The sequence below is a fragment of the Osmerus mordax genome, chromosome 4 (genome assembly GCF_038355195.1).
Source record: "Osmerus mordax isolate fOsmMor3 chromosome 4, fOsmMor3.pri, whole genome shotgun sequence".
Taxonomy (NCBI): domain Eukaryota; kingdom Metazoa; phylum Chordata; class Actinopteri; order Osmeriformes; family Osmeridae; genus Osmerus; species Osmerus mordax.
The window spans coordinates 15774647-15898768 of NC_090053.1; the positions used below are offsets into that span (position 1 = coordinate 15774647).

The following is a 124122-nucleotide window of genomic DNA, read 5'->3' on the forward strand; positions in this document are numbered from 1 at the left end:
TGGGCACACTTCTAAGTTCATAACTTTAATAAGCACAATGCATAACTTTAATAAGCACAATACATAACTTTAAGACATGCCTCCTTCATAAATCCTGTTGTTATATTCACTCGTGCACAGTGCCCGTGATGCATTCAGTGATTAAAATGCCACACATATTAATAACTGGGATCATAGTTAGTGCCGTGCCTGATATGCAGCTGGTGATTACAGTTCTAGAATATGTGTTGTAATGTATTATACATTCTTTAATCCCTCTTTTGATCTCTGAAACACCAGAGATCAATCAACATAGCCCGGACCAACCACCGCCTCCTCGTCCTGGTCAGCCAGCCCCAGCAACGGCATTTGGAACCCCTTTGTCGGGTTATCCTCAGCCGAGACAATGATCCTGTTACACAGGGACCTGATACATGGGATACAGCAACAGTCATGTTGATATTGATATAGCACACTCTTAAGTAAAATAGCGGAAACCTTCTTAGTCCAGTACAATTCTAGTGTGGTCAAGCAGTATCACTCTTGGCCTAGTCGTAACCCTCTTTTCCGGACTCTCACATTCGTAGCAATAGCAAAAGGTTCACTGGCCCTTCTCCACCAACTCCTGCAACGTACAACTGGATTCTGGAGCAGCACAACACATGCTCCAGTGGTACCACGTACTTCCTTTCCCCAGCACCCTTAGGGCGTGCAAGGTTCTCTCGATGACCTTGAATGGTCCTGTCCATAAATGTACAACAGGCTTCTCCGAACATCGGATGATGTATTGGGGCAGGTGGGACAGGGTCTTCAAGGGGAAGGGGTATATCATCCAGTGAGAAAGGGGGGGGGGGGGCATGGTCTCCAGGGGAATGTGGCCTTAGAACAGGGGTTAGGTAGTCAGACCCGCCGGTCTGACTCGTCCTGAAGCAGAAAAGAGTTACAGTCCCAGCATCACCTTATCTCCCATGATCAAGCAATAACTGAGTCAAATGAGATGCGAACAGTCGAACACCAATGATTAAACACAGATATTGAAATCAAGAACCCATTTAAGGATTTAAAGTGGATATTTTTAAAGTTCAAATAAATCCCTCCTTTCACACCCTTTTAGGGTGTGACAACAAACACAAATTTAAAAATATCCCATTACTGATTACACAATGTTGGCATACAAATCAACAATAATGATGAGACTATGCAGCGTCATGGCCAAGTGGTGAGGATACACTGGACACAGTGGGAAAACCCTAATGATGTTATAGGGGAAAACCCACCGTCACTCCACAGAGTGGACATTCGACATCCATGTATCCACGGCAGACCTGGACATGCTCACAGGCCCCCTTCACCACATACATACAACTTCAGCCAAGCTTTTAGAATTGTAATAAAATAAAATAAATTCGAAACAAATAGAAAAACCAGAAATTAGACAGGATATTTTAAAGTTGTCATAAGATCCCTCCTTTCATTGATAACTTTAATCAATACCCAATCTCCTCGTTTGACTCCTCCACTCTTTGGTTTACTGCTTCACCTGGAACAGAATTTAGCAGAAGACATCTCTTTTCTAGTTAGCATTTTTTATAAAATTGGTTAACCATTTGATTCGCCTCTTCATCATGCTATGTGAAAGGTTTAAGTTGTGGTATTACATATGATCTCCAATAAATCAATTCAAATGGTGTTATGCATCTGGTATAGGACTGGGAAATATTTCAATTCACTGTAAACATATCTATATAATTAGCAGGCAGTATTGACCCTTCAGTTTTCTTATTGTTGAGCAAACACATGAAACAGCATCTAATAAGACAGTATCATCATTTGATAGTCAACTCCTATTAGTCATGCCTAGAAATTACAATCTGTTTCTTTGTTCCCTTCTTTAGAAAATCAACTGTTAGTCTAATTTCTTTCACTTCAAAAAACCTTTTCTGTCTTTTAAAACAGCTAAGTTTAAGACCAATATTGTTTTAGATTCTCTGTTTTACCAAATCACAGCTCTTTTTATCAAAGATATGATCAAAGCAATTTTCATTATGCCAAACCAGAATCCGTATGCTTCTTAAATGAAATATAAACCAAATCATGTTCTTAATGTAGCTATTAACCAAACAACTATATTTCCTATAAAGGTCAGATAGGTAGAACTTCATAACTCGTTTTGCTGCAGTTCAAAACGAGCCAATTAGCTCAAACCATCATAACCACAATTTATCAGACTTGATGAGTTCTCCCAAATTATTTCAGAACTGAATGTTATAATAACCCTCTTCATAATACAACATTATCACAGCCTAACTGTTTATCCCAAACAGTATGCCAGGCTCCGATAAAACTCTCAAATAAAACTTAAAACCAAATTACAATTAAACTCCAAATAAAAGTACATTTAGTTATTTTCTCTTTCTCATTTTTAACCAAATTATATCTAATACCTTTATCAAAACTCTTAAAAACCCTAGATTTTACTATTTTGACTTAAAATGTTATCCATATACCTTTCCAATTGCTTCCTCATAATTTTTCACCCTCAAACCATTCTTTGACCAACACAGCTGGTTTGCTCTAGTATAACTCTTCCAATTGTATTAGGACCAATTTATAAACCAGGGGTTCAATTTCTGCATTTTTACTGAATACCATCACACATCACAGATTTTCCGCCCATAAATCCAAGTTCTGGTCGGAAAGGCTTCAAAAAACCTCCCTGTTTGGCTAGGAATTATAACAAATGTTTATCACGCATTTGTTAACCACCAAACTTGGGATTCATCTAAACGAACACATCTATCAGCATTAATACTCACATAATTATGCAGAACCATACCCTCTGGGATCACCTTTGTAAGATCTAAAGTGACAGGGCTCTTTTAGCCCCCACCTTTCTCCAACTCTCCTCTGGATTTCTGTAACTTCTTGGTCAAAGAAAAAAAGCACGAGATTGATAAAAGTGAGTGATCTCACAATTTGACAACTTGTTAGATTTTGCACTGAAGGCAATTATGGTCCTTGGAGGACACCTAGTGGATCTTTTTATTTATTTTTTATTATTTTTTTAAAGAACGACAGATCTGTTTAAAATACCGTTCAACTCAACCCGACTCCACACAAATATTACTTTTTCACATCAATTCAATTCTGTAACCCTCTTGTACCGGAGAGGACAAAAAAAAAGACACACCACACTCCTCTCTATTTTTATTACACTCAATCTGACTCCACACAAATAGACAGTATTCAGAGATTCTAACCCTTGGAGAGGACTCTAACCTCCCTCTGGACAAAGACAACGAATTTAGGGACTCTAACCCCTGGAGAGGACTCCAACCTCCCCTTGGACAAGACAACGAGTTTAGGGACTCTAACCCCTGGAGAGGACTCTAACCTCCCCTTGGACAAGACAACGAATTTAGGGACTCTAACCCCTGGAGAGGACTCTAACCTCCCCTTGGACAAGACAACGAATTTAGGGACTCTAACCCCTGGAGAGGACTCTAACCTCCCCTTGGACAAGACCACGAGTTTAGGGACTCTAACCCCTGGAGAGGACTCTAACCTCCCCTTGGACAAGACAACGAATTTAGGGACTCTAACCCCTGGAGAGGACTCTAACCTCCCCTTGGACAAGACAACGAGTTTAGGGACTCTAACCCCTGGAGAGGACTCTAACCTCCCCTTGGACAAGACAACGAATTTAGGGACTCTAACCCCTGGAGAGGACTCTAACCTCCCCTTGGACAAGGACAACGAATTTAGGGACTCTAACCCCTGGAGAGGACTCTAACCTCCCTCTGGACAAAGACAACGAATTTAGGGACTCTAACCCCTGGAGAGGACTCTAACCTCCCCTTGGACAAGACAACGAATTTAGGGACTCTAACCCCTGGAGAGGACTCTAACCTCCCCTTGGACAAGACAACGAGTTTAGGGACTCTAACCCCTGGAGAGGACTCTAACCTCCCCTTGGACAAGGACAACGAATTTAGGGACTCTAACCCCTGGAGAGGACTCTAACCTCCCCTTGGACAAGACAACGAGTTTAGGGACTCTAACCCCTGGAGAGGACTCTAACCTCCCCTTGGACAAGGACAACGAGTTTAGGGACTCTAACCCCTGGAGAGGACTCTAACCTCCCCTTGGACAAGGACAACGAGTTTAGGGACTCTAACCCCTGGAGAGGACTCTAACCTCCCCTTGGACAAGACAACGAATTTAGGGACTCTAACCCCTGGAGAGGACTCTAACCTCCCCTTGGACAAGACAATGAGTTTAGGGACTCTAACCCCTGGAGAGGACTCTAACCTCCCCTTGGACAAGACAAAACACAAAAACGGTTGATTTCCCACCACTGTTGGTTTGACTAGGTACGATGAAACATAGTAATCGTCTAAATTTGGTTCTCAGTTCCGAATAGCAGTACTTTGAATTAACAGGTGTCTGCTTACCTTTTTTTTTTTTATGTTGAGGCGCCTCTGACGATTACGTCTGCCTCCTCGTACCGGTGTATGGATCTTTCTCCCGATCTGTCGGTCGGGCCGGAACCCTCTGGACTCCCTCTTTTCAGCGTCGGGGTCACCAGTTGAAGGATTCTAAATTTATGTGTCTATTCCAATAAGTAATGATGGTATTCTATGACACAAATCTGTGTTCTAGAAAGAGTGGTCTGGAGTCGCAGAGGTCCGATAGTATCAGCTTTAATGCAGCAGTTGGAAATCAACAAGTACAGAGCTCTGGGGCTGTCTACGTTTCCCTACCCGCAACAGAGTTTGGGCTGGTTCACGAAGTCCAACTGGCTATCTTTCCCTGCCCCAGCATATAATATACAGTGCAATTAAAACAGAAAGATGAAAAGAGGGTTGAGCTTGTTCTCTCGTGCATCAGGGAGTTGTTCTTGCCTCCGCGTCCCACCTGCTCGGGTGCCATCTCCACCCAGATCCAAGGTTGTTTCTGAAACTGAAAAGATAGAGACACAAAGAACAGCCTGCTTCCCACACTCAGTGTGAGACCCAATGTTTAAGCCTGGGCACACTTCTAAGTTCATAACTTTAATAAGCACAATGCATAACTTTAATAAGCACAATACATAACTTTAAGACATGCCTCCTTCATAAATCCTGTTGTTATATTCACTCGTGCACAGTGCCCGTGATGCATTCAGTGATTAAAATGCCACACATATTAATAACTGGGATCATAGTTAGTGCCGTGCCTGATATGCAGCTGGTGATTACAGTTCTAGAATATGTGTTGTAATGTATTATACATTCTTTAGCTCTCAGGCTTATTCTGCGGGGGGGGCTCATGTGTTTCCGTTACGGGCCTGTCCGTCGTAGTACAGAAAACCCTGGGTTGAACCTGAAGTTACCTCGCTAACGCCAAATCTTGATTCGTAGTACAGGCCCCTGGGGCCCGTTCTCCGTACGTCGCTAACTCAGTTAGCTGGATTTGATTGTTGACGATTTGTCATTATCTTGGATTGTTCGGTTCTTCGAAGCTCCTCCTGGACTTGCTGTCATAGCAACAGGTCCGTAAGCTTAAACCTGCTCGGGAGCAGGTTTATTTTATGTAAACACGATTAGATTGAGGCTTTACAAGCAGAGGTGATACAGGAAGTCTGTCACAGACATGTCTTGTCCGTTTTTACTACAGGAACCTGTTGCAGAAGGTGCAAGAATAATTAGCAGAATTTAACATGAAACCGAATTAATTGCTCATTGCGTGATAGATAGCACAGCGCGATATGCTAGCCTATACTTTTTGAGAGGATAGCCTATCGTTTTTTTGTGAGGGTGTCATTTACATAATACATTTGTTGAAACCACATCATATGACATTAAAGATGATAAATGAAAATATGAAATATGAAAATAAAAAAAACATAGGCCTAGCTTACTGTAATAAGCGATAAACGCGTCACTCCTCTATATTTAATTTGGTCTGCTACTTTTTGCCAGCCCTCTTTCTTGGATTTTGCAGACTTTGAGGTGTTCCCTGGCGTTCTGATAAAATCTTCAAATTCGGAGTAACCTTCGAGCAAGCTGTTGCTCTGTTGGCTCTGTTGCGGAAAAAACAGGGCGCTCATTTTGGCCACGGTGCGCAGCCATAGACTTATGTGAGCAGCCAATAGCAGCGTTGCTGATCAAGGTTTCTACTATCGATACATACCCGCTTTTAGACCAACGTATAACTCAATCCAGCTACACTAATCATAAACAACAAGTGTGTTCGAAGAACCGGATTAGCCAGATCATGATAAGTAAGATGATGTCATCTTGGATGTGTCATTTGATTTCGGATGTAATAAGCGACGTACGGAGAACGGGCCCCAGATGAGATGATATGCATGTAAACATAATCAATGTGTATGTGGTGGAAAGCCAGTGATTAACCCTTTCCCTTTGCCATTTGTGCTGTGTTCTTATCAGAGTTAGGGCTCTCAAGTGTCACGCATTGAGCGTGACAGTCACTCATTTCGGTCTTTTGTCACGCACTCCCGCCACACATTGTATTTCTCACGCGTAAAAACTATTTATAATATATTTAATATGCAGCAGCGCCCAACCGAAATGTCTCTGGCCGCGCCGCTCTCACTAGGGAACCGGCAGGAATCAAGCGCGTCTCCCCTGGAGTTCTAAGTCGAGCCTGCCACTTATCAGCCAATCAAAAAACAGAAAGGCCAATAAGAAAATAGCACTATTGTATCTGGGTAAGATTTAACGCAACAACCAATGAAAAAAAGCATATCCTGGAATTTTTCACGTGATTCTTCTACAACATCTTCCGAAAGTTTCGTTCACCCACAGAGGAAACCACTGGGGCTCGAGCATCACTTTGAGCACAGTCATGATCTCCTGTTTTAATGTTACAACAAATTCCCAACTTGTTTGACACAAACAATGACAACTTGACTGCTGTTAGAAAATGTTTCCCAGATAATTAGCATCAGTTTTTCATGAGTGTCTCTAACTTATCCAACAGTTGTACAGCCTGTTCACTGACAACACCTGCTCAGAACAAGTATTCTAGGCCTAGTCATATTTTCGTTATCACACGATGACTGACATATTGTCACATTATAAACATCTCTCTCCAAATAGGCTTAATAATTGTATTAGCTCTAAATACATTTAAGTGTTTTGCATAGTCGATGTTATAGGTCACTTTAAAAATAATGTCATAATTTATAATTATATCCTGGCCATGGATGCATTAATCATTGATGCCTTTCAAAGATGTCAGGTAAAAAGCAATTAATTAATTAATTTTGACCCCCTGACGGGGGGGAGAATGTCACTCTTGTCTGTCTTCAAAACTTGAGAGCCCTGGAGTTAGACTCAATTTATGTTGAGTAACACCAGTTTAAGAAGAAAGTCTAATCTCCAATCCAATAGTTAAATCAGGATTTTAATGTAATCTTTTTTTTCTCCATTGAATCAATTGATATAAAAAACATTCTGTTCCTAAATTCACAGATGATGATGTGAGTTGATCTCAGCGCTTGAGTTACTGCTGTGCTGACTGATCACTGTATGTGATTGGTTTGGAAACTATTGAAAACATTTTGCCTGAGACAGAGGGTGTTCCAACAGCAGTCTTTAAAACAAATCGAAATACAATACAGATTTATACTCCCCCCCTTTTTTGATTTTTATGACCAGTTGAATGTGTATGTTGGACATGATAGCAGGACACAGCTGGTGACTTTTACGTGCTCCCTACTCCCTAAACTTCATGTACCCGCTCTGGCTCTGCGCTGGTTTGAATCATGTCTGCATCTTGAATCATGTTTGTTGTGAGAGTCTGAGAGGAGAAGGGAAATCAATTTGAAATTATGTTTGACAGTTACGGTAGTTGGCCCTTAGTAGAATAAATCAGTGATGCTGTTTGAGACCCCAGGCCTCATGACATCCCTCATCTTGATTCAACCACACCTACAGCTTGTCACCGTGTTTCTAAATATTGTACATTCCAAGCAAAGGAAGGTACCTTCACTCATATTTAAGTTTCCATGAGTTCTGTGGAATAGTTATTTATTTGTTTTGTATTGTACAAAAGAGTTTATTTTCATTAAAGAGCTGATTGTGAACCAACCATTAGTTGTGCTTTTTTTTATCCCCGTTTGTACTGTTTTGTATTGCTCTGTCTGCTCTGTAAGTTATTATTTCTTATTTTTGTGAGTGTACATGCTGTAGGGTTAGGCGATGAATCATAGGCAGTGACTTTGCTATTGGTATAGGTACATGCAGGCATGTTGTTTTACCATGCTACCACGAGTGTGTCATCAGGTGTATAGTCACAAACATGAGCGAAGAAGTGTCTTGCTGTTGTAAGATTACCAGTTCAGGGCTGAAGACTCAGACCTTTAGTAGTGAACAATACATCAGGGCTCTCAAGTTTAATCAAAAGTTTGGCGTGAGATTCCCATACCTGTCAACGTTTGGGTAAAAATTGCTGGTGATATTTTCTATACAGAAAATCTGGTCTGACAGGGAAGTTGAGGGACACTTCTCCAGTCACGCTCACAGGACACTGGTGCTCTTCAAACCCAGGATGCGTGTGAGGAGAGCAGGCTCCAGAGCTGTGTCCAGTCAGCAGTGACTGAGGAGGGGCCTGGCCAGTGTTCTGTTGAGCAGCACTAACACTGGGGATGGAGGCCACAGGGAACACTAATGGTCTTGCTCTCTCGCCTTGCTCTCTTCTTTTCTCAGCCTCTATTCTGTTTCTGTATCTCTGTCCCCTCTTCTCATCTTCTCTTACACACAGACACATAAACACTAATAGCTCAAACATCCAGTCTTTTTTGATAGGAAAACAACAATCAGATTAAACGGATTAACAGAAACTGACTATATCAATGTGGGTGATACCTGATATAGACTTGCTAGCAAGTGAAACTGATATTCAAGCTTTGATGTCCAGTGATTCAACAGTCATTTGATAAGGTAGAGGACAAAATTAGGCTGTAAGGGAAAGTATTATTTACATTATAGAACCCTGTGTCTGATGTCATATATTACACTGTGGATTTAATTTAGTTTTCTCTGTAAATACCCTAGAAGTTAATGCAATTTATCTTAACTTAGCTACCCTGAGCAATTGTATAAGCAAGTATAATGCAAGTGTACCGAGAGGGTTAGACTAGGGCTTGAGAATCACGAGAACAACCTGCTCCTCACGCCTGGGGAGGAGACCTCGGCTGGGCTCTAGAGGCTCTGCTCCCCTCCAGCAGTACTCCCATTGATCCAGACACTCACCCCCTTTTCCTCTCTGACTTGCAGAGGAGGAAAGTGAGAGGATGAGGGGAGGAGGGATGAGGAAAGAACAAGAGAGGGGAGAAGAGGAGGAGAGATGAAGAGAGGGGGCAACCTGAGCTGCATCGATCTCACCCACCCTCCATCACACAGCAATGAGGCAGCACCTCCCGGGAGAGACTCAGGCTGGGGGCGGGCACTAAGAGTCTAATGTGGTTTCCTTTGCTCTTTTTCCATCTGTACTGACACTGTTGAACATTAATTGGTTAGGGGAGGTTCAGTACCTGGTCTACATACTCCATGTTGTTTCTGTCAGTCCTGACTTCTCTGATCAGTGCAGCTGAGGGAGAGGAAAAGAGGGCTATGTAAGATATTGACACACACCCTCACGGGAGTGAGAGCTTTAGAGGGTGAGGTTGTTTCAGTCTCATTTGTCCCTCCTCTTCCCTCCCTCACAGCCCCCCCCCCCCCAATCCCAGCATCCTCAGGGGACCGTAATGGTCTTGTTGGAGAGGCAGAAACACACCAGTAAAGAGAGGAGGAAACAGGAAGCAGGCTCCTCCTTGTGATCTCTCTCTCTCTTCCTGTCTTTGCAGATCTGCTGCTGCTGATGTGTGGTGTTGAGACAGAAAAAGAAGCTGAAGGAAAGGAAGGGAGAGAGAGAGAGTGAGAGAGAGAGAGAAGGGCAGTGATAGATAGACGGAGAGAGTAACAGTGGCAGCATTAGACAGAGTTGCATTAGAGACAGGCAGGTGCTGAGAGGGAGAGAGTAGTGGGCAGTAAATTATGGTGTGTTGAGAGAGGGAAGTGCCTGTAATTGTCTGTGATCATCGATTGGAGCCCCAGAGCCCGGCCTTGCCCTGCCCTGCCCAGCCTAGCCCAGCCCAGCCCAGCCCTGCAGATGCTGCTCCACCAGGACATGGAGCCCAGCCAGGATGGGGACAACTGGATGGAGGACCAGTGGGAAAAATGGTTGAGTAGACCGGAGACCTTCTGTTGTTGTTCACCTAGATGTCCATCTACAGGACAGGACAGTTTAGTTGTTTGATAGGCCTAGATTAAGATTTTAAACTTTTTTTAAACATTTAAGAGGCATTTAAGATAACTTTTTTCTTAACAATCTTTTTAAAACTAAGATTCCCCTATTTGAAAATGAGAGCTGCCCTGACTCTGGGAATCCGGATGAAAGAATGATTCATATGTATACTATATGAGTTGTAGGAAGACATGCCTCCTTTAGATAAAGCATTACAGTACACATATTCACTATGATCAAATAATGTCTTCATAGTGGAAACGCTTAGAGGTTCTGTGTTTATCCTAGATCTGTGTTATGTGCAAAATGCATGTTAACCGTGTTGGTATACAGCTCAGATAGAAATGTAGTGCAGTGCGTCTGTGTTGTTTATGCATACACATATTTATTTGACAGATGTCCCGGCAATGTATGTAATTCTGTAATTAATTAAGTTGGTAACTTGTGTAACATAAAGTTGTGTTGTTTGTGTAACATAAAGCTATTATGTAGCCTAACATTATTGTTGCAAAATTTAAGGTCTATACATTGTGCATATTTAAAAGTTTAAAAAAGGAAACTGTTACAGACTTTTATGACAGCGTGGGCGATCGATGTTGGGCAAATAGGTTGCTTTTTTAATTTGTGAAAACAATGTCATACAGTTATTTTATAACGTTTGAGTAGCCAACAAAGACAGGTGGGCTAATATTGTCATTTTCCACCCTCCGAGAGCTTACTTTGCTGGCTACTTGTTTATGCTCAGACCTGTTGTTGTAGTGATCGAAAAGATAGACTACGGACCTATTTCCCACTTTTTCTTAACTCTATAGCAGGGCTCTCAAGTTTTATCAAAGGTTTGGTGTGAGATTACCATAGCTGTCATCGTTTGTTTCAGATTGACATTTAAATCTCTGTATAACTCAAGATAACTATCATCTCAGTATGCCTGCGCATTAACTTATCACGTCGAGCGATTGAAAAAAAACCAAACTAAACAGTCATAACATCCCCAAACGTTTGTGTGCCTGCCTCCTGTGTGTGTGTGTATGTGTATCATGATGCCATCTTATGTGTGTGTGTGTGTGTGCGCGCGTGCGTCTCAGGCTGACTCATGACTTCAGCCTGGATGAGTTTGAAGATGAGGACCTCTCCCAGGTCACAGAGATCACGGACGAGTGTGGAGGCAGCCTTAGCTGTGATGACCTGGACTGCAAGGTCAGAACTCTGCCTGCTCATGGGCACCCACACACACACACACACACACACAAAAAAAAAATTCTTTCTTGCACACACTTTCTCTCAGACTCTCACACTCACACTCCCCCCCCCCCCCCCCCCTCTCTCTCTCTCTCTCTCTCTATCTCTCTCTCTCTCTGTCTCTGTCTCTCTCTCACACACCCACGCACACACACTCTCACTCTCTCTCTCTCTCTCTCTCTCTCTCTCTCTCTCTCTCTCTCTCTCTCTCTCTCTCTCTCTCTCTCTCTCTCTCTCTCTCTCTCTCTCTCTCTCTCTCTCTCTCTCTCTCTCTCTCTCTCTCTCTCTCTCTCTCTCTCTCTCTCTCTCTCTCTCTCTCTCTACAACGTGGTATAGAGGTGTATAGAACCTGCCCTGGATGTGAATACCCCGTTAGCAGCAGCTCTGTATTCAGAGTGAATACTGAGTTGATTTACCTGGTAATGTAGGTCAGTGTTGATCAGTCTCAGTCTGCCCAGTTTGATAATTACAGTCTGCCCTACTGCAAAGTATTTTTTGTGTTTTATTTGTTTATTCGTTTTTTGCTGATGTTCACAATTTCTCATATTAGGATCTGTTTTTCCTGGAAGAGGTTGTTGTTTCCTGGTCTGTGCTGCTGTGTGGACCTGTGATTCAGAGTTAGAGGAGCAATGACCAAGGCATCCTCCCAGCCTTAGTTATGGGGTCAGTCACTTAACAGATTATTGTCTGCGGCCTAGGCAAGCCCGGCTAGGCTTCACAGTCCTGCTGTACACATGGGTCACGGCGCCAAGAAGATCTGACCTGTCACTCAACATTACATGCTGGTCGCTCCTGGCCGATATCCTGCAGACAGACTGGGTTAGCTTACTTTAGCTGGGCAGCTGTTGTCTGTTCAAACAATAGGTTAAATTCCTGCCATTCTGTTGTCTTGCATCCTAGAATTTTACTGCTTGATAGTGACTTTGGAGAGGGTTTGGTCATCGTTGTTTGGATGGAATACTAGAGATGTTTGAAAGACATTTAACAATGTTTATGTGTCACCTGACTATGTTGTATGCTGGTGTTTAGATCTGTCAATACATTTGTATCTTTGTGTGTGTGTTTGTATCTGTGTTATTGTACGTGTGTGTTTTGTGTGTATGTGTGAGGTTTATGCTGCTGACTGCTGTTGGATTGAATTAGAGTAACACAAAGCAGAGAGAGAGAGACAACGGCTAGTGATGTCATCCTGAGCTGGGATTGGCTGCTTCCGTCTTTCAGTCTCGCTCCCCACACCCTTCTTGCCGCTGCTACACACCCAAGCATCTGCCGGTCTCTCCTCCATCTTTCTCTCTTTCTCACACCTACCTCTGTCTCTTCTCTTCTGGATCTCTCTATCCTTCTGCTGCTTTTCTCCATATTTCTATCCATCTGCTTCTCACACTCCCTATCTCTCCACCCTCCCTCTCTCTCCTTCTGTCTTGCTCTCTCACTCTCTCTAGCTCTTTCCTCTTTCACTCCACTGCATCACTGCTGCTGCTCTGCTCTTCCCAGGATCATGTGACGTGCCCAGCCAATAGCGGAGCAGGCAGGGCTGACAGGAGGTGGAGTAGAGAACAGGATCTGGAACTGCTCCAGTTGGATCTGATTGATGCTGAAGACCAGATAGAGGAAGAGGAGGAAGAGGAGCAGGACCGGGGCCTGCTCCACGCTGCCCACCCAAGGCTTGACCACCGACAGAGGGAAGAGGAAGAGCGTGAGGAGGAGAAGAGGGCTGCCATTTGGCAGCCTCCTATTGGACCGGCCCCTGTGGAGAGAGATTCTGCTCCGGTCACCATGGATACGTACCGGCCTAAGAGACCCACCACGCTGGCATTGTTCCCGCAGGTGCCTCGGACCCAGGTGGGTAGGGTCCTGTTCCCAACGTGATGACAGTATCAGATATGGGTGGGGTTGACAGAATGAGGTCTGTGTTTCATATAGAGGATGTTCACTGTTGACTAGCCCAGGGCATACATCCACAGAGATGCATGTATCTGTGTGGATTAGTGCACTGAAATTACGATGATGATTTCACTGCTCTATTACCACTGTGTGAATGCTCTGCATTCGATTCTCCAGAAAAGCTTGGTTATCAATGGAGTGTCAGAGAAACCAGCATTGTGCTATGTGTGATAGTGAAGCACCAGGGTGTTACTGTATGTGTTGTAGTGAAATTCCAGGGTGTAATGTGTGGTCGTGAAGCAGTGAAGCAGCAATGTGTAATGTGTGGTAGTAATCCAGCATTGTAGCAGTGAATGAATGTGCCCTTTCTCCCTCCTCGTCCTGGCCTTGTGGAATGACATAGGTCCTGTGGTTAGACTGGCCTCCCTCTCTCCTTTCTGAAAATCGCCTAGCCTTCTTTCCTTTTGTCCTCCACTCCCTGTATCATTCTCTCAGTTCCTCCTTGCCTCCTCATCAGTTAATCCCAGTGGTCTCAGACAGTGTTCAGTGGTGTCCTTTCCTCGGCTCCTTTCCTTCCTCTGCCCTGAGGAGTCGGGACTAGCTGAAGCAGCTAGAGACTGCCTAGCATAGGGAAGAGCTTTCATCAGTCTGCTGCGGAAATGAAAGTAAGAAGGCAAGGAGAGGAAGCCATCTAGGAGATTTGACCGACAGACAGACAGGTGGTTGTGTTCATCTGGAATAACCAGGGAGTGGGCACGCTAGTAAACCTGGAAGTGGCAAATCTCATCTCATAGGGAATCTGTTAATCTGGAGGTTTGAGGGTTTGAGGAAAGTATAAAATGATGGGAAGGGGTGTTAGTGGTCAAGGACACTGTGCCTGGCAGTACTAGAGTAGTGTTTACTGGAGCAGGGGATGTGGCCCTTAAAGCTGATGTTTCGATCTCTAGGTGGTGTGAAATAAATTTTGGGCCTATGTACAATGAATGTGTTTTAGGAGAAGTTTACAGTTGGTTAAGAAGCTTGATACAATGAATGTTGATTCAACTCCATTTGGTAGAGATGCCATTTGCAGTTTTATGACACCTAACTAGGAGACGTGAAGTCTAGAGACGGGAAGTCTGGGTGACCCGGGAGAGTTCTTGTCACCTAGGGAGGAAGAGACAGTTGGTCTGGAGACAATGTGGATTCAACTGTATTGTTCTAAGGAGTTAACCAATGAACGAAGAGATTTGGTATAGCTGCATGTCTGTAGGATGAACCAATGACTTTTCAGAACTTTCGTATCTATAAAATGGTCTGTTGAAGAATGTTCTTGGGGGGTTCAGGGCCATCAGCTGGGTCGTGCTGGTGGGCTGGATTTTTCCAGTCCCATTCTAGAATACTAGATGGAGCTGTATGGAATTGTCTTTGTGTTATTGTTTTATGTTTGTGTGTCGATGATGTTATGTTGATAAGGTTATTATGTTTACATCTACGTCAAATAAACATTAACTCTGTACTTCACCCGACTTCAGCTTAAACGATTGATTCTCTCAAAAACTTCCACGACAGTGGCCGCTTTGGTCTTACATAACTTATGATAAGGCTGGTACTGTAGCTCGAGTCAGGGAGGTCAGGGAGAAAAGGCCAAAGAGTGTAGGCTGTCGGGAGGCCAGGGAGTAGAGGCCTGTCATGTCTGAGGACCAGAGGCCTGGAGTGATCGCAGTAATGGGCCTCCGGTAAAAGCCTACTAGTCTGAGTACACGACAGACAAATGCTCAATGTTCCATCTTTAAGTGAAATGGTTAGTGGACAGAGAGTGAGAGGGGTAAAGAGAGACAGAGAGATATAAAAACAAAGAGAGAGAGAGTGTTAAAGGGGCGGTAAGAGAAAGAGAGAAACGGAAACAGAGATTAAGAAAGAGATAGAAAAAGATAGGGATAGATGGTGGATTGGGGGCTAGCCCTGTCTGTCCTTAGTCTTAGAATGCTCATCTTACAGAGCAAGGTCAGGATTAACGTAGCTGCAGGTCTTAATAGCACTTAGGCTGTCACTGCTGAGATCAAGTAGCTTGTGTGCTACATTGTGTTTCTACTGTAGTGTAGGCTCAAACCAGGTTTGTCTTGCTCCCCTAGGTCTCCCACTGCAACAACAAGCCTGCTGTATTGTTGCTATTCTACATTCGAACAAGAAGTATAAACATCCTTTTAGACAAGCTCAGCTTCCACTCAGTCATGTGTAGAACAAACTCTACACTGAGTACAGATCTGTCTGAACCAGGGTACGGGACCTCAGAGCTGCTTGTCCACCAGACATGATAGATGGTGACAGGAAGCTCAAGTGCAGGGTGACCCTCTCTGGGCTTCAGCAGGGTTGTTTTCACTGTGAGACAGTAGAACATCTGCTGTCAGCCATATGCTTCCTGGTTGTTGTCATGGTTACTTAATACCTTTTCAGGTGTAACCTACTTGGAACAGCCAATCATCTTGTTAAAAGGGTTCTATTCATGTGCATGTAGCTTAAGCTAAGAGGAGCCAAGTGAGAATCCCAGCCAAACTAATGCTTTAAAGAGTCACAAATAGAACAGATTCAACTTCAAGCCACACACAAACACTCATCCAAGCTCTCTCCCATTCGCTCCTAGGCACTGTTGCTATAGTAACAAGGGTGTGCAGTGCCAGCTGCATCTTCAGTGAGTCAGCAGCCCTCTGAGTGGTCGCTATGACAATGTGGGCTGTAACTTCCTGCTGCTTCCTGTTCCTCTTCCTGGCAGTGATGTTGGTGTGATGATGTCACTGAGGCTGACTGTAGGCTGCAATTCACGACACTACTGCTGATCCCAAACACACATACATATTATACATTACCAGCATTCAAACACACATAGATACATATTATACTGTACATTTCCATCAATCTATATAAACTCCTCAAAAAAAGTTCAGAAACGTTATTTCGGTCGATTCTTCCTCCCCTTCAATAATACCCATTGGTATTGTATTTTATATCGTTGGAAAGCCTGATTAGTCACCTTTACAACTAGGTACAACTTGTAAGGATCGTGCATTCGTGGAATGAGCAACACAGCTAACCGTGTGGGTAGCGGCACAAAATAAATTGCCAAAATGGCACGTACAGCACACCCAAGTTGATCCCCCTTGAAGCTCAAAACGAGAGTGAATAGCAACAGAAGAATATTGCAGGGGATTTTGGCTATTTTCTTTGGGACGCTACCCACACGATTAGCTGTGTTGCTCATTCCACGAATGCACGATCCGTACAAGTTGTACCTCGTTGTAAAGGTGATTAATTAGGCTTTCCAACGATATGAAATACAATACCACTTGGTATTACTGAAGGGGAGGAATAATCGACCGAAATAACAATTTTATGTGTTTAGGTATCCATGTTGGACACCTAATTTTATGCATTAATACAGTATAACACAGTCAGATAGGATTTGCATGCAAAGTATCAATATTATATACAATCTAGAGTAGAATGTAAAGGTGTTGGTTGAGTTGAGGAGAGCAGTAGCACGGAGAGCTGGGCTGAGGCTGGGGTCAGGAGTGAGGCTGAGGCTGAGGCTGGGAATGTGGTCTACTCCTCAGGCAAAACAACCACTCATATTGTTTCAGTTCTGTTCAATTCTTCCATTGTGTGTGTGTGTGTGTGTGTGTATCAAGATAGGAGAGAAGGACTCAAATGCAGATAGACCAACAGGGTGGAATTTCTTATCTCTCAAATCCCAAAACAGACAGCAGGCCCCAGGTCAATAACAAGTAAAATAGTAACAAGCAAGCAAAGACATCCAGAGCTGGCGCGACAGGCACAATAATCTAGCTAGCATCAGAGAGACAGGATATAGTACAGGATATAATGAAGAAGAGGCGAAGCTGATGAGAAACAAATTGATGTCAGGGGAGGGGTGGGGGGTCTGGTGGGGCTAGGAGGCACATGGAACCTGTAAACAAAGCAACAGTAACACAGACACGCACACACACATACACCTGGATAGTCAACCAGAGCACTGACTGTGTGTGTGTGTCCTTTTCCCTTTGGAAAGATACATCAAAAAGTTCTGAGCTTTTAAAGAACCATGCCATATTAATAAACAAATAATTAAATCTTGCTCCACCTGTGCTCTATCTTTTTTCCCTCCCCTTCTGTCCAGGACACAATTAACAACAACTCATTTGGAAAAAAGGACATCTGGAAGGAGTCAAACTCCTCTTCTCCACACATCACAGGTGTGTGTGTGTGAGAGAAGGTGATGTGTGTCTGTGTATATGGTGTGTGTGTTTTTGTGTCAGCATTTTACATGCATTCACAGTGATTGGGTCTGAACAATCTGTGTATGTTTTTTGTCATTGACAAAAAATTACCTTATTAATTACCTTCTAAGCTGTCTAGAGAAGTATGCAGGAAACACACTAATCACTTCCATGATCCTGGAGACAATCAGCATATTCACCTAATAAATAATCTTTTGTTTTGCTTGCACGTTTGTGTTTGGCCTTGTGTGTGTGTTCTAAGGAGATCTGACGCCCACTCAGGGCCATGTCCAGCAGACGGAGGGTGAAGTCCAGCTTAGCAGCAGTTCAGCCTCCAAGCTCAGAGGAACAGCACCAGCGTCTTCTCACAGCCGGCCCACCAGAGACAGCATACACACACACGGTGTAGCTGCAGACACACACAGCGGACAGCGGGACCAGAGCTCCACTGCCCCTCATCGACCCTCATCCACCCAACGTAGCCAGCGCAGGGCAGTGGGAGCAGGAATGAGGGAGGGAGTTGGGGTGAGGGAGGGGGCACACGGCTGCAGGGCCAGCCTGGAACAGCAGCCCCCGGAGCCCACAGACGAGATTTACTTGACCCCAGTCCAGAAGGACCCAGACAGGCCCTTCCTGTCCATGTCCAGCGAGGGAAACCGCATGTCCATCAGCTCTGACACGGAGGGCCCGCCACAACACCCCCACCCCTCCCTCCCCGACCGGACCAACCCCTCCATCAGCGAGGAAGAGGAGGAGGTGTACCCCCCCGTGCCTCCCCCTGGTGGTAAGACCTCCTCGGGCTTCCTTACTGCCTCTGAGGGCAGGCAGGAACGAGAGGGGGGCTCTGGGGGGGTTCTGAGGACTGGCCAGAGCAGCAGCTGTGAGGCCAATGCAGGCCTCTCTTATGACTCAGTCAAGTACACTCTGGTGGTGGACGAGCATGCCCAGCTGGAGCTGGTCAGCCTGAAGCAGTGCTACCATAGCTACAGCGATGGCGGCGACGACAGCGACGCCGAGACCGTGTACGAGTCAGCCAATGAGGATGAGGATGGAGATAATGAGGAGGGGCGCCATAAGATGAAGAGAGACTCGTCAACTTCAACATCCTCACACCTCTCCAAGGCCCCGTCGTCCTCTGAGTCCCTAGGCGCGCCACACTCGCGCAAGTTCCTCAACGTGTTTGTGAACGGACACCGTCGCAGAGCAGGTGAGTGTCGTGGGGGCGGGGCCTTCCTGCTGCAATCAAAAAAAGAGATATTGTATTACAAACAGATTTTCTTTTAAACAGATCTTCTGACTATGAGGTGAATTGTAACAAATGAAGTTGTGGAGTTTATGATCTAAGGGTATAGTGTCTCAATGTCATAATACATAAACAAAAAGCGTTATAATGTGGTGCATTACGGTTTGTGAAAAGCCTCAGAAGAAAATAACTTAAAATGCCCCTTTCACTCAACTGATGCACAAACAAGGTGTTTTGTGATGTATGATGTAGTACAATAGACCTACAGTGCTACCACTGCACCCATCATGTAATTTACATAACACCTGCTGTCTGGTCTGCAGGTGCAGAGTCCTTTGGCCTGTTCTCCTGTGTTTTAGACGGAGTAGAGAGAGAGCAGAGCCACAGAGCTGTGTTCAGGTCAGCCTCTGCTCTACTCACCCTCTCAAACTGACCCCTGGCCTTCCCATAACCATACACTCTCCTAGCCTGGGATTCACCAGAGTTAACATCTGATCTCCACATAACCCTCATTATTGTCTCTCTGGACTCCCCCACTGAGATGTGGTTTGAAACCTGTGTGTGGTGGTTGCCAGGTTTGTGCCACGTCATGAAGATGAGCTGGAGCTAGAGACGGATGACCCCCTGCTGATGGAGGAGCAGGCTGAGGACCTGTGGTGTCAGGCCTACAACATGAGGACAGGCGCCAGCGGCATCTTTCCTGCCTACTACGCTGCCAAGGTCAACCAGGAACACCTCAAAGGTACCTCACTACATGAACCAACCAACTAACAAGCTGTAATCACGCATACACGGATCCTATTTGTTTATTCACCAAATAACTAACACATTAAGTAGGTAAACCAACAAACCAACCTACTAACTAACACATGAACCAACTAACAAGCAAATTACATATACCAATGAGTCAGTCAATTAATCCATCAATAAATAAATCAAGACTTCGGTGCATTAGTTGGTTCTTACAGATAGGGGCAGGTAAAAGTAACAGTGGCCAGATGGAATATCCAGATGTTGCATGTGCTATGTGTTAGTGTCCTGACAGTGTGTGTGATCTGTGTAAATGTCCTGATGTTGTGTGTGCTCTGTGTGCCAGGGTCTCCAGGTGATGTGACAGGCCGGTTCAGAGTACGTTTCCTGGGCAGTGTCCAGGTACCCTACCATAAAGGCAACGATGTTCTCTGTGCTGCAATGCAAAAGGTAGACACCCAGCCCCTGCTGCATTTCTGGGGTAACCCCACACATCACCTCAGTTATCAGATCAGTAGAACTGTACGCTGCCTTTCAGAATTTTATCTAAAGCCTTGTTTTTGTGTAGAATCTCCAGGATTTAGATTTGGCAATAGAGCTACTTCTAAACCCTCTAAACCTGGATTGCTTGTTGTGAAATAACAAGGCAAAAATCTGCAACAATAATTTTGCTTCTGTTGTTGTTTGGTCGCCAGATTGCTGCCAACAGGCGGATGTCCATGCAGCCTCCCTCTGCATGTGTGGTGGAGATCAGCTTGAAGGGGGTGAAGATCATTGTGCAAGATGAGTGCAAGACCTCAGAAAGAGTAGGTTTTTATTGGCTTTTATAACACGCTTTTACTTTACAATGGCTGTGGTCGCAATATGGGATTTTTCCTGCCATGGTTACATCTGAGAAAGAATGTTTTATCTTTCTGTCTCTTTATACATAAGCTGTTAAACATCCATGCATGTAGTAGACATAGGAGCTACAGAACACCAGCCTACTCCCTCTACTGTATGTATATGGTAAGGGGAGCTCTACTGAAAGCCCAGCAGATTTTACTACTCCGTTTTTCGAAAAACGGACACATGGGAACGCCCTCGTCTCCGTGGAACGCCCTCTACGAGCTCTCCGTCAGCCCTCGGAAAGCCCCGGAGAGCTCGACGTGCACCTCCTGAATTTTCTAACACACAGAGGTGGTGTTAAATATCCTGTAAAGTAAATTCCATGTTTTGCTTCTAAGTACATTATATACGTGTGAAATTAGTTCCTGAAAGCATGTGCAAAGCGCTAAAACTTTGTCGCACTGAAATGTGGAGTTAGACCGAAGAACAGTTTCTCTTCCGTTTTCAGATCAGGTTTTAATGGGCGGAGCCAAAGAATGCCCTATCTTTGTCATTTCGCCCCATCTTCCCCAAGAAAGACCAAAGCACCCCGATATCACCCCCAAAATTATTGCTCATTTATTAATAGTATTCAGTGGCCATCGGGAGTAAAGGGGAGAATTCCCGGTGGGCCGCTCTGCCCGCTCATAAATTGGGCCAGCAGATCGCCTGCTTTCTCTTTGTTTTTTCACACACCAAATTAAACGAGTTTGTTAAGTTACTGTGTGACTGATAAGTAAGCTAATAGGCTACACTAGGTTTTAATCTAAATAAACGCATGATCAGACCGTGCATTAAAAAGTGCCATTTTCAGTTGTCGCGCATGCTGTCTTTCTTATTGTTGTGGAGGGAATTAGCCAGATTAAGCTGATGCGAAAAGAATAAAATGGATGGGGAAAAGATGCCAGGAGGAACTGAAAAAGCCAGGTTTCATAAAACTATGTTCCTGCAAGGGTGGGAAAAATTTGTTTTCTCAAAAGCACAGAATCTTTCAGGTAAAAATTTGGGTTGTAATTTCCTGAAAATGTAGCTCTGACAATATGAGTCCAACGTAATGTTTATATTACATAAATCTCAAGAAACCATTTTGCACTGAAGTTAATGCAAAAAATCTCGCTCGCGCGCTATGCGCGTTCGCATTAATGTGAAGTTCCGATTTCACCTCACATCAAAACCTGTAGGTCCTAGGTTCGGGTTAAAACCGAATGTTCAACGTATGGCTCGGCCCCTGGTGGGGATGGGCTGGTTTTGACCATTACATTCCCGGGCTGAAAATGGGTCCCACTCCGGCCCTGATAGTATTTATATATAATATATAGCCTATATATATAACTGCGCAGCTCCCCCTGTCAATGATCTAGCACCCCCTCAGCACCTGCATCAAAAATTCTCTGGCGCCACCCCTGTCTGCGCCACTGACCATTTCACGGCGGACTTCTCGATAACCTAGGTAAATAAACACTCGACGACGACTTACAAAAAAACGTTGCGCCACCTACTCTTCTGGCGGTGAATTGTTTTCAGCACCCACAGCCTTCGGAGTACTATACATTCAACCAATCCGTCCGACTCCGTCCGTCTGTCCGTAACGGAGTCGGAGAAGTATAATTCGGCCTTAATTCCGAGACAGTTCCAGTCTCCTGCTGCAGCTGTGTATCGAGAAGTCGGAGCAAATGTACAAATTAGCCATTTCATCAATAAAATACGCACATTTTCAGCAACTACACTGCCCATTTCTCGTCACATTTTAATTCAGATGCTGATTTACATGTACTGTTTAGCTGAAATATGAATTGTAAAAACTTACAGCAATGGCGATCAAAGGATTCTGTTCGTCCTGTTTATCACGGCAACCCCGCCCCTGACGCAAGCGGTTCTTAATACGGACCAATCACAGCCAAGGGGTATCCGTAAAATGACAGACGGACGGACGGATAGTCAGGAAAATCAGGAGGTGCACGTAGAGCTCTCCGAGGGGCTCGGAGAGGGCACGGAGAGGGCGTTCCTTGACGGAGAGGGCGTTCCCTGTCTCCGTCTCCGTAAAAAAGCAGAAGTATAAATCGGCCTTAATCCTGCCCAGTTACTCGTGATCCCAGCAATGACCATTTGACTGGCTTACAATGAGAGAGCGTAGAAAGTAAAGTCGCCCGGCAGCCTAGCAGTTCTGCTCCCTGCTGCCTGTTGACCCTGAACAGGCGGCCATCACAGGGGACTGGTCATCAGGGGGCAGGCACATCCAGCAGCTGTTCAGAAACATGGTTCTAATAAGCTGTGTGATCAACACTATGCAGGTTCTGAAGGTCCAACATGGCTTCAACTACAGGGAGAAAGTCAAACAGAGTTGTTGGCAAAAGGTTGTTTTCCTCCATCATAAAACTCATCTTTTCAAGCCCTTTGTCTCTTGTCTTGTTCTCCCTCTCTCTCTGTCTCACCTCCTCCTTCTGATTCTTCTTGTCACTCTCTTTCCTCCTCTCCAACCCCTCCCTCTCTCGCTCTGTTTTGACAGGGGGACAAATGCTTTCACTTCTTCCAGCTGAAGAACATCTCCTTCTGTGGCTGTCACCCGAAACATAACAAGTGAGTGATTGGTCTACAGCTGTGACAGCTGAAGAGTGATTGGCTTACAACTCGAACGGCTGAAAAATAATTGGTCTACAGCTGCAACAGCTAAAAAGTAATTAGTGTATAGCTGTAACATCTGAAGAGTGATTGGTCTGCAGTCGTTGTAACAGCTGATGTGCTCAGCAGGAAGAGGAGCTTAGCTGAGGCTCTGTTTCCTGGACTCTAATAACGCCGACCTCAGGGCTTTCAACAAAGAACGTCATGTTTATATCCAGGAACTCAGTCCCATAGATGACAGTGCAGAAAGTATAAAGTCCTCCTCTCTGATTCCAGGTACTTTGGGTTCATCACCAAGCATCCTGACCATCAGAAGTTTGCCTGCCATGTAGTCATGTCTGAAGACTCCTCAATGCCACTGGCTGAGTCTGTTGGGTGAGATAACAAAGACACCTCTCTCTTCTTCTTGTCTTTCATCGCGTTCTCCTCTTTTCATGATCCTCCTTTCATCTTTTCACCTCCCTCTCTCATTTCTCACATCCTCTTCTCTCCACCTCTCCTGTCCTCTTTTTTCTCTCCTTCTCGCCTCTGTTATCATCCTCTCCTCTCAGTTCTGCTTGTTCCCTTAATCCTGTTCCCTGATTTATCTACTAATACAGCAATATTGATGATCATGCAAACTGTATGTGCACGAGAACAATTACCAGCCTGCATTTCCTGACCTGTCGTCTCTCTGTGTATACAGGAGAGCCTTCAAGCAGTACTATAAAGAACACATGGGCTACTCTTGCCCTACTGAGGACATCTTCTTAGAATAGGTTCAAGACCTAAATACTGCCCCAGAATTGTCATCAAACAACTTGCATGGTGGGGTTTGTAAACTTACAGTAGACTTGAATGGAAACGTTTTGTTTTGGCTGTTTCATAAAAATTGATATTTATAGTTTGTTATTTATAATAAAGATCTATAAGGATGTATCATTGTAGTAAGCATCAGCTGACAAGAATATCTGATATGAGAGATATCAAGCCGCACTAAAAACATTACCAGTCAAATACCACAACAAAACATACATGTGTTTTCCTTTTAAATGTTTACTGCCAAAATTATGTTCTTGATATTCACTGAATTTTGGAGCAGATTCAGGTTTGGCTGTGTTTACTTTGGATTGGAATGTTTCAATCTAATCTTAAGCATCCACACATCATTAACACGCTTTAAATAAATGAAGACAGACACCGTATCTTTTTTTTTCTGAACCAAAAATAGAAATGTACTACTTCTTGCCATAGACCTAGTGAAACGAATGTAGCAACTGGTAAGAGCAGTCAATTTTCAGAAAGAAGGATCTATCTTAATGCTAGTATTATACAAATTTTTCTTTATTTTTTTAATTCAAGATGCATCACTCTGAATATGTGTGTAAGACTATTTGTTGTGTTTTAAACCTTAAAAATGACAATCTAAAGAAATACGTGACACATTCCATCGTAAAGAAATCTTCATCTTATACTATTATGCTTACACACCTGCAACAAACATGTAATTGCATATGAATGCAATTTTGATCATATTATGGCACATGATGTATATTAACTACATGTACACATCATGTACATGAATAAATAATTAATGGTGTTGTAACATACTCATACATGACCTTATATCATGTGTTTAGCGTGAAAGGTGCGTGTTGTATGGAATTAAATAACTGTATGAAGTCCAATCAGCCGAGGGTTATGGTGTATGAATCACTCTGCTTTTTCTTCCTTTCCATGACTCTCCAACACCTGAGAGACAGTGTTCGCTAAATCGTATGCCGCAGCTGCGAGTTGTGCCTATTTTCTATTTATTGTGACGACTGTATGAAGTGTTCCCTTATTATTTTGATTAGTTCCCTGAAAGTGCAAGAGTAAGTCGACATGTATGATGTTTGTCAAGACGTGTTCCTTGGGTTTGAAATCAGCCTGTAAGATTTGTCGCATGATACCAGTGTGTAGTGATGTAGAGAACAGGACAGGATGATCCAGTCTAAATAAACCCTAGGGCTGCCTCAGTCCTCTCTCACGTGTCTCCCCTCCATCAATGTTGGCTGCAATCCCAACAGTCAGCTGTAATCACTTTCATTGATGGTCACATATCAGATCAATTGATACATATTTAATTTGGATAGGATTTTATAGGAACATTGTTTTGCATAACACTGGAACACACAGACAGCTGGAATAAGATAGCTAATATTCTTATTTACAATCACATTAACTGCATTTTTATTTACATTAATATATGTGTGTAAACACTTGAGTATACTTGTATAATATCCCTATGATGAAGATGTGGAGAGTTTTTATCTGGTTTCTCTCTACAGGATACATTACCAGCTCCAGACAGTAGTCATGCTCTACAGATGATTTGTGTGACTGTAGGCCACAGCAAAATACCCAGTGAGTGTGTGACTTAGCACGCTCTTGGTCTATAGGTCTAGGTTAGAAGTTAGGGTTCAGCAGAGGGGTCTAAGGTACAGCAGGTCAGGGGTGGGGACAGGGATTGGTAGAGGTCAGAGGTGGGACAAGGTCAAAGGCGGAGGAGGTCCAGGGTTGAGGGAGTCGGGGGTCAGTTCTCTGAGGAGTCAGTCTCCTCTGTGGAGCCATCGCTCTCCATCTCAATCCTCTTGCGGTGGTGCAGGGACTTGCGAGGGGAAGCCTTCCTGGGGGGCTCCTTCAGCCCCGGAGCACTGCTGCTGCTGTTGGACGTGGGGCTGATGGCGACCTGGGAGATCCTGGAGGGTTAGGGCTAGTAAATTACTTTGTAAATTGCCTCTGGAAAACCCCTCTATAAATACAATCCAGTATAACATGTCTGGGTAGATAGAGGACTAGAGCATGCTGCGTCCCAGAAGACTCACAGCTTCTCCACCTCCTGGTCCATTTCTGGGTCAATGAGCAGCTCAGCCTTGTTGGGCAGAGCGCCTGGGTAAAAACATCAGGTCTAATTATCAACACTGAATAGTATGATAAAAACATCTCACATCCACTAAAGCCGCCTTTCCACCTCAACTCACCAGGGGCCTCATGTATAAAGGATTGCGCACCTTTCATACCAGAAGATGGCGTACGGCCAAAACTCAAAAAGTACCTACGCACAGAAATATTCACATGTATAAAACCGGTTGTACGCCAGGTCCTGCGCACCTTTCCTTTATAAATCACAATCAACGTGAGATTGACCGCACGTGAACGACCCACTGACCCCGCCTCGCCTCCTCCCATAAATTAATATGCAGACGGACTATAAATTCGCTCCTGAGGTCATTTCTTTGTCTGAATTACCGTATTTCTTCGAATAAACGCCGCCCTCGAATAAACGCCGCACCGAAAATGAACGTTATTTAATAGACAGTGAGCTCAAGGTTCTGACAACAGAGGTGGAGGCGAGAAAATGTGTCTTGTTTGTCGGCCTGCCATCAGGTTTTACGGACAAAAGAAAGTCGGCGGAGTAGAAAACTGTCACTATTTGCGCCCTTTCTTGTTTTTAACCTGTAGCACTTTGAGATTTAGCTAAATATAAAGTGCATTACAAATAAAATCATTATTATTATTATAGGGCCATAAATGATGAGGGTTCAGAGAACCAGACCATGGCAGAAATTAAGAAGAAATGGTCCGATGTAAAACTTTAAATGAAGAAACGAGTGGTGGCGCATCGTAACAGCATGGCAGCTATAGGGTTAGCGTGACATGCATTTCCTGAGTGATTTTGTCGTTCTTTGACACCCTCAAGTTTAACAGAAGTTATTAAGTGGTGGCGGATTAAACAGAAGGCTATATAGCATTTCCCGTTTTGGCATTTTGATGTGATCATCCACATTAATGATCAAACTTTTATTTTTATGTTTTTTGAATAGTCAACGTCATAAACGTAGTCGTGGAAACTTTATTTTGTAATGTTTGGTGAGTTTCGGCACTTTTCAGTTAGAATTCGCAGAGTCAGACAAGACTTTGCGGACGGTCCGCACATTCTCACGTCTGCTCAAAAGTTTCCGTGACGGCCCGCACATTCTCAAGTCAAGTAAATCTTTATACATCACACCATGTGCGTGAAAACCGGCATACGCAAGCTTTTTGTGCGTACGCAACGTTTATACATGAAGCCCCAGAACTTGTCCTCCTCAGAAATACTTTTAAAGGAACTAGAAGGTTCCTTCAGCCCATTGTTAGTCGTATTTCTACCACAAGAACTTTCCTCAGAAGATTAGGTAAATGAGTACGCTATTGTACGCATCTCACTGTATCAAAGAAGTCAAACCACCAGTTGGTCCACCAGCCAGAGCCACTTCTATTTGTGTAGTCCTTGACTTTCTTATAATCTTGCTTTAGCTAAAGCTTGCTTTAGCTTCTCTCAGCACTGTTTCAGACTTTGTTGATCTATCGCATGTTCTTCTGTTCTCCATGTTGTTCAAATGTGCGGCCGCAGAATGTTAAATTGGAGCTTGAAAATGTGTTTAAAAAATGTAATGCTACTGCAAGCACTCAACCAATCATAAATGTTCAGTTCTGCAAGCCTCACCAGCAAAAGTGGGGAGTATCCTGTATTTTGGGAAGTACTTCTTATTTGGTTACTGATTTTTGCACCCTCAGTTAGGGAGAAATATTCCTGTACTGGAAACGCAGCTTATGACAAATATAAGACAAGTTTCACACCCCAAACATGGCTTAGTCATAAGATTGATAAACATCAGACACTCAGTAAATATCTAGCTATAGTATGTATGATGTCTTACCAATATCCTGGTTGATGCCTTCATGCCTTGCCAGAGCCATGAGGAAGCTGTAGAATGAGACTTTCTGGCTCTGCTCCAGGACCTCTCTGATGGCTGGGGTGGAGGGGTAGCTGGACAGGAGCACACAAGTTCCACAACTCAAGACTCTTTGGTTACACACCCAACACTAGTCACCTACCAGTCCCAACCTATCAGGGGTGGGAGTAACACTAACAGCATTGGAGTTAGAGCCAGTTGGTCACAAAGCTACCATGTGTCTATACCCCTTCGATTACCATACAGGTATAGTGAGTTGGGCTAGTGTCTGTGACGGGGGTGAAAAACCTTACAAATATTACACTGTTGTTACCTGTGTTTGAACCTCTCACAGAGGCCCTCTATGCAATCCCCAAACAGACAGGAGTCCACCCCCTCCTGGGTGTCGTCCTCCTCAGCCGCCACCGGGTGGAGCTGCTCCACTGAGGTGGAGGTGGGAACGATGACTGTGTTGGGGCTTTTGCCTGACAGTAGGTCCTGGTAGATCATGGAAACACTCTCCAGGAACTCTGTAAATGGAAGGTACATGTATGTATCTATCAGTGGATCTTCCCTTTCAGGAGTGAATAGTAATTGTAGGAGCCAAATTATAATATAATATTGAAGTTTGCAATTATTATTTTATTTTGATATTGTGTTATAACTGCTGCAAGCGTGGAGATTCTGTTAAAGATGAAGAAAATAAAAGACATCAAAGGTCAGGCATCTGAGTCTTGTGAGTAGTTCAACTTTGCACAACTAGCCACAGATATGCGTCAGAACAAAACTTTCAACCTACACACATGAGTAAGTGGTGAGGATTAACGACAAGAATTTGGACATGAAATTTTGCCACTACAGTAATGATGTATTCAATACCTTTAGATATCCACAGGTAAATAGGGACAAGGGATTTATTTGGGACAAGCAAGAATCCCTAGAAATGGTGGCTTACCCTCAAAGTAGAACTGCAGTTGGAATGAGTAGAGGAAGTCGGAAAAGGACAGCAGGCAGTCCATGGCATCTTCCATCAGAACAATCCTAGTAGAACGGATTATATCAAGGAATATGAGCGATGACTACGGTAATTATCCTAATGTGTTCATGAGCTAATAAGACAAATACCACAACTGACCTGGCTGCATTCTGAACCATCTCCAGTGGGAAGTCTGGACAGAGGAGCTGCAGCAGGGAACTATACTCTAGCATGGCCAGGAGATCTGGGAAAGTAGGGAAACACCCAGTACATAATAGAATAGAATATCAGAAAATGGAAATTAGTACTAAGATGAACACATGTAGACATACATTCATGTGCACAAACAAATCATAATCATATGCTGAACCACACAGGCACAGAGAGGATAGACAGATGGATGAACAGACTGACAGACAGACAGACAGACAGACAGACAGACAGACAGACATATGGACAAATGGATTGACGGACAGACATTAGGCCTACCTCCATTCTTCCCAATCTGCCTGTAGCACCTCCAGAAGACTCGGATGAAGGAGGCCCTGTTATGAGGTGTGGCCTTGATGTAGCTAAACTCCCTGAAGAGGACATGGTTGCCATTCTTCACACTGCTAAAGCTGGGCACAGAGGAAACACAACCACATTCTCACATTCTTACAGAAAGAGCAAAGAAAGCAAATCTGGAACTTTGTTATTCAACACCCTTTTATATTGCCAAAGTGAAGAAACAAGGATGGGTTCTGAAAGACCAGGGGCCTCATGTATAAAACATTGCGCAGCTTTCATACCAGAAGTACGGCAAAAACTTTAAAAGTACCTACGCACAGAAATATTCACATGCATAAAACCGGTCGTACGCCAGGTCCTGTGCACCTTTCCTTTATAAATCACAATCAACGTGAGATTGACCGCACGTGAACGAGCCACTGACCCCCCCTTGCCTCCTCCCATAAATGAATATGCAGATGGACTATAAATGCGCTCGTGAGGTCATTTCTTTGTCTGAATTAAAATGGCTAAACGCAAAAAATAAACATTTCATAGAGCTTTTTGGTAGTGTGTATGAGAGCTTTTCAGTAGTGTGTGTGAGCGTATAGCTTTTCAGTAGTGTGTGTGAGAGCATTTCAGTTGTGTGTGTGAGTGTATAGCTTTTCAGTAGTGTGCGTGAGAGCATTTCAGTAGTATGTGTGAGAGCTTTTCAGTTGTGTGTGAGAGGGTATTCTGAATAATGTCCCTCACGGCCCCTCATTATGGAAGCAAATCGTTACCAAAATGCAAATGCAAATGCATTTCCAGAAATGCATTAGCATTTTAAGAATGTGGCTGCATTATTTGACTCATAAATGAAATTAGTAATCAATCATCCTATTTGCATTTTAATTTTCTTCTTCAAGAGTGCTCAATCTTTCACTTAATTAAAATGAAAAAGAAATAGACATTTGAGATTTAATTTTCAAAACATGCCCCAGCAAATAGATACCAAAATTCAATTTGAAATGTAAAATTTGAAAATTAAAATGCATTTCCAGAAATGCATTTTCATTTTAAGAACGTGGCTGCAAAATCGTGACCACAATTCAAATTCAAATGCATTTCCAGAAATGCATTTTCATTTTCAAGAACGTGGCTGCAAAATCGTGACCACAATTCAAATGCATTTCCAGAAATGCATTTTCATTTTAAGAACGTGGCTGCAAAATCGTGACCACAATTCAAATTCAAATGCATTTGCAGAAATGCAAAATGAACGAAAAAGCATTATGAGCGGCGCAGCAGAGTGACGTCAATAGCCGCTCTTCTTCAGCTCTCTGCAAAGACGTGTGTTTACTCATTTTTTAGCAAGTTTGTGGGCTTTATTGCACGGTATCATGCGCGTCTCTTCCTCTTGACACATGACAAGTGATAGTTACCACTCAATGAAGCCTGTTTGAGACAACAACTCTATCGGTGTTTTGGATGAAGGCTATCCTGAGATCGCCACTAAAGCACTGAAAACCCTGCTTCCATTTCCAACATCAAGCGGGATTTTCTGCCGTGCCAGCAATCAAACAAAATTATGGAATAGGCCTGAACTGGATATAAGGAACGCACTTCGGGTGTCACTGTCGTAGCTTATAGTCACACACAACAGTGGGACTGACACATCGAAAGCTAGCTAGTAACAATATAACGATGGAAAACCAGGCTAAGAAACTTAAAGATGGGTCAATTGAAAAAACGGCTGTTTATTTTACATAAAACTCCAAAAACTATTTTTCGCTCAAATCAGCTAAACTATTTTTCTCGCGCGCTCGCATTAGGTGTGGAAGTCACTAACTAGGATCACATCAAACCCAGAATGTACATGCATTAGCAGCGCAGCTGTCCAGGACCTATCTTTCCTCCCAGTCCGTTCTGCCGGTCTGTGAAAATATGTCTTACATGAAAGCGGTCCGTGGCGCAAAAAAGGTTGGGGACCGCTGCTTTAGAGGACGCATCACAGACCATGGCGCTCCCTCAAATTGTGCAAACACTGTTAGAACTAGAGAGGGTACAATTTCTGGGGAAATTATAGGGTGTGCTTGCTTGCGTCGGTTGCACAGGGGTCCGTTTTTGATAGCCTACTCATATTGCATTCATTCATGAATAAACAACCCCTTTGAAGATTATTCTACGACGTTACCCGGCAGTAGAAGATGGAATCGCGATTCAAACAGTACCATCTGCTAACTGAAAATATGCCCCCCAAAACGTAAATAAGCTTGACATTTATTTAGTGGAAAATCGCTCATTCATAAAAAGCTCACTGGTAGCGATCATTGTCAGTAACAACGCAAAATGCGATATAGCCCTGTGTGGAGAATCTGCCCCGGTAAATTGTACTACTACTGTACAGTACTAGACTACTGCTGTGTTAGTCTTGGTAGCGATTGCGTTGGTTGAATTGGATTTAACATTCCGTTGTACAGTTTAAGCTGAAATTTATTATTTTCATGAACAGATTGACAACGTTTAGGCTGTGGCAATGAAGTTCAGGTTAGTAGTTAGATAGACTTTTGATTTAAGTAAGGGGAGTGCCGAACATGTTCTGTCGCCGTTTGACTTCCTAAACAGCTGTGTAGTGTAGATGTTTTTGTAGTGTGTCTCGCGTAAGATACAGCGTTGCAGTGAGCTACACTGGTTTGAAACCACAGGTAATGGTAATTTCACCAACAAATCGTTTTCTAATGTCAGAATAAATCCTACAACGAAAATGTATATGTGAGGAATGTTTATTTTAACATTGAAAACAGATAACGCTACATCATAGACCACTGTAGTATGTGTTTCCCGGGCAACACAGGCTAATGTCATGATGCTAATACTTCAGTGAAATAGTAGACTACTGTTTCCGAAAGTAGATGTACTTCCTTAATAATATCAGCTTATATTGTACATTACACATCACAATTGTGTGTCATATCACAAAGTAAAATTAGTAAATAGTTATCACCCTGGCCTCTTTTCTTGTGGCGTTTCTGCAGCTGCCTTGCAGTAAAGCTATAGTTAGCCTAGCTATCCCCCAAGTTAACAGATGCGAAACGAATGTTCTGCTAACGGTAGTCACGCGTGTTTTCGTGACGTTAGTGACGCAGTGACGTTAGTAACGTCAGTGGCTGTGGCTAGCAAATTAGCCACCGTTAGCTTCACTTTTCGCCACAAAAACTTAACTTAAGCTTAAACCATGCAACGGAACGTAAATTCCAATAGAAGCAACTCAATCGCTACCAAGACGAAACTTTTGACACCTACGTTGTCTATGTAAGCCAAATGTTGACTGAGTTTTAGGGGGGCAATTTTTTTTTTACAAAATTAAAAAAATAATATATATGTGAGAGAACAAAGGTTGTGCCCTTGCCGAAGGCAAAGCACACCCAACTAGAGAGGATACAATTTCTGGGGAAATTGTAGGGTGTGCTTGCTTGCGTCGGTTGCACAGGGGTCTGTATATTTTATATAAAAATGCATCGGGCCTACTTATTATTTATAAAGATTACATAGATTTAAAAGCATCTTTTTTTTGCTGCTCATTTACAACTCAAAATACGAGTGAAGTGTAGAATGAAATATGATGTCTTCTCATTTCCCCTGCAAGAGGCAGCTGACAGGCTGAATCAAAACGAATACATTTGGCAGACCGGTGTAAAAATTGACCTAATCTCTATGACTTAAACGTCCTTTTAAGTTGTCCCTTCTCGTGATATTTTCAGGCATTTAGCCTACTCATATTGCATTCATTCATTAATAAAGAACCCCCTTTGAAGATTATTCTACGACTTTACCGGCAGAAGATAGAATCGCGATTCAAACAGTACCATCTGCTAACTGAAAATATGCCCCCAAAAACGTAAATAAGCTTGACATTTATTTAGTGGAAAATCGCTCATTCATAAAAAGCTCACTGGTAGCGATCATTGTCAGTAACAACACAAAATGCGATATAGCCCTGTGTGGAGAAGCTGCCCCGGTAAATTGTACTACTACAGTACAGTACTAGACTACTGCTGTGTTCGTCTTGGTAGCGATTGCGTTGGTTGAATTCGATTTAACGTTCCGTTGTACGGTTTAGGCTGAAATTAATTATTTTCATGAACAGATTGACAAAGTTTAGGCTGTGGCAATGAAGTTCAGGTTAGTAGTCAGATTGTTTCAACTATTGAAATACTTTTGAGTAAGGGGAGTGCCGAACATGTTCTGTCACCGTTTGACTTGAACAGCTGAGGAGTTTTTGTTAGCTACTCACACTAGTGTCTCGGGTAGGCTACAGCGTTGCAGTGAGCTACACTGGTTTGAAACCACAGGTAATGGTAATTTCACCAACAAATCGTTTACTAATGTCAGAATAAATCATATAACGAAAATGTATATGTGAGGAATGTTTATTTTAACGATTGAAAACAGATACATCATAGACCACTGTAGTATGTGTTGCCCGGGCAACACAGGCTAATGTCATGATGCTAATACTTCAGTGAAATAGTAGACTACCGTTTCCGAAAGTAGATGTACTTCCTTAATAATATCAGCTTATATTGTACATTACACATCACAATTGTGTGTCATATCACAAAGTAAAATGAGTAAATAGTTATCACCCTGGCCTCTTTTCTTGTGGCGTTTCTGCAGCTGCCTTGCAGTAAAGCTATAGTTAGCCTAGCTATCCCCCAAGTTAACAGATGCGAAACGAATGTTCTGCCAAAGGTAGTCACGCGTGTTTTCGTGACATTATTGCAGACCGGTGTAAAAATTGACCTAATCTCTATGATTTAAACGTCATTTTAAGTTTTTCTCTTTTCATGATATTTTCAGGCATTTAGCCTACTCATATTGCATTCATTCATGAATAAACAACCCCTTTGAAGATTATTCTACGACGTTACCCGGCAGTAGAAGATGGAATCGCGATTCAAACGGTACCATCTGCTAACTGAAAATATGCCCCCCAAAACGTAAATAAGCTTGACATTTATTTAGTGGAAAATTGCTCATTCATAAAAAGCTCACTGGTAGCGATCATGGTCAGTAACAACGAAAAATGCGATACAGCCCTGTGTGGAGAAGCTGCCCCGGTAAATTGTACTACTACGGTACAGTACTAGACTACTGCTGTGTTCGTCTTGGTAGCGATTGCGTTGGTTGAATTGGATTTAACGTTCCGTTGTACGGTTTAGGCTGAAATTAATTATTTTCATGAACAGATTGACAACGTTTAGGCTGTGGCAATGAAGTTCAGGTTAGTAGTTAGATAGACTTTTGATTTAAGTAAGGGGAGTGCCGAACATTTTCTGTCGCCGTTTGACTTCCTAAACAGCTGTGTACTGTAGCTAGATGTTTTTGTAGTGTGTCTCGCGTAAGCTACAGCGTTGCAGTGAGCTACACTGGTTTGAAACCACAGGTAATGGTAATTTCACCAACAAATCGTTTTCTAATGTGATAATAAATCCTACAACGAAAATGTATATGTGAGGAATGTTTATTTTAACGATTGAAAACAGATAACGCTACATCATAGACCACTGTAGTATGTGTTGCCCGGGCAACACAGGCTAATGTCATGATGCTAATACTTCAGTGAAATAGTAGACTACTGTTTCCGAAAGTAGATGTACTTCCTTAATAATATCAGCTTATATTGTACATTACACATCACAATTGTGTGTCATATCACAAAGTAAAATGAGTAAATAGTTATCACCCTGGCCTCTTCTCTTGTGGCGTTTCTGCAGCTGCCTTGCAGTAAAGCTATAGTTAGCTTAGCTATCCCCCAAGTTAACAGATGCTAAACGAATGTTCTGGCAAAGGTAGTCACGCGTGTTTTTTGTGACGTTAGTGACGCAGTGACGTTAGTAACGTCAGTGACTGTGGCTAGCAAATTAGCCACCGTTAGCTTCACTTTTCGCCACAAAAACTTAACTTACGCTTAAACCATGCAACGGAACGTAAATTCCAATAGAAGCAACTCAATCGCTACCAAGACGAAACTTTTGACACCTACGTTGTCTATGTAGGCCAAATATTGACTGAGTTTTAGGGGGGCAAAAATAAAAAAAATAAAAAAAAATAATATATATGTGAGAGAACAAAGGTTGTGCTCTCGCCGAAGGCTTGAGCACACCCAATTAGCTGAACAGGTAGAATCTAATAATATATCTGAGTCTGATGCCCGTGACCGAGTAGAACAAGCCATAGAGAGCTTGGCTGCATACTCTGCCGTCACAGATATACACATTAATAGTAGCTCTGCCACTGTTTTAGTCATTGTTTGACATCAAGTTGCTCAGTCTGTGATGCGTCCTCTAAAGACCCGGCAATTCAATCAATTTATAGCTTATCGGCAATTTTTTGCCAAGCTGCTTGTCTTGCTCTGGCAGCGGCGGTGTTTGACTTAGCCATGATAATATGCTTATTGTCTTCGTAGAGACTCATTATAATAGTTTGCTCGGATGGCGAGAATAGCCTATCACCGCTCTCTCTTTCGTCTTTTCCGCCATCATACCGTTAGAAAATCACGGTTTTGGTGATCGACCTTTCCTGCCTTTTGAAGTAGGACGTGCACGTGCAATTTCCCTGATAAGTTTAGCCTGATTGAAATTAACCACATGATTTGGATGCGGATCAGCCATTGACGAACCGATATTTGCTGTTCTCACTCATCTCGCTAATGTTAACGGGCTAAAGGGACAATTGATTAATTTAGCTTCAACCCTTACGACGAACGGGGCCCAGCTCGATCTTTGCCTGTAAACAGTGATTCTGACTATCAGAGACCTTTAAATAGCCTGACTTACTGAAATTGGCAAAACTAGCCTGGCTAGGTCGCTTTCTCAGGGTATATGACGAATGAAACAGGCTCGCCTTGAAAAAATCAGATATACTGGCTATCTTTAGCTGGCCTCCCTGACGTTTTTGGAGTAGAATTGAGTGAAATACAAAATGGTTTACACTGCAAGTGGGCGAGCCGAGTCTGACTGAGGCTAACGTCAAAACAATGTACCCCCGGGACGCAGTATCACTCCAATTGCAAGTCCATAAATCACCAAAATAATCGGAGCATCTGGCTGAAAGCACAATTCCCTAGGGATGGGACGTCTGGCACTGATGCATCGATGCTTGTGTCGCAAAACCAATACGCACAGTTTCGAAAAAGTGGTTTGGAGCTTGTGTCAAATTACGATGTCACGTGATTGATGACGTTCAATGCTTCAGACCTCACGAACTGGTTCAAAGTTGTGGCGCACTTACATTTACATTTAGTCATTTAGCAGACGCTCTTATCCAGAGCGACTTACAGTAAGTACAGGGACATTCCCCCGAGGCAAGTAGGGTGAAGTGCCTTGCCCAAGGACACAACGTCAGTTGGCATGACCGGGAATCGAACTGGCAACCTTCGGATTACTAGCCCGATTCCCTCACCGCTCAGCCACCTGATGTATGGTTTTAATGAATGAACACGAATATTAGACCATCACGTAGCCTTACAAAAATGAACGACATTGAATAACTAGAGAGGATACAATTTCTGGGGAAATTGTAGGGTGTGCTTGCTTGCGTCGGTTGCACAGGGGTCTGTATATTTTATATAAAAATGCATCGGGCCTACTTATTATTTATAAAGATTACATAGATTTAAAAGCATCTTTTTTTTGCTGCTCATTTACAACTCAAAATACGAGTGAAGTGTAGAATGAAATATGACGTCTTCTCATTTCCCCTGCAAGAGGCAGCTGACAGGCTGAATCAAAACGAATACATTTGGCAGACCGGTGTACAAATGGACCTAATCTCTATGACTTAAACGTCCTTTTAAGTTGTCCCTTCTCGTGATATTTTCAGGCATTTAGCCTACTCATATTGCATTCATTCATTAATAAAGAACCCCCTTTGAAGATTATTCTACGACTTTACCGGCAGAAGATAGAATCGCGATTCAAACAGTACCATCTGCTAACTGAAAATATGCCCCCAAAAACGTAAATAAGCTTGACATTTATTTAGTGGAAAATAGCTCATTCATAAAAAGCTCACTGGTAGCGATCATTGTCAGTAACAACTCAAAATGCGATATAGCCCTGTGTGGAGAAGCTGCCCCGGTAAATTCTACTACTACAGTACAGTACTACTAGTAGACTACTGCTGTGTTCGTCTTAATAGCGATTGCGTTGGTTGAATTCGATTAAACGTTCCGTTGTACGGTTTAGGCTGAAATTAATTATTTTCATGAACAGATTGACAAAGTTTAGGCTGTGGCAATGAAGTTCAGGTTAGTAGTCAGATAGTTTCCCTACTGAAAGACTTTTGAGTAAGGGGAGTGCCGAACATGTTCTGTTGCCGTTTGACTTAAACAGCTGAGGAGTTGTTGTTAGCTACTCACACTAGTGTCTCGGGTACAGTAGGCTACAGCGTTGCAGTGAGCTACACTGGTTTGAAACCACAGGTAATGGTAATTTCACCAACAAATCGTTTACTAATGTCAGAATAAATCCTACAACGAAAATGTATATGTGAGGAATGTTTATTTTAACGATTGAAAACAGATACATCATAGACCACTGTAGTATGTGTTGCCCGGGCAACACAGGCTAATGTCATGATGCTAATATGTCAGTGAAATAGTAGACTACTGTTTCCGAAAGTAGATGTACTTCCTTAATAATATCAGCTTATATTGTACATTACACATCACAATTGTGTGTCATATCACAAAGTAAAATGAGTAAATATTTATCACCCTGGCCTCTTTTCTTGTGGCGTTTCTGCAGCTGCCTTGCAGTAAAGCTATAGTTAGCCTAGCTATCCCCCAAGTTAACAGATGCCAAACGAATGTTCTGCCAAAGGTAGTCACGCGTGTTTTCGTGACATTATTGCAGACCGGTGTAAAAATTGACCTAATCTCTATGATTTAAACGTCATTTTAAGTTTTTCTCTTCTCATGATATTTTCAGGCATTTAGCCTACTCATATTGCATTCATTCATGAATAAACAACCCCTTTGAAGATTATTCTACGACGTTACCCGGCAGTAGAAGATGGAATCGCAATTCAAACGGTACCATCTGCTAACTGAAAATATGCCCCCCAAAACGTAAATAAGCTTGACATTTATTTAGTGGAAAATTGCTCATTCATAAAAAGCTCACTGGTAGCGATCATTGTCAGTAACAACGCAAAATGCGATATAGCCCTGTGTTGAGAAGCTGCCCCGGTAAATTGTACTACTACGGTACAGTACTAGGCTACTGCTGTGTTCGTCTTGGTAGCGATTGCGTTGGTTGAATTGGATTTAACGTTCCGTTGTACGGTTTAGGCTGAAATTAATTATTTTCATGAACAGATTGACAACGTTTAGGCTGTGGCAATGAAGTTCAGGTTAGTAGTTAGATAGACTTTTGATTTAAGTAAGGGGAGTGCCGAACATTTTCTGTCGCCGTTTGACTTCCTAAACAGCTGTGTACTGTAGCTAGATGTTTTTGTAGTGTGTCTCGCGTAAGCTACAGCGTTGCAGTGAGCTACACTGGTTTGAAACCACAGGTAATGGTAATTTCACCAACAAATCGGTTTCTAATGTCAGAATAAATCCTACAACGAAAATGTATATGTGAGGAATGTTTATTTGAACGATTGAAAACAGATAACGCTACATCATAGACCACTGTAGTATGTGTTGCCCGGGAAACACAGGCTAATGTCATGATGCTAATACTTCAGTGAAATAGTAGACTACTGTTTCCGAAAGTAGATGTACTTCCTTAATAATATCAGCTTATATTGTACATTACACATCACAATTGTGTGTCATATCACAAAGTAAAATGAGTAAATAGTTATCACCCTGGCCTCTTTTCTTGTGGCGTTTCTGCAGCTGCCTTGCAGTAAAGCTATAGTTAGCCTAGCTATCCCCCAAGTTAACAGATGCTAAACGAATGTTCTGGCAAAGGTAGTCACGCGTGTTTTCGTGACGTTAGTGACGCAGTGACGTTAGTAACGTCAGTGACTGTGGCTAGCAAATTAGCCACCGTTAGCTTCACTTTTCGCCACAAAAACTTAATTTAAGCTTAAACCATGCAACGGAACGTAAATTCCAATAGAAGCAACTCAATCGCTACCAAGACGAAACTTTTGACACCTACGTTGTCTATGTAGGCCAAGTATTTACTGAGTTTTAGGGGGGCAAAAAGAAATAAAAATAATAATAATAATATATATGTGAGAGAACAAAGGTTGTGCTCTCGCCGAAGGCTTGAGCACACCCAATTAACAGGCGAAGTACCGTCAGAAACTACTGGTACATCTCATTCAGTTAGTTTAAACGGTTGCTATAATTTTATCTGACCACTAGATGTCACTGTGCTCTCCAATTTCAATGCGCCAATAGTTCGGCTCTTTGGTTCGGCACAATCCGGAAGAAACCACCAAAGCTTCACAAGGCATCGTTTGCCCATCCCTACAATTCCCACATCTCCTAAAGGCTGCCCTCCTCGACCTTTTTTGTGTAGACCTAACTGTAAAATGGTGAACTTATGAACATGACGCGACCAAAACATGGCTGCCGCCTAAGCCTATGCGGTTTCCCTGGCGCATAGGCTTATTACAAAGACTTTCACGCCCCAAATCAAAATTCTGAGCCGACAGATCTGTGGGGAATTGCTTTTCTCCTAAAGGCTGCCCTCTTCGACCTTTTTGATGAACAATTCGCCGAGATGCAAAATGATTCACTAATTAAAAACACACGAGGAAAAAAGCTAGAGCTACAGTAGATACTTTTCGAGTTCGGTTTTCCGTCACTTTAGACTCACGATCTAAAGGTCTCCAAGTGCTAAAACCTTCACCATAATTCAAGAGTGGTGTACTTTCACGAACCCAATCATTTATTCTATCTTAAAATGTGTAAAAATAGGACTTACCGAACGTGGCTGCCTCCAACACATCAAGCGATTCCAGTTGAAAACAACAATGGCCGCCAAAAAATTATTTATATTCGTAAAGGAGAGCTGCGATTGGAAGCGAAATGAAACTTGGTCAGCACACAATTTCCAGAAAGGATGTGTGTGCGTCTCGCCAAGCTCGCGCGTGTGTCAAGTAGGGTGACCACCTGTCCCGCTTTGCGCTGTATCGCACAGCATTTTCAATATGGGACGTGCGGGACAAGGGGTGAAAATGCTGTGCGACACAAGGCAAAGCGCGACAGGTGGTCACCCTAGTGTCAAGAGGCAGGATGAGTCTGAGAATTTGGAGCACGCGCGCTGTGGAGCAATTCAATTGAATTCAATCATATATTGACATATCAAGGTGAAATTGCGTATGGTACTTCAGTATGATGTCATCTTGAAGGCACAAAGGTTTGAAAAACCCATCCATCCATCCATCATCTTCCGCTTGTCCGGGGGTAGGGTCGCGGGGGCAGCAACCTAAGCAGGGAGGCCCAGACTTTCCTCTCCCCGGCCACTTCCACCAGCTCTTCCTGGGGGACCCCGAGGCGTTCCCAGGCCAGCCGTGAGACATAGTCCCTCCAACGTGTCCTGGGTCTTCCCCGGGGCCTCTTCCCAGTGGGACGTGCCCAGAACACCTCACCAGGGAGGCGTCCAGGAGGCATCCTTATCAGATGCCCGAGCCACCTCAACTGGCCCCTCTCGACGCGGAGGAGCAGCGGTTCTACTCTGAGCCCCTCCCGGATGACCGAGCTTCTCACCCGATCTCTAAGGGAGAGCCCGGACACCCTGCGGAGAAAACTCATTTCGGCCGCTTGTATTCGCGATCTCGTTCTTTCGGTCACTACCCACAGTTCGTGACCATAGGTGAGGGTAGGAACGTAGATCGACTGGTAAATAGAGAGCTTCGCCTTTCGACTCAGCTCCTTCTTCACCATGACGGACCGATGCAGAGCCCGCATCACTGCGGACGCCGCACCGATCTGCCTGTCGATCTTGCGCTCCATCCTTCCCTCACTCGTGAACAAGACCCCGAGATACTTGAACTCCTCCGCTTGGGACAAGATCTCCTCCCCGACCCGGAGATTGCACTCCACCTTTTTCCGGTCGATAACCATGGCCTCAGATTTGGAGGTGCTGATTCCCATCCCAGCCGCTTCGCATTCGGTTGCGAACCGCTCCAGTGAGAGCTGGAGGTAACGGCCCGATGAAGCCAACAGGACCACATCATCCGCAAAAAGCAGCGACCCGATCCTGAGGTCACCGAACCGGACCCCCTCAACGCCCTGGCTGCGCCTAGAAATTCTGTCCAGCAGCAACGAATAGCTTTTAAAAAAATGTTCCTGTGATCTGCAGGCCTACAATCTTGACGACATGGCAGCAGGTTCTTTAGTAGAAGACACACACACCAAACTGAAGGCACATGTTGACCGCGTTTGCTAGTTGCTACTTAGTTAATAAATCTTTGATGAACCCAAGTTTCTTTAATATATATTAAGTTTCTTTAATATATATTAGAAACATTACAAGACGGGCTCCAGTGTGTGTTCAAACAAGGCCAAAAGTGCCAGACGGTATCAATCACACCCGTGCAAGTAACACTCCACGCCCCAACCCTCCCTCCCCCCACCTAAATGACGCTTTCAGTTCTGTTGTACGTCTTAATGAAGTGCATTGAGGCAATCATAGTAAGAAAGTTGAGGTCATGTGGGCTACCTTTGCAGTTTACATAGACACACAACTGACAGAGGCACTGTTGTGGATACTTTTTTCAAAGTTCTGATCATATTCCAAATTCAACTTCTTCAAAGTCCAAAAACAGCACGGAGCAGCACCAAGAGGGTTCCCAGGAAAATCTGATTTCCCTTTTGTCTGTGCTTCACCTTTTATATCCAACAAATTACACCGCTGAACTTTTAAAACAGATCTATTGGCCTACTACAATTGTAAATATCCTATGACTTCTGCTCCAATTGGGCCTTGATGCAATGCCATCGAATAGTTTCTGCTGTTTCTGCCACGTTTTTGGGGACTAACCAGGGACCAAACCAGTAACTTGTGCCCAGTTCCTCTATTCTGCCCTACTACATGTGTTTTCCAACACCAGTTGCAATCAACCCTGGGTTATAGCCCTTTACCATTGCATGGTGCCATTCATTCTTCACAGGTCACACCCATCAAGTCAAAGTGAATAGTAACTGGTCCAACTCCATGTCCAAGCCCATGGTATCTTTGGAGGAATACAGTCATCACACTTGTCAAACCCTCCCCACACAAGTCCAATGACTTAATAACTTTCGTGTAGGCCCATACTATAGCAGTTTGCAGACATACAACACAGATGAGACTCAAGAGAGTGAATTAGAGATAATGGTAATGGGAGGGTGTTGCACTTTTCTGCTTCTCTTTTCTCCACTCACTTCTTTACCTTCTCACGCTTTCCAATTGTTTAAACAAATCTCTATATTCTATTACATTTACATTTATTCATTTAGCAGACGCTTTATCCAAAGCGACTTCCAAGAGAGAGCTTTACAAAGTGCATAGGTCACTGATCATAACAACAAGATAGCCAAAAAACATCGCGAGTAGCCAAAAACATGAAGCACACATTGTGAACAACCAAAGTAAGTGCCAAAGGGAAGAACCATAAGAGCATGTAGTTAAACAAGTTACAATTAAACAACATGAACAGCTATAAGTGCAAGTGTACCTGTGTAAAAAAGCAAGCAACAGTAATAAAACAATATATCACAGCGAGAACAAAATTTTAAATCAGTTACCACTAACCACAAGAGCAACAAGTCTCTAAGCAAGAGTCATTGTGATCCTTGAGGAAACTAACATTGGGTCAAGCGAACCGTTCCTAAGTACCGTTGTACTCCCGGAACAAGTGCGTCTTGAGCCTTTTCTTGAAGGTGGAGAGACAGTCAGTGTCTCTGATGGAGGTGGGGAGTTGATTCCACCACTGGGGGGCCAGACAGGAGAAGAGCTTGTGTTGGGACCGGGCGGTCTTGAGCGGTGGGACCACCAGGCGGTTGTCTGAAGAAGACCGTAGGTGGCGGGTGGGGGTGTAAGGCTGCAGTATCCTGCACAAAAGATGACTGTGTACTGTATATAAAACATTCCGGCATATAAATCCACGTATCTCCACACTCAGATCCTGTCACCCTTCCCCAGTCCGCTGCTGTTTTCAACTAACCTATATATACTACAACAGCATAATACAATTGCTGAAATTCAGTTATGGCTTGTGATTTTGGAAAGCCACCCCAGGATTTCAGTGGCCCCATCTGGCCACTCCTATAAAACATTTCTGGGGGTGCCACTGCTTTTGCCTGTTAATGCCTGAATTGCAGTGAAGAAAACTATATGACAACAATAATGTTTAACCCTTGTGTTATCTTCGGGTCATTCTGACACTTCAGTCATTGTGACCCACCGTCGTATTGCGACAACTTTACCGCATACAAAAACAAAGTTAAGCATTTTCTTTTAACCGTTGGGCTGTCTCAGACCCCCCACATTGCGAATGTTTAAAGAAAATTATTTTTATTTGTTTTTGTATTGGGTAAAATTGGGTAAACACAACGATGGTTCGTTATGAACCTTTGGGTCATGTGACCCGAAGGCAGCACGAGGGTTAATGTAACTGGCCCCTCTAACAGAACCTCCCCCCCCCCCTAAAGCTAGTATACTAACTTTAAGCACAGAAGTGTAGGCTGATATACAAATCGTCACAAGCAGAACCAAAATTTTCTTTCAAAGGACATTTTTAAATTGTGTGTCACAGGGTATGAATGCATTGATGTAGGCTAAAACGTGTTGTACATTGATGGATGTAAGGATGGATGTAATACAACAATTGTATTGTCCCTACAATGGCCTTTTGCAAAATTGAATAGATTTAAATATAATGTTTTGGGTCAAGTTAACTCTACATTTAATCCAAACTGAATAAAAGTTACATGAGAAAATAATATGTTTTTTTTATAAATAAAAAGGGAAGATTTGCTCAATGATTGCCTCGATGCACTTCATTAAAGTTCAGGGGTGACAGACAAAGGAAATCAGATTTTCCGGGGAACCCTCTCGTTGCTGTTCCGTGCTGTTTTGGGATTTTGAAGAAGTTGAATTTGGACATAGAATATGATCAGAACAGAAAAGTATCCACAACAGTGTCAGTTGTGTGTCTATGTAAACTGCAAAGGTAGCACACATGACCTCAACTTGCTCACTATGATTGCCTCAATGCACTTCATTAAAACGTACAACAGAGCTGAAAGCAGTAATTTAGGTGGGGGGAGGGAGGGTTGGGGAAGGTTTCTTGTACGGGTGTGATTGTCTTTTTCAACTGATACCGTCTGCCACTTTTGGCCTTGTTTGAACACAGAAAAGAGAAGCAGAAAAGTGCAACACCCTCCCATTACCATTATCTCTAATTCACTCTCTTGAGTCTCATCTCTGTTGTATGTCTGCAAACTGCTATAGTATGGGCCTACACGAAAGTTATTAAGTCATTGGACTTGTGTGGGGAGGGTTTGACAAGTGTGATGACTGTATTCCTCCACAGATACCATGGGCTTGGACATGGAGTTGGACCAGTTACTATTCACTTTGACTTGATGGGTGTGACCTGTGAAGAATGAATGGCACCATGCAATGGTGAAGGGCTATAACCCAGGGTTGATTGCAACTGGTGTTGGAAAACACATGTAGTAGGGCAGAATAGAGGAACTGGGCACAAGTTACTGGTTTGGTCCCTGGTTAGTCCCCAAAAACGTGGCAGAAACAGCAGAAACTATTCGATGGCATTGCATCAAGGCCCAATTGGAGCAGAAGTCATAGGATATTTACAATTGTAGTAGGCCAATAGATCTGTTTTAAAAGTTCAGCGGTGTAATTTGTTGGATATAAAAGGTGAAGCACAGACAAAAGGGAAATCAGATTTTCCTGGGAACCCTCTTGTTGCTGCTCCGTGCTGTTTTTGGACTTTGAAGAAGTTGAATTTGGAATATGATCAGAACTTTGAAAAAAGTATCCACAACAGTGCCTCTGTCAGTTATGTGTCTATGTAAACTGCAAAGGTAGCCCACATGACCTCAACTTTCTTACTATGATTGCCTCAATGCACTTCATTAAGACGTACAACAGAACTGAAAGCGTCATTTAGGTGGGGGGAGGGAGGGTTGGGGCGTGGAGTGTTACTTGCACGGGTGTGATTGATACCGTCTGGCACTTTTGGCCTTGTTTGAACACACACTGGAGCCCATCTTGTAATGTTTCTAATATATATTAAAGAAACTTAATATATATTAAAGAAACTTGGGTTCATCAAAGATTTATTAACTAAGTAGCAACTAGCAAACGCGGTCAACATGTGCCTTCAGTTTGGTGTGTGTGTCTTCTACTAAAGAACCTGCTGCCAGGTCGTCAAGATTGTAGGCCTGCAGATCACAGGAACATTTTTTTAAAAGCTATTCGTTGCTGCTGGACAGAATTTCTAGGCGCAGCCAGGGCGTTGAGGGGGTCCGGTTCGGTGACCTCAGGATCGGGTCGCTGCTTTTTGCGGATGATGTGGTCCTGTTGGCTTCATCGGGCCGTTACCTCCAGCTCTCACTGGAGCGGTTCGCAACCGAATGCGAAGCGGCTGGGATGGGAATCAGCACCTCCAAATCTGAGGCCATGGTTATCGACCGGAAAAAGGTGGAGTGCAATCTCCGGGTCGGGGAGGAGATCTTGTCCCAAGCGGAGGAGTTCAAGTATCTCGGGGTCTTGTTCACGAGTGAGGGAAGGATGGAGCGCAAGATCGACAGGCAGATCGGTGCGGCGTCCGCAGTGATGCGGGCTCTGCATCGGTCCGTCGTGGTGAAGAAGGAGCTGAGTCGAAAGGCGAAGCTCTCTATTTACCAGTCGATCTACGTTCCTACCCTCACCTATGGTCACGAACTGTGGGTAGTGACCGAAAGAACGAGATCGCGAATACAAGCGGCCGAAATTAGTTTTCTCCGCAGGGTGTCCGGGCTCTCCCTTAGAGATAGGGTGAGAAGCTCGGTCATCCGGGAGGGGCTCAGAGTAGAACCGCTGCTCCTCCGCGTCGAGAGGGGCCAGTTGAGGTGGCTCGGGCATCTGATAAGGATGCCTCCTTGACGCCTCCCTGGTGAGGTGTTCTGGGCACGTCCCACTGGGAAGAGGCCCCGGGGAAGACCCAGGACACGCTGGAGGGACTATGTCTCTCGGCTGGCCTGGGAACGCCTCGGGGTCCCCCAGGAAGAGCTGGTGGAAGTGGCCGGGGAGAGGAAAGTCTGGGCCTCCCTGCTTAGGTTGCTGCCCCCGCGACCCGACCCCCGGACAAGCGGAAGATGATGGATGGATGGGTCGTTGCTGCCCTCTGCTGTTCGCAAGTAATAACACCCCCAATAGTTTCACATTTCTCCCCCTCTCTCTCTTTTTCACTTGTGCCAGTATGCATAATACGGCCGATCAAACAAATGAGTAAATGGCTCGTTATACCGTTTGTGTTATATGGATATTCCGTAATTCCAAAATGAAACAAAACAATGGAAACCAAGCCTTTCCCATAATCTGGTTCTGACATCCAAAATGGACAAAACGATATTACGAGGCTATTTTTCATTTTTTGCAGATACCAGCATAAAGGATATGGAATAATCAAACAAACGAGTAAATGGCTCGTAATACCATTTGTGTTATATGGTTATTCCGTTATTCCAAAATAAAACAAAACAACGGAAACCACGCATTTCCCCATCATCTGGTTCTGACTTCCGAAATGGTCAAATCGATATTACGAGCCTATTTTTCATCTTTTGCAGATATCAGCATAAAGGATATGGAATAATCAAAACAACGATTAATGGCCCGTTATACCATTTGTGTTATATGGTTATTTCATTATTCAAAAAAAAAAAAGAACCAACCAAAAACAAGCCGTTATACTTAAATGTGTGTTCGACTTACTAAAGTGACAACGATATTACGGTCCTATTTTGCGTTTGTCAACACGGGTTGCAAAATAGAAAAATATGACGTTGAACAGTCAACCACGCACGCTGTTCGGTGGGGACATTTTGACCAGATTTGAATATTGGGGGGGATGTACAGTGTCCCCCCCAATATGTATTATGATTACGGAATTGGTTGACTCCATGGCTACGGCCTTGCCGCACATTCTCACGTCTGCTGAAAAGTTTCCGTGACGGCCCGCACATTCTCACTTAAAGTGGATTTTTATACATCACACCGTGTGCATGAAAACCAGCGTAAGCAAGCTTTTCGTCCGTACGCAACGTTTATACATAAGGCCCCAGTCTTGGTTGCAATTTGGTTCTTTGTATGGTTTGCTGCACTTGCTAGTTAACTGCCCCATATTAATTCACCTAATGCCTTGCTGTGGCAACTGTACTTCAGCAAAATCCTAAAGCTGACTTACTACTCAGCAAAGTACCGAACCACGCCAAACTGGATGTATTCTTCCTTGTGTTCCAGTAGTTGAGTCACTGCATCATTTAGGTAGAAAAGCACATTCGTCTCGCCTGCATGGATGGAATTGGAAAGATGAAGAGGTTAAAGGCGGGGAAGGTATATGGGCGAACCACAAGGTTTAAAAAATAACGTTGAAACTCAAGCACAGCGTTAGTTTATTATTCAAATAGAAATGCATTTGTCAAATGGCAATTGAATGCGCAAAGTGGCAATGCAATCCGCAATTCAAATGGAAAAGCAGTTGTCAAATGGAAATTCAATGTGCAAATGACAATGCAATCCGCAATTCAGTTTGTATTATTTTGAATACAAATTTGAATGAACGCTTATTGTATTGCATTTCATATTGACAAGATTTTTTCGACTCTTTATTCAAATGAAAATGTATTTGTCAAATGGCAATTAAATATGCAAATTGCAATTGCCATTTGACAAATGCATTTTCATTATTCAAAATAATACAAACTGAATTGCGGATTGCATTGTAATTTGCACATTGAATTGCCATTTGACAACTTGTTTTGCATTTGACTTGCGGATTCCATTGCCACTTTGCGCATTGAATTGCCATTTGACAAATGCATTTCCATTTGAATAAAGAGTCTAATAAACTTCCATACAGCGGAGCTGCTTCGAGGCTTAAATTGACTGACTGGCTGGTTAAGCTTGCATTTGTGCCTAGGCTAAATATATTCCGCTTGTAGCTTTATACTTTGGCTCTTTCTGCAGCTAGTCTAGTGCTACCTAGAAGTACAGTACTAACGTTAGTACAGTAAACTAGCATTAACTCATCATAGCAACACCATACGAACATCTGGTCTAGTACACACTTACCAAGGTATTCGTCCACTGAAAGAGCCGGATTGAATCGATTCATTTTCGTGCACATATTAGTATAGGTATTTTCAAAATCATACGTTTCTGGAGCTAGCTAGCTATCTGGTGTTACTTCAATTCTATAGTACCTAGCTCTAGCTAGAGCTAGCTACCATTTTGCAGTCGACTTCACATTAAGCTTCCATGGTTACAGTAGATGCTGACAACTCGTACGGGTAACCCTGTTTTGGAAACCAGCGTATCCTATGCGGGCGGGGTTTCCCTTTACTGGAGAAGACGCAAAATAAACAACAACAGCACCACCAGCACGTTTTAAAAATCCTCTACGCACTACCCGCACACACATACATACACACACTCATTATTTAATGAACTGCTACTCTCTCAAACCAACACATTCATAAAATACAAATAAGTAACTGTTTAATTTTCTGGGTCAAAAACATTAATATTTCACGCACAGTAGGATACTCTAGTCTAGAATCTGAACATTAGACAGACATGACGTGGTAGGGCTTGAGGTAGCGCCCATTTCCTCATGGCCTCTCCCTCTTAAACTCTCCGCCCTTGGAGGCGTTTCAAATTAGCTACACAGACTATGATGAACGAACATCGGTTGCATCTAAATAGCTAGCAAGCCAACATCTCTTTGCCTCAAGATAGACTGACAGGTAATTCGGCGTTTTGTACTGTTTTATTACTGCTTACATAATGCAAGCTCTGTTGACGGTCACACTGCACAATGTTCACGCACATAGCTTGCACAGTCAGTGCTGCGTTTTTTTTCTAGGCCTGTTGCGAATGATATAGCTCTATAGCTAGCTTAGCCATCGTAGCCCGCCATCCAGCTGCCGTTTGTTAGCCTAGCTTGTACCAAACAATAGTGGGTGTTCTATTTTCTTAATGCTGGCTTGCATATGGTTTTGTTCCACGTTATCTCTCGAGCAGTATCGCCCTGTCTACAGTGTATTGGTCAGCATTTATGCTAAAACCATCGTTGGGTTTAGCTACCAAACTACACAGGCCAATTTGCTAGTTTAGCTAGCACTAGCTAGTTGTTAGTTGTAGCAGGCATAGCTTTGCCTGCCGTTGCTACCCACACTGATGTTACAATCTTTTCAACCGACGGTAGTTTGAGCTAAGCCAGCACACCCAGAAACAACCACTGAACCAGCCACGACACAGCCAATAAAGACAGCGCCTTACAGATGCTCACTACTTATCAATATTTGCCGTATCACTATTAGCCATAGTTGCAGAGAATTCCGGCTACTGTACATTATGTCGATGTTAGTTGTTATCTTTTTAGTCAGCTTGCTAGCTAAGAATGTAAATAAGGTGATTGAGAAGTGTCGCAGTTTTGGGTCTCAGCTTGGACACGCAGCCAACGTGTCCATAGATAAAATGTTCAAACAACTGATCCCTAGACAGCTAGCTAAACATGCTATCCTATCTTCAAAGCCATAGTATATAGTGGTTAAATGGCTAATTAGTTTAGCCACCTATAGGCTATGCATGTTATAGAATGGATGGAATGTAGGGTTAAAGCTGTGTATTCGCTACAATGGATCAATATGTAATCTGAAACGACAGCCCTCAGAGTGCATTAGAGAATCACATGTTTGTCTTCAACACAAACAATACAGAGAGATACATGCAGTACAGGGAGAGCCTATACAACACCCTGCAGCTCTTATAGTCTCTCATCCTTGTCCTTATAGCTACTTTATTTGTGGTTGTTTTGGGGCACAATGTTGAGCTTGATCGAGAAGGGGTATGCTCAGTATTTTTGGCCTCCTTTAATTGCTATTAGTCTACATAGTATATTGTATTGGTAAAGGAAAATACTTAGGTTTTGATGCTTGTTGAATGTACCATAACATTATGATTACCATCTGGCAACAAATTGGAACTCAACCTTTATATAGTCTAGGCTATATGTTTTTTTCAGTCATCTTCCAAATGAAGATATTCAATTTTATATCCTTTTGATTGTTGTGTGTGTATAATACCATTCTTATCTGACCAAACAAAACACACAGAATGAACACCAACAGCTGTTGATCAAGCTAGCTTGGACTTTGATATTCAGCTAATTAAAATGTTTTCATTCTAGATATCTTGGCTAAAGACAAAACCCACCAGAAGGCACCATGGGTGACGACAGTGAGTGGATAAAGTTGCCCATCGACCAGAAATGTGAACACAAGGTGAATGCTGCTTTCCCAAATCACATCTCTGCTTACAAACCATCATAGCCAATTGTAGATAGCAGTATTACACATCCCTGCTCTTCACATCCCTGCTGTATTCAGTAGGCCAAGCTGACTATAGTAAATACATGCACAACTACTTTGTACCAGGATGTCTTAAGATAGTGATGTTATCTATTTTAATCAGACATGCTAAAGTATTTTACAGAGCAACGCAAGAACACACCTGCATTGGTTCTTTCTATCTAAAGGGGCACGTTGGGCTGTCTAGCCTAACAATGCAGTGAAGCTCAATATAACAATCCTTCTCTGTCACAAAGGATCATACTTACTTGAAAGTAATGATCAAGCACTGCATCAAATTGTAACATAAAAAGGATTGTTTTGAAGAACACAGGTTCCCTTGCCGACGGTCGTCTACATCTAGGTCAGGGCCAGAACAGTCTGTTGTCTCCTGTGAACTTTGAACCACATCTCAATGCTGATAGTTCCCTTGACGTTCCCCCCTAGCTATGGAAGGCCAGACTGAACGGGTATGAAGAGTCCCTGAAGCTGTTTCAAAGGATTGAGGACGAGAAGAGCCCAGAATGGGGGAAGTACCTGGGCCTCATCAAGAAGTTTGTAACCGACTCCAATGCCATGGCCCAACTCAAGGGCCTGGAGGCAGCGCTGGCTTACATTGAGAAGGCCCATGTGGCTGCCAAGTGAGTCTCGCTTATAAGCCCTTAAAAACCAGCCTATTCATTAGGGGTGGGAATCTTTTGGTACCTCACGATTCGATTTGAATCGATTGTTGTGGTCACAATTTGATTTGTAATCACTTTAAATATATATATATATATATATTAGTGCTGTCAAACGATTAAAATAATTAATCGCATTAATGTCATAGTTAACTCGCAATTAATCGCACATTTTTATCTATTCTAAATGTCCCTTGATTTATTTTTTTCTAATTTTAATGCTCTTATCAACATGGAAAAGTGGATCGGATTGCTTAGTGCAAATATTTTTTTATTTGATTGAAAACAACATTGCAATCGCCTGGCTTTGACGAGGGGGCGGAGATTTTGCATCAGCTGTGTGTTTGGCCCTCAATTGGTATTTCAGACTGGACGTGCTGCGATGATGGCTCAGTTCACAATGACAAAACATACAGATCACTTTGGTCTTGTCAATGGAACCATTGCAACTTTTTTAAAGTGAACTTTCCATTCAGAATCTTATTGGCATCCACTTCAGCATCTCACGCTCGCCATCCACTCAAAACGTAACGTTAGCCTACTACTCTTTAGCCGGCTCGCAAACCCAAACAAGTGTGTGTGGCATGCCTGTTGCTTTGTTTCCAGTCTAGCTAGATCAGTTGTGGTGTTGTAGTTTTTCTAACGTCAGTAGTTATTGCAACAGCATGTGAAAAATACAACAATGTTTTCTAGGCCAAAAAGAATGTTAATCTCGCGATAAAAATAGTGTGTGTGTGTTTATTTACATTTATTCATTTAGCAGACACTTTTATCCAAAGCGACTTCCAAGAGAGAGCTTTACAAAGTGCATAGGTCACTGATCATAACAACAAGATAGCCAAAAAACATCGCGAGTAGCCAAAACATGAAGCACACATTGTGAACAACCAAAGTAAGTGCCAAAGGGAAGAACCATAAGAGCATGTAGTTAAACAAGTTACAATTAAACAACATGAACCACTATAAGTGCAAGTGTACCTGTGGAAAAAAGCAAGCAACAGTAATAAAAAGCAAGCAACAGTAATATTTATTTATATATATATATATATATATATATTTTTTTTTTAATATATTACAAAAAATATCTATTTTTTTATATATTATAAAAATGTGTATATATATCGATTTTTGAAATGTGTAAATCGCTAGAAGACTGAATCGTGATTTATATGTGAATCAATTTCAGTTTTTCCTTTAGGATTCTTTTTGCAGTGGGGGCAGGTCTGTCCGAACATTTAGCCGTGGCGGAAACACTGGATTTTTTCCCCTACTATTCATCACTGTATGTGGGTTTTGAGGATTGTTTGTTTTCCCCTACTATTCATCGCTGTATGTGGGTTTTGAGGATTGTTTGTTATGTCTTTACCATACTTTAGCTGACAATGTAGCTTGTAGGGTCATAGACAGAGGGACAGTTCCACAGTATCTTGGCTAACTTCCGTCTTTCATATCTACTTTACCCTGTCTGCCAGCAAGTGAAACAGACTGGTTGTCACAAGATGTTGCCAAAATGAGTGTCCATTGGTCTATATTATTGATGAGCCATTTTGAGCAGTTGATCACATTTTCTGTGCTTGTTCTGCTCTCTCTGGGAAGCTGGACTTGTTGAGCTGCTGTGACAGTGGTGTAACCTGATGCCTGGCTGATGGTTATTTATAGAGAGGCTGGCTGGCATCATGTACTTCTATTGTCAGGCCTGCATAGGCATGGATTACACTGTTGCATCTGGTGTTGGAAAGACTCGGCATGTGTCCTTAGCTGTTAGTTAGGTTTCCATCAGCACTAGGACAATAGCTAGTTTTCAGATGCTCGAGAGCAGTGGTTCTCAAAGTGGGGGTCCCTCGGGGGGTCGCGAGATGATTTCCAGAAATCAAGGAACATTGTAAACAATTAGAAATAGCATATATTAGACAACATTTTAACAAGTTAAAAATAGTTAAATTAATGCATGCAAATAAAAAAGCCATCAGCCTTTTGATTTTCCATTCACTGTAAGTACGGCAAACCATCTGACATACAAGCAGGAAGACGCATTAGTTGAACTGTCAAGCGACCGAACGTTAAAGACAGCGTTCTCAGCCAAGACACTGACAGGCAGAGTTTTGGATTTCAGTGGAGAGGGAATACCCATGGCCGTGGGAACTAGGGGCGATGAGGGTGCTGCAGCACCCCTTGATAGCACGAGAATTTAAAATATGACTTGAAAATCCACCACCGCGGCACAGACCGCAGTAGCGGACTGGCCATCGGGAGCACCGGGAGAAGAATAACGATGGAAAACCAGGCTAAGAAATGTAAGGGTGGGGCTGAAAAATTAAAAGACAAAAAAACATCACCTTCACTAGATAAGGTTTTACCAATTGAAAAACAGCTGTTTATTTTACACTAAAGCTCAAAAAATATTTTGCGCTCAAATAAAGGACAACAAATTTGGCTCGGGCGCTATGCGCGCTCGCATTTACTATCGACCTCCCGAACTAGCATCACATCAAGTATTGCATGCATTAACTGGTTAGCTGTGGTGGCGTATACGGGGCCCGGTTCTGGTGGCCCGGTCTGGATCAGATCCAGGGCCTATTTTTACTCCCACGTATACGTAAACCACCTCCGTGGATGCGGGGGTCGCGAGTCACTGACACCATTATTTTAGGGGTCGTGGGCTGAAAAGTTTGAGAACCCCTGCTCTAGAGCAAGGGTCCCCAAACTACGGCCCGCCCCTCTGAACAATGCCAGAGACATTAATAAAAAATAAAATAAAAAAGTTCACATGGATTATTTTTGCATACTTAAGTACATTTTTTTGATTTCCATAGCAATGAATATGAAATAAAGGTCATTACGATAGTAACTAGAGAGGGTACAATTTCTGGGGAAATTGTAAGGTGTGCTTGCTTGCGTCGGTTGCACAGGGGTCCGTTTTTGTAATGTCATTTTTACAACTGATATTAATGTATATTTTATATAAAAATGCATAGGGCCTACTTATTATTTATAAAGATGACATAGATTTAAAAGCATCTTTTTTTTGCTGCTCATTTAGCCTACAACTCAAAATACGAGTGAAGTGTAGAATGTAATATATCTTCTCATTTCCCCTGCAAGAGGCAGCCTCATAGCTGAATCAAAACAAATACATTTGGCAGACCGGTGTAAAAAATGACCTAATCTCTATGACTTAAACGTCCTTTTAAGTTTTCCCTTCTCGTGATATTTTCAGGCATTTAGCCTAGCTACTCATATTGCATTCATTCATTAACCCTTTTTGAAGATTATCCTACGACGTTACCGGCAGTAGAAGATGGAATCGCGATTCAAACACTACCATCTGCTAACTGAAAATATGCCCCCAAAAACGTAAATAAGCTTGACATTTATTTAGTGGAAAATCGCTCATCCATAAAAAGCTCACTGGTAGCGATCAGTCAGTAACAACGCAAAATGCGATATAGCCCTGTGTGGAGAAGCTGCCCCAGTAAATTGTACTACTACAGTACAGTACTAGACTACTGCTGTGTTCGTCTTGGCGATTGCGTTGGTTGAATTCGATTTAACGTTCCGTTGTACGGTTTAGGCTGAAATTAATTATCATGAACAGATTGACAAACTTTAGGCTGTGGCAATGAAGTTCAGGTTAGTAGTCAGATAGTTTCACCTATTGAAAGACTTTTGATTTAAGTAAGGGGAGTGCCGAACATGTTCTGTCGCCGTTTGACTTCCCAGCTGTGTAGATGTTTTTGTAGTGTGTCTCGCGTAGGCTACAGCGTTGCAGTGAGCAACACTGGTTTGAAACCACAAGTAATGATAATTTCACCAACAAATCGTTTACTTGTCATGTCATAATAAATCCTACAACGAAAATGTATTTGTGAGGAATGTTTATTTTAACGATTGAAAACAGATGCATCAAAGACCACTGTAGTATGTGTGTTGCCCGGGCAACAGAGGCTAATGTCATGCTAATGCTTCAGTGAAATAGTAGACTACCGTTTCCGAAGTAGATGTGGGCCTACTTCCTTAATAATATCAGCTAATATTGTACATTACATTTCACAATTGTGTTTCACATCACAAAGTAAAATGAGTAAATAGTTATCACCCTAGCCTCTTTGCTTGTGGCGTTTCTGCAGCTGCCTTGCAGTAAAGCTATAGTTAGCCTAGCTATCCCCCAAGTTAACAGATGCGAAACGAATGTTCTGCTACAGGTAGTCACGCGTGTTTTCGTGACGTTAGTGACGTAGTGACGTTAGTAACGTCAGTGACTGTGGCTAGCAAATTAGCCACCGTTAGCTTCACTTTTCGCCACAAAAACTTAACTTGAGCCTAAACCATGCAACGGAACGTAAATCCCAATAGAAGCAACTCAATCGCTACCAAGACGAAACTTTTGACACCTAGGTTGTCTATGTAGGCCAAATATTGACTGAGTTTTAGGGGGGCAAAAAGAATAATAACTAGAAAAGGCTGTTCCTGCGAAACAGCAGTGAGAATGCTGAAAACCTGAATGGGGATAGCTGACCATGCTAAAAAAGCTGAAAATAGTGAAAATTTAGTAGAAAGTTATAAGCTGAAGCTTCAAAGCAACCGAAAGGTATTTTTGAAAGGGGCTGGAGCAGCATTCCAACAATGATTTGAAAGGATTTACCATTACTTTTAAAGGGAGAATAATTTGCACAAAAACCTTAATATTTAAAAAAGTATAAAAGTGAGAAATGAGAAAATACCCGCAAGCTGAAAGCTGAAATTAATTAAAAAAATGTGTGAGTCGCACAAAAGAGGCAGTGTGGAATCTGAACTGCATCATCTAACAACGCTAACAGCTAAAATAGCCTACAATGCGGGAGAAGCTGAAAGTTGAACTGTTAAACAGAAGAAGTAGGCTAGCTAGTCGTAACAAGAATATTATCGTTTTAACAGCTGAAATTATAGTTGGGATAGTAATAGCAGTAGCAGATGTAGCCTACCATTGAGTGTGTTTACTCGGCTTTCTTAGTAGGATTCAATGTGTTGATGGAATGAAACATACAGCAGTAGAGCCGATACAGGAAGACACGGCGACACTTTGTTGCAGAAGGATGATGGTGCAAGTTTTGGCCGTGGAGCATACAACGATTAATAAAAAAGAATCATGTAGACGCGTTTATTGAGTAATCGCATAACTAATTACACATGTAAACGGAGTAATCGTATTATTGGTATAAACCGACAATTGCTAGTAATCGGGTTTCTCATGGTCAAGTAAACGTACCAATCACCTGTGTGAGAGACTGAGTGGTGCGTGTCTGTCGTTACGGTGATGGTGCAGCTATGATTGCTAACGCTCTGAGGGCAGAGAATAAGAGAAATGTAGCTAGAATCCACGCCTCAAACAAGATAACCTAGACGCAAAACTGTACGTCCAATCCAAAATATAAGGATATTTTCCGAGACCCAAGTCTCTGCCGAAACCAGAGATATTCTTTATATGTCTGTGCAGTCAGAAATACGACTCTACCTGCAGTTTCAAAAACGTGTTCCTTTTGCTTTCCTGGTGCGTGTTTGTTTGGTTGCCACGGCGATGGAGCAGCTGTAATCGCTAACGAGCTAGGCAGAGAGAAAAACGAACATTTACCTAGCATCCACACCTCAAACAAGTTGACCTAGACGCAAAACTACACGTCCAATCAATAAAATGAGGATATTTTCCGAGACCCTGCCGAAACTAGAGATGTCCTTTATATGTATGTGCGGTCAGAAATATGTCTCTACCGGCAGTTTCGAAATCGTCTTCCTTCCTGCTTTCTCTGACGGATTTTACCCACCTCTCCATTGAAGTTAGTGAGAGAATTTGAAAGGCTGCTCTCGCTTCAAGGCCCATAGCTGAAAATCTGTAAATGTGAGCTCTTTAGTAGTTACATTGGCTGAAAGAGGACAATTTTTCCTACATTTTAAGGTATAACTTGTTTCTGTACGTTAAACTATATGAACGTTAGAGGAATTTGTTTGACAATTTAGTCGAATATCAGAAAAAGAGCAGCCAGCAGAGTGTGCCACTCTGCTTGCTGCTCATTCATAAAAATCAAGAAGGAGCAAACATTTTAATGTATTTCAAACTGTCATAATTCAAAATTGGCTGAATATTTGAAAAAGCTGAATCATTTGGGAATAGCTGAATGTCTTGTGAACATTTTAAAGGTTGAATGGTGTCTCTAGCTGAAAGTATGCTGAAGTAGTTACGTTTGAAAGAGGAGGAAGCTTTTTAATGATTTGAAAGGATTTACCATTACTTTTAATGGGAGAATAATTTGCACAAAAACCTTAATGTCTTAAAAAGTATAAAAGTGAGAAATACCAAAAGTCATAGCCAACATCTCCTGAAGGAGCTGAACGTTTTGATACATAAATTGTAGGAATCGGTGAAAGTATGCAGAACTAGTTAAAGGCCAAAAAACGGCGGAAGAACTAAGAAGTTGATATAATAATAATAATAATAATAATAATAATAATAATAATAATAATAATAATAATAATAATAATAATAATAATAATAAAGAGAAACAGGAAAACAATAGTGAGAATGCTTAACAGCATTCTCACAATAATAAAGAGAAACAGGAAAACAATAGTGTATAACTTGTTTCTGTACGTTAAACTATATGAACGTTAGAGGAATTTGTTTGACAATTTAGTCGAATATCAGAAAAAGAGCAGCCAGCAGAGTGTGCCACTCTGCTTGCTGCTCATTCATAAAAATCAAGAAGGAGCAAACATTTTAATGTATTTCAAACTGTCATAATTCAAAATTGGCTGAATATTTGAAAAAGCTGAATCATTTGGGAATAGCTGAATGTCTTGTGAACATTTTAAAGGTTGAATGGTGTCTCTAGCTGAAAGTATGCTGAAGTAGTTACGTTTGAAAGAGGAGGAAGCTTTTTAATGATTTGAAAGGATTTACCATTACTTTTAATGGGAGAATAATTTGCACAAAAACCTTAATGTCTTAAAAAGTATAAAAGTGAGAAATACCAAAAGTCATAGCCAACATCTCCTGAAGGAGCTGAACGTTTTGATACATAAATTGTAGGAATCGGTGAAAGTATGCAGAACTAGTTAAAGGCCAAAAAACGGCGGAAGAACTAAGAAGTTGATATAATAATAATAATAATAATAATAATAATAATAATAATAATAATAATAATAATAATAAAGAGAAACAGGAAAACAATAGTGAGAATGCTTAACAGCATTCTCACAATAATAAAGAGAAACAGGAAAACAATAGTGAGAATGCTTAACAGCATTCTCACAATAATAATAATAATAATAACAACTAGAAACGGCTGTTCCTGCGAAACAGCAGTGAGAATGCTGAAAACCTGAATGGGGATAGCTGACCATGCTAAAAAAGCGGAAAATAGTGAACATTTTGTAGAAAGTTATAAGCTGAAGCTTCAAAGCGCCAGAAAGGTATTTTTGAAAGGGGCAGGAGCTGGGCGAAGGCATAAAACTACAGAAAAGAGAAGAACAATGCAAAAAGAGAAATAATTCAGAAGAATTTGAAAATTTAGTAGAAAGTCATTTGCTCAGGTTTCAAAAGGTCTGAAATGTATTTTAGAGAGGACCTGGAGCTAACTGATTAAAATGCTGCTGCAAAAAAGTTGAACTATTGTGGGTAGTAAATAAGATCATGCTACATCTAACCAGCGGATCATCTTGCACGTGTGTCAAAGTGGTATTTTTACAGACTGTATTAACACCGTAGGCATGAATAATGCATGCATCGTGATTGTCGTCCATCTGTAGCCGAAGCTAAGCTAGAGAGACGATGCAATGGGAGACTTTCTACAGTAAGCCATATCTACTGCTTCAAATTGAAAACGGAGACCATCTTTTGATTAAAGACAAGTTCCTTAACCTCTGTTGTCAATATCGCCAATAAAAAGTAAATACTCTTCAGTTACGAAGCATTTGTTTGTAGCTAGGTAACGAATATTATGTCTGGAAAAACGTAGCTAACGTCACTGTGTCCAATCCCGACCGCTGTAAACTACGAAGTTACTACACTCAGTTTCCTGTCTTTTTGCCAGCATTTTCTTTTGCTATCGCCAGCAAAGTGTAAGTAGTATTATTTTAGGCATACCAAACAATCTACGTGTAAAATTTCATGAACATATATGGACGTTTACATGTCTAAATAATATAGGAAAGTTACTTTGGCCGAAAGACCACTCGGCGACACTCGGGCGACGCTTGGGCGACGATCTTTATTCTGACAAGTGTGTCTGTGTTGTCATCGTACTGCTACTATGGTTTAGCATATGTGTATTTCAATGCTAGCTTAACACTACTTTGTCTTGCCAATGAAAATACACTATCATGTGTGACGTGATCTGTAGTCGAGGGGAGGAAGGGATGGGGGCTAGCAAACTTTGAGAAGAGTTCAACAAAACATCCAGCAGGTGGTGGTATACAGTCAAATTGAGATTTTATCGCATAGTTTGGAGATGTTGAAGCCTGATATCTTATTGTTGAGGACATAACTACGTCCCCGGATTTGTTTACAGCATTGATGGTCAGTTTGGTGACCCTGGATCAAGTTAATATCCCCAGAAAAACAGCAGCGGCCAGTGTTTAGAAGTGCGGTCGGGTTTGGACAAGGGTAGCGCACGGCTAATTTACTGGCGCCAGCGTCTTTTGACCGGCTATAGTAAAGGCTAAGCTAACTCTACATTTTTAAACAATATTTAGCTCGAAAGGTAAGAAGTTAAAGCTTAACGTGAAATCAGTAAATCAGCTGAAACGTGATACGATTATTTTTATCAATATTTGAAGTGGCATTTTATCAGAATGTTAGCTAAAAACCGGTCGGGATTGGACACAGATTACGGTCCCGCAACGTCGCCAAAGACTTATGTTTGGTCATCGAGTGACGTTGCGGCAACGTAAGGGCAACGTAACTGTGTTAGCTGGGACGCTAGCTATGTGACCTGGTTTCGCCGTATGATGACAGTCGTAGTGTCACTAGAATGGCCATAACAAAAGATCATATGTCAAATCTGACTGCTGTTCTACATTGCCCACACAATTTTATATATATATATATATATATTTATTAACTCTAACATGGCCTATATCTTGTATCGAAAGTGCTCGAAAATTAGCTCGTCTAATGTAGCTATGGTGGACTGAGAACATATTTGTTAGTCAAAGCAGAGCGAGCGGATGTCGTGGGAGAATTCCTACTGTTATATTTACTGCTTCAAATTGAAAACTGAGAATATATTTAGAGTAAAGACAATTTACTTAACATCTGTGTTCAATATCGTCAATTAAAAGTAAAAACTTTCAAGTTACGAAGCGTTTGTTCGTAGGATTAACGCCAGCTGCAGCAAACACTACAGTACCCCGGCCCCGGTTTGGCTGTTCGTGACGGTCAGCTATGACAGTCTTGAACCTCGATTTTTGCAGATTTCTGTGAAACTTGCTAAAATAAAAATGATCTAGCTAGATTGTGTACACTTTAAGCTCAATGTACATACCTTGTTTGGCCATTTTGGTCGATTGTGGAAAAGAAGTCGAAACATTTTTAGTTATGGAGAGCCATCGCGCTAGCTCGATTATAAGAGATAATAACAGAAATGTAGTTAGAATCCACACCTCAAACAAGTTAACCTAGACGCAAAACTATACGTCCAATCCCAAAAATAAGGATATTTTCCGAGACCCAAACTCTGCCGAAACCATAGATATCCTTTATATGATTGTGCGGTCAGAAATACAACTCTTGGCAGTTTCGAAAACGTGTACCCAATTCTGCTTTCATGGTGCGTGTCTGTTTGGTTGCCACGGTGATGGCGCAGCTGTGATAGCTAACGAGCTAGGCAGAGAGAAAAACGAACATTTATCTAGCATCCACACCTCAAACAAGTTGACCTAGACGCAAAACTACACGTCCAATCAATAAAATGAGGATATTTTCCGAGACCCAAGACTCTGCCGAAACTAGAGATGTCCTTTATATGTCTGTGCGGTCAGAAATATGTCTCTACCGGCAGTTTCGAAATCGTCTTCCTTCTTGCTTTCTCTGACGGATTTTACCCACCTCTCCATTGAAGTTAGTGAGAGAATTTGAAAGGCTGCTCTTGCTTCAAGGCTCATAGCTGAAAATCTGTAAGAGTGAGCTCTTTAGTAGTTACATTGGCTGAAAGAGGACAATTCTTCCTACATTTTAAGGTATAACTTGTTTCTGTACGTTAAACTATATGAACGTTAGAGGAATTTGTTTGACAATTTAGTTGAATATCAGAAAAAGAGCAGCCAGCAGTGTGCCACTCTGCTTGCTGCTCATTCATAAAAATCAAGAAGGAGCAAACATTTTAATGTATTTCAAACTGTCATAATCCAAAATTGGCTGAATATTTGAAAAAGCTGAATCATTTGGGAATAGCTGAATGTCTTGTGAACATTTTAAAGGTTGAATGGTGTCTCTAGCTGAAAGTATGCTGAAGTAGTTACGTTTGAAAGAGGATGAAGCTTTTTAATGATTTGAAAGGATTTACCATTACTTTTAATGGGAGAATAATTTGCACAAAAACCTTAATGTCTTAAAAAGTATAAAAGTGAGAAATACCAAAAGTCAAACCATCTCCTGAAGGAGCTGACAGCATTCTCACAATAATATATATGTGAGAGAACAAAGGTTGTGCCCTTGCCGAAGGCAAAGCACACCCAATAATGCTCTTTTAATAGGCTATATACCAATTTATATGTACGGATGTATGGTGCATAACTAGTGCTGTCAAACGATTAAAATATTTAATCGCGTTAATGGCATAGTTAACTCGCGATTAATCGCACATTTTTATCCATTCTTAATGTCCCTTCATTTCTTTTTGTCCAATAATTTTTTTTTTTGAAAACAACATTGCAATCGCCTGGCTTTGACGAGGGGGCGGAGAATTCGCATCAGCTGTGTGCTTGGCCATCAAGTGGTATTTCAGATTGGACGTGCTGCGATGATAGCTCAGTTCACAACGACAAAACACACAGATCACTTTGGTCTTGTCAATGGAACCATTTGGCAACTTTTTAAAAGTAAACTTTCCATTCAGAATCTTATTGGCATCCATTTCGGCGTCTCGCGCTCGCCATCCACTCAAAACATAACGTTAGCCTAGGCCTACTCCTCTTTAGCCGGCTCGCAAGCCCAAACAAGTGTGTGTGGCGTGCCTGTCGTTTTGTTTCCGGTATAGCTAGATCCGGTGTGTTGTTGTAGTTTTTCTAATGTCAGTAGTTGTTGCAACAGCATGTGAAAAAAACTACAACGTTTGCTAGGCCAAAAAGAACGTTAATCGCGCGATAAAAAAAATGTAAATCTTAATCGCACGATAAAAAAAATGTAAAAATTAAAATGGGTTTGCGTTAACGCAGTTAATCACGTGTTAAATTGACAGCACTATGCATAACAAAATAATAAACTAATCATAATGAATACATTTAATATCATAATAAAATCTCCACAATAATACTGGTAGTTACTCCAGACCATGTAATTTTCTGTTACAGACCGACCCGGCCCCACATTACATTTACATGTATTCATTTAGCAGACGCTTTTATCCAAAGCGACTTCCAAGAGAGAGCTTTACAAAGTGCATAGGTCACTGATCATAACAACAAGATAGCCACAAAAACATTGCGAGTAGCCAAAACATGAAGCACACATTATGAACAACCAAAGTAAGTGCCAAAGGGAAGAACCATAAGAGCATGTAGTTAAACAAGTTACAATTAAACAACATGAACCGCTATAAGTGCAAGTGTACCTGTGGAAAAAAACAAGCAACAATAATAAAAACAATATATCACAGCGAGTACAACAATTTTAAATCACTTACCACTAACCACAAGAGCAACAAGTCTCTAAGCAAGAGTCATTGTGATCCTTGAGGAAACTAACATCGGGTCAAGCGAACCATTCCTAAGTACCGTTGTACTCCCGGAACAAGTGCGTCTTGAGCCTTTTCTTGAAGGTGGAGAGACAGTCAGTGTCTCTGATGGAGGTGGGGAGTTGATTCCACCACTGGGGGGCCAGACAGGAGAAGAGCTTGTGTTGGGACCGGGCGGTCTTGAGCGGTGGGACCACATTAAAGAAAGGAAAATGATCTGGCCCTCGCAGAAAAAAGTTTGGGGACCCCTGCTCTAGAGCATAGCGTTTTGTTGATCTATCGACTTGATTCTTGATTGATCTCATTGTATCTACACTTACACAACTTTCCTGGAAGTAAAGTACCATCAGGCATAGATAAATGAAGGTACCCAGGAAGATGGAAAAAAAACACATAAATGCTTATATGCTTTTATTTCACACAGCGCAAACATTGTGACCTTGAAATGATCAATTTTACATTTAGTCATTTAGCAGACATTAACATTGCAAACTGATATTAAATCAGTTAATGTAGTTAAAGTATTAAATTAAAGTAGTTTTACCCTTGGAACTGTCCTTGTGTTTGCAGAACCACGGGGGAGGTGGTCTCTGGAGTGGTCACAAAGGTGTTCAACCAGCCCAAGGCACGAGCCAAGGAGCTGGGGATGGACATCTGCCTCATGTACATAGAGATGGAGAAGGCTGAGGTGGTCCAGGACGAGCTACTGAAAGGCCTCGACAACAAAAACCCTAAGATTATCGTATCGTGCATTGAAACATTAAGGAAGGGACTTAGGTGAGTAAACATCCTTGGCTTTAATGATGCAATGGCTTGTCTGGACTAAATTACGCAATGCTGAGTAGGCGACAGATTCCAGAAAGTACTTGCTTACCTTTCTGTGTTTTATTTGAGTTATTTATGTGGGCTATGCCAAACTGATCTGAAATGTTGATATCTTGTACACCCCTTTTCAGTGAGTTTGGCTCCAAGATAATCACTCTGAAGCCTGTGGTGAAAGTGTTGCCAAAGCAGTTTGAGTCTCGAGAGAAGGCAGTTCGAGACGAGGCCAAATTATTAGCAGTCGAGATTTACAGATGGATCCGGGATGCCCTGCGTCCCCCCCTCCAGAACATTAACTCTGTACAGGTGAGTGAAGATCTCTACTAGTGGTGGTGTAAAAAAGCGCCCTACAAGTCTGAGCGACCGTGTGCCGCTGTAAACCATGATGATGGGTTCCAGGGTTTCCCGCAGCCAATTTTTTAGTTAAGGTGGTAGGGCTATAAAAAAAAAGCTAACTTTTGACGACGTAGGTAAGGCGGCAGGCGTGTGTTGCTTAGGCGGCCGCCTTAACTGAAAAGTGCTGCGGGAAACCCTGGGTTCCAACTACTCTGCTGCCGCAAATTCTCCATTCCCTGTCCACGCTTGTCCTTGACCCTAATGTCTGGCCTGTCCTGTGATAATCAAAACCACTGTGTGTGGTGGTGGGGGTCTGAGCCTGTCCTGTGTTCCCCTCCCAGCTGAAGGAGCTGGAGGAGGAGTGGGTGAAGCTGCCATCCTCCGCCCCCAAGCAGAGCCGCTTCTTGCGCTCCCAGCAGGACCTGAAGGCCAAGTTTGAACAGCAGCAAGCTTCCCAGGGGGACGAGGTGGATGGAGATGACGACGACGGCGAGCCAGCAGTACAGGTCGATCCCTACGAGCTCCTGGAGCCTGTGGAGATCCTGTCCAAAATACCTAAAGACTTCTATGATAAAATAGTGAGTTTGGGGTCATAGTTTCCTGCTGTGGCCTTCATGTGTTATGTATTTTGAATCTGATGACATGACATGAGACAATCTCTGATTGGTCAACAGGAGGCCAAAAAGTGGCAGGAGAGGAAGGAGGTGTTGGAGGCGGTGGAGATCCTGGTGAAGAATCCTAAACTGGAGAACGGGGACTTTGGGGACTTGGTCCGAGCACTAAAAAAGGTACAGAATATTGCCAAAATGCATCTAAGAAAGTGTCACAGCAGGGATCTAGGGCAGTGAACAGTCTCCTTCCATATCTTCAGATCAATTTGGTGCTGTTGTAATTATTTATTGAGGGCTGCTAAATGCCCTGGTCAATGTTGGCGGCATTGTGAACTCTGGTTGTTGTTCAGGTGGTGGGTAAAGATGCCAACGTCATGCTGGTCACCCTGGCTGCCAAATGTTTGGCTGGATTAGCCGCTGGACTACGCAAGAAGTTTGGAACATATGCCGGATTAGTAAGTTAACCTCAATGCACTGGAAGCATGTCATTGCACTCTGACTTATGCCAAAGTCTTACACACACAACCTTTTTTAGATTTTTTTTTTTTTAGATGTCCTACTTGAGGCATCTCATCACAGTTGAGATGGTGACAGGGGCAGTGCTATGTGGATCTTATCCTCTGCTCTGTGTTCACAGGTGGTGCCAACTATCCTCGAGAAGTTCAAAGAGAAGAAACCTCAGGTGGTCCAAGCCCTGCAGGAAGCTATAGATGCAGTGTTCCTAACGGTAAATTCAGATATTCACACTGGGATCCTCCAATCACTCCTTTGGGCTATTTACTCTTGGAATTATTTTTTATCAACCTGTGGATATCTCAATACATTTTAAACCATCGGCTTTACTGATTGTTCAACATTTACCCCTAAAATCTATGATCTAAAGTGTAAAAGTGGCAACAACAAAAATTATGTCTTGTCGCAAGCTACTTTTACTTGGAAGTTCAACTATAGGCCTCTCGTCTTAATTCCATGATGTGTTGGTGTGTTTTAGACGACCCTCCAGAATCTTAGCGAGGATATTCTGGGTGTGATGGATAACAAGAACCCCTCCATCAAACAGCAAGCCTCTCTGTTCCTGGCTAGAAGTTTCCGGCACTGTACCACGTCCACCTTGCCAAAGAGCGTTCTCAAGCCATTCTGCGCTGCGTTACTCAAGGTATAAAATAGGTTTCTGATCCAGGCCACTGTTGGACAAGCTTTCTGGACAGAGAAGGCCGAATCCAAATACCCCCTTACCCCTAGCCCTTAGTTTTGCGCGTTCAAGTGAGAGTAAGTGGTGTCCCAATACTCTTTTTGATCAAGGGTTAGGGCTAAGACAAAGGGGTATACACCCCTTAAAACCAAGTGTTTTCGGGAGCTTACTTGAAACCAAGGGGTAAGTGAATCCTGCAACACTAAGGGCTATGGGTAAGGGGTAGGGGTAAAACAGAGTATTGGGATTTGGCCTAAAATCTGCCTAATCCCAGATTAAAGAGATTTGTCAACAGTAAATGCTAGTCCAGGAGCAGGATTATCCTGTGTCTGGGAAGTGTCAATGATTTTTACATGAACTTTGGGTGTAATGTTTCACCACTCTGTCTGTTCTGGTTCATTTCAGCAAGTGAATGATTCTGCCCCGGAGGTGAGGGACGCTGCATTTGAGGCTCTGGGCACCGCTATGAGGGTTGTCGGGGAGAAAGCAGTCAACCCCTTCCTGACTGACCTAGATAAATTAAAACTAGACAAGGTGAGGCTCAGATCACCTGGGTCAAGCCCGGTATGTCTATAGAACATTCTGTAGCCTATGTTGGCTGTATTGTGACAGACATTTGTACAACTGATTATAACTGATGGGACTGACAACCAACTAGTCCACTCCAAGGGCCACTTCCAGTCAGGGCCTTAACCAATCCATAACCCTCACTCATCACTCTCGTTTCTACGTGAACAGATAAAAGAATGTGCTGATAAGGTGGAGCTACCCGGGGGGAAGAAGGCAGGAGGAGGTGTGGGGGCAGAGAAGAAAGAGAAGCCTGCCTCCAAGGCCCCTGCCCCTGCTGAGGCTCCATCCAGGTCCTCTGGACCCCCCAGGAAGGCCCCGGCGGCCATCAAGGTCAGTCTGATGGCTGTTTTACCTGACTAGACTGTCTGTCACATACTGTAGCTGGCATTGTGTGTTTTCATTGTGTTCAATATATTATTTTGAAAAACAAGTTTATCTTCTTTGCGCTGCAGTCTTCTGGGCCTCCTAAGAAAGGCAAATCAACCTCTGCTCCTGCTGGTAAAGGGAAGAAGGGTTTGGAGACCAAGGAGGTGATAGAGACTGAGCTTTCGGTCAGTATGGAGTTCTGAGGTTGTCTATTTTCACATATTGTTGATACCTGAGTGACAGAGCCACATCTTGTATTCATTTATTTCTCTGTGTATGTGTCCCAGTTGGAGGTGTGTGAGGAGAGGTCAGCGGTGGTGCTCCCAGCCTCCTGCATGCAGCTGCTGGACAGTGCCAACTGGAAGGAGCGCCTGGCCAGCATGGAGGAGTTTCAGAGGGTAACAAGCATCTGTCCCTCTCTGAGAGAGAACCAGAGGGGTAGACTAGGAGGATGAAGTAGTAGGCATACTGTCACTCTTGCATTACTGTCACCTAGGCATGGGCCAGTATCAGATTTTGACGGTATGATAACCTTGAGAAACAATTAGTAGGCTAATCTGCTCTTCCCCCAAAAAATATTTTTCTATGGCTCTAGTCTAACGTAACGTGAAACTAGCTGATGCTAGCTAGTTAATTACCCGTGTTATCTACCTCAGTTTGTAGCATGCCAATAGTACTGTTCAATGTTTATCTTGATGTTTAGTGCTAAACACGCCAACTCTTAACTGGGTGCAAATGTTCATTTCAAGACACTTATCTTGAATTTTGCAATAGTGACGTGTGGTACTCTCGTAGATGGGGTATTTCCTCCTCTAGCAACCACTCTTAAACACATCTTACAAGTTATATTTCCTTCATCTGTGGCCGTTTGAATGTTTTCGGTACCCGAAAAATTCCCATACTGCAGGGAACGATTCTCGGGGTGCACCTCCTTCGGCTATTCTATACACCTGGTGGTGACTGACTGCTTGCTCGCATCAACCGGAGGATTACTTTCTACGCTGCGTAAAACCTGAGGGATTCTTGCGCTTTCTCTCTTTGACGAGACATAAAAAAACTGCTCGTACCACAGCAAAGGTATAACGGAAAATTAGAGAGGTATTGAAACCATGACTTTTTCCAAACCACGGTATACCTTGAAACCGGTAACCAGCCCATGCCTACGGTCTCCCCCACTCCCATATCCCTTCTCACGCTATAAGGGAAATCAGAGGCATATCACATCTCCAAAGCATGCACTGTATGAACATGGAACACACTCAGAACTGTGACTGTAGGGGCAGTTCATGTTTATGAGATTGTTTAGCAGGTTATCTTTTGCTCTCTTACAAGGACTCCTCTTGAGTCTAGTGTCAGTGTATGGGAGCAGTGTGTGTTGGGAGGATGGTGTTGTGAGTGTTGTGTCTCAATCCTAGGCTGTGGAGCAGATGGACAGCGCTGAGATGCCTTGTCAGGCTCTTGTCAAGATGCTGGCTAAGAAGCCAGGATGGAAAGAGACTAACTTTCAGGTAAACAATCATATATTTATAAGCATTTCCTTATTTTGCTGCTCACCATAGTTTGAGTACAGTTGGAAAGTTGCTGGTCTGATTGACGTGTGTCTGTGTCTAGGTCAGGGGTCTCTAATTGGCGGACCGCGGTCCGGGTCCGGACCCAGGCAGTTCCCTATCCGGACCCAGACCTATAACCGATATATTATTAAGGAATTAATTCATTTTGACGGAACGTTTCCATTTTAACCAGCACATCTTTTTGTTCCAACTAAATTTGGTTTCTATCTTGTCTAATACAAAAGTCCAATCAGGAGCTTTAATAACTGTAATCACCATGACAACTCACTCACTGAAAGTTGGCCGCAACCTCTGTGGGTCAGGTTGTGTGTGTCATTCGCAACAACGCAGTCTAATCGATTTGCTAACAGTACCTCTTTCTGCCTTAGCGAAAAACATGGCGTGCTCTAAACCCTGCAAAAAGTTGATTCCAAAAAGACCTAATTTCAAGTATGCATTTGTGCTGCCGGTGGGGAGCACAAAACCGATGTGTTTAATGAGACAGTTACCCTTGTCAATAGTGGTAGCTAATGTGAAACGTCACTATCATGGCCATGGGAACTAGGAGTGCTGTAGCACCCCCTGACGGCACGAGAATTTCCAAAGATATGACTTGAAAATTCACCACCACAGCCCAGCTCCGCAGTGGCGGACTGGCCATCGGGAGCACCGGGAGAAGAATAACAATGGAAAACCAGGCTAAGAAACGTAAGGGTGGGGCTGAAAAATTAAGAGACAAAAAGACATCACCTTCACTAGACAAGGTTTTACCAATTGAAAAACGGCAATGTTCATTTTACATAAAGCTCAAAAAACTATTTTGCGCTCAAATAAAGGCAAAAACATTTTTCGCGCGCTAGCATTAAGTATCCTAGTGTTCTCACGAACTAGCAGCACATCAAACATAGACTGTGCATGCCTTATTTTTACTCCAAGTCCGTCCCTACCGCCCCGCAACATTAAGCACCCCCCCCCCCCCCCAGCACTCCCCCCCCCTGATAAAATAGCCTATGTTCCCGCAGCTATGGTCACTATGACACAAAGCATGGACACTTTGAACAAAATTACCCCCAGAACTCTGAGGTAAGGGCCAGAAAAATAAACCATATTTGTTCCGGACCCTGGACTGAATGGAAATTTGGTTAGTGGACCTTTTGGGTTTCTAATTGAGTACCCCTGGTCTAGGTGATGCAGATGAAGCTGCACATCGTGGGCCTCGTGGCCCAGAGAGGCTCCTTCTCCAAGACGTCGGCGTCCGTGGTGCTGGACGGCCTGGTGGACAAAGTGGGGGATGTGAAGTGTGGGGGTAAGGCCAAGGAGGGGCTGACCGCTATCGGAGAGGCCTGCTCTCTGCCTTGGACAGCTGAACAGGTGGGGCTCACATCTCACTACTGTTAACACAATACACGGAGGAACTAGTTGAGGAGTGGGGGGGTTACTGCATTCAATGCTGCCTCTGAGGTCTATCCGTCTATACATTCATTTGAGATCCCTCCAGTTTTTCAGCTACCACTTGTCCTCTACTTTCTCAATCTAGCATGGACTTCGCTCACCTTTTACTTTTAACAGAAAAAACTGTTAACACTCAGGGAAGCTTGTTGATACGTCAGTGTTGTTGTTTGGAATTTTATATTGTTGTGAGGAGGTAGGCCTAGTTGTTGGTTATAAGATGGTTAAATACATACAATATAAGTTGGAGATTAGATTAGATAAACAAATAAGAAAAATATTAAATGATTTAGAGTGATAAGTGTAAAGATCAGAATGGTGTGTGTGTGTGTCAGGTGGTGTCTATGGCTTTCGCTCAGAAGAATCCTAAGAACCAAGCTGAGGCCCTCAACTGGTTAGCCAATGCCATGAAGGAATTTGGATTTGCTGGGTAGGTGTCAACTTCAGAACCCTGTTTCTTTTACCAAGTCATAAATGAGGGTGATATTCTTTGTGTCCTGACTTCTCAGACCATTACTGCAAAATATGAAATTGTTTCTTAATTCCCTCACCTAGGAACAAATAATAAGTTAAATAAAAAATGGTGTATGTTGCCTAGGATCAATGTGAAGGGGTTCATCAGCCATGTGAAGACAGCGTTGGGGGCTACCAACCCAGCAGTGAGGATGGCAGCCATTGCTCTGCTTGGGGTCATGTACCTCTACATGGGCGCTCCGCTCCGCATGTTCTTTGAAGACGAGAAGCCTGCGCTGCTGGCACAGATAGATGCAGAGTTTGAAAAGGTAACGTGGTCCTTTTCCTGTGCATATGGCAAGCCTTTTGTCCCTGGCCACTGGCCAGGACGTTACTGTAACTATGTCTTAACTGACCTTCCTAGGGGAAATGTAGAAAGGTTCATGGCATACGATACGTGTGAGGTTTTGTTCAGGTTATGTTTAACCCACCCCCTCCCCACCCAGATGCAAGGCCAATCCACCCCCGCCCCATTTAGAGGCACCAAGAAAGGAGCAGAAGAGGTGGGGGAGGAGCCTGACGAACAGCAGCAGGAGGAGGAGGGGGGAGCAGTTGACATCATGGATCTCCTCCCCAGGGCTGATATCAGGTAAACTCCCCAACAATCTACTTGCAGTGGATATAAAAGGTCTACACACCCCTGTTAAAATGCCAGGTTTTTGTGATGTAAATCAAGTCAGAACTTTTCCCACCTTTTAATGTGACCTATAACGTGAACAATTCGATTGAAAAACAAACTGAAATCTTTGAGGCGGAAAAAAAAAAAATGAACAATAACCTGGTTGCATAAGTGTGCACACCCTCTTATCAGAATCAGAATCAGAATGGTATTTATTCGACATGAAAGTTTGCACAGACAAGGAATTTGCTTTGGCAGGAAGGTGCATACAATAAACATATACCTAAAATTTAAATATGTGGACTAACTATACTAAGGGTACATAAACTAGCAGTACTAAGTGGGATTAGAATAGAATTAAATATACAATAAAATAAAATATAAATTGCCGTAAATTACAATATAAAAATACAAATATTACAAAAAATACAAATGTACAAGATACCATGTTGTAATGCAGTGCAAAAAGCAGTGTGTTTTAAGCAAGAAGTCATTAGAGTCAGTGTGGTCCGTTGGTCTTGTTGAAGAGGCCAACAGCGGAAGGGAAGAAACTGTTTTTGTGGCGTGAGGTATTGGTCCTGATGGACCGCAGCCTTCTGCCGGAGGGGAGTGACTGAAACAGGGAGTGTCCAGGGTGGGAGGAGTCGGCCACAATCTTCCTCGCTCACCTCAGGGTCCTCGAGGTGTGCAGGTCTTCGAGGATAGGCAGATTGCATCCAATCACCTTCTCAGCAGTACGGATGATACGCTGCAGTCTGCTCTTGTCCTTGGCAGTGGCAGCAGCGTACCAGACGGTGATGGAGGAGGTGAGGATGGACTCAATGATGGCTGAGTAGAAGTGCACCATCATTGTCTTTGGCAGGTTGAACTTCTTCAGCTGCCGAAGGAAGTACATCCTCTGTTGTGCTTTCTTGATGAGGGAGCTGATGTTCAGTTCCCACTTGAGGTCCTGGGAGAGGATAGTGCCCAGGAAGCGGAAGGACTCCACAGTGTTGACTGGGGAGTCACACAGGGTGATGGGGGTGAGTGGGGCTGTGTTCCTCCTGAAGTCCACAACCATCTCCACTGTCTTAAGAGCATTGAGCACTAAGTTGTTCTGGCTGCACCAGGTCACCAGGTTGGCCGCTTCCCACCTATAATCAGACTCGTCTCCACCAGAGATGAGCTCAATAAGGGTGGTGTCGTCCGCAAACTTCAGGAGTTTGACGGACGGATGACTGGAGGTGCAACTGTTGGTGTACAGGGAGAAGAGCAGAGGAGAAAGGACGCAGCCCTGAGGTGATCCGGTGCTGATGGACCGGGGGTCAGAGACTTGTGTTCCCAGCTTAACGCACTGCTTCCTGTCAGACAGGAAGTCTGTGATCCACCTGCAGGTGGAATCAGGCACGTTCAGCTGGGAGAGCTTGTCCTGAAGCAGGGCGGGGATGATGGTATTTAGCAGGGCGGGGATGATGGTATTTAGCAGGGCGGGGATGATGGTATTAGCAGGGCGGGGATGATGGTATTATAGCTGGGGATGTGGCTGTGTTCAGAATTAACAAATCGCATTCAAACTCATGTTAAATAGAAGTCATTACACACCTGCCATCATTTAAAGTGACAAATCACAAATAAAGGTCAGCTGTTTTTTCCTGAAATGTTCTTAATTGCATGGTCCGCAGAGAGCTTCCAAAGCATCAGAGGGATCTCATAGTTGAAAGATATGTCAGTAATGCTTCAACAAAATATTAGTTTAAGGGTGTGCACACTTATTTACATTTACATTTATTCATTTAGCAGACGCTTTTATCCAAAGCGACTTCCAAGAGAGAGCTTTACAAAGTGCATAGGTCACTGATCATAACAACAAGATAGCCACAAAACATTGCGAGTAGCCAAAACATGAAGCACACATTGTGACCAACCAAAATAAGTGCCAAAGGGAAGAACCATAAGAGCATGTAGTTAAACAAGTTACAATTAAACAACATGAACCGCTATAAGTGCAAGTGTACCTGTGGAAAAAAGCAAGCAACAATAATAAAAACAATATATCACAGCGAGTACAAAAAATTTAAGTCAGTTACCACTAACCACAAGAGCAACAAGTCTCTAAGCAAGAGTCATTGTGATCCTTGAGGAAACTAACATCGGGTCAAGCGAACCGTTCCTAAGTACCGTTGTACTCCCGGAACAAGTGCGTCTTGAGCCTTTTCTTGAAGGTGGAGAGACAGTCAGTGTCTCTGATGGAGGTGGGGAGTTGATTCCACCACTGGGGGGCCAGACAGGAGAAGAGCTTGTGTTGGGACCGGGCGGTCTTGAGCGGTGGGACCACCAGGCGGTTGTCTGAAGAAGACCGTAGGTGACGGGTGGGGGTGTAAGGCTGCAGGAGAGACTTGATGTAGACGGGTGCAGTCCCGTTCACTGCTCGGAAGGTCAATACCAGGGTCTTGAATCTGATACGGGCCATGATAGGTAGCCAGTGGAGAGAGATGAGGAGCGGGGTAACATGGGAGCGTCTGGGTAGATTGTAGACCAGGCGGGCCGCCGCGTTCTGAATCCTCTGAAGAGGGCGGGTTGCACATGCTGGGAGACCAGCGAGCAGCGAGTTACAATAGTCCAACTTGGAGAGGACGAGTGCTTGGACTAGCAGCTGGGTGGAGTGCTCAGACAGGTATCTCCTGATCTTCCGGATGTTGTAGAGGGTGAATCTACACGACCGGGAGACCGCAGCAATGTGGGCCGTGAGGGAGAGCTCGTCGTCCATGGTAACCCCAAGGTTCCTGGCAGAGGATGAAGGGGTCACCGTTGCAGATCCCAGGGTGATTGAGAGATCGTGGGAGATGGAGGGTTTAGCCGGGATGATGAGAAGTTCTGTTTTGGCGAGGTTCAGCTGGTCATCCAGGCTGGTTATCCAGGCGAGGTTCAGCTCGGTCATCCAGGCGGAGATGTCTGTGAGGCAGGCCTCAATCCTAGCTGAGATCCCTGGATCGGTCGGGGGGAACGACAGGTACAGCTGCGTGTCGTCAGCGTAGCAGTGGTAGGAGAAGCCATGGGAGGTGATGATTGGTCCAAGTGAGGTGGTGTACAGAGAGAGAGAAGAGGAGGGGTCCAAGGACGGAGCCCTGTGGGACACCAGTGGAGAGCTGGCGAGGGCCTGACAGTTTGCCTCCCCAGGAAACCTGGTAGGATCTTCCCGACAGGTAGGATGAGATCCACTGGAGTGCAGTGCCAGTGATGCCCATCTCAGAAAGTCTGGCGAGCAGGATCTGGTGGTTAACCGTATCAAACGCTGCAGAAAGGTCCAGCAGAATGATAACGGATGACCTGGAAGCCGCTCTGGCAGACTGGAGGGCAGTGGTGACTGAAAGGAGGGCAGTCTCTGTGGAGTGGCCAGTCTTGAAGCCCGATTGGTTGGGGTCAAGCAGGTTGTTCTGAGAGAGAAAGTTAGACAGTTGGTTAGATACAGCACGTTCAATTGTTTTTTAAAGGAAGGGTAACAGTGATACCGGTCTGTAGTTCTGGAGAACGGCAGGGTTAAGGGAGGGTTTTTTGAGTAGAGGGGTAACTCTAGCCTGTTTGAAGGCAGAGGGGAAGGTGCCAGAGGTGAGAGAGGAGTTTAGGACATGGAGAAGAAAAGTTATGATGGAGGGGGAGATGGTTTGAAAGAGAGGGGAGGGTATAGGATCAAGGGGACAGGAGGTGGGGCGATGAGAGAGAATGAGGTCAGAGATCTCTGCCTCAGACAGGGGAGAAAAAGAGTTTAGACATTTAGTTGGGTCAGTCATGGAGGGTGAGAGGGTAGGAAAGGTGGGTTTAGGGAACCGACTGCTAATGTCGGCGACTTTTTTCTCAAAGAAGGAGGAGAAGTCGTCTGCTGTCAGGGTGGAGGGAGGGGGTGGGGGAGGTGGGTTAAGAAGGGTGGAGAAGGTAGAGAAAAGTTTGTGGGCGTTTGAAGCAGAGTTAATTTTGTTCAGAAAGTAGAGGGTTTTAGCACCAGTTATGTGAGAAGAGAAGGATTTGAGGAGGGAGTGATACTTATCAAGGTCCAGACCGCCTTTGGACTTGCGCCATCTCCTCTCGGCTGCCCGAAGGGTGGACCGTTCATCACGAATAACATCCGTAAGCCACGGGCAGGAGGGAGAAGATCGTGCAGGCCTGGTTGACAGGGGACAGAGAGAGTCAAGTGATGCAGTTAAAGTGGTTAACAAGGTGTCGGTGGCAGTGTTAGTGGGGTGGGACGAGAACTCGTCAATGGGGGGGAGGGAGGATGTTACAATAGAGGAGAAATGGGAGGGGGATAGGGAGCGGAGGTTGCGCCGGAAAGTTACAAGGGGAGGGGAGGTAGAAGGAGTTGGAGGGAGAGAGATAGAGAATTGGATAAAGTAGTGATCAGAAATATGCAGTGGGGTTACAGAGGTTAAGTCAGTGATACAGTTACGTGTCAGGATGAGGTCTAGCTGTTTGCCTGCCTTGTGGGTCGCTTGTGCTCAGCAGCGTCAGGTCGAAAGAGGTCAGGAGAGACAAGAAGTCGACGGCCTGAGTTCCTTGGAGGTGGATGTTGAAGTCCCCAAGGACTATCAGGGGGGTTCCATCATCCGGGAGGACGCTGAGGAGCATGTCCAGCTCCTCCACAAAGTCGGCTAGCGGGCCTGGTGGGCGATAAAGAACAATTAAGCATGCTTTGATAGGATCAGTTAGCATCGCATAATGGTGTTCAAATGGCATAATGGTGTTCAAATGTCAGGTGTTCACTTATGCAACCAGGTTATTGTACATTTATTATTTTTAATATTTCCCCCTCAAAGATTTGTTTGTTTTTCAATTTAATTGTTCACGTTATAGGTCCCATTAAAGGTGGAAAAAGTTTGTTCACATCACAAAAACCTGCCATTTTAACAGGGGTGTGTAGGCTTTTTATATCCACTGTATACTTCTGACAGGCTATATCCCCAAGGATGTTGTCACATTTCATATGGCGATAAGTCGACAACTCGAAAAGAGCACACAGTGACAACCCAGCAACTTGTTTAAACCATGCCTGTGTAAAGTGATGGTTTTCCTGCTGCTTCTCTCCCCACCAGTGACAAGATCACATCAGACATGGTTTCCAAGATCGGAGACAAGAACTGGAAGATTCGGAAGGAGGGTCTGGACGAGGCGGCGGCTGTCATCTCGGAGGCCAAGTTCATCCTGCCCCCCCTGGGAGAGCTGTCCCTCGCCCTCAGGGGGCGCCTCAGCGACTCCAACAAGATCCTGGTGAGACAAGTCTGTTCTCCTACTGTTACTCATCAAATCCAATTGTTTATGGGTAGCAGTTGAATGGAATAACAGACAGCACAAATAATCAGTACAGAGCACTGCTGCTAGCCATAGTTTAAAGATCCTGTAAAGTGGAATTGAAAACGAGTTTTAAGTTCACCACACCACAGAAGAATTTGTTATTAACTACCCATCCAAATTCGAAGGAAAAAAAACAGACAAGTATGTTAAATTAGGCTTTGAAATCGGGTGTCGCCTGAAGAAGCTGAAGCTCTGGAAGGCACCGCCTCTCAAGTACCTACGACCCAGATAATGGACGCTATACGTCAAGCCGAACAAAACAGTATAGAATTTGAATTTTTGTTCAATGATTGAAACATACAGATGCATATAAATGAACAGGGTTCCCACGGTACCTGGAAAACATGGAATTCATTTTTTCATTTTCCAGATTTGGAAAAGTCATGGAAACTGAGCAAAAGTGAACACTTACATGGAAATTGAAACCGTTGTCCTTGAAAATGTTATTGGATGATGTGTAAAATAGTAATATAATTAAACTATTGAGCACAGAATTAAGATGAGTTTATAAAAACCCTTTACATGTGAACTTTTACTGTAGATAGAAATGGATGATCCCATGTTGTAGAGCATGCTCTTGGCATCCTTGGCATCCTATCTGGTATATTGGATGTTGGAATTTGATGCAGGCAACCTGGTGATATGGACTTTAAAAGTATGGTTTCGGATTGGTGGACTTCGGGAATATTAACCGAGAAACGTTACTCGTGATCTCAATAGAAGGGTCAAATACATGCATTTCCCAGCCAACATGGGAGCCTTGACATCTACAGTGAAACTTCTTACGCTAGTTTATCCTCAAATGTAAGTAGCTGTGTTTTAACTGTGTGGTAAACCTGGGTTTATCAACGTTAGTTAGTAAGCAGTGCAATCTTGCTAACTATCTAGCTGCAACTTGCTAGCTAGCATTCAGCTAACATTCAGCTTGGTAACTCAGTGTTTCCCAACCGGGGTGCCGTGGCTATGTAGTCCAAATATTGACAGATCCTTAGGGGGGCAAAAAGAATAATAAGATATATGTGAGAGAACAACGGTTGTGCTTTCGCCGAAGGCTTGAGCACACCCAATAAGACATAGGGCCCTATTTTAAGTAACGCAAGTAACTTTGTGGGCGGGACTCCGGTGCTGTTGCTAGAAATAAATGACTGCGCCTACATTACTAATGGGTGTGGTTTGGGCGTAAACCCAATCAGAGCGTCATCTCACATTCCCTTTAAGAGGCGCGCTTGTTCGATGGCGGATTGCTATTATAACGGCGGATTTGCCAGGCGCACGCCAGGAGCGGTTCGCAGCCGAGGAGACAGACCTTCTCGTCAGGGCCGTAAAAGATAGATAAGTGACATTGTATGGGAAAAGCAGAGCAGTTTTCTCATTGCACTAAGTTGCCCACTCATGCTGTTCATTCAAATTCTTATTTTTATATATATATTTAATTTTTTAAATTGTTATATTTTTTAATTGTTTAGTTCTCGGAATTAGTTTAACCATTGTACTTTTGAACTTATTTTAAGACCCGTATATATTTATTGTTTGCACCTTCCTGCCACAATAAATTCTGTGTTTGTGTTACAAAGGCTACATGGTGAATAAACCGTATTCTGATGGGAGAAGAAACCCACCCAAATTAGCTTTGGTTAAACAGGCATGGGAGGAAATTGTTACAAATCAAGTTCACATACATAGAGATTTCTCATGAAAATCTTTTTAATCATTGACATGAAAGAAATGTAACACAACCATACAATAAATCAAAACAATGTAAGTAGCTTCGCAGTAGCAAGAAGACCCTGACCCCTGGACAAGGACCTAGCTACATTGCTAACTCCTTTATAAACTAAACACCAGCTAGAACACTGCGATCATCAAATGCAGGCCTATTAGAGGTCACCAGAAGCAGTCATAAGAAGATTGGTGATTCGGCCTTTGTCAATTACGCCCCAAAACTATGGAACAAATTAACCATAAATATTAGGGAAGCAAACACTCTAGACATTTTTAAAAGACAGCTTAAAACCTACCTTTTTACCGAAGCATTTAAGTAATTTTATCTCAAGGGTTTTCCTACTTTTAAAGTTGTTTTCTCTCTTGAACAGAGATCTTATTGGGATTTCTATTTTTGTTTGAATTGTTTCACTTGTATTATTGTTTTTATTGATTTTATGTAAAGCACCTTGAGCTACAATTCTTGTATGAAATGTGCTATATAAATAAAGTCTTACTTACTTACTTACTCGACAGTAGTGGCTGTCAAGCCTGCATGCGCCCTTAAAATAGCATCTGAAAAATGCGCCATTGACTTTAGACTACGTTTTTACTGGTCTGTGGCGGAATTGTTTTTCTGAAACTGCAAAATAGCACCAGGGAAAGTTTGCGCCGGAACACACCTCCTTTTTTCTCTGAACCGCCCCCGGGAGCGCAAGGTCATTCCCTAATTTACCGTCTGTGGAGGGAAAAGCCCGCTTTGGGTCGAGTGCAAACTAGGAATGATACTTGTGTTGTTGACAAAGTCAATTGCGCTGGGTGCAAGATAGGGCCCATAATTTACAATGTAGACTTGACTGGCACATCTTTTAAATCAAGTAAGTAGTCAGGTGTCCTAGGGGGTTGTGTGTGAGGGGAGGGGGGCGCGGATGGGGGCGGAAAGCTTCAGGGGCCTATAGATCATCACTTAATATGGTACCTGGAAAATCAGGAGGTAGCATGGAATTCTTTTTCAAGGCAAGCGTGGGAACCCTGATGAAGCTTGTTCCCCTGAGCTGTAACACAGGAGTAAAAATGGACACCAGAGACAGCAGACAGTGAGCTCTCTAACTACTTCTAGCAAATTAGCTACCATTTCACCAAAATACCATCATTCTACACAGAGTAGCCTAATATCAAGTTAGCGGTTTGCACTAACTCATAGCAGAGATACCTCTGTAAAGGTTATCTAGTATTATTATAACAAGCACACAGAACTGAGTGATGAACTGCTGGCGGCGGTGGATGGTCCAGGTGCGACCGGAGGATGAACGGCCGGGAGGGCGATGCTTGGTACGGCTCCGCGCTGCAAGAGAAGCTGTGTGTCCGTGAACCCCGTCTGTCTCTGGTCCATGTTAAAACTATCCGCCGTGAAATGGTCAGTGCAGAGGCGGATGCTGGAGTTTATCCAAAGCTTTCCATGAGCGTGGCTATTCACAAAATCTATCCACCTATTTTTTCTTTCCTTATCAATAGGGCACTTAAATAGCGTTGCAGCGCAGCTGGAGTTTTTGCATCCAGGGAAGATGCAGTTGCGGGTGGAGGGAGACATCCTGAAGCTAGCTAGCTAGCTGATGTAGGCTACAATAACAGTACAGCAGGAGGAGCCATTCAGTGATCTGACGTAGATCGGTCAAATTACGTAGATAGGTCATTTTTTGGCTCCGCCCATTAAAACCTGATCTGAAAACGGAAGAGAAACTGTTCTACGGTCTAACTCCACATTTCAGTGCGACAAAGATTTAACGCTTTGCACATGCTTTCAGGAACTAATTTCACACGTATATAATGTACATAGAAGAAAAACATGGAATTTGCTTTACAGGATCTTTAACACCACCTCTGTGTGTCTCTCCTCAACAGGTCCAGCAAACACTAAGCATCCTCCAACAGATCGCCACGGCGATGGGCCCTGGTCTAAAGCAGCACGTGAAGAGTCTGGGCATGCCCATCATCACTGTCCTGGGAGACAGCAAGGTACTGACTTCCGACCCCATTATCCAACATGTACAGTCACCACACACATTCAGCCTCATCCACCATGTAGAGCCACTCACAGAGCAGGCTGAGCACTCTTCTTCTCAGTTCCTGGTGTGATGCTGACTTTGTCTCCTCCCCCTCTCTGCCCTGAAGACCAATGTGCGTGCGGCTGCCATGGCGACCCTGCAGGCATGGGTAGAGCAGACGGGGATGAAGGAGTGGCTGGAGGGAGAGGACCTATCAGAGGAGCTGAAGAGGGAGAACCCATTCCTCAGACAGGAGGTAAACGGGAAGTAAAAAATGCTTCCTCAGAGAGGAAGTAAAGACCACTTTCTCAGACAGGAGGAGAAGACTTGATCAAATAGTGATTATAGACACACTTTCTACCGCTAACTGCCTCCCCCCTTGCCAGGTGCTTGGCTGGCTGGCAGAGAAGCTGCCCACCATGCGTGTGGTGCCTGGAGACCTGATGCTATGTGTGCCCCAGCTGTATGGTTGCCTGGAGGACCGGAACGGAGACGTGAGGAAGAAGGCCCAGGAGGCCCTCCCCATGTTCATGATGCACCTGGGCTTCGACAAGATGAACAAGGCCACTGGAAAACTGAAGGTCGGTAGAACGACCTTCAGAATTGAGGACTTCAGTCTTGTATTTAACCTAATGAAGTAACTCTTTGTTACCCACAGACTTCCTCTAAGGACCAGGTGATTGGCATGCTAGAGAAGGCCCGAGCAGTGATGCCAGCCAAGCCTGAGGCTCCTGCTGGTAAAGCTGGCACATCTAAGGCCTCCAATGGAAAAGCTGCTCCAGGTTGGTCTCTGAATGTCTTACTAACGTTCTGTATATTATGTTGAGAGGTGTTCAGTTTATTGATGGCTGTTGTGTTCTCCCCAGCTTTGTCCAAAGCCAAGCCAGAGAGTGATGACTATGGGTTTGGAGAACCCAAAGCAGAGGCCAAGAAGATCAAACCAGGAGCTCCAAAAAAGGTCAGTTGAAATTTTTTACATGTCTGTTTGGTTGAATACCTATCATTCAAAATAATTTAACCCCCTGGGCCCTACACTTTGTGGTGCTTGTGTAGATCTACATGGTATTTGATAGGTGTGAGCAATATGGTGGTGTGCTTCATCTAGCCTTCAGGTTGGCCATGTGGAATTGTCCCACACCTATCGAGTCTGGTTTCAGATCTACACAGGGACAAAGTTGTAGGGACTAAGCAGTCTGAGTCCCCACCACACACACACACACGTGGTGCCATATTTCCTGCTGTGTTAAAACACGTCCACTGTCTATATCCACTAGAGCGTGGTGGTCCAGGAGCCGGGCGGTGGCCCAGATAAAGAGACTGTCAGTAAAGATAAAAAGGTTTCCAAGGGGAAGCCAGTCAGCCAGCAGGTACACAGGAGACCCCGCCCCAATACTAATGACTAATGATGCTTCAGGAACGAGAGGATTTGGGGGGGGGGGGGGTTCTGCTCTGCACAGGCATCAGTCCTAAATCTATATGTAGTGGCAAATCTTGCATGATCGTGGGGAGATTGGATTGTTTCCTGCAATTATTGTATGCAAACAATAATTGCACTTGTGTGTCCTCTTACTGGACTGCTCTCTCCACTACATACTTTGCATGTCTGTTTCTGTTTGCGCTGCGTACTGTGTGACAGGCCCACACCTCGTTATATATCTTCTACTTTATAACAACCACGTGTCTCCCTTCTGTTTTAAACCAGGCTTTCACCAGCTGTCTGTAAGCTAAACTCCTGAAAGGATTGCAATTGTACTGTGGTGTAGACTGTAACCCTAACTGTCTCCCTTCTCAACTGTTGTATCCTGGATACCCTCCGACGCTCCTCCTCCCTATCCTCTGTACTCTCCTTCCCTATCCTATCTTCCCCCCATCGTCCTCCCTTTTCTTCACCCAGGGCTCTGTGGGTAAGAAGCCTCCCGTCAAGGCCAGTGTGAAGGATGACGAGGACCGCTCTGGCCCCATTTTCATTCTGGTGCCCAACGGCAAGGAGCAGAGGATCAGGGAGGAGAAAGGTCTGAAGGTGAGAGAATCAGTGTCTACCACCCAGGAAGAACGACTGGCTGATGGATGATTATGTGAGATGTTTTGATTTACTTAACCCCTCCTCTTCGTCATTGCATCTGCATTTTCCTGCAGGTGCTGAAGTGGAACTTCATGACTCCCAGGGATGAGTACGTGGAGCAGCTGAAAACCCAGATGTCCACCTGTATGGCCAAGTGGCTGCAGGATGAGCTCTTCCACTTTGACTTCCAGCGACACGTCAGGGCTATCTCCACCATGATGGAGGTATCTCCTTTTCGTGTGTGTGTATTTGAGTACATGCTTGTGTATGCCTCCGTGTGACCTTGTCTGACCATTTTCTTGTACTTCCTCCAGCGTATGGAGGAGGAGAGCGATGCCACCATCGGCTGTCTGGACCTCATCCTCAAGTGGTTCACGCTGCGCTTTTTTGACACCAACACCACGGTGCTGATGAAAGTTCTGGAGTACCTCAAGATGCTGTTCGCCATGCTCAGCAGGCAGAACTATCATCTCAATGAATACGAGGCCTCATCCTTCATCCCCTACCTCATCCTCAAGGTGAGTCCACAGCTTCATCCCTTACTCATCCTCTAGGATAGTCACATACAACAGCCAAAATGCTATTGATGTTTGTTGTCTGGCACTCAAGCATTGAAACATTTCAGCGAGTGCAAACTCTTCCAGAGCTTCTCACGTATTTCTGAGGTATCTGTTGTCAAGGAGTGTTTAGTGATACCTGGAAGGGGGTTGTTTCTGCTCCTCCAGGTGGGCGAGTCTAAGGATGTGGTACGTAAAGATGTGAGGGCCATCCTGGCCATGCTCTGTAAGGTCTACCCCGCCAGCAAGGTCTTCCCCTTCCTCATGGATGGAACCAAGTCGAAGAACTCCAAACAGAGAGCTGGTAAGACCAGAGACTCTCTCTGATGTTGACGCATTAGCTAAGCAATCATGGAGGAGAGGACCGTTCATTGTGCAGATGTAATTTATTTGCAACATATACTGTTGTGTGATCTGGATTGTGATGTGTTATGTTAACTGCTAATCACCGAAGCTTGGTGGTGTATAGTTAAATTCAATCAGATTGAATTTAGCATGCATTAACTAATTTCTGTGGGCTGGTGACATCATTATGGTAGTTTTCTCCCTGCAGTCATTTCATGGCTGTCAGTTCGGATTAGGAATCATAGATATACAGCTCTGGAAAATAATTTGACCACTGCACCTTTTTCTTTACTTTTCAAAAACGTTGAGTGAGGAACTGAAGGGTTCAATTTAAGAGGCCACAGCAAGTTGAACCCTTTTGTTCCTCACTCTACTTTCCTTATCTAATTATTTGGAAAGGAAAGAAAAAGGTGTTGTGGTCTCTTATTTTTTTCCAGAGCTGTAGTACAGTTATAACACAACCTCTTGAACCTAGCTGTTCTAAACTCTACATCTAACCATCCCTGACCTCCTGTCCTCTCCCAGAGTGTCTGGACGAACTGGGTAATTTGATAGGGAACTATGGGATGAACGTGTGCCAGCCCACGCCCGCCAAGTCCCTGAAGGAGATCGCCGTGCACATTGGAGACCGGGACACGTCTGTCCGTAATGCCGCCCTCAACACGGTGGTAGCGGTCTACAACGTGTGTGGAGAACAGGTCTACAAGCTCATCGGCAACGTAAGGCCTCTGCCTAACTACGTGTTAGCTTTTACAAACCTTCAACTGGTACTTGGCAGCACCAGTCGTTTATCATCCTTGATCGTTAGATAACCCAGGTTTAAAGGGTTTCCAATCAGGTGTTGACATCTGTGGAGTCCACTGCCAATTAAAAAGGGTAAATTGATTTGATGTTAATCTCCCGCCCCCCCCCCAGCTGTCAGAGAAGGACATGAGCATGCTGGAGGAGAGGATAAAGCGATCGGCCAAGAAGGTCCAGGCTCCGCCTCCCAAGCAGGCAGCCGAGCGGTCCCAAAGGGAGAACCCGCCCAATCCCACTGCCACCTTCATAAGGAAGCCTGCCCAGGTGCAGGAGGAGGTGCCTAACAGGTTGAAGTAGGTGTCCTCTGCCAGGGAGGGGGGGCAAATCAAACATCCCTAATACTGCTTTATTCAATCAGATCCAGGTTTGATTACCTTTGCCTCTACATGTACACTTTCAGATACTTGAGGTGCACTTGATTTAGCTTGCATGGCTTTGTCATGGATTTGTACATGAGAATGATCCTATTGGTTCAAGTGGAAAGCAAGTATTTGAAGGCTGTAGATGCCATTCTTCAGCCCTGTGGTGTTCACATCTTAATCCCACTATTGTAGTTTTATGCCAATGATTCATGAAGTGATAAGATTCTGTCCAGCTCTCCGTTAGCATTCATACTTTTTTTTTCTTTTTTTTACTCATCGACTTTCCTTGCCTCCTTCCTTTTTCTCTAACTGGGTCTGTCTCATTCTCCTCTTCCTCCTCTGACCTCGCTCTTTGGGCATTTTCAGAACGTGACGTCATAAAACAGTAATGCTGTCAACATCACATCTCTGCAAATGCTCAAGGGGGTGTTTCATTGCATGTGGTGTGTCTTAATCCTGGATATCTTTCCTCCCCCCCCCCCCCTCTTTATCGCTGCTCTCCTCGCTTGGACAGAATAATGTATCGTACTTATAGGATGTGAGTACCTCCGTCTCCCTGTGTGTTGACCTGCAGAACCACTCCACACAGGGACCACCTCCACTAGATATACCATAGAGATAATCCAAGCATAATCTATCAGAGATTGATGGACATGATCTAGACCTAATCTGGTAGTTCCTCTAACCCACCTGTACTAAAACACTATTCTCCCTTCCCTGCTTACTTCTCCTTCAGTGTGGATGTTTGTGCTGACTGTGCGTCTGTCTGGCAGGCTGGCTGGCAGTCACGTCCACACCAGTCAGACTGCATGGCCAGTATAGTAGATATGAGAGGACAGCTTCTGTGTTTGACTTGGATCAGTGTTTTATCAGCTGTGTTTTTGAGGACTGCACAGGGAGGCACATATGAGTTGACGCCGCGCTCCAGCAAAACCTGGCAAATGTGTTTAATGCATATTAAATACTTACTGTGCACTTGATTCAGACCACCTTGTGTGCCGAGGTCTGCCCCTGCGTTGGTTTTATGTATGTACACGCTACTTATATATAAGTAGCGTGACGCCCAGCAGCATCCCCAAGCCTGTGGGTCTCTAGGAGTGCAGCTGATGAGCACTGATCTAAACCATGTGGTTCTGACTGCCTCCCCTCCTCTCCAGTCAAGCGCGTCAGAACGCCCATCACGACCAGTCGGCCCCCTTTATCCCTAAGGAGTTCCAACTGGACCTGGACATGATCGAGAACGACCACACGCGGGTCCGTGAGCTGCCAGACCTGGTCCAGCACAAACTGGATGAGCTCCTGGAGCCCATCGTGATCCCAGAACCCAAGTGAGTCGGGATGATCGGTGTGGTTATGGGATGGTTATGGAATGACTTGTATTAACATGTAGTAACTTCTTGTTTGCCCCCATCCCAGGATTCGCTCGGTCTCCCCCCACTTTGACGACCTCCACAACAGCACGGCCTCCACCATTAACTTTGTGATCTCCCAGGTGGCCAGTGGAGACATCAACACCAGCATCCAGGCCCTCGCTCAGGTAGGCCTCACATGACCTTCAGACACTCAGACTGCTACAGCTGTGAATAATAAGTTAAGAAAAAGTGTGTCACATTGTTGGCAAAATTCAAGAATGGATTCTACAAAAATTTGTCAAACAAATATAGTCACACGGTTGCTTAATATTCCAGTGATACCAGACCTTCCTGTGTTCCCAGCTGGCTTATCTAAAGTCCACTTTTAGGAGACAACAAAGCCAAATGCTAGCCCTCCCTTTTACACTCTAACCTTCCCTGTCCTCCCGCCCAAACTCTGACCTGATGTTAGTGGTCGCAATAGTACAGAGCTGCCGTTTTAAAGTTCCTTAAAATGGCCTACGTTTCCCATGCGGCCCCTTGCCTGTGTCTCCCTAGATTGATGAGGTGTTGCGTCAGGAGGACAAGGCAGAGGCCATGTCCGGTCACATCGACCAGTTCCTCATCGCTACCTTCATGCAGCTGCGTCTCATCTACAACACACACATGGCCGACGACCGGCTGGACAAGAGGGACATTTTCAAGCTCTACAGCTGCATCATCGGAAACATGCTCTCGGTGGGTGCACTGGCATGCCGTCGCCACAAGGGGGCTCTAAGAGCCAGAGAATATGAACTGTGTCCTCCTGTTAGATGGTTGATAATTGGCCAGTGAAGAACCAGTCTGTTTTAATGTTTGATAGATGTATAGATTGTGGCATAACAGCAGTAAATATAATAATAATATCTAAGATGGTTATTCACAACTAATGTAATCCTGGAAGGTGAGGTTTATTTATACAATAATTATACTTGATCAATCATGAAAGTTATTGTTCTCCTCCAAACATACTCCCCCCATCTTTATGCCTCTTACTCTCTCGGCTCCCAGCTGTTCTCCATGGAGAGCCTGGCGCGGGAGGCGTCCATGGGCGTGCTGAAGGACCTGATGCACGGCCTCATCACCCTGATGCTGGACGCCCGGGTGGAGGACATCGAGGACGGACAGCAGCTCATCCGCTCCGTCAATCTGCTGGTGGTCCGGGTTCTGGAGAAATCTGACCAGACCAATATCCTCAGGTCAGAACCACCCCGCTGGTCAAAACCACCTGCAGATCTGGTCTGCAGGGTTGGAGTGGGGCTGAGTGAAGGTGTTCAAAATGTTCAAAATTAATGTGGCAAACTGACTCATCTCTCTCTACCTGCCTTTCTCTCGCCCCCTCCCCCCTTCCTTCCCTTGTGTCTTCAGTGCTCTGCTGGTGCTGCTCCAGGACAGTCTAACCACCACAGCAGGCTCTCCCATGTTCTCTGAGCTGGTCATGAAGGTAACTACATTTCCTGGTTTCTCTCACCTCCTTGATCAAATGGTCTACTGCTTAGTCCTGTGTTTCCCACATTCATCCTTCCTCCACCTCTCTCTCCCTCCTCCCTCTCTATTTGTAACCTCCATTTCCCCCTTCATCCGTCTACCCATCTTTTTCTCTCTTCTCACTACCCCGTCCTTCCCTACATTTCTACCCCCACACCCTCTGCTCGTATTTGTCCCCACACACACACACACACACCTTTCCCTCCCCTCAGTGTCTGTGGCGTATGATCCGGTTCCTTCCGGAAACCATCAGCAGCATCAATCTGGATCGCATTCTGCTGGACGTCCACAACTTCATGAAGGTGTTTCCCAAGGAGAAGCTCAAGCAGCTCAAGAGCGATGTGCCCCACAGGACCCTGAAGACCCTGCTGCACACACTCTGCAAGCTGACCGGAGCCAAGGTACCCACATGCACGGATGCAAAAACACACACACACACACTGCAGACAAGTCAAGAGCTGTAACTCCTCCCCCTTCTCATCGCCCTGAAGATCCTGGACCACCTGTCCATGATAGAGAACAGGAACGAGTCGGAGCTGGAGGCCCACCTGAGGCGTGTGGTCAAACACTCTGGGAATCTGTCTGGCTTCAAGTCCGACCGCGGGACCGAGAAGGGAGCCCTCAGAATGGTGAGGCTGACTGCAATCAGCCAGATTCACACCAACTGTTATCATACTACATCATACTTTATACTATACATTGCTACTTTATATTACACATATTATACTATACCTTACTACATTCTACATTAAACAATAAAATATGTATTAGTACATCATACTACTTTAAACTAATACATTATGATACTATATCATACTATATTTTACTTTGCAGTAGTATATCACACTACATTGCTATGTTTTCTTCAAGAAACCCTCTGTAAGCTTTATTTACATTTACATGTAGTCAATTAGCAGACGCTGTTATCCAGAGCGACTTACAGTAAGTACAGGGACATTCCCCCAAGGCAAGTAGGGTGAAGTGCCTTGCCCAAGGACTCAACGTCATTAGGCACAGCCAGGAATCGAACCGGCGACCTTCTGATTACTAGCCCGATTCTCTAACCGCTCAGCCACCTGACTCCCTATAGCTTTATAACCATCATTAATCAGATGAGCACCATCATTACCAATAGTAGCATACATACAAGACCCACCTTTCAAACAGTGAGCACAGTGTGCCTGTATGTCTCTCCTGAAGGATGACAGGATGTCCAAGGCTAAGGTGAGCGACATCCTGTCTGAGATCTTCAAGAAGATTGGCTCCAAGGAGAATACAAAAGAGGTACTGACGACGCTGGAGAACCACATATCTTTGCCTTGTCGGGTTGATGTCTTCAGGTTTTTTTTATGTGAGGTGTGTGTGTCTGTCAGGGCCTGACGGAGCTGTATGAGTACAAGCAGAACTACTCGGACGCTGACCTGGAGCCCTTCCTCAGGAACACCTCCCAGTTCTTCCAGAGCTACGTGGAGAGAGGCCTGCGTATAATCGAGTCTGAGAGGGAGGGCAAAAATCGCATCCAGTCCACCGGCTTGGGTCAGAACCACACACACACACACACAGAGGTCGATAAACTCCTGACACCTTGCGGAACTTGAACCTTGTTTTTCCTGAAAGACTAGGAAAAAAACTCTAAATCCGTTTGAGGTGAACCAGTCAGGTGTGCCTGACTCGTCCTGTGCTGTCTCCTGTCCTTCAGTGATACCTCAGCATGGTCTGGACTCTGGCTCAGGGCCCCTCAACACTAACGGGGAGGAACTGAAGCCTGCCGTCTACTATGAGAGGCTGAAGATACTCCGTCAACGCCAGGGTCTGGAGAACAACTCCAGGGTCAGTATGCTCTGCTCACATTCTGCTGTAGACATCTACTAGAATAGACATATTTAGCATCTTCTGTGGTTATTGGGTGTGCTTTGCCTTGGGCAAGGGCACAACCTTTGTTCTCTCACATATATATTATTATTATTTTTTATTTTTTTTGCCCCCCTAAAACTCAGTCAATATTTGGCCTACATAGACAACGTAGGTGTCAAAAGTTTCGTCTTGGTAGCGATTGAGTTGCTTCTATTGGAATTTACGTTCCGTTGCATGGTTTGGGCTTAAGTTAAGTTTTTGTGGCGAAAAGTGAAGCTAACGGTGGCTAATTTGCTAGCCACAGTCACTGACGTTACTTACGTCACTAACGTCACGAAAACACGCGTGACTACCTGTAGCAGAACATTCGTTTCGCATCTGTTAACTTGGAGGATAGCTAGGCTAACTATAGCTTTACTGCAAGGCAGCTGCAGAAACGCCACAAGCAAAGAGGCCAGGGTGATAACTATTTACTCATTTTACTTTGTGATGTGAAACACAATTGTGAAATGTAATGTACAATATTAGCTGATATTATTAAGGAAGTAGGCCCACATCTACTTTTGGAAACGGTAGTCTACTATTTCATGAAGCATTAGCATGACATTAGCCTCTGTTGCCTGGGCAACACATACTACAGTGGTCTATGATGCATCTGTTTTCAATCGTTAAAATAAACATTCCTCACAAATACATTTTCGTTGTAGGATTTATTATGACATTACATTACAAGTAAACGATTTGTTGGTGAAATTATCATTACCTGTGGTTTCAAAACAGTGTTGCTCACTGCAACGCTGTAGCCTAGGCGAGGCACACTACAAAAACATCTACACAGCTGTTTAGGAAGTCAAACGGCGACAGAACATGTTCGGCACTCCCCTTACTTAAATCAAAAGTCTTTCAATAGGTGAAACTATCTGACTACTAACCTGAACTTCATAGACCAATTATTTGTTTGTAAACATTCGGGATGCGCGCGCAATGTGGTTGCAGAAAACCGGGAAAGGATAGCCTTTATAATGGCTAGAGAAGTACACGGATTATACAAATAGTTCGATTTAAAAAGACCAAAAAGGTCGAGGAGGGCATCCTTTAAGAGAGAAAGTGATTCCCTATTGATCTGTCACATCAGAATTTTGATTTGGGTTACGAAAGTCTTGAAATTTGAGTGAGAATGTCGTCCGGTAGACCGCATAGTCTTAGGCAGCCATGTCTTAACGTCATGTCACAAAGTTAATCATTTTACAGTTTTACTGTCAATTCTACACCTAAAAAGTCAAGCAGGGCAGCTTTCAAGAGATATGGGAATTCTGCCAGATGGTCCAACTATTTTTGTGATGTGTAAAACTGGCAATCTGAGTGAGACTGCGTCCCCGTTACACTGTTTTGACGTTGTTGAGAAAGTGACCTCCGTTAGCCAGGCTAGTTTTGCCCTATCACTTGGTCAGGCTATTTAAAGGTATCGGGGTCAAGTGACTTTTGTGCATGGACAAATGAAACGTAAATGTACTTGTCCAAAGGACAAGAGCCTCAAAAAGTTAATGTCAAGCCCTGAAATCCAGTGGCCAGAGATATATGATGACCTGATCGACACTCCAAGTGTATTACACCTGGGAGAAGTTCATCTTTTGCATCCGACATGCGCAGTGGAGCATGCTTGACAGTCGTGACGTAGGGTGATAATAATTGGTCTATTGCCACAGCCTAAACTTTGTCAATCTGTTCATGAAAATAATTAATTTCAGCCTAAACCGTACAACGGAACGTTTAATCGAATTCGACCAACGCAATCGCTACCAAGACGAACACAGCAGTAGTCTAGTACTGTACTGTAGTAGTAGAATTTACCGGGGCAGCTTCTCCGCACAGAGCTATATTGCATTTTGCGTTGTTACTGACAATGATCGCTACCAGTGAGCTTTTTATGAATGAGCGATTTTCCACTAAATAAATGTCAATCTTATTTACGTTTTTGGGGGCATATTTTCAGTTAGCAGATGGTACTGTTTGAATCGCGATTCCATCTTCTACTGCCGGTAACGTCGTAGAATAATCTTCAAAAGGGGTTCTTTATTAATGAATTAATGCAATATGAGTAGCCTAGGCTAAATGCCTGAAAATATCACGAGAAGGGAAAACTTAAAAGGGCGTTTAAGTCATAGAGATTAGGTCAATTTTTACACTGGTCTGCCAAATGTATTCGTTTTGATTCAGCTATGAGGCTGCCTCTTGCAGGGGAAATGAGAAGACATCATATTTCATTCTACACTTCACTCGTATTTTGAGTTGTAAATGAGCAGCAAAGAAAGATGCTTTTAAATTTATGTAATCTTTATAAATAATAAGTAGGTCCTATGCATTTTTATATAAAATATACAGAAATATCAGTTGTAAAAATGTAATTAAAAAACTGACCCCTGTGCAACCAACCCAAGCAAGCACGCCCTACAATTTCCCCAGAAATTGTATCCTCTCTAGTTCTTTTGTCTTCTCCCACAGCAGCAGCAGGGTGGTGAGGAGGAGAGAGAGCGCCCCCCCGTCACCTCCCTGCTCTCCAAGCCCTCGGTGGCGTCGTCCACAGACATGCTCCACAGCAAGCTGTCCCAACTGAAGGAGTCTCGGGAGCTGTACCAGCACGACCCCGCCCACTCCCCTACCCGCTCCTCCTCCCCCTCCGCCAACCTCGACGACCTCAAGAAGAGGCTGGAGCGCATCAAGAGCAACCGCCAGTAGGCCTGCACTGGTTTACCAAATCAACACACTGTAATAAAGACCTGGCTCTAATATGTACAGGAAATATGTCCAACTTGCTTGGGGTGAACTTGATTTATGTAGCTGGTCAGAGATGAAACAGAGGGTAATGAAGCGCACTAGGAATCAAAGTGCACCACAAGTTCTCTATCTCATATTTGGGATGCATATAAGGTCTGGGTCTTTTGCCTCTTTAGTCCCCCATGTAATCTCACCCTTCCCCCCCCCCCCCCCCCAGCCCATTTGACATCCTGCTCTTACCCAGGCACTCCTTCTCAGTGCTCACTCTGTATACATTCAGAAAAAGGAGAAAAGAAATTGAACAAGTGTCTAATTGTATAAAAATATAAGTGGACTACTTTGTTTAGCATTGTGGCACAATATGTTTGTATATACTCATGGTCGCTAACCACTCAAGCTTTTGTGTCCTGTTAGGGTTTCAGTGTACAGTTTCCACGTGCAGAATGCTGTAAGAATGTGTGTAACTTAAAGCTCTTCTTTGTTAGAGATTTTAGAGTCATCCATGTTCTTAACATGGTCTCTTCTTCTAATCTCCTGGCCTCCCAGCCTGTCACCTTCTACTTCTCTCTGTTGCTTTTTACGTTTAAGAAGTTCTTGTCAACATAAACTTGAAGGATCTGTTCTGTTCCAGAAGTAGAGGAGCATGGCATGAAGTAATTGATGTTTTGTTTTTTGTAAATACATTTTGCGTTACTCCAGGCTGCTTATTAAATCTCTGGTTTAATAATTCCTGACATCTGGCGTATTGTAGCATAATGTTGCTAATTCTGATGCATTGTTTTGTATTAATTCTAATGGAAGTAGTCTTAAGCTGTTACTCTTGAGTTTGACTGTATAATTGATAGTGAAAATTTTTTTTTGATTTTTTTTTTTACAAACTACCAATATATGCACCGTCATGTGTTCTCGTCTAGACCGTGTTTGTCGAGTAGTTTAAAAACATCAAATTTTAAATGTTAAAAGTCACAATGACAAAAAGACGAATCATAATTTAAAGCGATACATTTCATGTTTCTGTATTTCCATCATGCGATTTTCATGTAGCCCACTGTCATCCACCACTCATCCCTGTATTCTCACCAGATCATATTCCTAATCCCAATCTATAGGTCCTGCAATTTGGTCACTCACCCCATAGCTTCCACCTGATTGGTCCATTCAAATGCTTGGGTTTTGGTGGCCTGCCAACAGAAATCCCGGGTTTCTTCCTGTGTTCGACTCCACAGACCCCAGAGAGTCCACAGGGGATTAGGCCGAGCCCCCTAATTATTTTGGCTTTAGTTTTGGATTAAACCGCGGTACCGCCGACTCTTATTCACACTGTCCGTCTGATGAAATGTGAAGCGACATAAATACCGTGGCTCGGTTTCAATCCCATTATGCAGTTAAACCAGCATCAATGCTAACCCCAAGCAAGAGGACGCCAGCACCCCTCCCGCTCCGGCCTGCTCTGAGGCGCTGACAGCCCATCCCCTCTGCCCCACGCCACAACCTTAACCCTGCATCAATGGAGCCCTTTCAGAAGGCTGACACGCACACAGCACAGAATCAAACCTAAATATTGTTTTATGAGCTTCAAATAGGTGGCACCCCACTAAAGAAAGCTGGCCAACCGGAGACTGTTGAGATTTCCACACAGCTCTTAAAGGGGTTAGTGGAGGAGAATGGAGGTGGATAGGCTACAATGGCCAGGCTTGTGTTGTTCTTTCACCCTTCCCCCCAAACCAAGAGAACAAAACAGACTAAAAACTCCAACAACAAGGAGCTGGGACAATTTGAGACTGGGGGAAACTTCAAATGTGTGAATTGTAGGGTTTTTCCCAGGTTGGGTTGTACAATGCTCCTAGTTTGGGGAAGGCGTCTGGACGTGTGGAAACTAGTGGGAAACGGCTTCTTTCCCACATGTTGTGTCACATTCAGGGGTGTGTCTGCCAGGGGTGATGGGAATAAATGACTAAATACATTCTAACATTCATTCTATAAAACTTGTCGAATTGACCTACCTAGGTTTACTGCACTTGCTCAAATCAAGGTTAGGGTTAGCAGCTTTGCTTTACTTTCAAACGCTCACAAAACAGAGAGACCCTACTGCTGCTAAGAGTGTGGTGCAGCTTTCCATTATAATGACAAGCACCTGAGAATTCCCCTGAGTAATGCCCAAACCTACATGTGGGAAGTGTGGACATAGTTTCAATTGATCAAGGAAGTTTTTACAGGGTTAGTTGCTTCTAGATGTCTGTCAGCAGAGGGCATGCTTGGTCTGGCATGACCTGCTTGGTCAGGCTCTGGCCCTAGTCTCTGGCCCTAGTCTCTGGTCCTAGTCTCTGGTCCTAGTCTCTGGTTCTCTCTGGCCCAAGTCAGTCTCTAATCCTAGTCAGGAACATTTATTCAGTCCAGGTTATACAGAATATCGAATATGTAGAATCTTTATTGTTATTGTGCGTGTGCAATGAAATTGGGTGCAAATCCGATCAATGCAATATTCTTTTTTATTATAATAAAGTTGTTACATAGGCTTTGTTCTCAGTGCCGGTGGATACTACAAGTTGAGCTACATGGCTAAAACAGGTGTACTTGTTTGTGGATTGATAGAGTTAAGGTTGTGGTGGCAGTCTACATTTCCACACATAAAGCATCATTTATATTTTGTCTGTTTATCTTTCTTGTGTCCTTTGTCACTTTGTAACAGGAATGCACAGCCCTGTTTGGGATGTTTTGGACTGATGTTTCACTGACTGACTCTGGTTCAGCAAAAACAGAATCTTTAAATATAATATTCACAGCATGAAAATAATACATATCACATACAATTAGTGAGCAAGTCGTGAATGGGGCCTCCAGTCTCTAATGGGCCCTAATAGACTAGAGGTGCTGATGTATTGTTCTAGTGTGAGGGCAGTAATTACAGTGAACAACAGGGGGCATGCAAACAGTTGTGGAGGCTGACAGAGGAGACCTGGGGATCCATTCACATGCATTGATCCTGAGGTCTGGTGAGTCTGTATGGGAGCGGATGAGGACGTCATAAAGGATTTGTTAAGGGGGCTAAGATTCTGTCACAAACTAACACAATCAGCGCATGAAATGTCACCAGACACAAACGTGATTCCATTCATTGCACTGCGTAAGAATACAATGTGATGACATGTATTGGTGTGGATTAGAAATTGACGGGAAGGGAAATTGAAAGAAAACAATGTAACCATGCTGTTAAGCAAATGTATTTGTCCTTTAGTCCATCCACCATGAATATGTAAACTCAATACACAACTTTCAACAGCTGTATGTCTTCTCTACTGAACTCCTGGATATGCTTCCTCCTGGACAATCAGCTGAAAACCAGGACATTTAATAAAGCCGTTAGAATTCATGAGATTAACAGAGCATGATGGTATAATTAGTTAAAGGTGTAATCTGTGACGTCTGCTGTTTATTGCCTAGTCCTTTAGCAGAGAAGGGGAATGTGTTGGTACAGTGTCACACAGTTACTACTGGTCTGCTCTGTCAGGCCAAGCTGCTTCCTGACATCTGTTCTCTGACTTAGTATTCTGTATTCCTTTTCCTGAAAGCACCTGAGAACGATCACTAACGAACAATTTAGCAGAGGATGAGTTAGCACATGTCAATACAAGATAAATCATGGAAAATGTACAGATCCCTGAGGCTTCATACTAACTTTATTTTGACAGTCTGCTTTGAGAAATATTCTGTATTCCTTCTAAACCTATTTTCCCAGGAGGTGAGACAGGGTGCTTGTTAAAGCTGCACATTGGTATGGAGCTCACCACCTCCCTGTGGCCAAAGCCTCTTAGGCAATATGTGTGTTTGATTTTCTCACCAAAGTCCACTAAAATGGTTCTTTTGTTATAAGGCCCAGATTAGTGTAATGACTTCTTTGAATCACACAAAACAATTTAAGAAGCGCTTGTCTTGCTAATTTGTTTTCAGCTAAAAGAACACATTTTCATTTTCTCTCATACACAATACATCACTAAGCGGGGACACTTGGTGTGTGAGAGAGAGAGTATGTGTATGTGAGAGAAAGAAAGGAGAGAGAGAAAGCGAGTGTGTGTGAATGTGTGTGGTACGTGTGTATGTGCAGGTGTGTGTGCATCTGTGTGTGTGTGTGAGATCTACCTCCCTGGGTGGCTCAGTGTGCTCAGCAGTGCAGGCAGACTAAGAGATGTCAAATCCCAATTCTATGTCTTACCTCTACCCCTTAGTTTTGCATGTTCACATGAGAGTAAGGGCTATCCCAATACTTGTTTTGATCGAGGGGTAGGTAGGGGTAGGGGTACATACCCCTTAAAACCAAGTGTTTTCGGGAGCTTACTTGAAACCAAGGGGTATGTGAATACTGCGCAACCGGCAACAATGATGGCCAGATCATCCAGAGTCCCATAAATGTATTTTCGGTCGGTCGGTCGGGGGAGGGAGTGTGATGTGTGTTTGTGTCTGAGGGATTACCAGAGCAAGTCTGGGTGTGAACCTACAGGAGCAGAGTGATAGAAGGGTGGGGAAGATGGAAGAATCCATTACTTTGGTCTGTTTGCTTAGCAGTTAGTGGGGCCTAGCTACTTCTAAATGTTTTACAATTAGGTTCCAGGCTTTTTATTTATTATGGGTGCTCTGCATTTTAATCATGTGTGCATGTGGATGTGTGTGTGAGAGACTGTGTGGTAGTAGAGGTATTTTTGTAGCAGGACCTTAACCCCTCAGATCCTCTGTAGTCCCACTGACCTTAGCAGCAGAGCCCTCTACAAAGCAAGTGGCTAAGACTTTGTGTTAGTGGCTGGAAGACTTAATGTTCTTGGTGGACTAGCAGTGTTACTGGAGAGGCAGAAAGGCTGTGTAGGTTTCAAGTGATACTTGAGGGTCGGGCCAATTCGGACCACACATTCTGCTTCCAGCTAGCCACAGATAATGAAAGTCTATGAACTCTTCCAAAACCCAGTTTTTCTTATTGTCTCGGATTAGTTGATCACTAATCTCAGCATCAGATGTGCCGAAAGCAGCTTGAGAGAGGACTAACATTGTTGAAATTGAGCATGAAGAGAACATCATGGAGGAACATTTTCCCTTTTAGCTTGGATAGGAATCCTGTGTCATATACTTGAAATAAAATTCAGAGGAGTATAAACTAAAGGTCTTGTCAGAAGAGAGAAGCAAGACAAACTAGAGAGGGTACAATTTCTGGGGAAATTGTAGGGTGTGCTTGCTTGCGTCGGTTGCACAGGGGTCCGTTTTTTAATGACATTTTTATTTTAACTTATATTTCTGTATATTTTATATAAAAATGCGTACTTTTTTTGCTGCTCATTTACAACTCAAAATACGAGTGAAGTGTACAATGAAATAGATGTCTTCTCATTTCCCCTGCAAGAGGCAGCCTCATAGTTGAATCAAAACGAAAAAAATTGGCAGACCGACGTAAAAATTGACCTAATCTCTATGATTTAAACGTCCTTTTAAGTTTTTCCCTTTCTCGTGATATTTTCAGGCATTTAGCCTACTCATATTGCATTCATTCATTAATAAAGAACCCCTTTTGAAGATTATTCTACTACGTTACCGGCAGTAGAAAATGAAATCTCGATTCAAACAGTACCATCTGCTAACTGAAAATGTGCCCCCAAAAACGTAAATAAGCTTGACATTTATTGAGGGGAAAATCCCTCATTCATAAAAAGCTCACTGGTAGCGATCATTGTCAGTGACAACGCAAAATGCAATAGCCCTGTGTGGAGAAGCTACCCCGGTAAACTACTACAGTACAGTACTAGACTACTGCTGTGTTCGTCTTGGTAGCGATTGCGTTGGTTGAATTGGATTTAACGTTCCGTTGTACTGTTTAGGCTGAAATTAATTATTTTCATGAACAGATTGACAAAGTTTAGGCTGTGGTAATGAAGTTCAGGTTAGTAGTCAGATAGTTTCAACTATTGAAAGACTTGATTTAAGTATGGGGAGTGCCGAACATGTTCTGTCGCCGTTTGACTTCCTAAACAGCTGTGGAGATGTTTTAGTTAGCTACTAGTGTGTCTCGCGTAGGCTACAGCGTTGCAGTGAGCTAACGTTACACTGGTTTGAAACCACAGATAGTAGTAATGATAATTTCACCAACATATCGTTTACTTGTAATCTAATGTCATAATAAATACTACAACGAAAATGTATTTGTGAGGAATGTTTATTTTAACGATTGAAAACAGATGCATCATAGACCACTGTAGTATGTAGTATGTAGAGGCTAATGTCATGATGCTAATACTTCAGTGAAATAGTAGACTACTGTTTCCCGAAAGTAGATGTACTTCCTTAACAATATCAGCTTATATTGTACATTACACATCACAGGTGGTTATTTAACATTAATATGAGTTCCCCTAGTCTGCCTTTGGTTCCCCAGTGGCTATAATTTTCGATCAGTGTAAACCAAGCCCTGGGTGTTCTTCTCCGCCTTTGAGAAATTGAAGGCTCTGTTTGAAAATCTTCTCTTTGTGACGTCGCAAGGAGGAACAGTTACTTCATCTGAGCCTCTGATGACCCAGTATCTTAATTTTATTTTCTCTGGAAATGCGCCTACACAACTTCTGTTGTAGGCGCATTTGTTATGTATGTCTGCGCCAAACACTTCAGCCACTGTTTCCTCAACTTGAGCTAATACAAAACTGGCCTTGCTGAAATTAAATTCTGGATCAGTACTAACTCTGCTTCGTCCAGCTACTAACCTCGGACAAGTAAGTTAACTAACGCTATATCATTTTGTAGCTTTACTGTATATGGTTACCTAGCTTGCTACCCTTAGAATGTGGCTGTAACATTAGCTCTGCAGCTAACAGCTGAGTTACTGTCGCTAATGGAAAGGTAGATAGCATCAAGTATGTGTGTGAATACACATGCTGTAACGTGAGTGTTGTACACTTCTTGTTATTTGGATAACCGTTCTGCTGTTGGTGTTATGGCGTGCGCGATATCCGCCTTTCCCCTCATTGAAAAGACTGAGTGTGTACCTATGCAAACCAGTGTTATCAGATGAGAATGGGAAAATTCGAGGCATCTTACAGCAACGGGGCTAGAGCCATTGCGATACATCCATTGTAAACATTAGCGCATGGTGCCACCCCTCCGCTCCTCATTAGCATTTAAAGCTACGTACACCAAAACAACGCGTTCTGAGGAAAGCTCCTTGTGGGACTGCTAGTAGTGGCTGTAATTCTGCACCAAGGCTGAATTTCGGGAAAGAGACTTACAGTATTAGGGGACCACTAAGGCCTATATAAAAGCATCCAAAAACAGCATGTCATGTCTCCTTTAAGGAGAGCCTGGCCACTCCCTATTAAGCCCCATTGTATCGAATTTTGTTGCAGTTCCACCAGAGTTCCACTGGGAGTGATCGCGGTCGAGTGCAGAATGAATGGGAGTCTATGGAGCTAAACGGCTAAATTTGTCACTTTCACCTGATTTTCGTTGAGAAATCTCAGATTTGATTGTAGTTTTTGCATGTTCAACATAGATTACAGGTCGAATGGGCAACAACGACTTACAGGGTAAGTCGTTGTTGCCCATAACACGCTAGCATTCTGCTAACGAATGCTGATTGGTTAGTGAAGTACTGACTACGACCAGAGATCCTGCTTGATGGCATCCGAAGCAGAACCAGAATGTCAGAGCATTAGCAACAATATTAGCAAACCAAAACTCTTTCTAGCATGTGTATTGACAGGGAGAGCCTAACCTGTCAGCTGTGTTGTCGATGCCTCGAGAGAAAAGTGGAAGTAACCAGAGCTTGCCGTCAAGCAGTATCTCAGGCCGTACAAGAATCAGAATCAGAATGGGATTTATTCGCCATGAAAGTTTGCACAGACAAGGAATTTGCTTTGGCAGGAAGGTGCATACAATAAACATAACATTTAAATATGTGGACTATCTATACTAAGGGTACATAAACTATCAGTACTAAGTGGGATTAGATATGTGTATGATGTGTTTGACGTCAATGACATTTTATAAGGCTTTTTAGAACTGAAAGCCTACTTTAAAAAAATCTATCACCCAGCGGTGTGAATTTTTATTTGCCTCCCCTTTCGAATTCAGAATTCAAATTATTAGACAAAAAATGATATCCTCAGAAAAGTGGATTTTGAGGGGTATAGCTCCATAGACCTCCATTCATTTGGAACTAGAGTGGAACTGCAACCAGTTCAGAACCCGGAAGTTTCCCGAGAGTGGCAGTTCTCTCCATAGATATATATATATATCTATGGTTCTCTCTATATTAGACATTCTGTTTGCAGTAAAGCAGTTAGCCTAGCTATCTCCCAGAAGTTAACGAGCTGCTAAACTAATGTTCTGCTAGAGGTAGTCACGCGAGTTTTCATGACGTTAGTGACGTAAGTAGCGTCATTGACTGTGGCTAGCAAGTTAGCCACCGTTAGCTTCACTTTTTGCCACTAAAACTTAATTTCTACTTAACCCTCGTGCTGCCTTCGGGTCACATGACCCAAAGGTTCATAACGAACCATTGTTGTGTTTACCCAATTTTACCCAATACAAAAACAAATAAAAATAATTTTCTTTTAACCATTCCAATGTGGGGGGTCTGAGACAGCCCGACAGTTAAAAGAAAATGCTTCACTTTGTTTTTGTATGAGGTAAATTTGTCGCAATACGACGGTGGGTCACAATGACTGATGGGTCAGAATGACCCGAAGATAACACAAGGGTTAAACCGTGCCACGGAACGTAAATTCCAACTCAATCGCTACCAAGACGAAACTTTTGACACCTAGGTTGTCTATGTAGTACAAATATTGACTGAGTTTTAGGGGGGCAAAAAGAATAATAACTAGAAAAGGCTGTTCCTGCGAAACAGCAGTGAGAATGCTGAAAACCTGAATGGGGATAGCTGACCATGCTAAAAAAGCTAAAAAAAAATTGTGAACATTTAGTAGAAATGTATAAGCTGAAGCTTCAAAGCAACCAAAAGGTATTTTTGGGAATGCTGACATAAACATTTTAAAGGTTGAATGGTGTCTCTAGCTGAAAGTATGCTGAAGTAGTTAAGTTTGAAAGAGGAGGAAGCTTTTTTTTTACCGAGACGCAAAACTATACGTCCAATCCAAAAAATAAGGATATTTTCCGAGACCCAAGACTGCCGAAACCAGAGATGTCCTTTGTATGTCTGTACGGTCAGAAATACGACTCTACCGGCAGTTTCAAAATCTTGTTAGGGGCCAAGCAGCGAAGCTGCGAGTCACCTATTGTAATTGGGTGTGCTATGCCTTCGGCAAGGGCACAACCTTTGTTCTCTCACATATATATTATTGGGTGTGCTTTGCCTTCGGCAAGGGCACAACCTTTGTTCTCTCACATATATATTATTATAATTTTTATTATTATTTTTGCCCCCCAAAAACTCAGTCAATATTTGGCCTACATAGACAACGTAGGTGTCAAAAGTTTCGTCTTGGTAGCGATTGAGTTGCTTCTATTGAAATTTACGTTCCATTGCATGGTTTAGGCTTAAGTTAAGTTTTTGTGGCGAAAAGTGAAGCTAACGGTGGCTAATTTGCTAGCCACAGTCACTGACGTTACTAACGTCACGAAAACACGCGTGACTACCTTTGGCAGAACATTCGTTTCGCATCTGTTAACTTGGGGGATAGCTAGGCTAACTATAGCTTTACATTTACATTTACATTTATTCATTTAGCAGACGCTTTTATCCAAAGCGACTTCCAAGAGAGAGCTTTACAAAGTGCATAGGTCACTGATCATAACAACAAGATAGCCAAAAAACATCGCGAGTAGACAAAACATGAAGCACACATTGTGAACAACCAAAGTAAGTGCCAAAGGGAAGAACCATAAGAGCATGTAGTTAAACAAGTTACAATTAAACCACATGAACAGCTATAAGTGCAAGTGTACCTGTGGAAAAAAGCAAGCAACAGTAATAAAACAATATATCACAGCGAGAACAAAAATTTAAATCAGTTACCACTAACCACAAGAGCAACAAGTCTCTAAGCAAGAGCCATTGTGATCCTTGAGGAAACTAACATCGGGTCAAGCGAACCGTTCCTAAGTACCGTTGTACTCCCGGAACAAGTGCGTCTTGAGCCTTTTCTTGAAGCTTTCTGCAGCTTTACTGCAAGGCAGCTGCAGAAACGCCACAAGCAAAGAGGCCAGGGTGATAAATATTTACTCATTTTACTTTGTGATATGACACACAATTGTGATGTGTAATGTACAATATAAGCTGATATTATTAAGGAAGTACATCTACTTTCGGAAACAGTAGTCTACTATTTCACTGAAATATTAGCATCATGACATTAGCCTGTGTTGCCCGGGCAACACATACTACAGTGGTCTATGATGTATCTGTTTTCAATCGTTAAAATAAACATTCCTCACATATACATTTTCGTTGTAGGATTTATTCTGACATTAGTAAACGATTTGTTGGTGAAATTACCATTACCTGTGGTTTCAAACCAGTGTAGCTCACTGCAACGCTGTAGCTTACGCGAGACACACTACAAAAACATCTAGCTACAGTACAGTACACAGCTGTTTAGGAAGTCAAACGGCGACAGAAAATGTTCGGCACTCCCCTTACTTAAATCAAAAGTCTATCTAACTACTAACCTGAACTTCATTGCCACAGCCTAAACTTTGTCAATCTGTTCATGAAAATAATTAATTTCAGCCTAAACCGTACAACGGAACGTTAAATCCAATTCAACCAACGCAATCGCTACCAAGACGAACACAGCAGTAGTCTACTACTGTACCGTAGTAGTACAATTTACCGGGGCAGCTTCTCCACACAGGGCTATATCGCATTTTGCGTTGTTACTGACAATGATCGCTACCAGTGATCTTTTTATGAATGAGCGATTTTCCACTAAATAAATGTCAAGTTTATTTACGTTTTGGGGGGCATATTTTCAGTTAGCAGATGGTACTGTTTGAATCGCGATTCCATCTTCTACTGCCGGGTAACGTCGTAGAATAATCTTCAAAGGGGTTGTTTATTCATGAATGAATGCAATATGAGTAGGCTAAATGCCTGAAAATATCATGAGAAGGGAAAAACTTAAAATGATGTTTAAGTCATAGAGATTAGGTCAATTTTTACACCGGTCTGCCAAATGTATTCGTTTTGATTCAACAATGAGGCTGCCTCTTGCAGGGGAAATGAGAAGACATCTATTTCATTCTACACTTCACTCGTATTTTCAGTTGTAAATGAGCAGCAAAAAAATCTATGTATTCTTTATAAATAATAAGTATGCATTTTTATATAAAATATACAGAAATATCAGTTGTAAAAATGTCATTCAAAAACGGACCCCTGTGCAACCGACGCAAGCAAGCACACCCTACAATTTCCCCAGAATTTTTTTTGGCACATTTGGCACACTCATTAGGGACAGTCCCCTAGTCCAATTCACAAAGTTTCATGTCCCATACTTGGGCACTCTAGCGCCACCAATGGGTCAAAGTAGGACTTGTGTTTACACACAAACTTTTGAACCGTATGACCCATTTTCAAAAATGAGGTACCATTGGATTCCCTGGACCAAGCCGAGTTCAACACACCCTATGGGGTCAATTTCCGGTTATATAGATTTTCCGCTATTTCCGGTTTTATCAAAAACCTTTGAAAGCCTACTCCTCCTACAATCTTTGTCAAATCTTCTTCAAAATTACCAGATATGCTCTACAGACCAAGCCGCACAAAAGTTATGGTAGAGCATTTTGATACCCACAACCGTTTGTCCGTGACAGCCAATCAAAATCAGCAGAAAAGCCACCAAACAGGAAGTGAAGTCATATCTCAGCAGTTGTTTGAGGCACTGAAACTAAATTTGGTACGCCGCCTCGGAACCTTATTCTGAGGATGTCCTCCAAAGATTGTGTCATGTGACTAAAAGGGGGCGTGGCCGGAAGCATAAACGTGTTTTGGCTAATAACTGTTGAAGTGTGTACCTTAATAAAGTAATTTCTTTGTCTCTTGATGTCTTGTGAGATATCAAGCCTGACTATTAATAACATTTCATAAAATTCGACTGGACGTGGCCGCCATTTTGGATTTCATGGAAAAGTGTAAAAACCTTTTGCACGCCCCAATTTTTGGCCAATGTTTACCAAATTTGGCAAAGATGATCTTTAGACCCAGTTTCACAAAAGCAATCAGATGGATTTTCAATTTTCAAAAACGTTTGTTCGGTAGAGACGATCAAAAGCGGTGGCTTTTGATCGTCTCAGCAACCATTTGCGTAATTGTCACCAAACGTGGGTTCCATCGTTCCCATGAGGAGCAGAGGAGGCCTGCAGTGTTATACCAGAAAAATAACTTTGAACTCTCAGTACTCTTGAACGCAAACATATATTTCAACCAAACTTGGTGTGTTGCATGAGTGCGACAGGTTTTTGTGACTTAATTGTTGCACAAGTGCTATGGAGGCCATGTCCTGCTCTGGACTGTTTGGCCCCTCCATTGCTGCTTGCAGCTATATTTATTTTTGCTTTCTCTGACGATTTTGTCACCAGATTTGCATTTGTTTCTATGGGGCGAGAGTTGGACTTTGTCTCGCTTTCGTGGGGCTCTGAACAATTGTGTACGTCTGTTGGATTAGCTATCTCTTGATCCAAAAACGAAGCATGAAGAACATCCGAAGCTCCCCTCCACTGTAAGCGTTTCAGTCTGCACTCTAGGGTTTCACGTACACACCCATGTTAATCTCAGAAACGGCTTGAAAAAGTCATGAAACATAATCAGTGATATTGAAAAAAGTTGAATAGATATCAAAAAGCAGATTTTTTTTTAAAAGGGGTGATTGATTGCAAAACCGATTTTACCTTGTCATAGTTGAATAACGACAGTTCGGTGGGTAAAATGAACATACAGTGAACCTCAAAGTCCTTTGACACCTCTTTCCTATGCAAATCTAAAAATGAAAACATTTGGCTGTAAAACGCTAGCTTTTCAACAATGCCACCGGACTGACGTCAGTCCGGGGACCGCCTTTTTTGGCTCTGGTCTGTATTTTTGTCATGCCCCAAAATGTATATTCCAGACCAGCCCACTCACTGGTGTTCTTGCCCAGTCCGAGATAGATCTCCGATGTTAGTTTAGCTGCGCGCTGCTCTGTGTAGGCTACTAAGCAATTACAAAGAATAATGTTTTGAAGTATAACAAGGATATTGAAAATGGACCACGGTCGTAAATGCTATGTGCATTCGACAGGCATGGCTGCTGTTTGTCTATGAGAAGATCCTGGCGAAGTTCGACACTCAATTATTCATTTGCTCTGAACATTTCACCCAAGACAGTTTTGACAACCTTGGACAATTTCAAGCAGGATTTGCTAAGAAGCTGAACCTGAAAAGATGTGCTGTTCCGACCGTACGCTCATCGCAACCGCAAGCTGTAAGTAGGCTACAGTATGATTTTGTCGGTAACAATTATTATCAATGCTAACGTCTCCTGTATCTAGCATAGGTAGACTAAATACGTTTCTAAACGCATCAACATACTTTACTTAGCAAATGACTCTACCTAGACGAGCTGTAGTCGGCATTAGAAGAGAAGCTTCCGAAAAAATAGCCAGAAAACAAATAGCAGTCTGGCCTATTGCTAACGCCTGTCTAGATTATCTATTTGAAAGAACTGGAGAAAGGCAGGTGCTAGATAAAGGATACGTTAGCATTGCTAATAACTGTTACTGACAAAATTATACTACAGCTTGCGGTTGTCATGAACGTAAGGTCGGAACGCACCTCTTTTCAGCAACAGCTTCATAGCAAATCCAGGGGGGTGTTCCATCAACGTCGATTAAGGAAAAGCTAGACTTATCTCGCCAAGTCTCACTTACTTTAGCGAGAGTTCCGTTCCATTAAGGTGGCTTATTTTAGTTCTAGCTACGTAACCAAGGTAACTTATACTTTGGAACTAGCCTGATCCGTGTCAGGCTAAAAGTCAAGCTAAACTAAAATGTGTTGCAAATAATTTCAAACAGGCGGAAACAGAATCTCAAAAGACAGTTCCGTCGAGTAAATTCCTGCGCGCAAACCACTTTAGTCCGTGTTCGGAAACGTAAATTCAGACTTTTTGAAGTGCAGACATTAATGATTTAGCTACATGTTTACTTAATCTCCAAAAAATATATTAATTTAAATAAACAAGTTAAGAAATAATGTCACTTTTGTTTTCAAAAGCCATTGGTTAATTGACATAAAATAAGGACTTAGAAACTAAGCAGAGCGTCTAGACAAGTTACAATCAATTATGGCGTATCCATTCTTTGACAACCCTGTGGTGGATGAAGGTGCTCAGATTATACAAAGAGCGTTTATCCCACCAGCCCCAAGGGTCTTCAGAGACAGAAGTAATGGTTCCCTGACCAGTATCTGTGGAAGAAGTATAGGTTCAGCAGGCCCAGCATAGTTTATCTAGATAAATGTAATTGTCATTCTTAAAAAAAAAAAATACATAAATATATATATATGAAATAACACTTTAGCAACTCTTAAGGATGGCAATGAACACATAAGAGCAGCCTACCATCCTTTGTAAAAAGTAATAGAAAGGAGAGTAGACTATAATAGTAGAAAGGAGGGTAGTAGACTGCAGTCTATGTAGGTAGGCCTAGACTATGTAGTCTGCTGGAATCACACACAAGGAAGCAAACCCACTGTAGCCAAGCCTTGACACTGTTCAGTCTGTCTGCATCTGTCTATGTCTTTGCATGTGGGACATTCTTGAACGGGCAACTATGCCAGGAAATATGAAGGGTATACCTTGCTTCAAAGCAGTACCTGAATATTATCATCAGTTTTTCAGGTAATCTTGAAACACAAAGAATCAAGGAGGACTTTTTATTCAATTGTATAAAGTATTTTCATTGTTTAAAGTAGCCTATATGTTGACAAGCCTGTATATTACCTCTCCTCTGGCTTCCCCAATATTATAGGTGCAATATACTGTCCCCATGGGAATATCCAGGCCCATTGGAAGACTCAGGGGGTGACTGCCTGGTGCCCCCATGGTTGAAAGCGTTTCTAAAATGCCCAGAGTGGCAAAAATTAGACCAAGTGCCCTACTGTCTGCCATTCACATTGTGAAATATGCTTGAGTGCACAGGATGCCCCATGCAATAAATGACAGTGTGCCCTCTATAAATGTAAAAAGAGTTCCTTTATAGTATAGAAAATGTGATGCAGTACCCTATAAGGTGCCCTTACAATGGCCTAAATGGGACTGTTCCCATGCCCTTACTTCCAATGGAAAAAGGTGCTGTTATGAAGTGCCCTTTATGCTGCCCCTACATGACAGTGTCCCAAATGTTGCCCTTTCCAAAGAAGACAATTAGATTCTGTGCCCAACAGTCTCCCCTAATGTTCCCAGTAGGGCATGCTTTCCCAAAGTGAGGCTGTGACAACACTTGGCACAGCCACAGTCTGTCACTGTCCAAGCCCCCTCTGGATCTGTGGAGGCAGATTATGTTAATTGGAAATACTCGTAATATAATAATGATAGTCATGCTGAGCAATTTTAAATGACTGTTCTGCCAAACAAAGTGTGCAGTTTGGGTCACCTTCTGATCTAAAAAGTCAGTGCTGGATCTGTGCAATACTAGTCATTTCAGTGAATCCCCATTTAAGTCATGGTTATCTTTCCCTTTTATCTTAAAGCTCAGCATTTAGCCTATCAGTTAATAAATGTGTGTGGCAAAGTTATTTTGAAGTAATTTTTGATTTTGTTCAAGATGTGAAGACAAAAACATTATTAGCCCACATCAAGTGCAATTAACCATGGCCTTCTTCAGTGTTTTGAATTTTATCCTACAATTTTCAATTGCTGCCACGTTCTTTTTTGGGCTATTATTCTCAATCTCCTGTTGAGAATATCGACCATAGGCTAGCCTGCCAGAACGGTTTCAGACAGCTCATCAAATTACGCTAATTATCAGTAGGCCTAAATATATATATATATATATGTTAAGTAGATTTGGTAGGTCTACAATTTACGCATTTTAACGGTCGTAATGGTTTGACAAGTTGTCTCCCTTGCCATGTTAATTGCGGCAACATTGTCCTTTTAGGGAACAAAAAAAATCAAAAAATCAATTTACGCTGCTGAAACAACACACCTCTGCTGCTTTACGCTATACTTTTTGCGACATAACTCCTCTTTTCGACGATCGCCTGATCTGGGCTGCACAGTCTAAGTTTATTGAGGTCTAGCTTGAATTAGCGTTGCCTGTTAGTGGAACGGGACGTTAGTGGAACGGCTTGAGGCTTAAGTCTAAATTGACGTTTACCCAAGTGAGACTTATTCGTGTTAGCGCGACTTGCGTTAGCGACGTTGATGGAACACCCCCCTGCTTTAGCTACATTGTCCCATGTTTTCAAAACCGTCCTTGGTGAAATGGTTCGCGCAAATGTGTCGAGGGTCAAACTGTACAGGGATCTTCTACGCTACGGTATAGACAAACATCAGCCATGCCCGTCTAGTCAATGTTAGCTAGACTCTAGCTCATCTGCTTTTTATTAACGCTGGTTTGCAAGGAATGCAAGAACAGCTAGATAGCGAAAACACCTAGACTGTAGGCATGTAAACTAGTTTAGCTTGCTAACGCAAGAGCACACATTCTACCTATGCTCTTGCGTTAGCAAGCTAAACTAGTTTACATGCCTACAGTCTAGGTGTTTACATAACAACACATGTTCCTGACTGTTTCATTCAAATAAATAACCCGTATTGTTATGTAAATCTACAATTCACGATGCATGAAAAGGCATTTCTGGAAATGCATTTAAATTTGGATTGTGGTCCCGATTTTGCAGCCACGTTCTTGATAATGAAAATGCATTTTTGGAAATGCATTTGAATTTGAATTGTGGTCCCGATTTTGCAGCCACGTTCTTGAAAATGAAAATGCCTTTCTGGAAATGCATTTGAATTTGAATTGTGGTCACGATTTTGCAGCCACGTTCTTAAAATGAAAATGCATTTCTGGAAATGCATTTGAATTTTCAAATTTTACATTTCAAATTCAATTTCGGTATCTGTTTGCTGGGGCATATTTTGACATTTTAATCTCAAATGTCTATTTATTTTTCATTTTAATTAAGTGAAGGATTGAGCACTCTTGAAGAAGAAAATTAAAATGCAAATAGGATGATTGATTACTAATTTCATATATGAGTCAAATAATGCAGCCACATTCTTAAAATGAAAATGCATTTCTGGAAATGCATTTTCATTTTGGTCCTGATTTGCTTCCATATAGAACAGCACCCGGGCCATTTTCAACCCAACCAATGTTACATACCCTATTCGGAGACCTTAATGAACAGTGTGAAATACCCCAAAAACCCAGTCAATCACCCCTTTAAATAGTTTAGGGTTTTGTCAACGTTTTAAAGTTTAAATGGTGGCTGTAGCTGAAAGATTGAGGAAGAAGAAGGATTTGGAAGTTTTAAGAAGTTTGAGAGGATTTGAAAAGAAACTCCATTGGAAAACCATGTTAAAAATATTATGAATATTGATTTATATTAATTCAAACATAAGAGGTAGAAAGCTGAAAAGTCATAGCAGTCATAGCCTGAAACTGCTGAATTTTTTGATAGCTGAACGGTTTTAATAGCTGAAGATTTGAAGGTGCTGAAAGGTGTCAAGGAAGAAATAGAAGAAGAATATGAAGAAGTTGAATAAAGATTCAAAGAACAATACTTGGAATGCTGAAGCAGCATTCCAACAATAAGAAAGAGAAACAGGAAAACAATAATATATATGTGAGAGAACAAAGGTTGTGCCCTTGCCGAAGGCAAAGCACACCCAATAAAAAGTTGGTTGTGGTGAACATTTGCAAGGACAAATACACTGCTTTTTCCCAGACTAATGCATTACCTTCTGAAGAAGCCAAATACTATCTGCCAAGAATAACTGATATGTAGAACGCCCTGAAGTAAATCAAAGTAAATTGCTTTTATGATCGAGTTTATGTGCAAACGTGTGTGTGCATATGTGTGCGCATACGTAAGTGTGTGTGTATGTGCATACATATATGTGTCTGTGCTTATGTGTGTGTGTGATCAGGGTTAGAGTGATACAATGTTGACTGGTGGGGATTAATGTGTGAGGCTGCATTACCAGCCTGTCTCCTCTGTCTGTGGGATGACAGTGTGATGGCTGCACAGTGACAGTTCTCCGACATAATCACAGCTGCATTTACCACTTCATTCAGGGCTCTGACCCCTGGCCTCCCTGGGGGGAACTGGGTTCTGAGGGGTTGGGGCTCTGGAGGACCAGGGGTCTGGAGGTCCAGGTTTTGGGGTCTACAGTGTGGGGGCTGGTTTGGGCTGGTGACTGAGGGATGGGGCTGAGTTCTGGGGGTCTAGGTTGGGGGTCTGGGCTGAGGGTCTGGGCCCCGTCTGCTCTCCCTGTCAGGGGCAGAACCGGGAGTGAAAAATTGCTCAGGCAGGTGGTGTGACTAAGCAGAGGCTTGTTAGGCTGGGATGGAGGGAGGACGGAGGGAGGGAGAAGGAGGAGGAAAAGGGGAGTGTGCATCACCAGGAGACTGCTCTAAAGAAAGCAGCCTTCTGGATTTTAACAAACCACCAGCTGTTCACATCTCCACGCTGACCCTGTCTTTTCTCTTCTCGTACGTTTTGATACAATACGTTGTTAAAAAAAACTGTTTACCAACCACGGGAGACGCATTATCTGTAGCAGTAGACATAAGCTCTGGAAGCAGATACAGACCTTGGAGAACTCTATATCTTCTTTACACCAACACATCCCAGCTGATCACAGTGGTATACAAATGCAGTATTTTCTCTTCCTATTGGAGCACTCATATTAAACAGTAACAGTATTGTATACTACTATATACTCTGGGTAAATGTATGTGCTCAATACATAAATATCCCAAATGGAAGCGAAGGAAGGGAATGAACAGAAGAGGAAAGAAAAACTGTTTAGTTTATTGGACACACTCCAAAGTGTTCAGATTTGAAAACAGATAAGTAAACCTGGGTTTGTGTGCTCCTCACACCACACTGTACTTTCACTCCCTCCTTTCCTTTCTCCCTCTTTCTTTTCTCCCTCCCTTTCTTCCTTTCTCCCCCTTCCTTTTCTCCTTCTCTCTCTTCCTCCCTCCCTCCATCCCCCTCTTCTCTCTCCCTCCCTCTCTACACCCTTTATCTCTCTCCCTCTGTGACCCCCCTTCACACACACACAGAAAACCCTCCATTTATAGTGATCTTAAAAGAAATTAATTTGACTTTAACTAGATCATCTTTTCTCCTTTCAGCCGGTGAGCCCCCTGGGGAGATGACAATAGGCTCTTTGAGCTGAGGAGGAGCCCCAGCAGCTCTGGGGTTAAACGGGCCTTTCCCCTCGTGATAAATCACTGCTCAATGAGCTGCTCATTGTTCTGTATTGTATCCCTGTTTCAGCGCGCTGCCGTCTGGGTGTTAAGCTGACAGTGCTAATGAACTGGGGTCTTTGAACTCCTCTACCATGCTGACAGAGCCAGAGAGCAGATGTCTGCTCTGAACTGGGCCAGCGACTGGTAAATGTACATTTGATTAAGAACATACGTGTGTGTGTGTGTGCATGTATTTGTTATGGTGAAGTGTGTTTGTGTGTGTGCGTGTGTGTGTGCATGCGTGCGTGCATTGGGTGGGTGGGAGGGTGTGAAGTGATCATTCACTCAGGGAAGTTCATTTTAAAACAAAGACTTTTCTCTGGGTGTCAGTGGGCGTCTTGCAGAGCAAACCTCAGTGGAGCATACCCGTTTTGTTCTCCCGTTCTCTTTCACTCACACTTCTCTCACAGCATGGACGGATGCTTTGGTCTTTCTGTGGTTTTCACAAATCAAGTGGAAGACCTCATGAATGAACCACCTACCACTCTAAAATCACAGTTACTGACACTGTTACAGACTCAGATTCCTACAAAACCATTTGTGAATACAAAGATGAAGCCCTACTATATTGAATAAACTCAGATGTTCAATCTTAGTCAGCTAGTCAAGAAACGCATCACGTGACATGTATTATGAAAACAAACAGCTGAGCCTAAATACGGTGTAATAACTTAATCAGCAGGCCTAAGACGGAGATAGAGATAGAGGGAGAGAGGGAAAGTGAGAGAGTGGCGTATAGAGGGGATGGATGATGACAAGAGAAATGGAAAAGAGAGAGAGAGATGGATAGAGGAAAGGAGAGCCAGAGAGATAAATAAACAGAGAGAAAGAAAGATATACAGACTACAGACAGGGATGACTTGATCATACATGTTTGTTGTTGTTCTACATACTCTGTGTTATCACTGCAGACAGCTGTCCCAGATTCCTATTCACACACCTCATGTAGGCCAATAGCCCTTTAGACACATAAGAGGACTGACTGGCTCTGTGTCATGTTCAGCATGCATCCTAACAATTATCCTTGTGCTCCATTAGTCTTCATACTGACCAGGTCCTTTCCATGGTCTCCCTCTCCTAAATGTAGGTATTACATGGTGTGTCTGCCACGGTGGTGTGTGCATCTGTGTGTGTGTGTGAGGGAGTGCAGGAAATACTTGTGGGCTCAGAGAGCACTCAGCTTTGTGGCTGAGTGCTCCAACAAGGCCTCCACCAGCCAGCCCCGACAGCGTTGATGCATGGAGCTGGGTTGGGAGAAAAGAGGATCACCCAGAGTTGTATCAATTCGTATTAATTGATTGATGTGACTAATTACTGCAGTGAGTCGTGGGAAGTCTTCTTCTGGTCTCGCATCCCCCTGTGTCACTCAGCAGAGTCCTGGAGTCCAAGCTCACCTAGCCCCTCTCAAACCTCCCACTCGGTCCCCCCAAACCACAAATACAGTCTCTCCCAGTCTCTCTATCTCATCTCCATGCTCTACAATACTCTTCCTTCTCCTAACTAGTATTCAATCAGTTGTCATGGAGGGATGGACCTCTTCCTCAGTGCTGTTGCCCTCCCCCCCCGTCCCTTCCACCTCCCCCCACCACCACCACCACCCCAGTGACGGCTGAATAACTACTCAAGAAAATGAGAGCATAATGACCTGACGACAACGACAAAACCGGATTGGTCATGCAGGCCAGTGTTTAATGAGGTGAGAAACGTGTCCCATGGGTTTGTAACAACAGTGTTGTGCTTTCTCGTCACAGCCCTGTGTGGCATCTCTAACTCACTGAGATGGTACCAGATGCAACAGAGCCAAGACACAGGGGGCTGAATTGGGAAACCATATGTTTAGATAAGTCATGCTATTCCCTTTCCCACAGTCAGGGGCTGGCAGCGTGGCGAGGAGGGAGAGCACACACACACATGGACACACACACATGGACACACACGGACACACACAAACACGCACAGAGCAGGAGGAGGTGTGAGCTTAGAGCTCTGGTGGTGGTCAGCCAGGAACAGCTTTACGACCAGACACACACACACAGCTGGGTGAAAAACACATATACACAATGCTGGGTAAAACACATACAATGCAGAGGAAAACACACACATACACAAATTAATGAAGTACTGGTATATGCAATTAATTTAAATACTATATTACTATATTAAATAGTAATTTATTGGTGAGTCCATATACTTTGAAAATCCAAAAGTCCCAAAAGACAATTTAAACTATTTATTTAATAAAATTGTGTATTAATTTCTCCCATCAAGTGGGGAAATAGTTGTTTTCGATTTTGGATTTTTGGGCAACCAAGTGCTTGGCTGCACACATACACGCACACACACACACACACACTGTCATTAGCTTCAGTCAAGTGAAGTTATTATCCCCTCCCTTTTTTAATATACTGCACTTCTTGCCCTTGTGAACCTGTTGAGAGCCCCTGAAAGGACCTGGAGACTTCCACTGGTTCCTGAACACAGCCCGACTGCAGGGCAGGAAGGGGGAGCAGGGCCCTCATTCAGCCCCTAAGATAACACCACATAGAATGATAGACTCCTCAGGATTGTTCCTGTCCCCGGCCTATTGTCCCCAGGCTCAATGAGAGGGGATCTCAGCTGCACTTGAGATTGTGGTCCCAGGTAGCGGAGCAGTGGAGAGATCATTCCCAGCGCATGCTTGACTGCCTCCTTATAGCCCGTCACCCTCAGCACCCTGAAAAGCCTGGGAGCTAGTCTGAATGCACTACTCGCTTCCATAAACTTTTTCTCCTCCTGAATTTTCCGGGGATGTGAGCAGCGACTCCCAGCCTGCACTGGGACGGGACGGCACAGCCCTGAAAGAAAAGAGAAGCCTGTTTAGGATCACAGCCCCCACCCCTTTCTATCTCTCTACCCCCACCCCATCTCTATCTCGCCACCACCCACCCACCCCATCCTTCTCTATCTCTAAACTCACTCCTCTCTCTCTTCACCCCCCGTCCTTCTCTATCTCTCTACCCCCACCCCTTTACATCTTGCCAACACCCACCCCACCCAGCTTTCTCTATCTCACTAACTCCACCCCTCTCTATCTCTCTACCCCACACCCCTCTCTCTCTCTAACCCATAGCCCTCTCCATCTCAACCTAACACCTCTCTATCTCTCCATCCCACACCCCTCTCTCTCTCTCTTTGTCTACTTTTCTATCTCTCTGTCTTTTCATGTTTCTGTCTCATCCTCCCCTCCACTCTTTCAACTCTATCTCACATTCACGCTCTATATGTACTATCTCTATCTCTCTCTCCTATAATGTTTAGTCAGTTTCAGTACACTCTCAGTAATTTAACCATGAGAATGTAGGAGTGTAGTGGTGGATGACATCATCAGGGCGTGACTGGGATCAGAGAGTTGCATGGGTCCCATCATGGGGCAGTGTTCTAGACGCTGTGTGGATCTGATGGTCTTACAGGCCTAAATGAGCCTGACACATAACCTTCTGATTCCACACACATTATTAGTGCAATCCAACTCACACTGGCCCTCGGAGACTTTAAAAGTCAAGTGTGTGTGTGAGCGAGTGTGTCACAGTCATGTGCATGTGTGTGGATTTCCACCAGTGCAATCTCACCTTGTCAACAACAAAGCTCATTTCTGAGGACCTGCTGGTGGAGGGGGCGGGGCTAAGGGGCTGATTGACGCTGCCTGTCAGAGGGGATTGACCTGCACAGCCACAGCCTCTGTGCTCTCTGTAGAGAGCTGTTGGAGTGTGACCCCCCCCTCCATCTGTCCATCCATCATGTGGACCCCCACATCTCCACCCCGACTGCAAGACAAGCCGCAGTGCAAAAAGTTACTATGTGTTCTTGTGTTGTGACAAAACAGACTTCAAGAACAACTTTTGATCAGAAAAAGAAAAAAATATGTACAACAACCCCCAATCACCAATTCATCAAACCATCCCACCCACCCTACCTTCTTCCTTCTCTTCATCCCTCTTTCCAAAATAGCAGTTTTAATATGTATTATCACCTAGTCATTCAGTGGCCAGATTAGGGCGTCGCTCTGAGAGATATGAGAGCGTATTTTGTGTTCCTTTGTTGTTGGCCTCGACTTGCATGTGTCCACTAACTTCAGGGGCTCTGACGTACTCAGATCAAGGCCGGGTGAGAGGGGTAACCTGGATGTAGTCAGTTAAATACCAAAGGTCCCGGGCTGGGGGAAGAGCTGAGGGGGGCAGTGGGTGGGCTCAGGACACACAACCTCTTGGCTTTACATCGTCAACACTGACAGGCGGACATTGAACCATGAGTTAAGTTGGAGGGAAAACAGATGACGAGGTCCCATCTTGACTTCAGGCTTGAGGACAACAAACTAAATTTCATGTCTCAGTCATGGAAGACTGTCACCCATGTTTAGTCTAAAGTAGCAATAAACTGCAGGTTAGTGGTTATTCTCTCCTCATTCATGGTGAATTAGACTAACAAGACTAACCACCTCTGAACCTAAAACCAAAAACAAATTAACTGTCTGACTTAGATGCAGTTTGAGTTCAGATACATTTGATAAGAAGACCTTCTATACAGAAACTCCAGCCTTGATATTCTCCACGTCTGCAGGCCTGCAGGTTCTCCAAATATAAAGCTGTCCATTAATTAATCCTTCTGTTTTTCTCTACAAACACCCCTTCCTTCGCTGCCTTTCGCGTCTTAGACACAATTTTGTTTTGTTCCCCAGACCCTCCGAGGGTTAGAGTTAGGCACTGAGGAGAGAGAAAATCCCAACAGAGGACCTGAAGTGTCTTAATTAAACCTCAGAGATACCAGCAGCCTCCACTTCTCCTCTGCTCCTTTATTCCAGGCGGCTGGAGAGCGGGCGCCAGATCTACCCCCCAAGAACCCTCATGTTGGGTGTCGCCAATAAAAAAGGTCCCATTAGATAGAATGACAGAAAGAGGGGTTCAAATTAAAACTGAGGGAGCCCCCTCCTCGCCCCCTCTCATTGTTCTGAGGCCCAGTCTCTAAGAGGGGACTGAATGTGCCTGCTTCAGAGTTCCCCGTAAGGCAGCACTTGATGGTAATTAAGCAGGACTTGCTGTTGCAAACTAATGTATATATAAGGCTTTAGTGGGCTTTGAACGAAAGCCCACAAGTGAACCATCACACAACTGAACTTTATCCAACTCTCCCATAGAGACTCTTTTGCTCTCTTTCTCTGTCTCTTCTACAGTCGTGACCATAAGCTTTGGCAATGACAAATTTAGTGTTTTGCAAAGTTTGCTGGTTCAGTATTTGAGGATTTTTTTTTCACGTTTCTATAGTATACTGGAATACAATAAGAAGAATACAATATGCAAATAGTCCCCTCTTTAACAGCAGTCAATCTGCTCTTAAATTCCAATCAGAATGATAGAGTGATTTCACCTGGCTAGAACTAGTTCACACTTTCCCCTGTGCTGATGATATGACTTACTGAAATTATGTTAGCAGTCATTTTATGCCAAGGCCCAGCATGCTTTGCGAACACAAAATGTATGTTGCTCCCAATACTTTTGGCCACGGCTGTACTCTCTCTCTCTTTCCCTTTGAGACGTCCACAAAAAATCTAACTTTTATTGAAATAAAGATCTTATTTTCGAATTGGGAATTACCGGGACTGGGAATTACTCGGTAATGGATTTTGATCCCTGTCCCCTGATGCATTCTGAATTTGGTTTCCAAATTCACAGACATTCATGACATATCATTTTATTCTGGAGCAGATAAAGAACTTCAATACTTTCATTCTAAATCAAAGGCCAGTTGTTTGAGTCTTCTTCATTTACCCCACAAAGGGTGATGGAGAAGTCGTTCCAACAACACACAGACTGAAACCTTCAGATTACGTATACACGGCTTGGTCCTCCATTCTGGCTCTCAGCATGCCCCATCAAACAAATCAGCTTCTCTTTTCTTTTCTCTCCCTGCGTTTGGTGGGAGGATGAGAGAATATGTCAGTATGTAAATCGTCAGCTTGTTTAAGACCAGCTCTGCTAAATCTCTTGTTCTCAGTTTTTTTTCTTCTTCAGTCGAACACAAAAAAAAGAAACAATTATTTGGTCCCACAAGAGAGAAGTGGCTGTGGGGTTTAGGGGGCGGGCTACTCAGCCAGCATACGATAGGAATCCCAAGTTGGCGAGAATTACAGAATAATTACACATATGCTTAGATGGGGGGCATTCATGGGGTTCACAATATTTCAGGGATTAAGGATGTTAGTGGCTGAGCCCACTCTAAAGAGACGTGCATCGTTGAAACATTCAAATGCAAAAGGATCTGGAGAGTGGAGATGCCGTCTGTCTCTGCTGTTTGGAGAGGCCTTTCTGAGCCCCCACACTGGAGCCAAACTCCTAACTCTGGTCCCTCACATTATACTGGCGACAAAGACAGCGGATTTCATGGTGAAAAAACTAATTGCTTTTTTAAGATTATTTAAAATTCCATCCCAAACATGCGGTCTACCGATAGGCCTACAGGTACATTTATGCTTCAGTATTTTTATTCCACAGATTGGTTCATATATTTATTTCAAGTATCTCTTTAAAATAATATTTTTTCTCAGATGCAGTTCTGCAGTCTCCCCCCCGTCCCTTACACAATCTTGAACATGTATCAGAAAAGATTAATGACAGAAGGACAAGGACCCAGACATCTTATACAAGGAAGACTTCTTATCAACAACATGGCCTATTTGTGTATTTACCCTCAGTTCTAACTTATTCTTTATTTGAGCTTCACCATCTTTCTCCACGCAACTACACACAAAAAAAACCTCTTCACCCTCACAGACGTCCTTACGTAAGACGGAGGACTGTGTCTTCTCCCTGCTCCCTCTTGTCTGGGGGAAGTCAGGGGCCATGAAATCCTCCTTTTTGTTGATGTTTAGACATGGAAATGTAAAGTATTCATGGCAATTATAGCCATGAGAAATTGATGAAATTACAGTCTGTTCCTTGAAAGGGCTGGAGTTGTGCGGAACTAACTCTGTGTGCCTGTATCAGTGGTCTGGTGGTGGCTTTCTAACAGGTGAAGGGATGAGTATGTGTGTGTGTGCGTGCCTGTGTGTCTGTGTGTGCATGCCTGTGTGCGCGCCTGTGTGTGTGTGTGAGTGTGCATGCCTGTGTGTGTGCCTGTGTGTGTGGGATTGGCACGTGAATGTGGCATGACAACAGGCCCCCCTCTGTGAAGGAACAAAGAGGGGGCACACAGCAGATCCCCCAGGACACTGACTGGGTCCCGCACCATGGCTCTCTTCAGGGGAATCTTTAGGCTTTCTCAAGTGTTACAGATATGGCACATTTGAACCAGACCAAGACCTTCCAACTTATCTGAAAAGCTACTGCATGCTTTCATTTTCCAGATATCCTTTTTTCAAAGAAGTGCTGATATGATATGAATAAGAGGCATCTTGCGAATCTCCTCCAGCCTCCCTTTCCTCTCTCTTATTTGTGTGTGTGTGTGCATGTTTGTGTGTATGTGTGCGTGTGTGTGTGTTTGTGTTAGGTCTGTGTGTGTGGGACTTTCAGTCCTCGTGAAATTATGAAACAAAGCTTGGACAGGAAGCAGGGTAAATGGAGAGCATGCAGAGCGTGTGACTAGGATGTGAGAGCGTGTGAGAGCAGCGCTGGATAGTGTTCAAACTAAAAGTTTGAAATGGAAAAGAAAAGTTATTTTCTGACAAATGTAAATGGTGTTATGAATAAATCATGAACTCATTATAATATTATTAACAGAAACACTGTCCGGAGAACTGTTCTTCTGCTACATTAATGTTATGATTAATTGTTTCCAATCTCAAACAACACAAACATATCATACATTGCTTATGACCTATTCTTTATATAATAATATAATGGCAATAATGGAATTTTCTGCAAAATCTAAAGCTTATGTGATTTACAATGTATCTTATATAATTTGATGTGTTGTGTAATACATATTGTAAATGTATATTTAATTATTTTTGTATTTTGTTGTTACCTCTGTTCTACTCTCCTCAACTCTATTCTACATTACCGTGCTCTTCTCTGCTCTATTCTACTCTACACTGCTCTAATACTATACTATACTCTGCTACACATTAAATCCACCTCCAGCCCAGAGCCACCATTACTGCCTTATCTCCACCCCAGCCACCAGGTCTTTCACTGGGGCTGATTTGCCGGCAGGGAGGCTCAGGAACTGAAGAACAACTTATTGGCCTCTCTGGGGGTTAGCGTCAGTAGTAGCTCATTGAAGTCAGGCAAGGTCATTAGAACACACATACAAACACACAAACACACAAGCTCACACTCCAACAAGCCCCCCCCCCACACACACACACACACATGTATACACACACACAATTTGACAATGTGTTGAAATGTGTCAGGGAGCGTAAGAGTCTGGAGAACCACTGAGAGTGTTCACCGGGCTTCCTTCAGATCCTGCCCTCCATGAATAGTACCCCATCTCAAATGAAAGTTTTAATCTCACCACCACACAACTCTCGACCCCCTGAGAATGGCCACTTCCTTTTTAACAAGTGCCCCTGCCAACCCTTTGTAATTCTCCTGCTGCTAAAAGTCTTCAGACTTCTGCCTGGCCCGGCCGGGGTTAGAAGGGCTGAAAGACCCCCTCATGTCACACTCCAAGACAACGATAAGAAAAAGGAGAAAAATAACTTTTTTCCCTTCTTGGGTACTGATTTATTTGTGTGCGTGTGTTTGTGTATACTGGGGGTGGAAGGAGGAATTGAATTAATTTATGTTGAAAAGAAAGAATATAATAATTCTGGGATACAGAAGGTTTTGGCCAGATAAAGAAAGGAAATTTCAAAAAGAAGAAAGTAAAAAATTATGTATGAATTATTTGCTATTACATTCATCACCTTTCAGAACTTAACATCTCCAGTCGCCTCTGCGAAAACTATTCAAGTATACTGCGTCCAAAAAGAAGCTCTTGTTTTCAAGCTACACAGAGAAATTCATGATTTATTCAGAATCTCATTTTAATATCAAGTTAAAAAGATAAAAAGCTTCCATAAACATGTAGAGCGTGGTCCAGGCCCTTTGTGAAGGAGACTCCTCCTCACTTGAGGGAGGAATGATTTCATGACTGAGTGAGAGTGAAAACACAGCCTCTTCAGGAGCCTTGGGCCCTCCACGGAACATTCTAGTTCTGTCTCTCTCTGGCCACTAACACCTACATTCTATTCAGAGGGGACGGAGAGCAGTGAATGGTCGCAGCAGAAAGAGAGCTCCATTCAGTGTTGAAGGCAGCTGGGCTGACCAAGCCTCTTCACTCCTGGATGGGTTTTGTCCAAAGCGAAGGCTGCAGAGGCCTCTCTCTTTCTGACAGACAGAGAGAGACAGACTATAAATTCACCTTTTACACAGCTTTTATAGAACTCTCCTGGAATGTTGGGTGCATTCTGCATGCAAGTCCATTCTTCTAAGTCCATTCTAAGTCACAGAAATTTTGTACTTTATTCATGCCAACTCCAATGCTGTGGTTCTTGTTGTTTTTCTTGTTACTGTTGTTATCCTTAATATAGGTCATTAAATAAAATCAGTTTATATCGACTTAAAGCAGCATACAGTATATCTCAGGTAAGTCACTTAGATGACTATCCTGTCATCCTGTGAGGGTCTATCCTTTCCACTTTTCAACAGGCAGTGTTGGGGACAAGACACTGTCCATCAGAAAACTACTCAGAAAGGTACCCTTTGTATAGTACAGGGTAAAAGGTTGTGAAGAGACCATGAAGGACTTCCTTAGCAGCAGTGAAGACTGGGGAGCTCTAGAGAAGGACCTCCATAAGCCTTGAAGACCTTGATGAAGTCTCTCTTAGAGGCCGGTCTGTTTTGACATCTTCTCAACCAGGATGCTGCTCTCCTTGACTATGCTGGCACATTTTTAAGCATGTATTTGAGTTTATCATTCAGTTTAGCCAATTCACATAGGAATTGCAATTGGTGTAGCATTTGTGTTTGGTTTTTATTTATAGAGATATACTAATCCAATGTCTCATGATTAAAAAAAAAAAAAAAATTATAAGGACAACATGAAATAAAAACTCAAACCCCCTAAATAGAGAGCTCAACAAGACGCAAAGGAGTAACACCATATGCTGAAAATTATATTTTACTGAGAATGCGTGTGTTGGGGTCTGGAGATATGGCGTTCTGGCAACAATGTAATTCAGTGGGGTGACCACATCAAAACCACATCACACCTTTGATTTACAGAAAAAGGGGAGCATAAAGGCTTGGATCAGACATTCCCTCTGGGGAGGGGGGGCAGGGAGTGTGTGTGTGTGCACGTGTGTGCAAGTGTGTGTGTTGCTTTCTGTGGCCTGGAGGATTCATCTCGGCAGGCAGGCAGGCATGCTGGCTGGCATTATCTACTAGGGAAGGAGCAGGGTGAGAGAGGAGGGTGGAGGTGGTACTGGGGGTAGAGTTGATGTAGGGGGAGGCTGACCAAGACTTGCCAGTCCCCTGCAGTTTCTCTCCCCTTGCCTTTCAACCCCGCGCCCTGCCACAGCACTAAGGAGATTAGGATAAAGCTCACGTCTGACATGCTGGTACTAACACCACTTTCCTCCTTCTCTCCCCAGCTTGACTCCTGTCCGCTGTACATTTCAGGAGCGGTGAGAAAGGAAGGATGGAGGATGGAGGGATGGGTGGGAGGGGTGCAAAATCAAAGTCTAGGCCATGGATTACTCCTTGGGAGGGGAGGGGGCAGGTTCAAAGAGCTTTTTGTGATGGGGACAGAAGGAGAATCATTTTGGACAGAGGATAATATGGTTTTGAGATCGCTCTCCATTGATGTCATGTGGGATCTGAGGGTTCAAACGGCCACACAGGGCTGAGCTGGTCAGACCCAGACATACTCTGTGTGCCTATGATCAGATGCAGAAACATTAACAAGAGTGCACACTTGTGCACACACATGCACATGGCCCTGGCTCTTTGACTTGTGTATAAAGGATGTTACAGGAATCGTAACATCAACAACATAACATTTTTGTAACATCTTTTCCATAAGTCATATTTATTTGTATATTATGTCAAGCAAAACCTCAAGGCATTAAAACCATTTAAAAAACACGTAAACAAAATGAGTATCTTTTTATTTGGAGGGGGGGGGCAATTTCACGTGAAGCGTGAAATAACAAATTAATTACGCATTATGTCCCCTTTAAAATGCAGAGGTCTTAAAGTAGTCCTGCATCAGATTTAAATAAAACACGATATTACTGACTAGTAACACACAATTTCAATGCCAAAGCCCTTTTCCCATGTATAACGCACCAAGATTGACATGTTAGAATGGTCATAGTTGATGGGAAACCATTCAACCAGAAGTTTCATTTAAAGTAGTCCTGCATCAGATTCAACACCAACCATGACCTATCAGAAGCAGCACTAGGGGGACAGAGACAGATCACAGACCTATACTTGTCGCTGACATGATATCGCGTGAGAGTTCACACCACTCTAAATGCATGCCTTGTTTGGTCTTTTGTGTTGTGTCATGACACACTGCTCCTTCAGTCCAGGGAACAGTTACATGTCATCATTTGAATTGCCTTCCCTTTCTCTTCCTCTGTCTCTCACTCTCTCTCTCCTATCTCTTTTCTCCCGTTCCCCTTCACCTCCTCTCTGATTATCCTTGTGAGAAATTCTGTCTTGGGGCATACATGTACACAGACTGTACACTTTCAATTATACTTTACTCCTACTGGGCCTAGTCCAGGAAACCTACACACACACACACACAAACACACACAGTGTGAGACATTGAAAAGGCAAAGGCCCTTTGCTGTTATGCAAATATATAGAATCGGTAAAACGGTTGAGTGAGAATTATATTTGAATTAAATGAGGCTTTGGCTTTCTACGACGCTGAATTGCCAAGTCTCAATACGCCGTCCTAGGCCACTGCCATGCATATTATGCATTTGACGAAACTCGAACTGACATAAGTACCATGGCTCGCTTTCAATCCGATTACTCGGCTAAACCACATCAATACCAGCCAGCCAACGGGCGCTAGCGTCCTCCATTCATGTGGCCAGAGAACAACCCCAGCCCCTCCTCGGTACACAAGCGCCCTCGCCGCCACCTCCAAGCCCCCACGCTCAGCCCATCAGCCAGGCTCAATGGGGCCCTTTCGACAAGGTGCTTCCCTCACCCCTCTAGGCCCAGGGCTAAAACAAAGCCTAAGACTGTGTCCCTATATTCAGGTCTGAACTCCCACTACAGCCACCGTTCTCACACACTCATCCACCTACAGTAGACCTAGCACTCAGTCTGGAGAAAGGAGGACTTTTTTCTCTACAAACACTCCCTTTTTGTGTGAGTGTTTTTCCCCTATGTGTCCCCATTAGAACCATCACTGGGAATAATGGCCCAGGTTAGCATGAC

The 124122-nt window shown here is 43.3% G+C and overlaps 3 protein-coding genes across 6 annotated transcripts; 2 read left to right on the top strand and 1 right to left on the bottom strand.

Annotated features, from left to right (window-relative positions):
* The first annotated feature begins 9926 nt into the window (after positions 1–9926).
* Positions 9927–25106, top strand: mapk8ip1a (mitogen-activated protein kinase 8 interacting protein 1a). The gene is made up of 12 exons (XM_067234529.1): positions 9927–10211; positions 11361–11472; positions 13009–13356; positions 17552–17627; positions 17914–18858; positions 19218–19293; positions 19470–19636; positions 19991–20094; positions 20340–20450; positions 23018–23088; positions 23407–23505; positions 23816–25106. Exons 1-12 carry the CDS (start codon positions 10141–10143, stop codon positions 23886–23888), a joined length of 2253 nt encoding a protein of 750 aa, XP_067090630.1. The 5' UTR covers positions 9927–10140; the 3' UTR covers positions 23889–25106.
* Positions 25107–25248: 142 nt separating this feature from the next.
* cstpp1 (centriolar satellite-associated tubulin polyglutamylase complex regulator 1) lies at positions 25249–48793 on the bottom strand. Of its 2 annotated transcripts, XM_067235157.1 has the most exons (9): positions 48630–48793; positions 47743–47845; positions 29332–29462; positions 29002–29086; positions 28822–28907; positions 28201–28396; positions 27852–27961; positions 25977–26040; positions 25249–25850 (listed from the first exon to the last, which is right to left on the bottom strand). In XM_067235157.1, the coding sequence occupies exons 1-9, from the start codon at positions 48682–48684 to the stop codon at positions 25685–25687; spliced, it is 996 nt and encodes a 331-aa protein (XP_067091258.1). In that variant the 5' UTR covers positions 48685–48793; the 3' UTR covers positions 25249–25684. The 2 variants fall into 2 exon arrangements, with proteins under 2 accessions (XP_067091258.1, XP_067091259.1); XM_067235158.1 differs by lacking the exon at positions 25977–26040 and having other exon boundaries at positions 25677–25850.
* A 431-nt stretch (positions 48794–49224) lies between these two features.
* Positions 49225–92224, top strand: ckap5 (cytoskeleton associated protein 5). Of its 3 annotated transcripts, none has more exons than XM_067234425.1 (43): positions 49225–49303; positions 50749–50842; positions 51356–51549; positions 64083–64289; positions 64469–64640; positions 65012–65248; positions 65345–65458; positions 65632–65736; positions 65919–66008; positions 66273–66437; positions 66879–67007; positions 67212–67373; positions 67496–67594; positions 67697–67807; positions 68825–68917; positions 70145–70330; positions 70744–70838; positions 71007–71190; positions 71368–71510; positions 76604–76778; positions 80466–80579; positions 80736–80864; positions 80995–81189; positions 81267–81390; positions 81475–81566; positions 81883–81975; positions 82503–82628; positions 82745–82894; positions 82985–83188; positions 83396–83531; positions 84098–84291; positions 84488–84666; positions 85893–86063; positions 86152–86272; positions 86646–86825; positions 87138–87325; positions 87495–87570; positions 87827–88015; positions 88106–88243; positions 88815–88898; positions 88988–89150; positions 89314–89444; positions 91971–92224. In XM_067234425.1, the coding sequence occupies exons 2-43, from the start codon at positions 50786–50788 to the stop codon at positions 92202–92204; spliced, it is 6129 nt and encodes a 2042-aa protein (XP_067090526.1). In that variant the 5' UTR covers positions 49225–49303; positions 50749–50785; the 3' UTR covers positions 92205–92224. The 3 variants fall into 3 exon arrangements, with proteins under 3 accessions (XP_067090526.1, XP_067090527.1, XP_067090528.1); XM_067234426.1 differs by having other exon boundaries at positions 91974–92224; XM_067234427.1 differs by lacking the exon at positions 81883–81975.
* The last annotated feature ends 31898 nt before the right edge of the window (positions 92225–124122 follow it).

Excerpts from the sequence above, each read along its gene's own strand:
- cstpp1 (XM_067235157.1), bottom strand. The coding sequence starts at position 48,684 with ATGTGCACGAAAATGAATCGATTCAATCCGGCTCTTTCAGTGGACGAA. Across the intron at positions 28,397-28,821 it reads ACTGCAGTTCTACTTTGAGG|AGTTCCTGGAGAGTGTTTCC; the intron begins GTAAGCCACCAT and ends TTCCATTTACAG. Across the intron at positions 26,041-27,851 it reads AGGCATCAACCAGGATATTG|GCGCTCTGCCCAACAAGGCT; the intron begins GTAAGACATCAT and ends GTTTTTACCCAG.
- mapk8ip1a (XM_067234529.1), top strand. The coding sequence starts at position 10,141 with ATGCTGCTCCACCAGGACATGGAGCCCAGCCAGGATGGGGACAACTGG. Across the intron at positions 11,473-13,008 it reads GTGATGACCTGGACTGCAAG|GATCATGTGACGTGCCCAGC; the intron begins GTCAGAACTCTG and ends TGCTCTTCCCAG. Across the intron at positions 13,357-17,551 it reads CGCAGGTGCCTCGGACCCAG|GACACAATTAACAACAACTC; the intron begins GTGGGTAGGGTC and ends CCTTCTGTCCAG.
- ckap5 (XM_067234425.1), top strand. The coding sequence starts at position 50,786 with ATGGGTGACGACAGTGAGTGGATAAAGTTGCCCATCGACCAGAAATGT. Across the intron at positions 51,550-64,082 it reads AAGGCCCATGTGGCTGCCAA|AACCACGGGGGAGGTGGTCT; the intron begins GTGAGTCTCGCT and ends TTGTGTTTGCAG. Across the intron at positions 88,016-88,105 it reads GCAAGCTGACCGGAGCCAAG|ATCCTGGACCACCTGTCCAT; the intron begins GTACCCACATGC and ends ATCGCCCTGAAG.